The sequence below is a fragment of the Nomascus leucogenys genome, chromosome 3 (genome assembly GCF_006542625.1).
Source record: "Nomascus leucogenys isolate Asia chromosome 3, Asia_NLE_v1, whole genome shotgun sequence".
Lineage (NCBI taxonomy): Eukaryota > Metazoa > Chordata > Mammalia > Primates > Hylobatidae > Nomascus > Nomascus leucogenys.
The window spans coordinates 17133776-17260571 of record NC_044383.1 but is presented as its reverse complement, the minus strand read 5'-3'; the positions used below and the strand labels follow the sequence as shown (position 1 = coordinate 17260571).

At 36.8% G+C, this 126796-nt stretch overlaps 1 protein-coding gene and 1 pseudogene across 1 annotated transcript; both read left to right on the top strand.

Annotated features, from left to right (window-relative positions):
- The first annotated feature begins 30687 nt into the window (after positions 1–30687).
- On the top strand, positions 30688–86465 carry CCDC172 (coiled-coil domain containing 172). The gene is made up of 9 exons (XM_003254987.2): positions 30688–30873; positions 31208–31351; positions 31564–31649; positions 47337–47453; positions 48644–48809; positions 64176–64277; positions 64626–64728; positions 84863–84950; positions 85759–86465. Exons 2-9 carry the CDS (start codon positions 31273–31275, stop codon positions 85792–85794), a joined length of 777 nt encoding a protein of 258 aa, XP_003255035.1. The 5' UTR covers positions 30688–30873; positions 31208–31272; the 3' UTR covers positions 85795–86465.
- A 29849-nt stretch (positions 86466–116314) lies between these two features.
- On the top strand, positions 116315–116534 carry LOC115832278 (annotated as a pseudogene).
- The last annotated feature ends 10262 nt before the right edge of the window (positions 116535–126796 follow it).

Sequence of the window (126796 nt, the reverse complement as noted above, 5' to 3'; positions counted from 1 at the left end):
TACTGTAACTTAAACCATATTGTTTCTGGTGAGTATAATGCTATATAAATTTTTAAATCCTGTCATCTTATGGGGCTGACTTGAGAAGTCTGGACAGAATGGGTTTACAGTGTATGTCAGAAAATCGAAATCAAGTGCAAAGGCTTCATTCCAGCTTGTTCTGGGCTGCATCTTATGGAACCAGGACTAAAGCCAGCAATGCAACAACTTCCCTCCACTGTCTGATGCTACCTCATCTATCACTCCTGGTATGTCACTGGCTCTGCTAAAAAAATGAAAATTTTAAAAAATCTGGGAATTATCAACATAAGAAAATGATCATATGCAGCAATCTACTTCCAGTGACTTCTTGTTTCCAAAAGGACATGACCTGAGATGTGGATTCAGTCACCAGAGCACTCTGCTCTGAAGCAAGTCCATGCTGTGGCAGGCATCTGGTCTCTTATTCATCTCTCCATACCTGGCACAATAGGGAAGCTTTATAACTGTTTGTGGAATGGAGTGCGATGATATTATGCAGATTATTGTATGACACATAATTAGGGAGAGCCTTCTAATTTGTGAAGCAAGCAATTGCCCATGTGAAGTGATTACCCAATATAACAATTGTTAATTACTCAGCCCTTTGGATTAATTCAATGTTGCCGAAAACATATTGTTTTGATTAATTTGAACCACATGAAATTGCCAACACTTGACCATTTTTGATCTCCCAAGTGGCAGTTTCATATGGTTCAATCTATAATTCTAATTATCATATTAGTTGTAAGTTGAATCTTATGCAGTTGCTATTTGCATAGGACAAACACTGTTAACTACCAAAAACATCAGAGAGTTCAACTATCTACCCATTTTGGTATTATATAATTATTCATCATTATATGGTAAAAACAGCTACCACTCTCTGTTGAGTGTGTACTGTGTCCACATACTTTGCTAAGTAGTTTGTATACTTTATTTTATTCAATCTTATGAGGTAAGTTCTAATATTATCCCTCAATTTATGCTGAAAGAGACCTTAGCTATCAACAGGTCCAATCTTTGTTTATTTATTTATTTATTCATTTTTTTCTGAGACAGAGTCTTGCTCTGTCACCCAGGCTGGAGTGCAGTGGTGTGATCTCGGTTCTGCAACCCCTGCCTCCGGGGTTCAAGTGCTTCTCCTGCCTCATCCTCCCGAGTAGCTGGGACTACAGGGGCGCGCGACCACGCCAGGCTAATTTTTGTATTTTTAGTAGAGACGGGGTTTAGCCATATTGGCCAGGCTGGTCTCAAACTCCTGACCTCAGGTGATCTGCCCACCTTGGCCTCCTAAAGTGCTGGGATTACAGGCATGAGCCACCGCGCCCAGCCAGTGACAGGTCCAATCTTTACATTTGACAGGAGGTAGAGACTCAAAAAAGGTTACATTACAGCTGGCCAACAGCTGGGTTCTGGGCTGCCCTTAGTTCAAACTAAGAAGTAGGTAAAGCTGTTCCCTGCCCTCCCACCTCCCTTTCCCAGGCCTGTCCTCTTTTTCTGTATTATTTATAAGAACATTAATAGCAGTGACATTTATGGAGCTTTTTCTCAGAGACATGGCATAGTGTAATGTTTAAAAACTTTGGAGCCAGACAGCCTGGACTAAAATCTTGGCCCCTCTACCTCCTCGTGTTTTATTCTCCAAGTCCTGATCATTACATAGCATTTCTCTGGCACTCGCTAGCCTTTCAAAGTACTTCTTTTTTATTTTCTTGTTTCCTTCCTTGTTCAGCTTCCTTTGTGCTCAACCTCTGTCCTCCTTCCATATGGTTTCTCCTTGATGATCTCATCCATTTTGACGGCTTCAACTCTCACCTCCTCGTCATTGACTCCCAGATCTTTATCTTCTCTCCGTCTTCTCTTCCAAGGTCCAGGTCTAAATTTTCAGCTGTCTGCCAGACTCTTGTAAATATCACACCAGAAACTTTAAGTCATCATGTCCAGAATCGAATTCATTGCCTCCGGCCATCCTCTTATTACCCAGGCTCAGCCCTCTTGTGTCTCCTGCATCCCCCACTCAGGCAGCTGCTGAGCCTGACAGTTTCACTTCGGCCACCCCTCCTTTATTGCTCCCCTTCTTTTCGTTCCACTTGCCCACTCCAATCCTGCCCTCACTCCCTTCCTCCTGGCCTTTTCCCTCCAGTCAGCCCCTATCCTCATTGCGGGGATGACCTTCCTAGACTTGAACTAGGATTCTGGCTCTCCTACCAGAGAACATTCAGTGGCTTCTGGTTGTTTGTAGAGGAAAGTTCAAATTCTGTTTGGCTCCAACATGCTTCTCCAGTCCTTCCTTCAACTTCTCTACTCCATACATCTGATATGCCACACGTAACGGACTACTCACTCCAATGCTTCATGCATATCTATCTATGTTTCTACCTTTTGTCTATGTTATTCCCTTTGCTTCACGTTCTTTTCTCCATCTGTCTTTACCCATCTTTCAAGATTCAACTCAAATGCCCCTTTCACATGTCTATCACACCATCATACACTAGGTCCTCAATAAAAATGTGAACACTAAATTGCTCAATGTGATTTTTAAAACTGATGTCTGCAAAGTAAAGTAATTGAACTGTACTTTTGAGTCAGTGAAAGAACAGACTCCAGACTACCTTTCTCCCCAAGTGTAGTCATCCTTTCGGAAGGGCGTTCCTCACTTTCAGGCAGCAATTATTAGAGACAAGCTGGCCTGCCCAGCCTAAATCCTGTATCCTCTTGAAAAGCCTGAGAACATCTCATCCCTCATGAAGAGTCTAAGGTCTTCCTTCCTTTCTTTGCAGAAGCTCCCAGGATTCTTGGGTGGCAACACTTTGACCTTCTTTTTCTCTTGGGCATGCTAAACTCAGCTGTCCTTTGTAAGGGTTCATTACTCAGAGTACTCAGTTATTTCAAACCCCAAACCTGTAGGGAAGAAGGTTTTTTTTTTTTTTAAAAAAAAAATACTATCCCTGTGTGTTTGTGGAGAGGAAGGTATATTTGATGAGGGCAGAGAAAGGTTTTGAAAGTAATCATGGGCTGCTCTTATGATTACCAACTGAAAACACTGGTGATACTTAGAAATGGCTAAAGAGAACTTTCCACACTATATTTATATTTAGGCTAAGATCAAACACGAGAAATGAGTTAGAGAGACAAGTAAATATGAGCTGATCATGAAAGGTCATTCATTCTTCATCTAACAGCTAAGAGGCAACATTGAAAAAAAATGCACTTCCTACTGAAGTTTGTCCTTGAACTAACAACCGATTACGGAATTTTAATTTAATATTACAGCATATGTTGTCTTTCTGAATTTAAAAAGCCATGAAGATGCCAAATCTTTTCAAGTTCTGCAGAAGAATAGTGTCACCAAAATAAGCTCATCAGTGGTAGTATTTATAATAAATTTACAATTTCTGAAAAAATGAAATCAATATATACAATTAATATTGCAAATAAACGTCAAAATGATATACTTCCTGCCATATAAATGAACTCTTGTTTCACACATAAATGTGCTTTGTGGCAATAGTTCAAAATTCTTTTTCTTCAACAGTAAGCAGATTGAATGAAATAAAAAATGATGTGCCAGGACTTAAAGGTACAAATGGTACAAATTTCAAATTATTGATTGCTGACTGTGCTTACAGACATCAAACAATACTTTTTCAGGCAGCTATAATAGTCCACTTCAACAGAGACATGATCTATTACAGGAAAATTGAAAATACGGGGACTATTTGACTGGTCAATGGTCATTTTAAATATTAAGGTTTGGGGGTGGGTTTTTTTTAGGTTATAGAAAATACAATGCAAACTAAATGAAATCTCATTAACTTCAAACCTTTTTTTACCAAGCACCTTTGTTGTAGTTTCAAAAGTACCAAGATGTTCAGCCAGAATATAAACTCACTTTGCATTAGAAGAAGTGCACATTTGGGCAAAATCAATAGTCAATGACATCCCTTAATGGAAAATCCTAGCAGGCCAGAGCAATCACTCTTGAGGGACCAAGACTGTATTTCTGCAGGCAAGAATTTTTCTCGGGGACTAACTTCTGATGTATAGGTGAGACTTGTTCTCTAACAGAGTGTGAATCTGAGCTCTCTCAACCTGCCCACTCCTTCAAAATCGTTCTTAGGTAACATCTTCCCACAAGTAAGAGTTGAGTACAGCATCAAAATTAAGTCAGCAATCCTGCATCGTTGCACTTGAAGTGCTCCTTCCAACACCAGGAAATAAGAAGCAGATTTGTGTATTAGAAAAGATCCATAGGTCAGAACTTTTCTAGTTGCAAGCGACAGAAACCAAACTCAAACCAGCTCAGGCCAAAAAGACAATTCATTGTGGCAGGTTATCAGAAAGTGCAAATTAGGCTGGATCTAGGGGTTCAGATCATGTCCTCAGGAATGTGTCTGTTTCTTCCCGTCTCTCAGCTGTGCTTCCTCTGTAACAGATTCGTTCCCAAACTGGCTGTAGCCAGTGGAGAACACTTGACAGGTAGGGCTGCTGAGAGCTGGTGCAGATCTGGAGGAAAGTTTTGTCTTCAGGCATTTCCAGCAAGGGTTAACTGGTTTAAAACAATCTCTACAACTGACTTTATGTTGATCTATACACTGGAGTCCAGAACACTCCTTTGGACTCTCTCTCCCAGTAACAGGTACTATCTTCCTATCCCCTTCTTCCTCCCAACACACATGCTCCCAACTCCATCCCCTCCTTGGCCTAGCTCATAGGCTTGCATGGTCCTGCACTTATGATTTCACTAGGCAACTGTTTCTGTCTCTGTCTGTCTGTCTCTTTCCCATGCCCCTCCCAATTTATATCAAATTTCAAGGCATTACACCCACTGGCCACGATTAGGTATCCCTAACTCTGGCCAATCACTGCGCCTGGCAAGGTGGAATATTCTAGTAGGCCTAGAACATGCTCATCTCCATGGGAAGTAGAGTCTACTTTGATACAAGCCTCACCAATTACACACACAATGAGGGTAAGGGGAGCAATGCTCAAAAGGAAGTGTTCTACCTTACACAAACAAGAAACAAACTCCACCTCAACTACTGAAACCATTGGGAAGAATCAGGATTTGCTGTTTTATGTGATTTTCCCTGAGTCTAGTTTTCTGGCCTAGCTGAGAGCCATAAAATCAGTTGAAATGAGTCGAATCTGGAAACCCTCGCTAGGAGCTAAATGCGGAAAAGAAAGCTTGTTTCTTCCTCATGCTGTGGCATTAGATCCAACCTCACCGGTAATATGTTGCTCAAACTTGCGTGTGTACCCAGGCTTCAACATGTGGACAGGGCACCCAGCTTTGGGGTAGTGAAGCCGGTGGTTATGGCAGGACATGAGAGGAGGCTTCAGCATGGGGAAAATTCTCTTACCTTGGAATCCGGCTAAGGTAGTGAATATGGCAATTCTGGTACAAACCTCGTCAAATAAAGATGAACTGAGCATCTCTATGTACCAGGCAATATGGGGACATAGTCATGAATTTTTTAAAAAAAATTCCTGGCCAGGCGCGGTGGCTCACACCTGTAATCCCAACACTTTGGGAGGCTGAGGCGGGTGGATCACGAGGTCAGGAGTTCGAGACCATCCTGGCCAACATGGTGAAACACCGTCTCTACTAAAAATACAAAAATTAGCCGGGCATGGTGGTGTGTTCCTGTAATCCCAGCTACTCAGGAGGCTGAGGCAGGAGAATCGCTTGAACCTGGGAGGTGGAGGTTGCAGTGACCCAAGATCACGCCACTGTACTCCAGCCTGGGTGACAGGGCGAGACTCCATCTCAAAAAAAAAAAAAAATTTCCCTGCCTTCAAGAAATTCACAGATGTAGGGGATCACAGAAAAGCAAATTGCTAACTACAACACAATGTGATTAGTGCTATGAGAATGGTCTAACAAAGTGTTAAAGGAGCAGAGAGAGGAGTGATTCATTCTTCCAGGGGTGGAGGGAATGAACACTGTCAGGACAGTGGGATTGCAGGGCACCAGTGGAAGTTCCCAGAGGAGGTGGCATATGACCTGAAGAATGAGAGGGAGTGTGAAAACTTAGAAGCAGGAGAACAGCATTTCAGGCAGAGGAAACAGTAACAAAAAGGAGGGGTGAAAATCAATCCCACATCTTTTTAGTAGTTGCTGGCCAAGTTTCCAAGACCAGGGGGAGGATTGAAGCAATTATTGAGAAAACTGTCTCAATCTTTCCTTTTCTCCTGGCTGTGGAAATTTGGCCACTGCTGCACTTTTGTAAGAGAAAGAGTCTTGATTCCAGAGACCACACAGTATTAAGTGATAGAAAAATTATTTTTTAGACAGAATGGAGAAAAACCACAGCACCTGAATTCCACTGGGAAGACTAGAGTTTGTGAGAAAGGAAAACAAAAAGCTTTCTCATCTTTCTCTGTCTTTGTCTCTCTCTCAATTCATTCTTCCCTTTTCCTTTATTTTTTTATGTTGGGGGGAGTTTGACTTGAGATAGCAAGTTCATTGAGCAAGAACCATATGTATATATGCATTTTCTGCCTTGCAAAAGCTTAGTAAATACTTGTAGTAGGATGATGTAATTATTCAAATATTTTTTCAAGAATATACTAGCATGGGCCAGGTGTGGTGGCTCATGCCTGTAATCCCAGCACTTTGGGAGGCCAAGGCAGGTGGATCACCCGATGTCAGGAGTTCGAGACCAGCCTGGCGAACATGGTAAAACCCCATCTCTATTAAAAACACAAAAATTAGCCAGGTGAGGTGGCATGCACCTGTAATCCCAGCTACTGAGGAGGCTGAGGCAGGCAAATCGCTTGAACACGGGAGGTGGAGGTTGCAGTGACCCGAGATCAGTGCCACTGCATTTCAGCCTGGGTGACAAAGTGAGGCTCTGTCTCACAAAAAAAAAAAAAAAAAAAAAAAAAAATATGTACACACACGCACATCAAAATCAAAATCAAAATGAAGTGCGACTTCAGGAATTGTTCCCCATACTCTCTTGTCCATTATCCTATCTCCCCAAATGTCTGGGAAGCTTGTTAGCATGCAATAAGATTTGAATAAGATTTGAAAATTAAATAACATTAAATTTTTGTCTTGCAAGAAAGAGACTATAAATTTATATGAAACAAGACATTGGTAGAAAGGCATGTAGAAACATGATGGAGGGAGAAATTCCAGCTTAAAGTCCACAAAATGCACTGCAAATGCAGAGATAGCAAATTGAACTCAGTTTGAGTTTCAGCCCTATGATTTCCGAACTGTTTAACTTTGGACAGTCGCTTCACCTCTTTAAATCTCAGTTTTAAAATGGGGATAATGACAGTGCCTACGGCATAGGGTTGTTTGGAGGATTGAAAGGAATAATCATGCAAAAATGATTCACACAGTTCCTGGCCCACAATTTTATCTTAAAATCAGCAGAGCAATGGCATGCATGCATACATCTGAGAGATTGCAGATTCCATTCCAGACCACCACAATAAAGCAAGTTACATTAATGTTTTTTTGGTTTGCCAGTGCATATAAAACTTATGTTTAGTGGGTGGATCACCTGAGTTCAGGAGGTGAAGACCAGCCTGGCCAACATGGTGAAACCCCATCTCTACTAAAAATACAAAAACTAGCCAGGCATGGTGGCACTTGCCTATAGTCCCAGCTACTTGGGAGGCTGAGGCAGGAGAATAGCTTGAACCCGGGAGGCGGAGGTTGCAGTGAGCCGAGATTGCGCCACTGTACTCCAGCCTGGGTGAGAGAGTGAGACTCTGTCTCAAAAAAAAAAAAAAAAAGTTATGTTAATACTATTCTGTAGTCTATTAAGTGTGCAATAGCATTATGTCTAAAAAATGTAAGTACCTTAATTTAAAAATACTTTATTGCTAAAAAAAAAATGCTAACAATTATCAGAGCCTTCAGTGAGTCAAAATCTTTTTCCTGATTGGTCTTTCTCCAACGTTGATGGCCAAAATTTCAAAATTGGAATCAATCCTCTCAAACTCTACCTCAGCTTGATCAACTAAGTTTATGGAATATTCTACTACATCTTTTGCTGCCATTTCAACAATGTTCATGACATTTTTACCAGGAGTAGACTTCATTTCAAGAAACCACTTTCTTTACTCATGCATACGAAGCAACCCTCATCTGTTCAAGTTTTCTCATAAGAGTGCAGCAATTCAGTCCCATCTTCAGGCTTCACTTCTAATTCTACTTCTTTTGCTTTTCCCACAATATCCATAGTAACTCCCTCCACTAAAGTCTTGAACCCCTCCAAGTCATCCATGAATGTTGGAATCAACTTCTTCTAAACTCCTGTTACTGTTGATATTTTGACTCCTCCCATGAATCACAAATGTCCTCAGTGGCATCTAGAATGGTGAATCCTTTCCAGAAGGTTGTTTTTTTCTTTTTTTATTATTATTATACTTCAAGTTCTAGGGTACATGTGCACAACGTGCAGGTTTGTTACATATGTATACATGTGCCATATTGGTGTGCTGCACCCATTAACTCGTCATTTATATTAGGTATTTCTCTTAATGCTATCCCTTCTCCCTCCCCCAACCCCACAACAGGCCCTGGTGTGTGATGTCCCCCGCCCTGTGTACAAGTGTTCTCATTGTTCAATTCCCACCTATGAGTGAGAACATGTGGTGTTTGGTTTTCTGTCCTTGCAATAGTTTGCTGAGAATGATGGTTTCCAGCTTCATCCATGTCCCTACAAAGGACATGAACTCATCCTTTTTTTATGGCTGCATAGTATTCCATGGTATATATGTGCCACATTTTCTTAATCCAGTCTATCATTGACACCAAAAGCAATGGCAACGAAAGCCAAAATAGACAAATGGGATCTAATTAAACTAAAGAGCTTCTGCACAGCAAAAGAAACTACCATCAGAGTGAACAGGCAACCTACAGAATGGGAGAAAATTTTTGCAATCTACCCATCTGACAAAGGGCTAATATCCAGAATCTACAAAGAACTTAAACAAATTTACAAGAAAAAAATCAAACAACCCCATCAAAACGTGGGTGAAGGATATGGACAGACACTTCTCAAAAGAAGACATTTACGCAGCCAACAGACACATAAAAAAATGCTCATCATCACTGGCCATCAGAGAAATGCAAATCAAAACCACAATGGGATACAAACTCACACCAGTTAGAATGGTGATCATTAAAAAGTCAGGAAACAACAGGTGCTGGAGAGGATGTGGAGAAATAGGAACACTTTTACACTGTTGGTGGGACTGTAAACTAGTTCAACCATTGTGGAAAACAGTGTGGCAATTCCTCAAGGATCTAGAACTAGAAATACCATTTTGACCCAGTGATTCCATTACTGGGTGTATACCCAAAGGATTATAAATCATGCTACTATAAAGACACATGCCACATATGTTTATTGCGGCACTATTCACAATAGCAAAGACTTGGAACCAATCCAGAAGGTTTTCAATGTACTTTGCCCGGATCCATCAGAGGAATCACTCTCTATGGCAGTTATAACTTTATAAAATGTATCTCTCGAGCAGTTAAGACTTGAGAGTCAAAATTACTCCCTGATCTGTGGACTACAGAATAGATGTTTTGTTAACATGAAAACAACATTCATCTCCTTGTACATCTCCATCAAGGCTCTTGGGTAATAAGGTGCATTGAAAATAAGCAGTAATACTTTGAAAAGAATTTTTTTTTTCTGAGGAGTAGATTTCAACATTGGGCTTAAAATATTCAGGCTGGGTGCAGTGGCTCACGTCTGTAATCCCAGCACTTTGGGAGGCTGAGGCGGGCGGATCACGAGGTCAGGAGATCGAGACCATCCTGGGTAACACAGTGAAACCCCGTCTCTACTAAAAATACAAAAAAATAGCCGGGCGTGGTGGCAGGCACCTGTAGTCCCAGCTACTTGGGAGGCTGAGGCAGGAGAATGGCATGAACCCGGGAGGCGGAGTTTGCAGTGAGCCAAGATCGCACCACTGCACTCCAGCCTGGGCAACAGACCGAGACTCCGTCTCAAAAAAAAAAAAAAAAATTCAGTAAACCATATTATAAACAGATATGCCATCATCTAGGCTTTGTTTTTCCACTTTAAGAGCACAAGCATAGTAACTTTAACATAATTCTTAAGGGGCCTAGAATTTTTTGAATGGTAAGTAAGCATTGGCTTCAACTTAAAGTGGCCAGCTGCATTAACAAGAATCAGCCTGTCCTTTGAAGTCTTAAAGTCAGGTATTATCTTTTCCTCCATAGCTATGAAAGTTCTAGATGGCATCTGCTTCCCATATAAGGCTGTTTTGTCTACATTGAAAATCAGTTGATTAATGTAGCCACTTTCATCAATTATCTTAGCTAGATCTTCTGGATAACTTGCTGCAGCCTCTCCATCAGCACTTCACCTTGCACTTTTATGTTACGGAGATGGCTTCTTTCCTTAAACCTCATGAACCAAACTCTGCTAGCTTCAGACTATTCTCCTGTAGCTTTCTCACCTGTCTTAGTCTTCACAGAATTGGAGAGAGTTAGGCCCTTGCCCTGGATTAGACTTTGGCTGAAGGGAATGTTGTGGCTGGTTTGATCTTCTATCCAGACCACTAAAGCTTTCTCTGCATCAGCAAAACAGCCTTTTTTGTTTTTTTTTGTTTGTTCGTTTTGTTTTGTTTTTTTGCATTCTTATCACTCAAGTGTTCACTGGAGTAGCATTTTTAACTTCCTTCACGAACTTTTCCTTTGCATTCACAACTTAGCTAACTGTTTGGTGCAAGAGATCTGGCTTTTGGCTTAACTTTTGGCTTGCCTTTCTCAAAAATCTTAATCATTTCTAGCTTTATATTTAAAGTGGGAGATGTGAGATTCTTCCTTTCACTCGAACACTTAGAAGCCATTGTAGGGTTATTAACTGGCCTAATGTTAATATTACTGTGTCTCAAGGAATAGGGAAGCCTGAGGAAAGGAAGAGAGACAGGGGACTAGTTGGTGGTTGGAGCAGTCAGAACATACACAATATCGATAGCTTAAGTTCACTGTTTTATATAAGCATTAGTCATGGTGCCCCCAAACAATTACAATAATAACACCAAAAATTACTGGTCACAGATCACCGTAACAGATATAATAATTTAAAAGTTTGATATATTACAAGAATTACCAAAATATGACACAGAGGCATGAATGAAGTGAGCCTGTGGTGTTGGAAAAATGACACCAGTAGAATTGCTTAATGCAGGGTTGCCACAAACCTTCATTTTGTAAAAAGCACAATATCTGGGAAACTCAGTAAAGTGAAGTGCAGTGAAACAACATATGCCTGTACAAAAAATTGTTCCAGCATTGGTACTAACCACAGAGCAGACATTATCTCAAGATCGTAATCGGATACCATTGATCCCATCTTCACCATTTTTGTTCCTTCACCAAAGTGTTGATATTAACATCATTTGGGGACTGTTATTATGACATTGATCCACCTTGGATACCATCCAAGGTCCAAGGAATGACTGCCAGTGCTTTTGACCCTCCTGTTATTTGCAGAGAATAAAAGCGGGGGAGGCACTGGTCTCCCTTCTCTGAAAACCTTGGCCATTTGGCACCACAAGAGTTCGATTGTTAAGAGAAAAGGAAGGAGTCCTAATATGATGTTAACACTTGGTCCAAAAGGCTATGATACAGACCTTTTCTCTACCCCATGGCAGAACTTCTGGTATCTGAAAATATACCTCAGATATAACACATCATCTTATGGGCATTAAGTTTGAGAATTAGCTAATGTTTGACATTGGCCTTGAGTTTTGCATTCTCTTTATAAGTAGAAGGAAGTCTAAACTTCCTGCTGAACTGTAGTGGGGTAACAGTGGTGGTGTCTATAGTTCAAAAATAAGTATGAACATTCCCTTCATGTTGCACATAAGAAGTAAGTACATAATTCAGTGTTGCATGTCCTTAAACTATATTTGCCCATTGGGCTTTTGACTTGGAATATATTTATTACAAATGAGCTAACATATGAATTTAGGTAGAAACAGGAGTCATGACAATTTTCAGTAAGCTGCCTAGTAAATAAACCTCTTGTACCTTATTTTTATAGCTAATTCTTCCAAAATATTCATAATTTATCTCATTTACTATACAAGGAATAAGGTATGCCTGATTAGAGATAGAAAATTAAAATAAATACTTGGAGGCAAGCACTTAGGACTGTACACTCCGTGGGCAGAATTCCTCGTGACTTTGTTCACATACTTGCCATTTAAATTCACTCTTTGCTGGATATGTACACTAAAGGGATGTGTTGACTATGAGTTACTGAAACATCTGAATGGTTGCAAAATATGGATCCTTCTATTTATCTATCATTCCAAATGAACATTAAGCATAAAGGAAGTTACAGTTTAGAAAAAGTGCAGCATGAAGTTGGAATAATAGAATGGGTCAGGTTATGATTTGCATTCACAATGAAATTTGAGGAAAAATATTTGACTGGAAAATCGTAAAAGATAGGTTCAATTTTACAAAATCAAGTAAGGATGACTATGCACAATGGGTAAAACCCATGATTTCTATTCATAGTTAAATACTGGTTTCTTACGTCAATTTTCCATGTGACATTACAATAGTCTTTGGCTATGATTACACTGAGTTCTCATCTTCCTTAAAATCGTGAAACTGAGGGAATTTTTCTAAATGGACAAAGATGCTGTATATTTTTAGGCTTCTCAGTTCAGAAAAGGCCCATTAAAAAGTGGGGGCTTTTGAGCCTAGGGCCAGTTCTGTCACTTCTGCGTTTGAGCAAATTAGAACCTCAGTTTCCTGATGTGTAAAATACTGACATGCATTCACGGTCTGTCCCTATGATGGCCAACAGTTTAGCAGAACGCTAGCCTAGACCAGAATCCCACATTTTGGAACTTTTGGCCAGAGGGAAGCTAAATGGCCTGTGACCAAGGCCTCAGTAGCAGCCTAAACAGAAATCCAGACCAAGGTTTGAACAACAAATTGTATTTTGCAGAATATCATTGATCCAAACATGGTTAAGGATGCTTCATGAAATAAAGGGCTTTGTGGCCAAATAAATTTGGGAAGATCGTATTAAATGAAATGAATCGAGTTTCTTTATTGCAGGATGTCTCAGAACCTTTAATAAACCAATGTGCATTGTTGAGTCCCCAGGGGGACTAAAGAATGCAGTTTCCCAACTTGTTTTCACATGGAATCACTGTTTTTGTTTTTAAAGAAAATATGAAAATCTTGCCGGGTGCGTTGGCTCACGCTTGTAATCCCAGCACTTTGGGAGGCCGAGGTGGGTGGATCACGAGGTCAGGAGATCGAGACCACGGTGAAACCCCGTCTCTACTAAATACAAAAAAATTAGCTGGGCGTAGTGGCGGGCGCCTGTAGTCCCAGCTACTCGGAGGGGCTGAGGCAGGAGAATGGCGTGAACCCGGGAGGCGGAGCTTGCAGTGAGCCGAGATTGCGCCACTGCACTCCAGCCTGGGCGACAGAGCGAGACTCCATCTCAAAAAAAAACAAAGAAAATATGAAAATCTTGAGGAATATTAGGCGTTCTTTAAGCCACATCTAGGAAAATATTTCTTTATGTAATTTTTCTCAAGTTCAGATATTTTAGACAGGTACATTTTTCATAACAGGGTGGTAAAGAGCCACAGTTATTCAATAAAATACTGTTTGGGAAGGGGATTTCTTAGAACTTTACATCCTTCACTGGAAGATCGTGGGGTTGTCTTCATTGATAACGAGTTAATTATGGCTTGTCAGTGATTTAACATTTTTCAAGCCGTAGAGATTGCTGTAGACATAGAACAACATGGAACGTGGAAATTGGACTTAAGTGTGATATTTTGGGAACCCAGTTGCACAATTTAGAGGTGATAAGAATTTCTTTTTTATGAATTAAAACAAAATTGTTAATTGCAGAGCAGAAGTCAGGTCAGACAGATCTACTGCTCCGGAGAATGTGCTGATTGTGGTTTGTATTTTATTGTAGCTGAAGAGTTTGAGTTGCTTGCTAATGACATCAAGCACCATTACATATATTACTAGTATCCTCAGATGCTGCAGTTCTATTTTGAAACATTTTTATGCTACATTTGTTCAAAGCATTGTCTTTCTGTGAAAAGACTTCACCTGTGCATTAATTTTTCTTTATAAATAAACTATTGATAGTCTAAAAAAGTATTTCTACATATCTCTGTTGGAATTTGGAAGATATGCATTTTCTTTGAGTTCTATTTCTTCTGAAAACTAGTTGTTGACAAATATAACTGTCACAGTGATTGTAGGACTGAATGATCCTGTTGATTTTCTAATTTGTTGTTTGAATTGTAATGCCTCAAAATAAGAGCAGCCTCTTTATAATATTTTGTTATCTTATACTGTTTGGAAGATAAATTGTTTTAAGTGGAGTAGTTGCTGAAATTCTTTGTAGAACTGAAGTTTTAAATTCAAGGTCTATATTTGAGAAAATGTAGGTGGCAGGAATTTCTCTTTTTGAGGGAGGTGTTTCTAATCCAGGTAGCATAAAATTCTGGAGTTAAGTCTGATGTAAAAAAGATAAGATAAAGGAGATGAATTTCCAAGTCAAAAAGAGAGCTGGAATGCATATTAAAAAGAGTACAAGGAGTGCAAGTATCTCTGGAAGATACTGATCTCATTTCCTTTGGATATATACCCAGAAGTGGAATTGCTGGATCATATGGTAGTCCTATTTTTAATTTTTTGAGGATCCATCCATGCTGTTTTCCATAATGTCTGTACCAATTTACAATATGTTCTTTGCAATATTATTCACAATATTCAAGACATGAAAACAACCTAAGTGTCCATCAGTGGATGCATGGGTAAAGAATATATACAAATGGAATATTATTCAGTCTTAAAAAGGAGGAAATCTTACCATTTGTGTCAATATACACGAATCTGATGGACATTATGTTAAGTGAAATAAGCCAAAGGTAGAAAAACAAATACCACATGATCTTACTTATATATGGAATCTAAAAAAGTCAAAATCATAAAAACAGAGCAGAATAGTAGTTGCCAGTTGGCTGGGCATTTCAGAAATGGAAGATGATAGTCAAAGGGTACAAAATTTCAGTTGTGCAGGATGAATAAATTCGGGAGATCTAATGTGCAGGACAGTGACTATGGTTAATAACACTGTATTACATACTTAATATTTGCTTTGAGGGTAGATCTTAAATGTTCAGACCACACATATGCAAAAGATGCCTATGGAAAGTGATGGATATGTCAATAAGCTTGATTGTGGTAATCACATCGCATTGTCAAATGTGAACACAATTATCAGGTTGTTCACCTTAAATATATACAATGTTTATTTGTCTATTATATGCCAATAAAGTTGGGGAAAAAGAGTGAAGGATTTAGGTTCCGATTCACCATGAAGCCTTGGGGAAATCAGGCAGCCAGCTTTCCAGGTGTCAATTTCTTCATTTATAAAATGAAGAAAATAGACATCAGTAAACTGTGAGATAAAACATTTTTCATTAGAAATTTGGTATAGAAGGAAAGAACAAAATGAAAAAATATGGACTCTAGCAACTATAGAATTCTTTCCACGTGCTAAATGTGAAAAATCAGTAATACTGCTAGGACTCATATTTTCTTTATTCTTTGGTTACCATTTCACATGTAGATTAGCAATGGCTATTGCTTTGGGGGCAGAAAGCATCTGCAAATTTGACTCAATTTTCCACCTAGAATTTTATATGTTGTTATATGCCTAGAATATGGTTTTATTTTGCCATTTCTCATTTGAAAGGCTTTCACTTACTATGCCTATAAGCTATGATATTAAAGCTCAATGCCAGTAAAGTTTCAGGGAAAAGAGTGAGAAAATTATCTAAAAGGACTACTTTTGGAAAATGGCAGTGTTTTGACAGTTTTTGACAGGCAATTTGGAATAATGCAACCTCTTGGATTACAGCCAACCTCTAAAATGGGCTGTAATTTAGAATGATGGCAGCTTCTATGACCTCTGTATTAGAGAGTCACTGGAATTAAAACAGAAAAAAATTCTCCAAACAGTTGAGGTCTATATTTGAAAATCTGGTTTAAATGTTCTGATACGTAGCCATTTTATTTAATGAAAGAATTTTCTTGCCCTATGTACAACTCCACGTGCTTTTCCTAAAGCTGGGGAAGCTTTTCTGCCTCTTTGTGTGTGGCGAAACTCTTCTCTAATGAGCTGGTTATGGGCATGTTTGCCCCTTCTCGTCACTCGATGAAATTAGACACTTAGGCATAGGTAACTGTATCTTGTCATCCCACAGAGGATGGAAGTCCCAGGCTGCTGCAGCTCCAACTTTCTTTTTCACACAAATGTGCTGTCTCAGGTCTGAGTTTGGTCCTTAAGCCTTCTTTGAAAAATAGATTTTATTACTCCCCCAATTCTGAGAGTTAAATGCTTTTTAAAGAGTTGTATAATTTAAATATGAGCTGGGTATGTGGTGTAGGATTTTTAACCGAACCGCAATTCTCCAAACATACCAATATTCCAAAATTGCCAGTTGCAGGCCATAAAATATTTACATTACAGAGTAAATAATGTATGTTTAGTAAGAAATGATAAAATATTTACAGTTTTTCTAAAGATATTGTATGGGTTTTTTCCTCTGCCACAGCCATTTTTCTTGAAGTAGGCAAAGTAGGCAACTTCAAGGGCTCTGAGAGCGATGGGGAACCATCTACGAAGGAGAAGAATGGTCCAAGGCAGTATATGGAAAAGTCTCCATGAGGAAATGAAATGCCAGCTGATCCCAGCTATCAAGATGCATGTTTCATATGGTTGAAGGTCTAGGGAGGCATTAGCAAACAATTTTGGTATCCTTACCATTAAATTGAAGGGTTGCTAAGCTCAGTTCACGTGACGCAGTCATTTGCCAAAGCTATTCTGTGGGAGTGTTGTAAACCTCAGAGGATGACGGTATGACCTTCCAAGCTTCTAAATAAATGCCTTTTCAAAACCTCCCCTACACATTCACTGACCCTGAACATGATACACAGAACAAAATCACAGTGTCACTAAATCATCCCTGCACCTGTTTGGGAAGGAGCCTGAAAAAGCTCTTAACAAAGGTTTTCAACAGAATCTCCTGGGAGAGTCTTAAACAGAGATTCCCAGGTCCCCCATCCTCCTAAGAAATTCTGATAGGACCCATCTAGTGCGGGGCTGGGTAATCTATTTTTGAAAAGCTTTCCAAGTGGTGTTCATCCAAGTTTGGGAACTGTTGCAGGTTGAACAATGGTCTCCAAAGATACCTGTGTTCTAATTCCTGGAACCTGTGAATGGCAAAATACCTTACATGGCAAAAAGGAGGTTCTGGATGTGATTACATGAAGAATCTTGGGATGGAGGGGTTATCCTGGATTATCTGGGTGGGCCCTAAATGTAATCAAAGTGCACAAGAGGGAGGCAGAGAAAGATTTGACTGTGGAAGAAGAAGGCAAAGTGATGATAGATGCAGGATGCTATGAAGTTGACTTTGAAGATGGAGGAAGAGCCCATGAGCCAATGGATATAGGTGGGCTTTAAAGTGGGAAAATGCAAGGAAAAAGATTCTCTTCCAGAGCCTTCAGAAGGAAGCAGCCCTGCTAATGACTTGACGTCAGCCCAGTGAAACTGATTTTGAACTTCTGACCTTTAGAACTGTAAGAGAATACATGTGTCTTGTTTTAAGCCCCTAAGTGTGTAGTAGTTTGTGACAGCAACAACAGGAAACTAAGACAAAAACCATTGCCAAAAACCAAAAACCATGTCAATTTTAATATCCCTTTATTGCTAAACACAATTCTTCAAGCCAGAACATTAAGGCCCTAGAATTTAACCTGTTCCCAACTGAGGAGGGACACAAAAGCAGCCTTGCCTGCTGGAAATTTTGCTGCCCCTCTTGCCATTTGTGTTGAGCACTTCTCCCAGTGTTACACTCCCTTGGGAACGCCACAGCTACCAGAAAAGGCAAGGCAGCAGTGTGGGACCATGGCCAATAACTGCATCCCTCAAGTTTGAACATCAAGCCACAGAATTCATCATACCCCTCCTGTGTGATCAGCATTCTGCTAGCCACTGTGGGGAATTCGGAGAATCAGAAGAGGCTATTCCCCTCTCTCCTGCTGAGTACTGACATTGCACAGTAATTGCAAACACATAGATTGCATTTCCAGCAATGCCAAAGCTGAGTCTTCCCTGGCCACAAAGGATATTGTCTCATCTTGGGACAGGACAAATACATCATTGCAGTTTAAGGGAAGATGATGATGTCAAAGCATGGGCTTACCCGTTACATTCTGACTAAAAGACCTGGAAATCAAATCATTTTACTATAGTTTTAGGCTCTCCATAAGCTGAGGGATGTACTAATGGTGCCTGTATTCCAAGGCAAGGCGGGTGGCATGTATGAGTGGTGGGGGGCTGGGGGTTGGGAATCTCTATATTTTATCAGCATTTGCTCCTATCAGAACTCCTCATGGTGAAAAAAAGGAAAAAAAAAAAGATGGCAGCTGCGTAGAGTTGGGATAGCATCTCGTTTCTATGACAACAGTGTCTGCTCTGTTTCCAAGCTCCATCTGGTATTTTCAGGCCTAACAACGAGGTAGCATGTAAATGCCTAATAGAAGAAAAAGGCAACAATACTGCTTCTTTGGATCAGGCACAAATGAACACAGCAACACTATGCCTTTGCTGGGAAAAATAGTGAATTACTTTGACAGCAACAGAGAGACCACAAAGTACATAGAACATGCTCAACTCTTATTTTATGGACTAAGCTAGCACAACATGCACATACAATTAAAGTAGCTGTTGGGGCTGACAAGGTTTTTTTTTTTTGTTTTTCCTACAGGCAATCTAACACTACTCTCATGGGATGATTCTTGCCTTCCACCCTTGCTCGCGTTTCCAGTCCTGTTTCGTGGAGTTTTGTGTGTTTTAGGTAATATGGATGCAGCAGCTCTTACCTGCCTCACTGACCTTCCCTTCAGATTTTATCCTTGCTGATTACTGTTCCCTGGTAGCTCTGCAGAATTTATGAGAAGCTAAATTTCAGTTCCTACTCCATGGGCCCTGGCTCACAGAAAAGCATGCTTTTAAAATAGCACAATACAACACAGCAGGTCTCCACCTTCTCATACCCCCACCTTGAACACAAGCTAGTGAAAGCACCTTTTTTATCTTCCTTAAGAATGTCATCATTACAAAGCTAGTATCTTTACAAAACTATAATTTATCCAAAATACAATACAATATGACTTTATAGATAGGTTGCCATGCAGTATTTGGGACAAACTTACACTAAAAAATTATTCATTGTATATCTGACATTCAAATTCAACTGGAAATTATATATTTTTATTTGCTGAATCTCGGAAATAATATTTACAGACAGGAATGTAGGCTTTTAAATTCTTTGGATCACTTAGGATTTGGTACAGTATATCAAAATGCCAATACACTGAATTCAGTATTGGTTTCTAGCATTTTCTAGTTATTAAAATGAACACTTAAATGTTCATTGTTTAGACCAAAAACTATTGTTCATGCCAACTCTTGCATACATTCATTTTCCTTTATTCATTCATTCGACACAGAGTCATTGGGAAATTGCTATTTCCCTGATACTGTTCTAGGGGCTGGGAATCAGTGGTGTGCCCAAGACCGCCTCGTGAAGCTACCATTTGATTGTGGCTCCTGGATTTTATTTCAGGATATTTACTCCCATTACATACACACCACTGTTTGATATACAAAGACCCATCAAAAATGATGAGTCTCAGCAGAGAACTCACTGCCCTCCAAGAGCTGATAAACTATGTTAGATTAGCTATCTCCAAACCTCATCAAATCAATCCCATGGGCATTTAATTGCAGAGGACATTCAAATTGTCGCTAATTCCTTTGATCATTTTTTTCACATTCTTTTCCTTTAATATTCTAGATTAGGAGACAATTGACTCTGGAAGGTTTAGTGATTACCTAATATAAACTCACTCTCAGTTTCTGGAGTGTTTTCTTGTCCTCCCTGGGATCATTTGGATAGATTCTGGAATCTCTTCTTGTCCTTGCCAGGATCTATATCCTCTATCCTCTTCTCTGGAGTACTGACAGAAGATTGGGACTTACAAGTGATACTTCCATTTTCTTCCTCCTTTCTGTCTTGCCCCAACTCTTTTCTCTTTTGAACTATTTCATCCATTTGGTACTGTTAACTACTAAAGTAGAGGAGGGAATTAAAGGTCTATAGTGTTCCAGAAAGTTCTTGAGACATGGACCTATTTTTAATGTTTTTTCTATATGACTCAGATTCTTTCCTTTCATATTTCACCTTTTGACTGTGACACACTTTTATGAGAATTCTGTGCGGCTTATTGTATATACTCAGATACAATATTTAAAGTATGTAACCACTGTGGTAGACAGAATAATGGTCCCCAAAGATATCTACATCTTAATCCCTGGAACCTGTGAATATGTCACCTTACCTGGCAAGAGGGACTTTGAAGATGTGATTAAATTAAGGATTTTGAGATGGCAAGATTATCCTGGATTATCTGGGTGGGCCCAATGGGATCATTAGGGTCTTTCTAAGAGGGAAGTGGGAGTGTCAGAGCAGCAGAGAGATTTGAGGGTGCTACATTGCTGGCTTAAAGAAGAAGGAAGAGGCCAGGAGCTAAGGGATGTGGGCAGCTTTTACAATCTGGAAAAGGCAAGGAAAGGAATTGCCTCTCAGAGCCTCCAGAAAGACTAGCAGTGGCTTGATTTTAGCTTACGAAGACCTATTTCAGACTTCTGACCTGCATAACTGTGAGATCACACATTTGTATTATTTTAAGTTGATGATTTGTTACAGCAGCCATAAGACACTAATACATCTATAGACCTAGGCACTGAGCCGTCAAAACTGACACTGAGCAGAGGCCTTTTTTTAAGCCAGGCATTAGCCAGTTAGATGCCAGACTGTGGGTAGTTCTGCCTGGTGGTGGAGGTAGAACAGCCAGAGTGATAAGGGTTGGTCTTGGAGGACTGGGAAGCAATTATTTGCCAATCTGTGTGGGAGCATTTCAATATATTTACAGGTAGAATGGGTGTACAGTGAATTTCTACTGTGTACACACTTACATACAATGAAATCTGAAAGACATAGAGAGAATTCTGGCAGAAATCTTGAATTTTTCTTCCCTAAGACCCTGATAATGATTCTTAACTGAAGGCAATGATCCTCATACATTTCTAGATTCTTTTCTGTGTCCTGTCTGGGGCTTTTCCAGAGAGTGAAGTGAGACGACTCCTTGCTTAAAGGATTTGATTACTAAATTTTTAGTTTTTGGGTTTTTTTTTCTAAGTTACTATCTGAAATTTCCATCTGTAAGTATTGTTTTTATTTTTTTCTTTCCTCTTTCCTATTCACTCCCTTTCTTTTACTCTACCTCTCCTATCCCCATTTGAAAACAAGTAAAATAAGGGAGAAAGAGAGTCAATGACTTGTTCTAGGTCACATAGCTAGTTATCAGCCAAATGAGCCCTGGACCCAGGTGGAAACACTCCAGCCAGTCCACTGAGATGTGCAGCCACTCTTCCACCAAGGATGAGCCCCAGACCCAGGTGGACACACTCCAGCCAGTCCACTGAGATGTGCAGCCACTCTTCCACCAAGGATGAGCCCCGGACCCAGGTGGACACACTCCAGCCAGTCCACCGAGATGTGCAGCCACTCTTCCACCAAGGGAGCAGTGCACAGTTGTCATTTTCTTATTCTTAAGAAGAAGCAACCCTTTTAGGGGCCTCCACTACATTTGGATAAATCCAAACTCCTTCTTTTGCCTTCTAGGCCCTGCATGATCTGACCCCTTTGACAACGCTTTCTGTGCCCTAATTCCACTGGCTTCCTCTCTGCTCTGCAGATGCCAAGTTCTTCCAGCCTGAGAGACTGTGAAGCGTAAGTGTGTTGCTAACATCATTCACAGCAGGTCTCCTTTCTATGCTGTTATATTCATACCTACACTTACTCCATTTGTATTGAATTAATGAGTGTGAATTAATGAATGTGAGGACATGAGATTTGGGAGGTGCCAGGGGCAGAATGATGTGGTTTGGCTGTGTCCCCACCCAAATATCATCTTGAATTATAGTTCCCACAATCCCCATGTGTCATGGGAGGGACCACGTAGAGATAATTGAATCATGGGGGTGGTTACTCTCATGTTATTCTTGTGATAGTGAGTGACTTCTCAGCAGGTCTGATGGTTTGATAAGGGGCTTTCCCCTAGGCTGGTCACTCATTCTTCTTCTCCCTGCCACTATATGAAGAAGGACGTGTTTGCGTCCCCTTCCACCACGATTGTAAGTTTCCTGAGGCCTTTCTAGTCATGCTGAACTGTGAGTTACTTAAACCTCGTTCCTTTATAAATTACCCAGTCTCAGGTATGTTTTTATTAGCAGCGTGAGAATGAACTAATAAGCCTTGTTTTCTGTTGCCCCTGCAGGCTCTTTGAGTTCTGAGAGCTCATTTACCTTGTTCATTGTTGTGGCACAGGAGCTGGCACAAGTAGATCTTCAATGAACACTAAATGATGTTTGTGGTCACTCCTCACAGACTCACCCTCAAGCCCTAATACAACTGTCAAAGCATGGAATTCCTAATCCATCTTATAAACCACTGAGACAGGCTGCCAATCAGATGCTGAGACTGAAAAAAAGAAAGAAAGGGTGTCTGGTTGGTTACATTAAACATCACAGCTGGCACTTAAAGGAAGTGGAAACTAGCTTTCTGACTTCTGTGGTAAGCAGCTTACATGGTGAAGCAGGAGATTTGAATCCCCTTATCTACTCCTAGATGAGAATATTATGTCTCATTTACAGTTACAGCCTTCTGGACCAAAATATCATATTTTATGAGTAATAATAACTGTAAGTAAGATGAAAGACATCACAAAAGAATGAAAGCATTTAAAATACAACAATTACTGAAATAAAATCATCTTTAGGACATTTTTCTGACAAGTTCTCTTAGGTTTTATTAATTTCTTCTAAGAATAACACCATGAATCTTTTTTATGAGTGTTTGGATCCTTCATGCACAATCCCTGCATTTATTCACTTGAGGCTATGGTACAAAACAGTGTGGGATCTCAGCTCATTTCCTTTTTTTTTTCTGTGTTAACATCTTGAAAAAGGAAATGCTAAAGGGTAGATTGTCTAATGGTATAAGAAACCTGTGCATGTACACATTTTGTAAGCAAAATAATGAAATATAACAAGCACAAAATTATAAGACGGTCAAATTTCAAATGATGACATATACATTTATTCAGTAATTCTAGAATTTTGCAAAATTTACTTATATGTCTTCAGATAATTTCAATTCCTTCCACTTTTTATTCATTCCATTTAATTCTTTTCCAGAACTGCTTACTATTAAACTATGAAATAATCAGCTTACTTTCTGTTTAAAATGTTTCTTAGTGAGCTCTTTTATCTAAATGCTAATTAATTATTTCCTTTAAGCTTCTTAAGGGGTTTTCTACATTCTATTAACAGCACACCTGCAATGTCAAATAAAAGATAAGGTTTATGAGCCGTGTAAACTATGATAAAACATTTTGAACTGTCTATGACATCCTGGCGGGAAAATAATGGCAGTGTCTGGTTTTTATAACGCAATACTATTGTATTAAAGCCACTAAAGTCATTGCAAACATTGACAGCATAAAGTAGCTTTATCCTGATAAATGAGCAATTTAGCAAAGTGTTTTAAGAAACAGAATTATGGTTCACTCTGTCTACACACATATGTGTATGTGTACATTAAATTTTTTCAAACTTTCCAGTCACTGTAAATAATTCACAGAACGTAATAGAAATATTGCAATTTATCCCAAATTTCCAAATAGTTGGTATGACTAATTCACTTAAATTAATAGAAATCTTCATTCATGGAAATTGTGATACACGATTAGACAGAGTAGAATATGTTAACTGTTGGTTTAAGTTTAGACCTACTCAACAACTAAGAGTCAATAATTTAGTGGGTAAGTAATCATGTATTAATTAGGTAGATAAATAATGATTAAATGTCATTACTTATTTAATGACTAGAATAAGTAACGGTAAGAAAACAAACCGTCTTAAAATTATCTTTTAATTATTCTTATATAATAATCTCAAACCACTTCATTGTCATGTAAGCTACAACTTGATAACAACTAGATTTTAAGCCCCTTGTCTTATTCATCTTTGTAATGCCAGATTCTTACTTGCTGTACATATAGTATATACCCAATAAATATTTATTGGATAAATAAATGAATTATACACAGTAGAGAATTTTGTTTTCCAAGTTTTGTTTTATTTTTGTTTTCTGGGGCTGACAATCTACTCTCTTGGCTACAGTACCTGAGATAGCCTTCCTGGCCCCCATGCTGGGCTCTGGGCTCTGACAATGTAAAATCCAAGTTCACCAGGTACACTGCAGATTTTTCTTCCAAATATTTTGATATTTAATGATTCCTAAAGTGAATGGAATTTCTTCATGCAATGTATTTCATGACCCAAAAAAAAAATTGGATTTCTTAATCAGTGATTAAGAATTGACCATTTACCTTCATTTTTACATAGAAGTATAATATTGATGATAAAATGGATGCTTTTAAGCATTTATATCTATATATCATTTTATCATACATATTTGTATGTATGTATGTATATGTATATATGTATGCATGCATGTGTGTTTCTCAATATCTCTATCTGTCTGTCTAGTAATATTATCATCTCTCTAATCTCCTTAATGGGGAAGGGTCCCTGCAGAAGATAAACTGTTCCAAGCCAAGCCAGCCCTTTACCCTGGTTATGATACCGTTTCTTCAAACACTTTTTTTTTTTTTTTTTTTTTTTTGAGATGGAGTCTCGCTCTGTGGCCCAGGCTGGAGTGCAGTGGTGTGATCTAGGCTCACTGCAAGCTCCGCCTCCTGGGTTCACTCCATTCTCCTGCCTCAGCCTCCCGAGTAGCTGGGACTACAGGCACCTGCCACCATGCCCGGCTATTTTTTTTTTTTTTTTGTATTTTTAGTAGAGACGGGGTTTCACCATGTTATCCAGGATGGTCTCGATCTCCTGACCTCGTGATCCGCCCGCCTCGGCCTCCCAAAGTGCTGGGATTACAGGCGTGAGCCACCATGCCTGCCCTCTTCAAACTCTTATAAGAAAGTTCACTATAGGAAACAGACTAAAGAGGAGTTACTTTAATTGAAGTGGTTCAAAGCCACTGGTGAACAAAAAATATCTTTCATTGGAACAGAAAAAATATAGATGGGGGTTCTAGACCTAGCTCTGATATAAACTGCATGTACAACACTGGGGAAATTTATCAACCTCCCTGGCCTTATGTTAACATCTATAAAAGAAAAGGATTGTGCAAGATGTTTTCTACAGTCCCTTAAATCACTAAAAATGCTTTGACCATAACAGAAATAAATCAGTCTTGCTTAAAATTTTGTTTTAAATCATAGCTATTTCCTGCAGCTTATCTTTTCAGGTTGGTTATGGATTGACTTACGTCCACCCAAAAGAAATGTTGAAGTCCTAACTTGAACAGTCCCAGTACATCCAAACATGACCGTATTTGGAAATAGGGTCATTTTCAGATATAATTAGTTAACATGAGGTCATGCTGGATTAGTGTAGACCCTTTATCCAATATGACTGGGGTCCTTATAAAGAGAGGAGAAGAGGCCAGGCACGGTGGCTCATGCCTGTAATCCCAGCACTCTGGGAGGCCGAGGAAGGCAGATCACAAGGTCAGGAGATCCAGACCATCCTGGCTAACATAGTGAAACCCCATCTCTACTAAAAATACAAAAAATTAGCCGGGCGTGGTGGCGGGCACCTGTAGTCCCAGCTACTCGGGAGGCTGAGGCAGGAGAATGGTGTGAACCCGGGAGGCGGAGTTTGCAGTGAGCTGAGATCGGGCCACAGCACTCCAGCCTGGGAGATAGAGCGAGACCCCGTCTCAAATAAAAAAAAAAAGAGAGGAGAAGAGAGAAAGAGACAGAGACACACAGGGAGAATTCCAAATGACAACAGACTCTGAGACAGGAGTGACTCTCTATAAGCCAAAGAATGCTAGGGTTGACCAGCAAGCACCAGAAGCTGGGGAGAGGCAAGGAATAGATTCTCCACAAGAGCACCCACAGGGAACCAACTGAGCTGACACCTTGATTTTAGACTTTCAGTCTCCAGAGCTGTGAGAGAATAAATTTCTGTTCTAAAACACTCAGCTGTGGTACTTTGTTATAGCAGCCTCAGGAAACAAATATAAATATTAGGAAACATATAATATTTTGCATATGAATTGCATGTTTAGCTTTATGTATTAGATATATGGTTGGTGGAATAAGCATTTATAACAAGACAGAACCCAGTTTCAATTATTTTTCCTTAAATCACATCTTATTTTAATTCATTACAAATACATTGCATTACTAATCCAAATTCTAGAAGTCTGCAATTTATTTAGAAAAAATATTAATTTGTTGGTAATAAGCATTTTTTTGAAAATGTATCTACCTTGAAACAAAACACAGCTACTTAAATAGTCTTATTTTCTCCTGCTTCTAGTTTTTAGAGGCAGTAAAGGGAAGTGGTTAAGGCCTTTGCCTTAAGAGACCATCAGGATTCAAGTTCTGATTCTGCTGCTTCCTAGCTACTGTATGTGACCTTAGACAAGTTACTTGGCTATGTCTCCTCAGTCTCCAAAATAATAAAAGCATTAATCTCTTACGGTTGTTGGGTCAATTAAAAGAATTACTACATGTCAAAGTCTCAGATGGTTATTGTCTCATAGCAAGGGCTATAGCCTGAACGTTTGTGTCACCCCCATGCCAAATTCATATGCTGAAATCCTAACTCTTAAGGTGATGGTATTCGGGAGTGAGGCTTTTGGAAGGTGATTAGGTTGTGAGGGCAGGGACCTCATGATTAGGACTGGTGTCCTTATAAAAGAGACAGCAAAATGCTAGCTAGCTCCTCCTACCATGTGAAGACACAGTAAGACCCTTTCTATGGACAAGGAAATGGGCCCTCACCAGACACTGAATTCGCTGGCACCTTGATCTTGGACTTCATAGACCCCCAGAACTATGAGTAATACATTTCCATTGTTTTTAAGCTATCTAGTTTATGGCATTTTGTTATAGAACCCTGAATGGACTTTGCCAGTGAGCTATTCAACACATGCTACATATTAGTCTCTCCTTTTTTAATTTTTTAAATTATACTTTAAGTTCTGGGATACAAGTGCAGAACGTGCAGGTTTGTTACATAGCTATATACATGCAATGGTGGTTTGCTGCACCCAATCAACCTGTTAATCTCTTTCTTTTTAGTGCTTCTAACTTCCTGCCATGAATAGACTGCATAAAACAACTCTGACCCATCACTTACCCGATCACAAACATTATGTAGTCCTCCAACACATATATAAACATGTTAAACATCATCCAACTGTTGACCCCATCCAACATTCTGCTATTTTTCTCCATTATTTTATATTTGTTGAAGTACCACTTCCTTAAAAACCCAGCTCATATTTTATATCCTACTGATAGTCTTCCTAGATCACCCATGTCAGACTTCTTCTCACTCCCTCTCCTATATTCCCATAGCACAAGGGTGAAGCTCTTAAACACAGCATGCCTTGGAGTTATTTGTGCATACTATGTCCCATTTGGTAGACTATCACCTCCAGGAGAGTAGGGTCTGCATCTTTTCAACTTTGTATCCCCCATAGGACCCAGCAGAGAATTTTACACTTAGTAGATCCTCAATAAATAGTTGTTAAACTTGGTTGAACCCACATAATTTTTTTCTTTGTGGCAGATGCCCTAAGACAAAACATAAAATAAATGAATGACTTTTCTTATTTCCATTGCAATATACATGCCCTGGGCTAGTGGGTATTTGCAAGCCTGGTTTAGAACTTAGGGAAGTCATCAATCTAGGAAAGGAGAGGAAATACATTTTAAATCACAAAAGCAATATAGCCTTATATAAGGCCTTCTAGCAAAGCAATTATCAATGGCTCAATAACCCAGGTGCTAGTGTTATTATGAACAAAAGTCTGAGGGTGAGAGACAATGAGTGATCTTAACTTTTATATTCCATAGGTATTCAATTCAATGAAACATGTACAGATGGAAGGTTTAGATTTAAGAATCATATCTGTGTATTATAATGCAAATAATTGGCCTTCCTTCTAAAGAACATCTGTTGAAACATCTGAAAGCAGTTGTTTATACGGCTGCCAAAATGCTAAACAATATAATAATTCTCCAGTGAGGTTAGAAATATCCGGGGGAAGAAACATACTTTTTTATGTAGCTCTGTTTTATTAAATCTTGTTGTTTTTTCTCTAATATGGCACATAGGAGATGCTCAATAATATCTGTTGAATGAATAGCAGAAACTCATTAAACAGTTGTTGAATGAATCATCTTTTTTTTTTTAGACTTATAAGGTACATTTTCAGAAAACTGTATGCCCAAGTTTTACCACATTGTATACCATTTTTATTTGGCATAAATTTAAGTAATGCTGCTCTTGCCCTGAACATTATAAGATGTAATGAGCATGGATATCTATAAGAAAAACTATCTTAACACTGCAGAAAATGTATAAATAAACGTAGATATACAATAGCAGTATTTTTAATTATCTTAATATGTCACTTTTATTATTATGGGACACTTAAACTTTGAGTTGTGAGCTCATATAAATCATATTTGCTTCAAAAAACAAAATAAAATTTAAAATTCCTGCTAACGTGTATAGTTACGATATCTCTAAGAAGATTGTAACTTTGGATTTAAAAGCACCAAAATACTCTGGTATGTGCAGAAGATGACTGCAGAAGATGAAGAAGCCATTTCTCCCCATACCCCCTTTCTTGAATTTCCAGCAGCTCTTTCTTCCATACTCCTGTGTAAGTGAGGCAACTGCACTCCCCAAAGGCTGCCCAAATTTTACTCTGCCAAGTTTCAGCACAGAAAGAGCATGTTAAATAATACATGTGAATTTGAGTGTAACTAATAAAATTGGAACGTTAAATAGCAACATGCTTTTGAAAACCAGCCTCCTTGTGAGGACGTTCCTTGTGCAAGTCCATGGGAAATAATTCTGAAGGGAGTGATATTAATTAGTAATATAATTTATCTTCTGGAAGCCCTTTCCTTTGGTGGCCGCTGTGGTACAGTTTATAGGCCTCCAAACAAGTGCTCAAAGAAAATGATTCAAACCACAATTTCAGTTTTGTTTTCACCCTTGAACAGATAAGAGTAAAATTTATTTTGGTATATCTAAATTTTACACATGTCTCTCTATGGTGGAGGATTATGAAGTTATAAAAATATATTTATGAAGACTTTTTAATGAAATGGTAAAATGTCTGGGATGTAATAAGAGGATAAAAGATCAGGATCCAAAATTAAATTCATGGCTTCTGATTCCAGATTTCTTGGTTTCAGTTCTCACTGCCCTATACAAGGTACGCAACTATGGCAATATACTTAATTGTTCCGTGCCTCAGTTTCCTGAGCTACGCTATGAAGGTGATAGCAAAAATCATCTCAAAAGGATATAGAGTGTTCAAAATAGTGCCTGGCAAATAATCAATAACAAATTATTATTATTACTGATTCACAATAATTTCAAGTTTATAAAGGAAAAATGAAGAATGAGGAGGGTTACCTGGAAGGGAATTGGTAAAATGTTAATATGTGCTTCTAAATGACATGATTATGGGCAGTTCTTTTCTGCTTTGTATACTTTTCAGTATTTATTCTTTTAAAATAAACTCAAAGAATTAAGTTTTATGCATCAATGGCTTGATGGAAATTAAGGCGTAAATTTGGAATAGGTTAAAATGTATAACTGATTAGACTGCAGCATTAATGAAATATTAATTAAGCCTATTGTGATGTGACAGAATTAACATTTACCTTATTTTACTTAATTTTAAATACACTCTAACAAATTACTTTTTAAAGTTCAACCATTGTCAATTTTACATTCAGGAATAAAGTCAAATGTTTATCTTACTTAATTTTAAATACATTCTAACAACAAATTACTTGTTAAAGTTCAACCAATGCCAATTTTACATTCAGAAATAAAGTCAAATGTTTATTATAATGTCAATATTTCAACCTACTAAAACTAAAAATATTTTAATTTTTGATTTAAAAAATCCCACGCAAAAGTCCCAAAGGTGCCTTTCATGTTTAAGCTTTAATTAGCAACCACTTTGGTCTCTGACACATATTGTGCAGATATTGAAGTGTTAATATTACTGCAGCTTGATTACAAAAGGCAATGATTAATTTTAAAGCAGACAAAAAAGATATGCCCTGATTACAAAGGAATGATTAAGGTGGAATGTCAGACATTGCACATTTATAGCAGTCTTTGCCATCGTCAAAGGATAAGACTTTGTAAAAGTTTATATTTAGAATCACAGTTACTTTGTACTTTATAATATTCAGTGTTTGCGCCTTGGATACCGGGCATCCCTACTCCAATTGGGCCTAAGACCTTTGGGGTTCACATGCCCAGGGCAAACCTGCCCACCACGGGATGGTCCCAATGAGCCGCCGTAGTTTAAGTTCTCACAGGCAAGGCCCGACCTGAAGCACTGGCTCTAGCCGTAGGGAAGGTTTTGGCCGTGGGTTTTGTTGGCACGTACCATTTTGCTGAAAGACAGAGCACCTTGAGGACATTTCCCCTAAAATGAGAGAGGACTGGGATTGAAAGGCTGACTCCAGAAATGCCTGCTGCCCAGATGCCCTCAAAAGCCAAGGCCTTGGCAGCCATTTTTATTTGCCGTCAAAGCGAAAAACAAACCCAGGGAGGGACGGAGGCCTGAGTCAGGGGTTCCGCCAGGGTAAAAGGCAGACCTTGAAACTGCCCTCTTAGGGCGTGAGAGAGAAAAGCCCGGTTTGTAAACTGTAACGGGAAATAAAGGCTGAGGGCAGGAAGGGGCAGCAGCGGCCAGCGTCCCTAGACCCTCAGACCCCTCAGACTCCGTCTGGTGTCGGGCTCCATCTTCTTGCTGGGCTGGCAACAGACAGCTGGAGACGGGTCTATCTGGGTATAGTTCTAGAAGAATCCATCTTCGTTATTCTGCTTTCCAGGATCCTCGGGGTTGGTTATAAAATATTTAAGGGAGAGAAAGGGATCGCAGGAGCCAGGCGCTGAGATGAGCTTGGAGTCCCTGTTTCAGCACATCATCTTCACCGAGCATCAGGCGGAGGAGAGTCGCCGTTTGATGCGAGAAGGTCGGGGTATTTCTGTCGTTTGCGTGGGGCCTTTTGTCTTCTGGTGCTGGGTGCTTGGAGCAGAAGGAAATCCCGAAGGCAGTGGTCAGAGCCGTTAGGGGAGCTTGCTTGCCATGCTGAGGGAAAGACAGCTGAAAGGTGGCTTATCAGACGCCACCAAAATGGGGACTTTAGAAAGATTGATGTGTTTAAAGATTTAATTTTTATTACAGTAAGGTCGGAAATAACCAGATGTCGTGAAAAAATTAAGAAAGCAACGGAGAAGCTGAATGAAGAGAAAATCAAGCTGGACTCTAAGGTATTGAAATGTAGAGCATACTAATTATCACTTGAAAAAGCCTGCCTTAACTTGACTTTTGGGGGATATTTCACTGTTTAACCAGTTGTCCTTCAAGTAGGAAGCACATTACTCTGTGCTGGCTGTTTGAGTTCCATGTTGCCTGGTGATGTTTAAAGTTCTGAATCCAGTGACACCTTCAATTCCAATATGAATTTGCCCTAAATAAACTAAGGTAATGAAGAATTCATTTTCCATTTTGTGGGATGGTTAAGGTTTTAAAAGAGCACAATGTCATTAGAGGAATCATTATTCTACATATTTAATAAGCAGTTGGTGCAGTATATACATTTTGAATGATAATTCGTGTGCTATGTTGATATAACAATTGCATGTAAATTTCAAACAAGCCCCTGCCTTTAGTTTTAAAATTCTCTACCACATTTTAGACATGCCTTGCGTCCGAAGTATACCTTTTCCGTTAGCGTTTCTCTCTTTCCTGCAGCGTTTGTAATGTTCTGTTATTTTAAAAAGAAGCAAGAGAGTCTGATGGCTTCTTGAAGGATGGGTAGAATTTTGAAGAGGCAAATAGAAGGAAGTAGGAGGAGGAAAGCGTTCCAGACAGAAGGAGGAGGCAGATATGTGCAGTGCATATTGGGAAAGGAATCTAGTCAAAGCAGAGGGCGGATATCTGGGAATAGCAGAAAACCGTTGCAAGTTTCTGATCAGGGAGCAGTAAAAGTGGGTTTAGGTAGCCTAGTATGGTGGCACATGCTTGTAGTTCCAGTTACTCAGGAGGCTAAGGTAAGAAGACAGTTGTTCAGTTTAATGCCAGCCTGGGCAACATAGCGAGACCCTGTCTTTAAAAAAAAAAAAGGTAGTTTTAGGAGAATCTTTCTGAGCTCTGATTGGGAAGACGGGAGTAGACAATTAGGAAGCTAAGAATATTATTTAAGTGTGCCACAATGAAGGCCTCGCTATGGGTGGGGACAGAGAGTTATTCAAAAATATTTATTAAGTACCCAATGATGAACTAAACAAGCACTGTGTAATATGAAGTAATATGTTTGAGGAAGTCTGTTTGCTTCAAATATAACTATTTTAACTTATCACTGTGAGGAATTTTCAGTTTTCTTTGGGAATGAAACAATCAGAGAACACTTATCCATCTGGCGAATTTCAGCTTTTCTTTCCAAGTGTTGCTCGAACATCACCAATAAAGCCTTCCCATAGACATCTTGGTAAAATTTTAAAATTAAACAATGATACATACTTGTATTCATTTGTATCCCCCACTATTTTGTGAGCAGCGTATCTGGAATTTTTTTCCTTATCCATCTTTTATTCCCACTGCCTGTTATCTAACAGTATATAGTATACAGTAGTGTGTTGAATGAATTGAGTACTAATAGTTTGATAGATAATAGGGAGAGTCTTTTAAAATAGAATTTGTAACTGTTATTCAGTGAGATCCTTCTTCCTGTTTTGCCTGTGAATAGTAGGTAAACTAGCTGCTACCAGCAATGCTGAAAGCTGGTGGTATGGGCAAAACATTAAGAATGTTATGATGCAACTTTCTTTTTCTTGAAAAGGAATTAAGTCACTTTCAGGATTGATATCTAGAAGCTAATAGAAGTAATGGGCAAAATATGAGCACTTACTGTATGCAGGGACACTGTTCTAAATGCTTCTCCTGTATTAACTCCTTTAATCCTAACAGGGATCTTGTGATGAGATCCCATCATTATCCCCTTTTTATGAGTGAGGAAACTGAGAGGTAAATGACTTGTCCACGATGTATAATTCAGAAACAAACTACCATAATGAAAGTAACAATTGAGTAATAACAGCATATTTTATTAAAGCAGATTTCTTAAGCTCACTTTAAACATTTTTCTTCATGACATTCATGTATAATAATATATCTGAAGTTTTGTATCTTGTTTAGGTTAATATTTTTAAAAGCTTGCTTGTACAAGTTTTTGCACAAAATGCATTTTTCCTGGATTGGTGAGGATATTGACCTGATATATTTTTTAATGTTACTCTGTAATATTTTCTGTGTTAGCAAAGTTTTGTTTTGTCTGCAAATGGAAATGTAATTCGTTGATACATACACATACATTAAAAAATATTGATTCAGTTGTTTTTGCTAGAAAGAAGACAGAGAAAAGGCCTACCATTGTTTAGAAACATTTGTTGAAATTACTAATTAATATAGGTTCATAAGCATGCATTTCTTTTTAACTAGCTCATGTATGTGGGTAATAATACAGTTGTATCTTAATAATAAAATTAACATATGAGGGTCACAGTTCATACAATGCTAATTTATAATTGAAATAGTTTGATTTATATTATAGTCAAGATGGTATGTATATGTGCATAAAGATTTTAAAAGTGGAATCACAATTATAATGCAAATGACTAATGGGAAGAACTGAAGAACTAATCCTAAATTGATTTCTTGTTTCTTTTATTCTGAGTTAATTATATGTCTGCCAATAACAATGAAAATATATTTACTTGAATATTTGACTTGGCATTTATTGACCCATTTATCAAACAGTAGCAGCACAAGGAGAAACTATTAATAGAACATAATTTGAATAGAGCAGTGCTTGAGCTGTTGTACAGTGATACATTCAGAAAATTTGGGGGGCATTTATTTTGGATGTTGATTCTGGTCAATAAATGCATTTGGGAAGTACAGGATTCATTTTTTTTCTTTTATGTAAAACCTGGATAGCATGTAATTAGAACTTGAATGATAGCATTTGCCTTGCAGGGCTCAATGAGTCTTTTAAAATATATGGTTGCAAAAGTCTCAGGTTATATAGTATGAGTAGTTTATGAACTGGACAGCTACACTATGCCTGGTTAGGTTTGGTAATATGAAAACAGAAAAATGAGAACATGCCCTGGATTTGCGTTCATGCTTACCAATACACCTAAAACTTCTGATAGTTAAGGAAGAGTTGTATAGTATTGATGACAGGGCAAACCAAAATTAAGGACTGACAGAACATTGGTAGTTTCTTTTAAATGTCTAAAAGAGGTTCTTCTATTTTTAAAAATGGCATATAATTAAAAATTTTGACATTTAATTTTTATAAATATATTACATAAAACTCAATATAATGCCATATTCCCTTAAGAGGGAGTAAATGGAGGAACATTTGAGGCTATTTTGTGAATATTTTGTTTATTTTTTCTGTTTCCAATTTTACTTGTGTAAACACCATAATAATAAAAGAATATTTCATGAATTTTTAAAGGAAAATTGTATTGAAATAAAAAAGTAACTTAAGATGGCCCCATTTACTTCTTTACCTCAATATGTGTGTGTTCTTTTTTTTTTTAATTGGTAAAAGGAAACCTCCAGAACAGCAGGCAAAGTCATATCCTTTAGTACTGTATTAGCTAATTGGAGAAAGAACAAAATCACAAATTATTATCATTTATAGTATTGAAATGGAGTTTTGTAATTGGAGTGCTTTTTTCTTTCTTTACACTTAATCAAAAAAATTTAGATCCTACCAAAATTTAATTTTATAGTTGGCAATTATTCATTCAACAAACATTCATTGAGTAACTGCTAAATCACACTATGAATACTTGGCAAATAAATTATATAACTGCTTCCTTCCTGAATTACAGGATTGACATCAAGCAATTTCAACTATATAAACCTAACTGTAAACTCAAAATTTTTGATGTTCTCATTTAAAGAAAAAATTTGTTTCCATTTTCTGTATGAAATTCTATAAAGAAAGCCTTATCACATTTGTCATGAGTAATTATCCAAAACTTGGAAATAGGCAAAAAAGGTCACTGAGTGTTCTTTGAGTATTGTATTAGACATTGTCCAGTAGCTCACCTTCCTGAGGACAGTCAGGTTTATAGGGGTGTGAACCTTTTTACTGGGCTGTTTTTTTCTTGAATATGCCAATCATTCTTTGACCTCAGGGCCTTTGCACTTGCTGTTTCCGCTGCTTGAAATGCTGATTCCATTAGCTGTTATTCTGTTGTGCACGCTCACTTCATTTAGATCTCTCCCAGTAGAATCATGTGGGACTTTTAGTGCTAACACTAGGACAGCCCCATGCAAATCTTGATGGTTGTTTAGCCTAAGTCTCTGCTCAGTTGTCACCTTAGAGCATTATTTTTTTTTTTTTTTTTTTTTTTTTTTTTGAGACGGAGTCTCACTCTGTCGCCCAGGCTGGAGTGCAGTGGTGCAATCTCGGCTCACTGCAAGCTCCGCCTCCTGGGTTCACGCCATTCTCCTGCCTCAGCCTCTCCGAGTAGCTGGGACTACAGGCGCCCGCCACCACGCCCGGCTAATTTTTTTGTATTTTTAGTAGAGACGGGGTTTCACCGTGGTCTCGATCTCCTGAACTCGTGATCCGCCCGCCTCGGCCTCCCAAAGTGCTGGGATTACAAGCGTGAGCCACCGCGCCCGGCCAAGCATTATTCTTAAAGTGTGATCTCTGAGTTCAAAGGGGTCCCCAAGACACTTTCAGGGAGTTTGTAAGGTCAAGCTATTTTTATGATAATACTATGTAAAGGTACTATTTGCCATTTCTTTTTGCTAATGCACACATTGCCAGTGCAAAAGCAGCAGTGAGTAAAACTGTTAGCACCTTAACACAAATTGAGGCAGTGGCACCAAACTGTACTAGTAGTCATTGTATTCTTCACTGCTATGCACTCCCAGTAAGAAAACAAAAACCGCTAGCTTTACTTAATACTTTGATTGAAGTGTCAAAAATATTAATTTTATTGAAACTGATCATTGAGTATATTCATTTTCAATATTGTGTACAATCACATGGGAAGTACACCTAAAGTACTTGTATATTCCGACGTGCTACAATTGTCTCAAGGCAGAGCATGTGTGCAGTTGTTTGAGATGCAGCATGAGCTAGCTATTCTTTTTCTGAAACACCATTTTTACTTAGATAATTGACAGTCAAGTTGTAGTTATTTAGATTTGGGTGTTTGGCAAAATTTTCTGAAAAATAAATGAACTAAGCCTAAAATGTCAAGGCAAACATCTGACATTCGTATTATTATTTTGCCAATGATAATATGCAAGCTTTCAAACAAAAATTAGACTTTTGGAGGATTCCTATCTATCTTGTCACCGTAAGCTTGGCAGCTTCCTGATACTTAAAGATTTTTCTGGTGAGTTCGTTAGTGATATTAATGAATATGAATGTTACTTTTGAAGCAGTATGTTTCAAGATGTTTCAGAATGTTACTTTTGAAAGCATATTATGAAATATATCAACATTTGGAGGATCTGCATAATTCAGGGAAGCAGTAAGTAATGCATAAAGTTACAAAACTGTGCATAGATAAAAGGTAGACTCAAAGTGAAATGTAGACCAATGGATTTTATTATAACATAGAATGAAAAGTTCATTGAAATGGTTTCAGATTCCACATTGCAACTAACCTTTAAGGAGCTACCACATGGTGAATTTTGATATAGTATCAAAGAAGAATATGCACAATCATTTCCAACTACATATCTGTGCACTCCATATTCTCCAACTGAAAAACATTACAAAAGATTGAGTAGAAGCAGATATGAGAGTCCAGCTGTCTTCTTTTTTAATTTTTTATTTGTTTTTGTTTATTTATTTTTAAGAGACAGAGTCTCACTCTGTCACCCAGATTGGAGCTCAGTGGCACAACAACAGTTCACTGCAATCTCAAACTCCTGGCCTCAAGTGATCCTTCTGCTTCAGCCTCCTGAGTAGCTGGGACTACAGGCCTCTGCCACCCTACCTGGCTAATTTAAAAAACACATTGTTTTCTAAAGACAGGGTCTTGCTATTTTGCCCAGGCTAGTTTTGAACTCCTGGCCTCAAGTGATCCTCCCACTTCCGTCTCTCAAAGTTCTGAAATTACAGGTGTCAACCACCAAACCCGGTCTTGGCTGTCTTCCATTAAGCCAGATGTTAATGAGATTTGTAAAAAATCTATATGCAACTCCTTTCTGTAATTTGTTTTTGTTTTGGAAAGTCATTTTTAAATACAAATGTATTTAAAATGCAATTGGATTATTGTTATTAAATTAATGTTTAAAAATTTTTCAGTTTTAATTTTGATACAGAAAATATTTCTAGATATAATTAATGAAAACAATCAAACCAAAAGAAATTCTCAATAACTTTTTAGACCATGAAGAGGTCAAAAGACCTAAAAATTTGAGGCCCCCTCTCTGTAGAGGCCCCTCCCTGACCTCTCTATATAAAATATCATTACCATCTCTCCCTATCTCTATGCTGTGTGATAGGTACCACCTCTTGGCATATTTTATATTGATCTGTTTATTATTTGTCTCCCTCCAGTGGAATGTAAGCTCCACAAGGGATAGAAATTAATCTATTTTGTTCATTGCTGTCATTCCCAGCATCTAGAACAGTGCCTGAATAATAGTAGGTATTAAACAAACATTTAGTGAATGAATAAATTAAATTTTTTCTCATAGAATTCTGTTTTCTTTTTTCCTCTGCCTTGAATTCTACTTGTTTGATTTGATGCCTTTCTTACATGGTGGTAGATTTTCTTATTAACTTTAAGATTTTTTATTGATTTTATTTTATTGAACTTATCTTTAGAAGAACTTATCTCTCCTGGCTGTTCGACATATTCCTTTGATAGAAAAGATGTCTCTAAGAAGCAGTTTCACCCCTGCTGCCAGGGCCTCACAGGTTTCCCCTATTAAGGACCAGTTTTTATGTTAAATTCTGAGCTCAGGATTTCTGCACTGTATGGATAAGAGATTTTGAATCTTACACCCATCTATAGAATAGGCTCAGGGTTCAAATTCTCAGGATATGGCTCCTTTTCCACTCATGGCTCAATGGGATATAGCTCACTTATACATTGCATCTCTAGGGCAACAGGTGGAGCTTTGTTTCCATCTTTCATAACTGTCATAGATATTTCTCAATTCCTGAGAGTACAATGAGTCCAACCCTGGCTCTCTTTGCCTGTGATTTTTGTTCTGTGGGCATTTAAAGCCTGATCCCTAATGCCTGTATCCTTTCTGAAAGATGCTCCTGTGGGCTTGAATTGTAGCACACCATCCTTACCCTGAGCTGTCTCTTTGTTTCTTGCATGAAGATTTCCCTCTCCTCCTTTTGGCTTAGCTATATAAATGATAAATATTTTAAATGTAGTTAGATTTTATCTAGCATTTCTCTGTGTTTGGAGTAGAAAGTAAGTCCTTTCTACTTTTGCTTTTACTGCCGTATTAACCATAATTCTGCACTATAAAGTTCTTCAGTGCCTCATGTTGTCATTCTTGAATTCTTATTTTTTATTTGTTATTTGATGAGTCTGTGTAATTGTTTGTGATTTTGTAGGAGGAATTTGTGAATGATAGATCTTCTAAGCTATTAATATTTGAAATTTCTGTTATCTTCACACTTGCATGGAAACTTATCTGTACAGAATTATTGAGTCAAACCTTTTCTACAGCATTTTGTGGATCTAGCACTATCATATTCTGAAATTTATTAATGCGGAAGTATTGAAGTCAACCTGGTTTTTAAAAATCCTTTTTTAAGGTAACAGGTTTTGTTTTCTTCCCTGATTGCTCCTGTGATTTTAAACAATCTGTAATTCCAAATTTGGTACAGATATATCTATTTTTTTTTTCTGGAACAAGGGTGAGCCTTCCATTTTAACCTCAGCTATTATTTCATAGAGTTTGTTTTCAATACACCTATTTCTTATAATTTAGAAGATCTTTATTCTCTTTTCTCTGAATTGGGTCCTCAGAAGTCTGGGAAAACTTTGTATACTTTACATCCCTAATTCTATCTTTTGCAGTATTAGTTTAGTTATTTAATGCTCTCTGAAAATTTAAATCATGTGTTGTCTTCTCTTTTTTAACACTTTAATTTTCTGCCTTTTTAAAAATCTCAGCTTGTTTTGTTTTTATCTTTTTCTGCTATGTCCTTCCTTGCTCTTTTCTAGTGGACATGTCTCTGTTTGCACCCTCTGAGGAACAGTAAGTAATTGATTACAATTTTTTTTATCCTGTGCTCTTCACTGTAATCTTTTTACAGTAATTCTCTTTATTTCTTCTGTTAACAGTAGTTTTCATAGGATTCATGTTGTTATTCTGTGAGATTTGTTCAGACTTGCAATTTGCCTATAAATACAATATATAAATTGTTTTTTCTCCTGTTCTCATTTTCTTGAATACTGGAAGAATCAGCTACTTTCTTAGAGCTAAAGCTGGTTGACAAGCTGATGTGAGTACCCCCAGCCCAATTTCTAGTGTTCTTGTAGTATAGCTTTACTTGATGAGATATGATTATTTCTTGCACATGTGCCAAGTTTTCTTATTTGTTGAGGAAGATGTATGTTTTAAAGAATGTGTGACATTTTATAGTTCTTCCATTAAAAGCAGTGCATGAATAAACACTACCTCGGCATCCCTTTGTTTTGTATCCTGACTAAGATGTGTGGTGATAGGTAAGGTAATGTACTGCCACCTGAGTTGTCAAATAACACAGAAGTTATCTTACTTTAAAGTTGCTCCCCAGGAAGAGTCTTTCAGATTAAAAAGTATCATTACAAAATGTTCTTGACCAGTCAGTATTTGTGCTTGCTCGTCTTTCCCTAATCAGATTACTGTCTCACTGAGATGAGCAGCTTTGGAGGAATAGGAGTTTTATTTGAGGAAAAGAGGAAGAATAATTTTGCAGTTTAGGAGTTATTTTGAAAAGAGTTGACTGTGGACTTTGGAACAGGAGGTGAGTTCGGAAAAGGTGAGTGGAAAGATCAAAGGCAACTGGCTACTTAGAGCTGTGCCTGTAATCTGATGCTGATAGGAAGAATTTCTCATGTAGGCTTTGCTGCATATATGGTCTCATGGATTGTTATTGCCTGAATTAATATTTCAAGAAAAGTTGAAAGGCTGTATACCTCAGTTTCCTTTGTTCAGAGGAGTTCCACGGTTTCAAATGTAGTCTAATTTCTTCTGGTTAAAAATTCCTCCCAAGAGAGATAGAGGAAGGAAAGGGAGAGATGGGACCACCACGGTGAGCAAATGGATCAGATTATTACTCTAAAATGTTCTTTTTGTTCTGAGCTCCCGCTCCTCCCCGTCTTTACTAAGATTTCTTGCTTATGTTCCTACTGGAAGAGTGGGTTTTATTCCTGGGAAATTCTGAGGACTTCTCCCATTATATTTGGTGAACATGCAGTAGATTGCTTTTCAAAATTAAAAGTTTTATTGTTTTAACTCTTTATAAAAGTAGTGTTTATTTATTGCAAATTATTCCAAAAATAGAAATTGGCAAAAAGCAGAGTGAAAATCACCTATAATTCCACCACACAGTTAACATTTGCATAGGTTTTCTTTCAAATTTGTTTAAATGGATTTATATTTTTCTTAAATAATTTGCTTTTTTCTATTTACTGTAACCTAGACATCTGAGTAAATATATATATATATAATAAGCAATTTTAATTGCTGCATAGTATTCCATTAAATGTTATACTATATTTTAACTAATTTCCTATTGATAAGTATTTACTATTGTATTAATAAATTACTATTTCTATCATCATTGCAGTGATAACCATATACATATATCTTTGTGCACTTATCCTAGCTTTTTAGGGTAAAGCCTTAGAAATCAAATTGCTGTGTCAACGGGTCTGTAATTTTTAAGGCTTTGATTATTTTTAAATTGTCCTCCAGAAAAGTTGTTCCAGTTTTATTCTCACAGTTTTACTACTCATACACTGGAAATTAATATGTTTTACAAATATAAAAATGGCATCTTTTTAGTTTTAATTTGAATTTTTTAACTTAGTATTTTTAATTTATATGTATATTTACCTATTTCTATCCTGTCCTAGGCTTTTCTGATTGGCATCTAGCTTTTTGTTATAGATATTCTTTCTTTATCATTTGTTGCAAACTTTATTATTTGTATCTTGGCTTTTTATGACATGATTTTCTGGTAAAAGTTTAGAGTTTTGTGTTGCTGGAAGTTTTAATGTTTTAGTTTGTTTCCGAATCCATTCTAGGCTTGGATTTTTTGGAATTTTCCCATTCCAAGATTTTAAACAATATCTTTTTCTAATACTTTCATAGTGGTTTTCTTTTTTAAAATATTTTAAAGAAAAATGACTGTTGTCACCTGAGTAAATGTCACATGTTCCCCATTGATCGGAAACACTGTCTTTATGATACAGTATTATGCATGTGCGTGTGTATATCTATACTTGTATCTGTTTTATATATTCTATACTATTAATCTATTTGTTTTGGCACCAGTGTACTATTGGCTTAAATATATTAGCTTTAAAATATCTTTGGTCCTCTGGAAGGGTAATTTCTTTTTCAGAATTTTCCTGATTCTTTTCACGGTTTATATTTCTAGATAAATTTGAAAATCATTTTGTCAAATCAAAAAAGAACCAAAATCATTGGGGTTTTCATTAAGATTGCACTAATTTCATGTTGTAATTTATGAAGAATTGATATCTTTATAACTCTGAGTCACACTTAAGAATATAACATCTTTTTCTGTTTATTCAGATTTTCTTTTATGTTCCTCAGTAGAAGTTTTTCATATAGGTCTCAGATATTTCTTATTTGTGTATTTTGTTTATCTTGATTTTGCTGTCACAAGTGGGATATTTTCCATGCTTTTTTTCTGTTTGTTGTTGGTAACTAGAATAGATTTTGGTATTTATTTTGTTACTAGCTTCTTTACTAAACTCTTTTTTTATTTCTTGACAGTTTCTCTGTATATTTTCTTGGATTAATATATAATAAGGGGGCCAGGTGCGGTGGCTCACACCTGTAATCCCAGCACTTTAAGAGGCCGGCGGGGGGGGGGGGGTGGATCACCTGAGGTCAGGAGTTCGAGACCAGCCTGGCCAACATGGCAAAACCCTGTCTCTACTAAAAATACAAAAATTAGCCAGGCATGGTGGTGTGCCCCTGTAATCCCAGCTACCCAGGAGGCTGAGGCAGGAGAATTGCTTGAATCCATGGGGCGAAGGTTGCAGTGAGCCAAGATCGTGCCACTGCACTCCAGCCTGGGCGACAGAGTAAGACTCCATTTCAACAACAACAAAAATATATGTTTGTATATAATATTTAATATGTATAAATATGTATTATGTCTTATATATAATAGTGTGTAGCATATATTATATGTGACATTATATATTATATATATTACATATGATACATATGCAATAATAATAAGGCCACTGTGGCTGGAATGGGGCAAGTGAGGAGGTGACTGATAGGAGAGATGGCTGGAGAGGGAGTGAGGGGGTGAAAATCATGTAAAGCCTTATAAGCCATTGTCAGGTGGTTATTTCCTTCCTTGCTAACTATATTAGGATTACTATGTCATAGCAAGTTATTCTTTAAGCATTGCCTCTGTGATTTGGGAAAGTATAAAGATAGATCTTTTTTACAAAAACCTTAATGTCTGCTATCAATACAATATTCATTAATGTAGCTTAGTATTTAGAATGTCTTTTATCATATAGTCATAATAATGATATATTTTTCCCAATTGTTATGGTTTTAGGAATGTGAAATTTTCTACATAACTCTTAGTTTTTTTAAAATGTAAAATTGGCCTATTATGCTATGGGGCAGATTATTTAATCAGCAAAATGCCAGTTCCTCAAGGCTGAGATTATTTTTAACAACAGCAATCACAACAAAGAAGACCTATGTACTTTGCTTGCATAGACCCTAACATTAATTTTAAATCCTCAGTCATTTTCAATTTTTAAGTTCTTCTGGCAGAAAAATACCTAAAGGCACCCAGGCAGCAAGAGTAGTGAAAAGTTACAAATCATGGCTTTGCTGGAAACTGACCTAGTTGACCAGATAAGTCAGCTCACTGGGAAAACTATAAGCTCCATTAAAAAATCAAATATCCCAAGAGGAATAAAACAAGGAAAGGAAAAACAGTCTTTATTGCTGAGAGAAGCAGAATTAACCAGGGAGTTGGCACTACTATAAATTAGAATTTTCCAAAACAGCAGTATTTTCTGACAAAGCTTGGCTATTTGATTCTAGATTTTTTTTTTTTTTTTTTTTTTTTTGAGACAGAGTTTCACTCTCGTCGCCCAGGCTGGAGTGCAATGGCACAATCTTGGCTCACTGCAACCTCTGCCTCCCGGATTCAAGAAATTATTCTGTCTCAGCCTCCTGAGTAGCTGGGATTACGGGTGCCCCCACTGCACCTGGCTGATTTTTGTATTTTTAGTAGAGGGGGGTTTCACCATGTTGGCCAGGCTGGTCTCAAACTCCTGACCAGGTGATCCACCTGTCTCGGCCTCCCAAAGTGCTGGGATTACAGGTGTGAGCCACTGTGCCTGGCCTATCACTTTAAGGCTGTGTGCAAATATATTTTTTCATTTCTAGTAGGAGGACAGATAGAAATGAAAAAGAGAAAATTTTATCACTGCCATTAGGAACTTCCCACCCTTTTTTTCATATTGTCTATATTCTTTTGGGATCTTAGTGGATAACTTAGGACACAGAAGCAATGGATTTTTAAGTTTTTATTTACTATAAAATAAATGGTTCAAGCTACGTAGATATAAAATATTGCCTCAGTTCAAACCTGACTCAGATATATTTAGAAATATTTTTATGTCACACTCTAACATTTTATGTATTATCTTCCCAACTCTGATCTCCACGCATTACCTTTGTGACAAAAAAGAGGTGAGAAGATTTTCTGATGATTATTTATTCATCTTTTGATCCTATCAATACATTCAGGGTTATATTTGGAATATTTACTTAAATTTTACTTATCAGTAGATTTAGTTTTCAAACGCAGGAACATAAAAAATAAGAAATCAGTTGGGACAACAAGAACGAAAGGAACCATCTGAAACATTCTACGAATAGGAGACTGTGAAGAGCTTTTTTATTTCTGAAGAGTTAGTAACTTATACTTAACAAAGAGGAACTGGGCAGATTCAAAAGTTTTTGTTTCCTTAGTTCCACTAAAATATGAAGGCAATATATTAATAATAATAGGCCTCATGTAGCTTCTGCAACCTTGATCTATTGTTGTCCTTAACAATGTGAAGCAGTATATTATAGGCCTCTATTCTTGTCCTTCCTGACTTTAACTTTCCCAAACTCCTGCCGCTTTCTCTGTCATTCTACTTCTCGTACTTACCAAGACTTTTGTATTAACATTTTTTAACCGTAGATCCTATGTAAATTTGAAGATTAATGTACCGTAATCTTTCTGTAGTTATTGACTCTCTGGGACTCTTTAGATCTGGATTAAAAGAGGCAGATATGGAAGTAAATGATAAAGACAGAAGGTAAGACAGAAAGGGAATGAAGAGGAGATAAACTAATAATAATAAAAACAAAGAAGCAGAGAACTTAAAATGGATGATTTACATAAAATTTTAGGGAAGAGGAAAATTATGGATATGCCCTTTTTATAAATCTTTAGAACAGCTGTCTACTTTTTAGTTTTTGGGATATAGATTTCGTTTTTTAGGTAATGGTAAAATATTCTGGTTAAGTGCCAATATGTCACCTAGCTCTTCTTAATATTGGTTATTCTCCCTTTTAAGAAAGAAGACGTGGGCTCAGTGGTAATTTAAGCTCTTAGTCATTGATAGCTGAAAGATAGCACCTTAATTTCTGAGTCCTTAACATAAGGCTTTCCTGAATTTGAATAATAGATTTGCTTAAGTCTCATTTAGAAATTCGTTAGTTTGATAAGTAATATTTTCCTCATTTTTGAGTTTTGGGTTTGACATGGATCTTTTACAACAGATCAGTGGTATACGTGGACTTAAGAATTCATGAATTGCGTTTCTGAAGGGCATAATACTTGAAATACCTAAGTAGATTAAACCCACATTTATCCAGCACATTATTTGGTCTCTAAAGCATTTTTTGTGGACATTCCTGGGCCATGTCCACAACAGTAACTCAGAGTTAGGTATATACTGCGAACACCCTTCTCAGTAAGCTCTGGTGGATCTAGGATTTGGTAATTTCCTTAAATGTTTATTAACCTTATATATTTTCAACTCACTATCACACCTTGAAGTCTCTTTCTGGCTCTAGAATTATTTTTTCATTACTTTGAAATAGGTCTGACATTTCCATGTTAACATCATGATTTAGAAGAAAGAAAGGCAGAAGACCTGGATTTTAGTCCTGGATTTGCCTCTAATTAGTTATATAGCCTTTGTTAAGGTGTTTAACTTCTCTGGGCCTCATTTTATTATCATTTACATAATAAATATTAAATAGTCATGAAATATTTTTTATTCTGAATAAATGTGGTAGATTTCATGATCATACCCTAGTTTCCCTTTGTTATAAATTTCTATATGATTTTATGGATTTGGCTATATGTTTTCTAATTTCTGTCTTCTGAGACAGAAAAATACTAACCACCCTGTTATTCCTTCCCCCAATCTTTAAAATATTATCTCAGTTCCTTTGATTATGTGAATTGTACCTCTCTAATCTTTCTCTATTGATGCCTTTCTTAAAATTGGGTTGATGAAAACAGTACCAAGTACTGAAGATATGGGCAGATGGGCTACAATCTTATATAAATGTAAGATCATATTTTCTGTTTTATTTCAGCTACTTTTTTAATGTCAATATTTCTAGGACGTTTTAGCCGTAATATTTCAAACTGTCTCTGAAGCCAACCCTTTTGCCTCTGGACTAGACTATTTCTAAGCTCTTTACACTATTCAGTATCTTCTGGGACAGAGATTTCACAACCTGTCTCTCACCTTGAGGAAGTTCTTATAACTACCATAAATCTTGCTTTCTGCAATTTAAGTTGAATTTATATCCTTTTTATTTTCTCTATAGAGATGGGAACAGCCCCAAACTGGAAATGATGCTTTCTTATGAGGGCTAGTACTGAACATAGTAGAAAAATTACAGTATTTCCAGTCCAGCATCATTTTTAGCTTTTATATATTAAAGCTTCCTGACTTCGTTTCAATATTCCTCTCTCAGGAGATGCTATTTTTTAAGGTCCAGTTGCATGTCTAACATTAATGTTTATTATACCTTTTGCTACTTAGAACCAAATGAAGTATTCAAATAAAAAATGAGTTTGAGCAATTCAAATCAGTTCCACGGTTTCTTTTGTGCTTATTACAACTAAAGGTCTTTAGCAGATTCGTTTTTTATTTGATATAACTATAATCATGGGACTGGGTTTTTTGCCTCTGCTTTGTAGATTTTATTTTATTATTTTATTAGTCATATTATGTACATGATTTATTCATTCATATATTCCTTATAAACTGTGAAAATAGAAACTTATTATTTAAAAACAGTCTTAAAGCGGATTTCAATGTGTGTATTCAAAAAGCTTTAGTACCTAAGCTAACAATTCTTCTAGGTATTGAGAGGAAAAAGAAAGCACATTCTCTGCCCTTGAGGAGCCTATAGTCTTATTGGGGGAAGAGATTATAAAATTGTAACTATAAAGTACTTAAAAAATAATACAAGATAGTGTATATAAAATAAGATGTTTGATGCTAATTTTATTTTGCATTTTAAAGATTAATACAGAATATATTTTATACTAGACAAATCTGTTCTTTTACCTAAGGCACTCTAAAATGTCTAATTAATTGTTTTATTCTGATTTCTGTTTTTGTACTTTGAAGGTTCAACAGTTTTTTGAAAAATCCTTCCTCTTACAGCTTTTGAAAGCTCATGAAAATGCCTTAGAAAAACAGTACAGTGAAATTACAAACCATAGGAATATGCTTCTTCAAACCTTTGTAAGTTTCCAGCCACCCAGAAAAATCTATTTCGCTAATTATGTAAAAAAGTATTCAAATATACTTAAGTATACTTTTAGAAAATTATCCATGTGCATATTAGCAGGTAGTACTGCTCAGATACAGGAAAGTATTAAGTGCTATTTAAAACCAATTGGTAGAGTAATACAGTTTGAAAGAAGTGTATGGGCAGGGATGTAATATAGCACTTATTTTCAGTTGTAATAAGCACAAAAGAAACAGTGGAACTGATTTGAATTGCTCAAGCATTGAGATCTTGGATAAAATCCTTTTGAAAGGCAGAAAGTTTCACACTTTAGGCATATTTATGGATGTGGCTAAAAGGATGGATATTGTTCATCTTTTTCTATTAACTCAGAGCCAACAGCCTGAGCAATAGTTTTGAGTGACAGGGCCAATTTAGAAATATGACTTGTGATTAATTGACATTTTAAAGAAAATACATTTAAAGATATTAAAAATACATATCTGAAGTCAGAACCAACACACTTGGTGGTTTGAAATGACATGGCCAGTTTGAAAATGTGGCTTAAAATTCATTGACATAGCTTAGAAAAATATGGTAATGTTTATATTCTAGCATTGTCAAAGAGTTTAGGTTTTTGCATTTTCCACAGTTTTTGGAAATTCTTATTTACCTGCCATGTTGATACTTCATAAAATGTAAACTATTATTTAAAACTGATTTTGAAGTGAATATATGATTTTGCTTTCATCATCCACATTTTAAAAGGTTTTCTTCGCTATCCTCATTTGTTTCTTTGTTTTCCTGTAAGACAGTAATTCCTTTAAGTGTAAATTTTAATTTTTCAGTTTGGTCATTTAATTACTTTACTCTCCAGTTTTATATTAGAATTATAAAATGTAATATGATTCTGAATTTTAATACACAAATAAACAGATATAATGATGAGTGGTAGAATATCTATCTCAATAATTCTCCCAAAACTTTAAGGTTAAATCTTTCATCTGAAGATAGTTGTTACTATAATAATAGCTTCTGTTTTTTATTAATATCACTGTGAGAAAAAAACATTTTTGCCATAATACCAGGAAGTATCATTATATACTTTCATTGTTAATAATTCCAAATGATTATATTTTAAATAATTAAGGAAAATATTATTGCAACTAACACTTATATTTGATCTTTTATTTATGTTTTTCAGGAGGCTATAAAGAAACAAATGATAGAGGAGGAAGACAAATTTATTAAGGAAATTACAGACTTTAATAATGAGTATGAAATAACAAAGAAAAGAGAGCTTTTGATGAAAGAAAATGTCAAGATTGAAATATCTGACTTAGAAAACCAAGCAAACATTTTGAAAAGTGGTATGAATAAATATTATCACCTCATTTGTCTTGCATTAATGAAATTAACTTATTTTGAATGAATGAATTTTCCAAAAATTTAACTTTTTCATGAACAAATTGGGTTATTGCATAGCGATTCTTTTACTTTTATTGAGCTAATGAAGATGTATCTTCTACTGTGAGCAGTTTCAAATGATTTAGAAGTATATGTGACATAAGCATTTGGTCATTAATTTAATAAATAAATATCTGTTATGTGATAGGCACTGTTCTAGGTCTTGAAGATATAACAGTAAAAAGTGGAGGAAGAAAATATGTAAGCAGACATTTACAGCACAGTGTGATGGAAGCTACAGTAGGGATTAGGATTGGTGCCGTAATCCTGCAACAATCCAGTGTAAGCTGGGAAATAAGTTTACACAGTGGAGTGGAGAGAGTTTTATTTCAGGAACACTAGTGATAAGGTTTGGGTCTGTGTCCCCACACAAATGTCATGTGAAATTGTAATCCTTTATGTTGGAGGTTGGGCCTGGTGTGAGGTGATTGGCTCTCGGTGCTGATTTCCCCTTTGGTGCTATTCTCATGACATTGAGTGAGTTATCGTGAGATTTGGTTCTTTAAAAGTATGTAGCACCTCCTGCTTCTCTCTGTTCCTTCTGCTCTGGCCACGTAAGATGTTCCTGCTTCCCCTCTGCCTTCCACCATTATTTTAAGTTTTCTGAGGCCTCCCCAGCCATGCTTCCTCTATAGCTTGCAGAACCATGAGCTAAGTAAATCTCTCTCTCTTTTTTTTTTAATGAATTACCCAGTCTCAGGTAGTTCTTTATAGTAGTGCAATAATGGACTGATATAACTAGTATGTGGGTTATTGCAGTCTTTGATAAGATCCTGAATTAAAGCAGTTGCCAAATAGGGAAAGTCAAGGATAAATCCGTTTTCAAACTTCAGAGATTCTGTTATAGCATTAGCTTAACGTCCAGTATTTCCTCATCTAAACTAGGTTCAATTGCACATGAGGCTCCTTGGACGTATTTCCTTATGTAACTCCTTGAGTACATGTCCTCTTGATCTGAAGACCTCAGCCAAAGAAACAGTTGCCCTTCACATTCCCAATATACTGTGGTGAGATAGGCATAGGATAATCACTAGTGACACTTCTGTTCAGAAAGCGGGAAAACTGGAGTCATTGTTACATAGCAATTCTGAAATTGAGCCAGGCAAGTATTGGACATTCCTTGATTAGGACTCAGTCATCCTCCTGCCTGGGAATGATTCCCCATGACTCTTGGCACCACTCTCTGTGCTCCTATTTCCCTTCTCTGGTCATTCCTTTTTTTTTTTTTAAATATATATATATATATATAAAAGATAGCTTGTGTTTGCAATTGTCCTTCTCTGCCTGCTTCCATTCTGTAAAAGTTGGGTATCATTCTTTTTTTTACTGCCTCTGTCCATTTCAGTCCAAGCTCACTGTGTTTATGTAAATACAGTTATCTTAAAAACTTTGTGGGTCCCACGTGAATCCTACTGAGGCTCATTTCATTAGGGAAAAGCCACAACTACAAATCTCTTTGAGATAAGCCCTTTCATACTTTGGCCTTCTAGCAAAACTACTGAAACAATATTCTTAAACTTCTTGGCCCTATATGGCTCTATAGTTTGACTGAATGGCCCTATAGTTTGACTGAATAGTTCTCTGAGGGATCACCTTGGATTTTTCTGAGGTCTTAGGAAAGGGTTTTTAATTTACATGCTAGATTTAGTCTTTATGATTTCTTAAGAATATTGGATTTTTTCTTTACCCTCAAGACATTTCTTAGTGGTGAGAATGAAGGCAGGGAGGGCATCTTGTAGTAAGGCTGCCAAAGTTGTTTATTTTAATTCCAGAACAACCATTAAGGAAAGAATCCAAAAACAAATAGCTAAAAGGACAATATAGAAATTAAAAAGACAGCCTAAAATATACATTTAATCTGAAAGAAAGTGGGAAAGGGAAAGAGGGGAACAAAAACACAGAGAACAGACAGAAAACTAATAATAAAATGATACAGTTGAATCCATTTGCAATCATGCATCACTTTAATAATGGGGGTACGTTCTGAGAAATGCATTCTTAGTCAGTATCATCGTGTAAACATCATAGATTGTACTTACACAAACCTGGATGGGATAACCTATTACACACCTGGGCTATATGGTATAGCCTATTGCTCCTAGGCTGTAAGCCTGTACACAATGTTACTATACTGAAGACTGTAGGCAGTTGGAACACAATGGCAAGTATTTGTCTACCTAAACATATGTAAATCTAGAAAAGGTACAGCAAAAATACAGTATAAATGATTTTTAAAATCTCTATAGGGCACCTTTATAGGGTATTTACCATGAATGGAGCTTGTAGAACTGGAAGTTGCTCTGGGAGAGTCAGTGAGTGAGTGGTATGTGAATGTGGAGGCCTAGAACATTACTGTACACTGCTGTAAACTTTATAAACACTGTGTATTTAGGCTACACTAAATTTGTAAAAAGAATTTTTCTTCAAAGTAAATTAACTTTCAGCTTACTGTAACTTTTTTACTTTATAAACCTTTTATTATTTTTAACTCTTCTAATAACAGTTTAAAACACATATTGTATGAATATACAAAAAATTTTTTTCTTTATATCCTTATTCTACAACTTTCTTCTATCTTAGAAATTATTTTTTACTTGAAACTAAAAAAAAAAAAAAAAGAACCTAAAACACAAACGTGCACATTAGGCCTACACAGGGTCAGGATCATCAATATCACTGTCTTCCACCTCTACATCGTATCCCACTTGAAGGTCTTCAGGGACATGGAGCTATCATCTTCTATGAGAACAATGCCTTTGTATATGAAAATACAAATGACTTACAAAATCAAAACAATTTTAAAAAGAATAAAATTTAAGGATTTATATTCTGTGATTTCAAAATTTACTCAAATTCTATAGTAATCAAGATAATGTGTCACTGCCTTAAAAATAGGCATATAAATAGCTGGAACAGAAGAGAGTCCAGAAATAAAAATGCATTTTGTCAACTGGTTTTCAACAAAGGTGGAAAGGCAGTTCAGTGGGAAAAGGAAAGTATTTTCAATAAGTGGTGCTAGAAGAATTGGACATCCATTGCAAAACAATGATCCTTAACTCTTCACACCATATTATAAATTAACTCAAAATAGGCATACACCTAGACACAAAAGCTAAAATTATGAATTTCCTAGAAGAAAACATAGGAGAAAATCTTTTCCATCTTGGAATAGGCAATGATTTCTTAGATGGGACACAAGAATCATGAACCGTAAAAAGAAAAACAGATTTAAAATAAATTGAAAAGACACTTAAGAAAATTAGAAGACAAACAACAGTCTTGGAGAGAACATTTGCACTAAATATATCTTCCAATGTACTGTTATCCAGAACATAATGAACTCTAACAACTTAAAAAATAAGAAGGGCAAAAAGCCAATTATAAAAGGGAAAAAAGTTGAACTTCACAATAGAGTACTAATGACCAATAAACATGTGAAAAGATACTCAATATCTTTAGTCATTTGGAAAATAAAAATTAAAACAGCAGTGATATATCACTGTATATCCACTTAATTAAAGTTAAAAAGACTGACCGTACCAAATGTTGCTGAGAATGTGGAGCATCTGATACTCATATGGTAGTGATGGGAATGTAAAATGAATGGTACAATGACTTTAGAAATTTGTTTTGCAGTTTCTTAACAAGCTAAATGTACATTTACCATATGGCCCAGCCACCCCACAATGAGATACTCCAGAGAAATGAAACCTATATCCTAACGTTTTGGCAGTTTTATTCACAGTAGTCAAAAACTGAACATAACTTAAATATCTGTTAAGAAGTGAATGGTTTCAGAGGCAGAGGTGGGCGGATTACAAGGTCAGGAGTTCGAGACCAGCTTGGCCAACATAGTGAAACCCCCTCTCTACTAAAACTACAAAAAATTAGCCAGGCATGGTGGTGGGCACCTGTAATCCCAGCTACTCAGGAGGCTGAGGCAGGAGAATGGCTTGAACCCGGGAGGCAGAGGTTGCAGTGAGCCAAGATCACGCCATTGCACTCCAGCCTGGGTGACAGAGTGAGACTTCATCTCAAAAAAAAAAAAAAAAAAAGGAAGTGAATGGTTAAACAAAATTGACATATCTGTGCAATGGAATACATAAAAATGACTAATTCTACTGACGCACTACATGGACCTATTTCAAAATAATACGGTGATTAAAAGAAGCTAGACACATGCAAACTAACCTACAGCAATAGCAAGCAGATCAATGGTTGCCTGAGTCAAAATGGATGAACTGTGAAGGGTCACAAAGAATCTTTTGGGGTTGATAGAAATGTATAGTTTCTTGCCTGTGGGCGTTTCATAGGTGTCAGTGACTGTCAAAAGTCATGAAATTGTATGCTCTAAATGAATATACTTTATGTAAATTATTCCTCTATAAAATTAAGAAAAAAAAAGTCCCTGATATCACAAATACTATCAGAGCCCTCTAGTTTAGTTCCCTTTTTCCAGAAATATGGATTTATTTTTAAATGATTTGTTTTCAGAGTACCTGATATTGTTGATTTTTTATTCTTTCAGAAAGTCTGTTTCTAGGTATTTCATAACATTTTCATATAAAACTTTAATCTTTTTAATAGCAGGGACTTTATTTTGATTAATGTGCTGGCCCCAGCAGTATGAATAAGATAATAATAAATTGATGACTGCTTCAAAAGGAGAAGCACAAGATGATATGAGAACATATATAAGTAAACTTTAACTGGACTAGGAAGTTAAGGAAGATTTCCCTGAACAAGTTGCCTTCAGACTGAGGTCTGAAGAATGATACTGATTAGCCAAGCGAGAGATTGGAGTATAGATGTCAATTAGATAGTTGTAATTTAAGTCAAGAGCTCAGAGATAGTTCTGGGCTAGAGCTATTAAATTTTGGGACTCACCTAGAGAGAATGTATTGAAAGAAAATGGACAGTACCCTGCAGAACCTCAGGATTTTCAAAAACTTGAGTAAAGAGTCTAAGAAAGCTTCATGAAACATGGGCAGAACACGTTACTGAGTGGAGTTGATGCCACCTAGGGAGAGAGTATTTGAAGGCATGATCAACCCATGTTGATTGCTGCTGAGCTGTCAACTACAATAAGGACTAAGAAGCAGCAATCAGAGGTCATTGGTGGCCTTCAGGAAAGGGAGCAGATTGAGGTAATAAGCAGGGCAAAAGCCAAATTGTAAGGAGCTGAGCAGAAGGAAGAGCAGAAATGGGATACCTATTAATAAAATTCATTACATTAATAGATTACAGTTGGAAAAGCATATGATTGTTTTTAAAAAGGCGATGTAGGGGGAAGGAGGGAAGAATGGTGGAGGAGAGGTGAAAGGAGAGGAAGAAGGAGAGAGAGAGCTTCACTCTGACATCATGATTAACAGTGAAACTAGAAGTATTTGCATAACAGTTAGTAATAAGGGAGGGTATCCAATATCATCACTATTATATAACAGTGTTCTAAAAGTATCAGCCAGTAAAATTAGAAACACAGTAAATATTGGAAAAGAAAGACAAAATTGTCATTAGTTGAAGCTGATACAACTTGATTTCACTGGGTTTTCTATGTTTAGTTGTATCCTCCACCATTCTTCCCTCCCTCCCACTACCTCTCCTTTTTTGAGACATTCATATTTCCAACTGTAATCTATTGATGTAATAAATTTTATTTATATATATCCTATCACTAACCTTACTTAGCTGTGCACTCTTAGTCTTCTAATATATTACTGAATTTTATTTGATAACATCTTCTTTAAGATTTTTGTATCAGTATATGTGAGATTAATCTTTGTGTGTGTATTATGTTGATTTCACAAAAAGCATACTGACGCTTTCTTCTTTCTCTGTTTGGAAAAATGTACATACTATAATTATCTATTCCTTCAGTGTTCAAAAGAATTAACCTATGAAACTGTTTGTGGCAACTCTTCTTGGTGGTAGTGGTGGTGGAGAAAGAAGTTGTTCAAATTTTAAGCAGATATTAAAGCTGTTGACTTCTCAGTGCAGTTTAGCTTCCATTTGTCTTCTTACCTGTCAGTGTTTGCTCTTCCATTCCCACTTCTAATTCGTGCCACCACATCTGTTATTTTCTGGCATTTGACTTTTCTCCTCTTTCTTCCTTCGTTCTGACCTTGCCCACTGAGCTTTTAGCCCATAACTATGATTAGTCAGCCAGTTTCATTGGGTTTTGAATAATCTCCATTTTTAACTTCATAGCTATTTTTATATTTATACTATTTTCTGCTACTCAGTGTTTTTTTCCCACTGCCAGATATTATCTTTGATTTATTATTTTTTAACCACAGGATTGGACCCTATTCTTACGCCTTGAGATTGCCAAAATGTGAACATCAATTTTTTAAAAAGTTATTAATACTGTACTATTGTATTAAGCCTCTTAGGTTATGTTCTGTTTAAATATGGCAAACCAAGCTTTTTAACCTGTTTTGCCATCCCTGTAGCATCTAGTGCCTCTCCACCTTCCAGCCTCACCCAGCAGCTTCTTTATGCTAAAGGCATGCTGCCCTCCTTTGTGTTCCTAGATTGTACCCCGCTTCCTCCTGCCTCAGGACCGTTGACTGTGTTCTATTTGGAATACTTTTTAAATCCTTTATCTAGTTTATGGGTCCCCAACCCCTGGGCCAGTACTGGTCCATGGCCTGTTAGGAAGCAAACCACATAGCAGGAGGTGAGTGGTGGGTGAGTGAGCAAAGCTTCATCTGTATTTACAGCAACTCCCCATCATTCACATTACCACCTGAGCTCTGCCTCCTGTCAGATCAGCAGCAGTTATTAGATTCTCGAGCATAAACCCTCTGGTGAACTGTGCATGTGAGGGATATAGATTGCATGCTCCTTATGAGAATCTAATGGCTGATGATTTGCCACTGTCTCCCATCACCCCCAGATGGGACGGTCTAGTTGCAGGAAAACAAGCTTAGGGATCCCACTGATTCTACATTATGGTGAGTTGTGTGATTATTTCATTATCGATTACAATGTAATAAAAATAGAAATAAAGTGCACAATAAATGTAATGCAATTGAACCATCCTGAAGCCACCCTCTCCCTCCCCTGGTCCATGGAAAAATTGTCTTCCACAAAAACAGTCCCTGGTGCCAAAAAAGGTTGGGGACCAGTGATCTAGTTAACTTCGTCATTCTTCTGATCTCAGCTCAAATGTTACCATCCTCAGGAAATCCTTCCGTGGTACTCCACCCTCCCAATTCCATATTAGGTCAGCTTTTCTGGTTATATTCTCTCATTGCCCTCTGTGCTTTTTCTTCAAAGCATTGTAATTACACACTTGTATGATTATTTGATTCCTGTCTGTTTCTTCCACTAAAGTATAAACTTCCACAGAGAGAGGAACTACATTTGCTTACAAATGTATTTCTGAAATGTGCTTAGTTTATTCACTCATTCAGTAATACTTGTGCACTTTTTGTGTATCAGGCATTGTTATAGGACCTGGTGTTACTGTAGTGACCAAGAAAAGAAGAAAAAAATCCCTGCCCTCATGGAGCCTACATTCCAGTATGAGAGAGGGAGGGAGTGGAGAAAAATAAGGGAGGGAAGAGAGATAGATAGATAAGGGGTGGGGTTGCAGTGGGGTGTGTGGTACAGTTTTACATAGATGTCCAGGGAAAGCCTCATTGATAAGGCGAGTTTTGAATAAGACCTGAAAGAGGTAAGGGAATAAACCAAGTGAATACCTGGGGGACTATCATTTCACAGAGAAGGAATAGCTGATGCGAATCACCTGAAGGGAGATTGTGCCTAATCAATTTTTGAGAAAAAGCAGAGCCTAAGGCATTTAGAGTAAAAGGAGAGGTCATGAGATCAGAGAGGTGACAGGAATCCAGATCTTTTAAAACCTTGTGGGTCATTCTAAAGACTTTTACTGAAGTGAGATCAGAAGCCATTGGAGGACTTAAGCAAAAGGGCGAAGTGTCTCACATTTGAATAGGATTACTTTGACTGCTATTGAGAACACACTTAAGGGAGGTAAAAGCAGAAACGGAAACCTAGAAGACAGTGGCCATAATCCAGATGAGAGATGATGAGCGGTTGGATCAGGGATGCAGCATAGAAGTGGTAAGTGGTATTCAGGTTCTAAATATGTTTTGAAGGTAGCAAGCAGGATTTCAAGATGGACTTGATGTGGAATATGAGAGAAAGAAGTGTTAAGGTTGACTTTAAGGTTTTTGGCCTGAGAAACTAGAAATGTGGAATAATTGATACTCAATATATCTGTTTGTAAAATGACTGAATATTTATTTTAAACATTTGGTAATTCATAGATAAAACAGCTCATCACTTTTGGCTTCAGAATAATGGGTGTCATAATGTTTTTCTCAAAATGTTCCTCTTACTCATTTCTCTGAGTTGTTGAATTCATTTTTCTTAGATGTGAGATAAGCAATATATGACACTTTTTCTTTGCTTGGCAATATCCTCTAATGATTGGCAATGTACATACGAGGAAGACAATTCACATGTTAAAAGATGTAAATTAATTTTGATTGTCTTAGTTGGTTTAATATTCATAACCATAAAAGCTAGCTGTTGATTAGAACATTGTGGGTTTTAGGCCACGGAAGAAATTAAAAAGTGATTACCACATCAATTATACCTAAATAAAGCTGTAAATAAAAATGACAATAAAATAACAGTGAGGCAATAAACAAGTAGGAAAAAAAGTTATCACCACAAACACAGTGTTTATTTTTTTCTGTTCTATAAGCCTCATAAGAAATTGGCATATTTGTTTTATTTTTTTCTTTAAAGGATTAATCTTTAGACTTACCTTTTTCATTTAGCCTAAAGTGTCAGGATTAAGAAAGATATATTTCAGAAATATTTAAATCCAATATTTCTCCATCATTCTTGCCTAACTTTTACAAAGATTTTCTTGTCATAGAATGTCTGATAAATCAATTAGTAATGAATAAAATATTGTATCTTTTTTAATCTGTTGAATATTGTGTTATGGTATCCTGGATTCCCTCTATTAAATATTAGCATGTAGTTATATTTATATTTTAAACTTTTGTTTATTAAGGGAGCAGAAGGATAAACATGAATGTATTTTCTTTTCATTGAATTGTCCACTTTCAGTTACCTACACTAGTGGACAGAAACATTGTGAATAATCAAAAATATTTAAAGTCAATTATATGATTTATTTTAGTTTTGTTCAACATGCTTTCTTGAGCATCTACTGTATATACTACACCAGGCACTGTACAGAAATTGGGATTTAAAGATGAATGAGGCATAGTTCCTGTTTTCCAGGAGCTTGTGATCTAATGTGGAAGAGAGACAAGTAAAAGGATAATTTAAATATTATGTGGAGAACTTTTCTTATCGTCATGAGGAATAATTTTATGGAATTCTCCCTTCTATCACAACTAAAAGACTAGAGAAAATAACATGAAAAACTACTTTCAGATATTGAGGACAAGAGGGTACAGGACCATGATCCCTGAGAGAAGGGAAACAAATGAGGTAAGCCCTAATTGCCCAAGCCTTCTCACTGGATACAGTTTTTGGATAGTAGCACTGGGAGGAGGAACTTAAGCAATGCAAAATGGTCTGAGTTGAGGAAACAAAGATTGGAATTTAGGGAGGCCAAGTTAGCTAGAATTTTCAGGACAATGTACTTGAGAGGACAGATCTACACAGAGAAAAAGCTCCGGAAATCTGGATGGAGATCCTCTTGAGTCTTTGGATGTACTTGAACCTGTGTATACAGACAGGAAACTCCACTGGGCTGAGTAAAGAAAAACTACTGGGGTGCAATAAGGTGGACAATTCCAAGAGCTCATATGGGAATGGAAGACATTCATGTTCCGTCTTGTCACAATAGAAATATTTCATTAAACAGAAGAGTTCTGCCTTAATAGAAGGATTAAATTAAATTAAATATTCTTCTAGACCTACCCTAAAAAAATCTTATAAATGAGATTTGAGCATGACCCATAAGTAGCTTACCTGCCTGCTAGAACAAACGTCAACATCCTTTATGGGAAGATAGCAAAACTCATTTAACAAAATAGTAAACACAATGTCTGGTATACAGTCAAAAATTACTAGACCTGTAAAGAAGCAGCAAATTATAACTCAGAGCAAGGAGGAAATTTGGTCAATAGTAACATACCTAGAAATGATATAGATGGTGCAATTAGAAGGAAAAATAATTAAAGCTTTTAGAAATATTTTAAATATACTCAAGGACATGAACATAATGAGGAATTAAATGGAAGATACAAAAATAACCAAAGACGCAGAAGAAATATTTGACAAAATTCAACAACTTTCATGATAAAACCACTCAATAAACTAGGGATAGAAGGGACTTTCCTCAATCTGATAGAGGGCATCTATAGAAAAACCCACAGCTAATGTCATTCTTAATGAAAATAGAATGAATATTTCCCCTCTAAGATCACGAACAAGACAAGGATATTTACTCTTACAACTTCTAATCAACACTTTAGTGGGGGTTTTAGGCAGAGCAATTAGGAAAAAAAAAAGGAAAAGAAAAAGCATCCATATTGGAAAGGAAGAGGTAAAGCTATCTCTATGCAAAGATAACATGATCTTGTATATAGAAAACCTAAGGAATCTACAGGAAAACTATTAGAGCCAATAAACAAGGCCAGGCATGGTGGCTCACGCCTGTAATCCCAGCACTTTGGGAGGCCAAGGCGGGTGGATCACGAGGTCAGGAGATCGAGACCATCCTGGCTAACATGGTGAAACCCCGTCTCTACTAAAAATACAAATAATTAGCCAGGCGTGGTGGCAGGTGCCTGTAGTCCCAGCTACTCAGGAGACTGAGGCAGGAGAATGGCATGAACCCGGGAGGTGGAGCTTGCAGTGAGCCGAGATTATGCCACTGCACTCCAGCCTGGGTGACAGAGCGAGACTGTGTCTCAAAAAAAAAAGAATAAATGTGTACATCCACCTCATACCATACACAAACATTAACTCAAAATGGATCAGACAGCTAAATGTAAGAGCTAAAAATGAAAAACTCTTATAAGAAATACGGGTGTAACTCTTCATGAGCTTGAGGGAATGGTTTATTTTAGATATGCACAAGCAATAAAGTATAGATAAATTGGACTTCATCAAAGTTAAAAACTCTTATGTTTCAAAGGATACTATCAAGGAAGTGAAAAGATGACCACAAAACGGGAGAAAATATTTGCAAATCATATATAAGGGACTTGTATCCAGAATATATTAAAAACTCTTACAACTTAATAAAAAGAAACCCAATTTAAAAATGGACAAAGGAATTAAATAGACATTTCCCAAAAAAGCTATACAAAGCCCCTTCCAGTAGGGGCTTGTCTTCCAGGACAAGATGTGGAGGAGAAAGACAGTGGTATTGATGATCCTGACCTTGTGTAGGCCTAGCCTAATTATATGTGTTTGAGTCTAAATAGTTTAAAAAGAAAAAAAAATTTTATACAACTGAACGATGTATTGTTTTGAGCAACATGAAAAGTTGCTCACATTATTAGTTATCAGGGAAAGGCAAATCAAGACCACAATGAGATACCACTAGTGTGGCTATAATAAAGGTGGACAGCAATAGTGTTGGCAAGAATATGGAGAAATTGGAGAAATGTAAAATGATGCAATTGCTTTGGAAACAGTTTGGCCATTTCTCAAAGCATTAAACCTAGAGTTACTATATGATTCAATGATTCCACTTCTAGATATTTAAGAGAATTGCAAACATGTCCACACAAGACCTTGTACAGTTGTGCACCACATAACGGCATTTCAGTCAATGAAAGACCATGTATGACAGTGGTGCAGTAAGATTATAATGGAGCTGAAAATATTCCTATTGCCTAGTGACGTTGTAGCACAACATATTACATGTTTTTGTGATCCCAGTGTAAACAAACCTATTGTGCTGCCACTCATATAAAAGTATAGCACATACAATTATGTCCAGTACATAATACTTGCTAAAGATAATAAATGACTATGTTACTGGTTTATGTATTACCTATACTTTCTATAATTATTATTTAGAGTATATTCCTCCTACTTATTGAAAAAAAAGCTAACCGTAAAACAGCCTCAGGCAGGTCCTGTAAGAATTATTCTAGAAGGCATTGTTATCACAGAAGATGACCGCTCCGGGCCAGGCATGGTGGCTCACGACTGTAATCCCAGCACTTTGGGAGGCCGAGGCAGGCAGATTGCCTGAGCTCAGGAGTTCCAGACCAGCGTGGGCAACACGGTGAAACCCCGTCTCTACTAAAATACAAAAAATTAGCCGGGCATGGTGGCATGCACCTGTAGTCCCAGCTACTTGGGAGGCTGAGGCAGGAGAATTGCTTGAACCCAGGAGGCGGAGGTTGCAGTGAGCTGAGATCATTCCACTGCAATCCAGCCTGGGCAATAGAGCGAGACTCTGTCTCAAAAAATAATAATAATAATAAATAAAAGAAGATGACAGCTCCATCCAATAATAAATAAAAGAAGATGACAGCTCCATCCATGTTATTGCCCCTGAGGGCCTTCCAGTAGGGGCTTGTCTTCCAGGACAAGATGATGTGGAGGTGAAAGATAGTGGTATTGATGATCCTGACCTTGTGTAGGCCTAGGCTAATTGTGTGTATTTGTGTCTTTGTTTTTTACAAAAAAAGTTTAAGAAGTAAAAAATAATATATTTTACAACTGTACTGTGTATTTGTTTTAAGCTAAGTGTTATTACAAGTCAAAAAATGTTTTTAAAAAGTTAATTTAAAGTTAAAGAAAGTGAAAGTTAATTTATTATCGAAAAAAGAAAAATATCTTTAAAGTAGCGTAGCCTAAGCGTAGTGTTGATAAAGTCTAGAGCAGTGTGCAGTAATGTCGTGGGTCTATGCATTCACTCACCACTCACTCACTGACTCACTCAAAGCAACTTCCAGTACTACAAGCTACATTCATGGTAAGTATCTTACACAGGTGTACCATTTTTTCTCTTTTATATTGTATTTTTACTGTACCTTTTCTAGGTTTAGATATGCTTAGATACACAAATGCTTATTACTGTGTGCCTACAGTGTTCAATACAGTAACATGCTGTATAGGTTTGTAACCTAGGAGCAATAGGCTATACAGTATAGCCTATGTGTGTAGTAGGCTACCCCATCTTAGTGAGTGTGAGTACACTTGATGATGTTCTCACAACAACATAATCACATAAGGACTTTTTTCTCAGAACATATCCCTGTTGTCAAACAACACATGGCTGTACATGAATGTTCATAACATTATTCATAGTAGCAAAAAAAGTGGAAACAACCCAAATGTCCATCACATGAGGAATCCAAAAACAAAATACGGGCATATCTATAGAGTGGAATTATATTCAGGCATCAAATAAATGAAACACCGAAACATGCTACAAAATGGGTAGTCCTTTTAATCATTATGCTAAGTGATAGAAGCCAGATGCAAAATACCACATATTGTATGATTCCATTGTTGTGAAATGTCCAGAAATGAAATCTGTATAGAGAGAAAGTAGATTAGTGGTTGCCTAGGGCTGGCAGAGCTAGGGGAAATTGGGAGTGACTGCTAACAGGTATGGAGTTTCTTTGGTGGGGGGAGGGAGATGTTCCAAAATTATAGAATGGTAATTGGATGCACATATCTGTGAAAATACTAAAGCCCAATGAATTGTATACTTTAAAAGGATGAATTGTGTGGTATGTGAATTATATATCAATAAAAACTTTGTAAAAGGAACCAAAGGGGCTCTAAAAGTTAGGAAATACAATATCTGGGACGGGTGCGGTGGTTCACACCTGTAATCCCAGCACTTTGGGAGGCCGAGGCAGGCAGAACAAGAGGTCAGGAGTTCGAGACCAGCCTGGCCAACATGGTGAAACATGTCTCTACTAAAAATACAAAAATTAGCCAGACATGGTGGCGAGCACCTGTAATCCCAGCCACTTAGGAGGCTGAGGCAGGAGAATTGCTTGAACCCAGGAGGCAAAGGTTGCAGTGAGCCGAGATGGCGCCACTGCACTCCAGCCTGGGCAACAGAGCAAGGCTCCATCTCAGAAAAAAAGAAAAGAAAAGAAAGAGAAAGAAAGGGAGGAGGAAGAAGAGGGGAGGGAGGAAGGAAGGAAGGACGGAAGGAAGGAGAAGGAAGGAAGGAAGGAAGGAAGGAAGGAAGGAAGGAAGGGAGGGAGGGAGGGAGGAGGAGGGAGGGAGGGAGGGAGGGAGGGAAAGGAAAGGAAAGGAAAGGAAAGGAAGGAAGGAAGGAAGGAAGGGAGGAAGGAAAGGAAATCTGATATGAAAAATTTCCTGGAAGAGATTAAGAGCAGATCAGAGGCCGCAGAAGAAGAGACCAGTGAATTTAGAGATAACTTAAAAAATTGAAACACAGAGGGAAACAAAAGACTTCAAAAAACTAAAAAGCTCCTCAGAGACATGTGGAACAACATAAAAGAATCTAATAAATATGTAAGTGGAGTTCCAGAAATTATGGCAGAAGAGAAAGAATATTTGAAAATTTAGGAGATGAGTCTTAATGGATGAACTGGGATTTGTCATGAGAATAAAGGGAGCAAGGGCATTTTAGGTAGAAGAAACAATATTAGCAATATTGTGAAAGCTTGTAGCCATATTATGAGTACTACGCAATGTCATTTTAAATGTGTTTTAATTATGAAGGATAGTTTTCTTATTTGGAACTTTATTTCACTAAGTGATATTACATATTTTGAATTCTCTTTTGGTAGGCTAACCATCTACTAACTTATCTTTTTGTATCCAGCTGGTGATTAATAAGTTCTGGTCAGTTTCTTAAGAAGAGTTACTAGTTGGCCAGGGGAAGCTAGTTGGAGTGTAAAATTAACCGTATGCTGCTTAGATTTTTACTACATGAGAAAACGTTACTAATTGCTGACATGTAAGGCAAAGCTTAAATGCTTAAAATAGATTTTTTGCACTTGTTTTTCTATTTATTTTTAGATTTTTTAGGATTGATTTTTTTTCTATTTCTGTGAAGAATACCATTGGAATTTTCATGGGGATTGCATTGACTCTGTATATTACTTTGGATAGTATGGATATTTTAACAATGTTAATTCTTCCAATCCATAGACATGGATATCTTTTCACTTATTTGTGTTGTCTTCACTTTCTTTCATCTATGTTTTACAGTTTTTAGTGTACAGGTCTTTTACCTCCTTGGTTAAATTTATTTCTAAGTATTTTATTTTGGATGCTTTTGTATCTGTTTCTAGAAATGAAGTCAATGGAACATGATAGTAGCCAGTTAAATGAACTTCAAAAACAAAAGAGTGAATTGATACAAGAATTATTTGCTCTCCAAAGAAAACTTAAAGGTATTACCTTCATGAGTTAGCTTATTTTGCTGATAAATATAGTTATATACGCATGATAAGGGCATATTATTCTTTTAAAATATGTTAACCTGTTGTGATATAGTGCTATTATTGGTATAAAAAAGAAATAGAACACTAATCAGTGTGAGATCTGATATTTTTAATGTCGCAAATTTTTTAAAGATCTTTTTTGTGCATGTAATTGCTATATTAAAGTAGAAAATAAAAATCATTAGTATATAAATTTTATATGCAAGTACCAAAAATTAGAGTATTGTTCTTATGAGTGAATAAAGATAATCTTTATGTTTAATTTTCAAAAGATTGCAACTTTTTTTATTTATTTAGTTTTTGAAGATGAAGAGAATGAATCCATTTGTACTACCAAATATCTAGAGGCAGAAAAAATAAAAATCAGTGAAAAGCCTCAAAATGATGCAGAATGCTTAAGGTAAGAGTTTCCTATTATGTTTTGGCATAAATCAGGTAACTTTTCAAGTTAAATAGATTTCAGTATAAAGCTAAGTGCATCAATTATTAATTTAAAATTCCAGATGAAGACTTTATTTTCTTCTCTGTGTATTCTGACACGTGCTAATAAGGAAACACTTCAGGGGCTAGAAAGTGCTACACATAAGTTCATGATGCATTGGGTTGATGATTGATAATAGTGAAATTAATTTTATTTTTTCTTGAGACTCAGTATTTTTCACATCCCAAGAGGTAAGACAACTCTCCTTTCTGTTATTCCTAACTTTTGGCGGGAAATGATTGAAATTACTTTTAATCTTTCTAGATTCCAGTGGTGGGAGGAAATCAGTCTGCTATTTTACTTGACATTTGTTACTCTGGTTTTGTTCTTAAAAAGTGAAAATGTATTTTCTGTATGGATTATTTAGATGATTTTTATGCATTTGGATAATGAATATATGATATTTGAAGTGACATAGTCATAAACACAAGGAGTAAAGACCTCAAGTTTTAAAATTTGACTCTCATTGATTAATAATTTAGTGTTACCTTTGCTGGCTTAATTTTAAAGAAGTTCCTGTACTTTCTAGGTTTCATATAAGAAAAGAAACCTCATTACTGGATCTATGAAGAAACAAATGAAGCCTTCTTTCACATAAATCATATAGGAAATATGTCCACTAGAGCTGAACAAATGCTTCATATTAGCAGTGTATTACCTTAGGCAATAATTTTAGTAGATTGTGAGAAAATATTTGCAATTTGATTTTATATTAAGTTTTATAAGCATAAAATATCAATCTCTTGGGTGATATGTGTGATGCAGAATGAGTTTCGATAATGACAATCTGCTCATTCATATTTTTTTCGCACTTTTAAAAATGGTGCTGCCCACTGGTGTCATTAGAGTTAGTAGTGTGAGGGCTTCCAATCTGAACTCCGGTTTTGTAGGTTTATCACTCAGTTATAAAAATGTGCTCTGGGTTAAAATTAAACACACAAAGTCTGTTAGAGAATGCTTTTTCCTTCACAAATGATGACTTAGGAAATTTGGATAGAAAAAAATCAGTGCATATATTTAGTCCATTCATTGCATTTTAGCAGTTATTAAATTAAATGCCAATATTTATCAATTCCTACTTTTCATTCATTGATATGTGTACTTAGTTTCCCAATTAGCATGTTTCATAAGTTTTCCCAGGTGTGAAGAGTGAAGTCAAAGTACTGAGTATAAAGATTTTAGGAAAGAGGACTATCAGTCTTACAATTAATGCAATAACAAGAAGCTAATGGTGTCAAAAAACAGTAAGACATTTATTCAGCTTCATCATGAAGGCCAAAATTAAGTTGACGTTGTTATTGAATTTTGGGATAGAATAGTCTTTTTCATCTCTGTGTTCAAATGTATATGGAATTCCATAATAGTTGCATTTCTCTTAATTTCTCAGGTTTGACTTCTAATGGAGTAGATGTTATTTTTATAGCAGGATTTCTCAAACTTGGCCTTGTTGACATTTTAGACCAGATTATTCTTTGTAGTTGGGGGCTGTTCTATGCATCGTGAGATGTTTAGTAGTAACCCTGTCCTCTACCCACTACATGCAGTAGCACCCTGCATTCACCAGTTGTGGCAACCAAAAATGTCTCCAGACATTGCAAAATGTCTGCTGGGGGAAGGGGTGGCAAAGTCCCCCCAAGTTGAGAACCAGCTTTATTTTAAGGTTATTATGACTTCTGCACTCATTAACTTTAACCAGTAATAAAGCAATTACAGAGGAAATCTTTAATATTAATTCATTTCTATGAGCTTATTGTTTCTAGTTTTAGTAATTAGACAACTTTAATACATGTTTTATTTTGCCTATATTGAAATTCTTTTATAACGATTATGGTTCATATTTTAAAGCTTAATATGCCATATTCAGGTTATTTGTTGGACTCTATCTTGATATTATCCATTAGTGTAGAGAACCAGTGTTTCACAGTTTAGTGGTCTCTGCTTTAGGTAACCTCTGCATTCACAATGGTTTAGTGGTTCACATTCAGAATGATAATAGTCTCTGCTTTAAATAATCTGTCTCTATTTATAAATATCAAGATGTTTGTTTATTTAAAAATTCTGTTTTGAAGAGTGTGTAACTAACACACATTTAAGCAGCTAACTTATAGAATATTGCTATGATTAACACTTAAGCCATAGGTTAGGTTAATTTATCAGAAACCTCCCAAAGAGGTGTGTAATTATGACTGATCTGGTTTTTTCATATAGTGTAGGGAGAACAGAAATAATAAAGATCAGAGTCTTAAGAGGCAGTAAGCATAGTGGTTAAACCCTTTTGAAACCCAGCTCTCCCTCCACTTATGGTTCATCTTTCTTTCAGTCTTTGCATCTTGCACAGTCCAGGGCACATAGTGTTCAATAAATATTTGTTCCAGTAATTGAGTCTACATATAATTGAATTTTCACTACGAAAAGATTAAAGTTCGTCTTCATATATTTTCAGTGTTATTTGCAAAGACATGATGTATTCTAACCACTGGGAAGTGCCACTTCGGAATGGATTATTTTCACTCCTATCTTTTTCTTCAATGTGGGAAAAGCTTTACAAGTTTAATCATGCTGACCTCCCCTTAGTCCCTCATTCCCTTATCCTGATGTGGAGAGGAGTGACACAGTCTGATCGGTGAATTTGGAAAGGCAAACTGGGAAATGTGAAGCCCAGCCCCTATCTTTTCCCTGTCTCTTTGGAACATGGCCTGCCTCAGAGAGCGTGTTTTCCCACTCTGCTTCTCCATCTCTTAAGTTTTATCGTTGCTGGACTCCACAAGAGAAAGCCTGTGGGGTCCACTGCTACCTTTAATGGTGTGAGTTAAGTTAGTCTAATACTGGGGTTTGATATTAGCAAACCCTTGCCTACAGATTTAAGCCACTCTCCAGTATCTGCTATATCAGTAATAAATGTGACATTTATGCTTGCTTTCTGCCTTTCTTATTTTTTGATTGGGTAGATTTCAGGCAGGAAAGGAGAGTATTATATATTGGGCCTCTGTAAATCCCCAAACATTATTATTATTATTATTATTATTATTATTATTATTTGAGAGAAAGTCTTGCTCTGTATCCCAGAGCAAGGGATTATAGGCATGCACCATCACACCTGACTAATTTTTGTATTTTTAGTAGAGACAGAGTTTCACCATGTTGGCCAGACTGATCTTGAACTCCTGACCTCAAGTGATACACCTGCCTCGGCCTCCCAAAGTGCTGGGATTACAGGCGTGAGCCACCGCGCCTGGCCCAACTATTCTCATAATAAAAAATATATACATGTGAAAATATACATATTTATCTATGTATCCTTGAAAGAGTTTGAAAACATGTTATTTGAAAACATGTTATTACCATATTGAGTTTATGCCTTCTTACAAGTCTAAGGACCAACAGTGTGACCTCTATGACCAACTTAACTAGATGACTTTTTCACTGAAGAGGTCACAGCACTGCTTTATTACATGACTTTAATGCATTTAGAGTCTCTCGTAGCAGGTGTATATTAACTTTTGTGCAGTTCACATTGCAAATATGCTCTTCACAAACCATACTACCTTTTTTTCTTTTCTTTTCTTTTTGTTGTTGTTGCCCTGTCTTGTGGTGCTGAAACAAAGCCACACCATCTCTAAGTGCTCAGAATGAAAATCTCATGCTGTTGCCTATGCAGATTTATTCCTAAAACAATATTCCTATTGCATTAAACAAGCAGAAATATCATCATTAAGAATTGTGCATTTTGGTAACCCTGGGAGGCCGAAGGGGGGGCAGATCACGAGGTCAGGAGAGTGAGACCATCCTGGCTAACATGGTGAAACCCCATCTCTACTAAAAACACAAAAAAACTAGCCAGGCTTGGTGGCAGGTGCCTGTAGCCCCAGCTACTCGGGAGGCTGAGGCAGGAGAATGGTGTGAACCTGAGAGGCAGAGCTTGCAGTGAGCTGAGATCGCTTTTCACACCCTTGCTCTGACACCCCAAGTGTGACTACTGTTAAAAGTTTGATGTGTATACTGTCAGAATTTATTTCTGTTTGTGTGTGTACACACATGTACATAGGTATGTCTGTGTGTGTTTAGCAAAAATGGGATTATGAATTACACTTACTGGTCTGCAGTTTGCTTGATTATTTATCAAAATGTAGACGTTTTCATCTTAGTTTGTACTAATCTTCATTCTTTCTAATGCTATTATATGGAGATGCCATATTTATATAACCAGTCTCTCATTAATGGATGTACAAGATAGTTTCTAAATATTCATAATTAGACACACTTTTATAAATGTACCCTTAAATACTTGCAAGAGTCTTTCTGTAACATTATTTGGAATAAGCACCATTTAGTAGAGTAATATGAATTGTTACCCAGGCTCCATTTATAAAATAGTCTACATTATCTTTGCTCTTTGTTTTCAACAACAGAAAAGCTCAAAGTAGACAAGAGTAACAAGATCTCAGTTCTACAGTGTCCTCAAAATATTAGTCAAATAGTTATGTGTCTGTACCTTACCTATATTATCTCCATCTTTTTTCACATTTATAAAATATGAGAATCCCCATTTAATTCCAGGATTGTTTCTTAGCTCTATATTTTGCTGAATATTTCTGTTGACTCTGCATCTTTTCTGGTAAAACTTCATCATTTATTCACTAACAGAAGTGTCTCTACAGCATTGATTATGTAGCCTTCAAGCTAATACAGATCCCCTGTTTTGTGAATCCTTGGCACATACTATAGTTATTAAAGCTTCAAAGCAAATACAGAGGAAATTTTTATGGTAGACTCTATTGATTATTTTAAAAGTTATATTCTGATATAAATGTAATTTTTCCCCTAAATTGTGAAATAATTTTATTATACAAGCCTGACAAAATATTACCTTGATTATTTTCTAAATTCATTGGTATCTTTGATATCATACAGATTTCTTTTTTCATTTTCCTATGTTTATCTTTATAAATCAGCCCCTTTTGGTGTGAGTTTGGGAAGATGACAGAAAATATATAGTAAAAGGAGATGCCTACCCCAACCAATCAGGATTTGGAGTAAGGGAGATGCTAGCAGGACCGCTCCCTCTTCTAGCCCTTTCTCAGCAGATTCCTCTGGTCTAGCCTTACACACCTGTGAAGGCTCTTACCTATCTGCTGGTGGCCTGGACTGAAGGAAAGCAGAATTAGAAAATTGATAATTCTACTATCACACATTCAACTTTCATACCCACTTTCAGAAATAAATTATATATGAAATTGGATTACTGACAGTACTTTAAAAAGAATAATTTTGTGCTTAAATGCCACTAAAATAATTTTATATTAATTAATATAGGGATAGAGAATATGTAAAAAGTCAGTCCATGGAAAAACCAGTGGAAAGTAGAAAGAACTACTTATTAAACCTCTAGTGTGATTAAGAAAACCAAAAAGGACAAGATTAATAAATTTAACACATAAGATTTAAAATTTCGGCTGGGTGCAGTGACTCACACCTGTAATCCCAGCACTTTAGGAGGCCAAAGCAGGTAGATCACCTGAGGTCAGGAGTTCGAGACCAGCCTGGCCAACATGGTGAAACCTCGTCTCTACTACAAATACAAAAATTAGCTGGGGGCCGATGCCTGTAATCCCAGCTACTCGGGAGGCTGAGGCAGGAGAATCTCTTGAACCTAGGAGGCATAGTTTGCAATGAGCTGAGATCACACCATTGCACTCCAGCCTGGGCAATAGGAGCAAGACTCGGTCTCAAAAAAAAAAAAATAATAATAATAATAATAATAGAAGATTTTAAGTTTCATATGTCAATAAAAGTCATCAAGGTTAAATGGTAAGCTGGAATAAAATTATAGTCATTATGATAAACAAAGAATAACAGCTTTTTAAAAAATCAACTGATAAAAATCCATTAGAAAACATTAAATTAATGGTTCTTTATCCATGCATTTATCAAACATGCATTAAACACCTACTTTGTACCATACAATATGCTAGTTGCTGGGGATACCAAAATGAGTAAGACGATATAATTGAGCTATACTGATTCTCAATGAAATGCAAATTAAAACCACTAAATATTATTTATTCTATCAATTTTTGAAAGACCAAATGATCATAATCAAAATTGGCAAGTGTGTGCTGCAGAGATGACTTATACATGGCTGGTGGCAGTATACATGCTTAGATGTATTTGGAATGAAATTTAATACAAACAAATTATTATAAGCATCTTAAAATGTTTATGCCATTTGACCCAATAATTCCATTTATGAGCTCTACATTAAGGAAGACAATGCTAAGTACAGAAGAAGCTTTATGCTCACAAAGGTGTTCATAGTAATGTTATTTATGGTAAAAAAAAAATAACAAATGAAATGCCCTACTATTAGAAATGATTATGTTAATTAGTGGTGTAATCACTAGGATTACTACATATTTATCTTAAATAGTATTAATTGGTATGCAATTAATAGTTAACTGGGGGAAATGTATAGAATAGCATTGAGCACACACACAAATACACACACACAAAAGCAAAACTAGGAAGCAAAATTGTATAATCACTTATATGAAAACTAGAGACTGCAATGAAATATATATAAGTTTTAACAGCATTGCATTTGAGCACTAGGACTTTGGGTGAAATCTGTCCTTTCTACTTTAAATAGTAGTGTGTACAATTCTGTAGCTAAAATGAGTATGTTGTTAGTTAAGGGTTTTCTGTGTCTCTGAGAGGTAACTGAAAAAAATTTATAATGATGCAGGAAATTATAAAAATACATGGAACATAAGTTTTTCTAAACTAATTAACAATGTTGGCCTATCATAGTCATTATTTGATGACTCAGAGAAAGGTGACAATAACCAGTGCAAAGTGCCCTTAGTTCAGTGAGTGAGGGAAGTCCTTCTTGACTCCTGTAGGCAATCAGTCTATGCACTGAAGCAAGAGATCTACTTACCATTATATTGCTTTGGCTAGCTGCAAATGTATTAATATTCATGCCATTATCATCTGGCCTCTTTTGAAGCTAGCAACAGCAATCTTTTCTTTAAATGCAGATCTAAATTCTACAGCTTGATTATATGCTAAATAGGGAAATACTTCCTATAATTTGCTCCGAATGCCCTCCTTAATTTCAGCAGTCTCTCCTTCTTATTTTTAGATAACTAAAAGGGTGAGTGGTCACCACCTAATTCTGATAGGCATGAGAAGTCATACAGAACCTGTAGTCCATTTGAACTGAAGAGATGGATGAGCACGTGTTGATGGAATGGTGGGAATATCTCTACCATTTTATTTGAAAAATAAATTTATTAAAAAGGTTTATGTATATTTCATAGCAGCATCCATAGTATATTGTAACTCTCAACTTTCCACTTACTCTTTAAAAATATTTATTACAAGGGTTTTTATACATGTGTAAATATCTGATGCTTAAAATTAGTAACTTACCTTCCCTTATTAAGCATTCCTTTAGATTTCTCATTTACTATTAAATTCCTAAAAGTTCAGACAGAACACAGTGAACTTCAATATACATATGTGCTGCATAATGACATTTCAATCAACAGCATATCACATATCTAAGAGTGGTCCCATTAGATTATAAGACTGCACTTTTTATTCCACCTTTTCTATGTGTAGATACACACTTACCATTGTGTTTCAGTTGCCTACAGTATTCAGTACAGTAACATGCGGTACAGGTTTGTAACCTATGAGCATCCGCTATACCCTATAGCCTAGGTGTCTGGTGTGCTATCCAATCTAGGTTTGTGTAAGTTCATCTGATAATGTTTATACAATGACAAAATCACCTAACCATGCATTTTTCACAATATATTCCTGTTGTTAAGCGATGTATGACTGAATAGGGTATTTCACCATCCACCCTTATTATGAATATTATGTTTTTATTCCCTAGTGGTCCTTAAAATAATATATGTAAACTATATGTAATTTCTAAACTATTCTAATATAATGAGCACCTATGAACTAAATATGAGCTAAATACGAGCTAAAAATGGTCATCCATGAAATAAACTAGAATATTACCAATAACTTGCATTAGCTATGGCTTCTCTTTTATTCCATACTCCCTTCATTACCTCAGATATCGTTGATGTCCTATATTGTATTTCATTTTCTTGTGCATGTCGTTCTATAATGTGATTCATTTACTTGTGTATATATAATTTTCTTTATTGTACTATATAACTAACTTTAGTTTACAGCATGCATTTATCATCTATCCTATATATACATGCACAATCTATTGGTTATTTGTATTTGTTTTTGAGTTGTGTAAAAATTATATTATACTATCTGGGATTTGTATTTTATTCAATGTTTTTTCTAAGATTTACCCATGTTGGCGAGTGTAGATGTGTGACCATAGCATATTTTTTTCTCTTTTTAATGGACATTTGGTTTGTTTCCAGATTTTTGCTATCACCAGCAGTGCTGCTGTGTACATGCTGGTGCACATATGCAAGAGTTGTTCCAGGATAGATGCCTGTTGGAATTGCTGAGTGTAGGGCATGCAAATGTTGAACTTCACAAGATGAGGACAGACTATTTTCCAGTGTGATTAAGCCAGTTTATATTCTCATTAGCACATTATGAAATTTCCTGTCGATCTCCATCCTCTTCAATGCTTTTTAAAGACTTTTTAGTTTTTGCCAATCTTGTGGACATAAGATGGTATTTCATGGTCTCTAACGGCCTTGTCCTGAGTACGTATGTGGTTGAGCATCTTTTGCATCTGTTTATGACCCATGCATTTTTTCTGTAAAGTAACTCTTAGTTTTCTACTAGATTGTTTGAGTAATTTGTCTTTTTCCTATTAATTTCCAGAAGTTTTAAATTTTTGCTCTTTCAGTAATTGTGAATTTTTTCTGTTAATGAATTAAAAATATCTTCTCCAAGTTTATGGGGTTCTGTTGTTTGCTTTAGGCTGTTCTAGTTGAAGAGTTCCTACTTTTGCCATGGTTGAAATTTTTAATCATTTTTTATAGTTAGCATTTTTGTTTCTTGGTTAACAATATTCTACTGTATATTTCAAAATAGCCACAAGAGAGGATTTTGAATGTTCTCATGATAAAGTAATGATAAAAGTGTGAGGTGATGGATATGCAAAATACCCTGATTTGACTGTTGCACATTGTATACATGTATCAAAACATCACACTGTATCCCAAAAATATGTGCAATTATTATGTCAATTAACAAAATTAGAGGCCAGGTGCGGTGGCTTATGCCTGTAATCCCAGCACTTTGGGAGGCTGACACGAGCAGATCACAAGGTCAGGAGATCGAGACCATCCTGGCTAACACGGTGAAATCCCATCTCTACTAAAAGTACAAAAAAATTAGCTGGGCGTGGTGACGGGCATCTGTAGTCCCAGCTACTCGGGAGACTGAGGCAGGAGAATGGTGTGAACCCAGGAGGTAGAGCTTGCAGCCTGGGAGACAGAACAAGACTCTGTCTCAAAAAAAAAAAAAAAAAAAAACTTAGAAAATTAACAAACAGGAAATTTATCATTGGTACAGTACTATAATCTAACCGTCCATATTAATATTTCCCCTGTTATCTTAATAGTATTCATTATAGTTACTTTTCTTCTTTTTCACTTCCTTTCTTTCTCTTTCTTGTCTTCTTTCCCTTCCTCCCCTCTCTCTCTTTCTTATACCTAGGAACCAATTGAGGATTACAAATTATGTTTTCTTCTAAGCTCTTTTATTCAAGAATAATTCCTCTCCTTTCATTAAATTGACACTTTTTCTGAGGTGTCAAGGCTAGTTGTTTTGTAGAAAGTTCTTCAATTTGTACTTATTTGTTCCTTTGAGATTATATGCAAGTTAAATTGTTTTGGCAAGAATATTATGTAAGTGATATTGTGTCTTTTTCAGAGCATTATATCAGGAGGCACATAATGTCAGTTTGTTTCATTTTTGGTAATGTTAAGTTTGATCCCTTAGTTAAGATTGTGTCTGCCAGATTTTTCTGGTGAGAAAGTACTATTTTTCCATTGGTAGTACTAAGTAATATATAGGATGACCCTTTGATACCTTGTACATATCCTTTCCCCAGTAACCCTTCTCTCAACCATTTATTGTCCACTAATGATTCCTCCTTGAATCAGTTATTACAGTGGTGGCTGCAAAATAGTAATTTCTAATCATGGCATTCTTTATTTATTAATTGGTAAAATTCTTTTAAAAAGAGGTTTCTTTTTCCCCTCCTTCCCCCACCCTTTTTATTTCTCCTTAAAAAAAAAATTCTCTATGTACTCATGCACCTTTTAAAGTTACATGTGTCATAATCCATTACTGTCATTATTATTTTTGATACTCCAATTTTCCCAAATTTGGCCAGAGGCAATCCCTCTGAAATTGATTTCTGTGTGGTTTTTTAAAAATCACTTTCTTTCTGGTGCAAGAAGGTGTTCCAGGCTCTCCTTATACATACCTCCCTCAATCCTGGAACCAATTATTTTTTTCAAGAAGCCCTATTATCTTTGAGTTGGGAATAGTATTTAGAAACTCAGACCACAATACTAGATGTGCTCATTGCTACTGGATGTCATTGCTTCTAAGCACTTTAAGTGGACACAACTAAAATTACCATTTTTAAATGGTAAATTTACACAATCTCCTCCAACTCTAATCCAAAATGACTGGGTTTTTCTTCTCCTCCCTCCGTTCTGTATGCATATCTTCTTTGTAGTTAAAACTCTGGTTCTCAATTATATCAATGTAATTATTAATATCCTAAATCCTACAAATATCACAAAATAATTTTAGAATTACTAGCCATGTACCCCCACTAACAACAAGCCTGCTAAATAAAGTATAAGATTTCTCTGTAATTCTTAGTGCCTTACTACACATCCCACTGAGGGTGAATAGACTATTGTGTTCAAAAATCACTTTAATTCTTTTTAATTTTTTCCTATGATTATAAATTTGAAATGCAGTTAGGCTTATTCATTTCCATTTGTGTTTAACTCAAGTGTTCTTTTCGTCTAACTTTAGGGCTCTTTTTCTCAGCTTTATTGATTGAATTTTATTTGATAAATAAGTAAAACATCAACATAATTCAAGAGCAAAAGTATATAAAAAGATACATCCAGAGGCGTTTCATTCCATTCTCTATCCTACTGCATTTTCACTCACTGCTGTGGGTTACCGTTTTCGCTAGTTTTTGATTCATCCTTCCTGTGTTTCTTTTTCCAAAAATAAACAGATATTTAGTTATATATTCTTATATCCCTTTCTCTTTCACCAATGTTAACACGCTGTATATAGTCTTTTGTATCTTTCCATTTTTTATTTAACAATATATCCTGGAATTCATTTTATAATAGTTAAAAGAGATTATCTTCATTTTTATAGCTATATAATACTTCATTGTAATAGATGTACTACAGTTTATGCAACCAGTCTCATATGAATAGACACATTGTTTCCAATATTTTGTGATTACAAATAATGCTGCAATAAATAATCTTGTGTATATGTTGTTTTGTATTTATACAGTATCTTACTGGATATGGAGTGGCAGTGTCAAAGGGAAAATGCAAATGTAGTTTTGTTGGATCTTGCCACATTCTCCTCCATTGAGGTCATACCATTTTGAATTTCCTCTAGCAATGTTTGAGCACAATTTTTTTCCCATAATCTTGCCAGAAGAGTTTGTTGTCAAGTTTTTGAAGTTTTGCCAGTGTGATAGATGAGAAACAATATTCGTGTGTAGTATATTTGCAACTCTTTATTATGAGTGAATTTGAGTGTTTCTTTATGCCTTTAAGGACTATTTGTAAATTGTTTTTTTAACTACCTCTCTATGACTTTTTCCCATTTTTCTATCAGGGTTTTGGTCTTTTTTTGTCCCTGATTAGAAAATTTATTTATATATTATGGAGATCAGTCCTTTATCTGTGACATATGTGGCAAATATTTTCTTATGGCTTGTCATTTATCTTTGAACTTTACTTAAGGTGGTTTTTGCTACACAGCCTTTTAAACATAATTGAATTTAGTACTCTTTTCTTTTATTGCATTTGTGTTTTGAGCAATAGTTTAAAAGTCTTTACCTACACCCAGTTTATCGAATAATTTATTGATGCTTTCACTTTGACCTTGTATGGTTTCATTTTTTACTTTTAAATCTTTGATCCATTTTGAGGGTATTCTTGTATATGCTGTGTAATGTAGATCCAACTTTAGCTTTGGCAATCCATTTACATCCATTTGCAAATGACTATCCAGTTTTCTCAACACAATTTAATGAAAAGTCTATGTCGTTTTCCCACTGGTTTGAGGTGTCATCTCTATTATTTACTAGATTTCCATTTATACTGGACTCTGTCTTCTACTATATCCCACTGTTCTATTTATATGCCAGTACTGCACTGTTTTAATTATAAAAGAGAAATAGTAGGATTTAGTGGTTGGTAGGGCTAGTCACTCCTCTTTTTTTTTTTCTTTCTCAGGGCTTTCCTAAAAAGAAGAACATTAAAGAGCCTCATTTGAATGTTTATTTTTTTCCATATAAACTTTAGGATCAATTTGCCTAGCACCAAGGAAAAAATTTGTATTTTTTTCAGGATCATATTCGATCTGATTTAATGTAGAAATAATTAACATTTTTATGATGTCCTATGAAAGAAAGTCATGTTAATCATTATTGATGAAAATGAAGGCTATTTTGTATGCTAATTGTATATCTTGTTACCTTACTAAATTATTTTATTATTTGAATTTTTTTATTCATTGATATTTTTGAGTTTTCAGTTATATTGTCATATTACCAGAAAATTAAAATAACTGTCTCTCAAACTCTTATGCCTCTAATTATTTTCTCTAGACTAATTTTAATGACTAGTTCTTCTAACTTAATATTAAAAAGTAATAAAGGTAATGGGCATCCTCATTCCTGACCTTAAGGAGATTGACTCTGGTGTTTCCCCAGCAATAAGCTGCTTACTTTGGGATTGATGTATGCATTTTTTTATTGGGTAAAAATAATATCTATTAATTCTGATTTTGTTGAAAGTTTTTTATACCAGGGATAGGTTTTAATATTTTAAACACCCTTTCAGCACCTCTGAAGATAATCATATTATTTTTCCCTTGGAAATATTAATATGGTCAATTATATTAATGAATTTCTAATATTTAACCATACATTAATTCCTAGAACAAATCCTAATAGATCTTAGTATATTATTTATTAAATGTGGTATTGGATTCTTTTTACTAATATTTTATTTATAATTTTTGCATTAGTATTCATAGACATGTGTATGTGTGTGTATATGTATTCACTATCTTGATCAGGTCTGCTTCAATGTTATGCTTGCTTCAGGAAAAGAAATTCACTGTTTTCCTTATATATTTATACTTTAGGTCAATTTTTATAGTTTTTGGATTATCTGGTGTCTCAAAGTATTTTTGCTTTTTGTTCATAATGCAGTTTTTAAAAAACTTCATCAGCAAAACAAAACAAAAACTTTCTTCATTTCAGCTATGGTTATTGGGTGACAAATAGACAAATTTGCAGGGGCTGTAACATTTAAAGACAAGAAGGAATCAAGAAATGGAAATGAAAAGCACTGGAAAGACAAAAAGAACATCATTAAATAAAAAACCACCACTGTCTCTACCCAAAAGATAAGAGAGCCATTGATTTAAACAAACTTCTTCTGCCCTACAGAAGCCATTACTTTCCACTGTGAGGCCTCAGACCTTCTCTCAGTGTTTCCCCACACGGGGAAGGACTTTCACTTTCTGAGAGTCATTTAATCTGTATTTCGTCCCCCTTAGGCACCCTTTTTCCTTTCTTCTCTCTACCATAGAATGGTTACTTAACTCTTTCTGCACTGGTGTAGGCTTCAGAGCTGAAGTTAGATGTTTATTTCCCTGCTTACATGTAATTTCAAGTTTTGCAAAATCGTCTACTTCCTTCTTAGCTTGTATACGTAACTTATAGGTGGTTTTATTTGGTTTTCGTATTGAGAGGTCTTTTTTGCATTATTTTTCCTTTTGGAAACTTAAAAATTTTGAATTAAAAATTTTGAATTAAAAAAATTTAATTGTTATTTTATAGGAAATTTGACTTCTGTCATTGCCTTTTTTAAAACTTACATACAGCAAATGTACCTTTTAGTATACAGTGAATTGGCAAAAATAATCAGTTACGTAACCACCACTGCAATCAAGATAGAGAATACTTTGATGATCCCAGAATGTACCCTCCTGCCTATTTATACTCAGTGCCTGTGTTCCAGCCCCAGCCCCTGATCTGTTTTCCTAGTTTTGCTTTTTCCAATATGTCGTACAAATGGAATAATATGCTATGTATCCTCTTCAGTCTGGGTTTTTAGATTTACCATAGTGCATTTGAGATTATATTTGTTCATTTGTCAGTAATAATGGTAGAGAATTCTACAAAAATAATGAAATACTTTAGAGCACAGATACAAGAAGCTCAGAGAGCCCCAAGCAGCATTAAAGAAGAAAAGCAAACATCTATACACATCATATTTGAACCTCTGAGAAATAAAGATAAAGAGAAAATCAGGAAGGAAAGCAGAAAGAGAAAAGACACAAAGACATTATATACAAAGGAATGAAGATAATAATTATACAAGACTTCTCATCAGAAATCATGCAAACCAGAAGACAAGGGAATGACATCCTAAAGAATGAAAGTAAGAGCTGCCAGCTCAGAATTGTCAGTGAAAAACCCTTTCACAAATGGAGGCAAATACAGATATTTTTAGACAAACTCAAGTTGATTGAATTTCTTGCAAACGGACTATATTAAAAAAAGGGCTGAATAAGTTTTTCAGAAAGAAGGACTATACCAGATAGAAATTTGGAGCTATGCAAAGAAATAATAAAACTCCAGAAATGGTTCAAATGGGCCGGGCATGGTGGCTCACACCTATAATCCCAGTACTTTGAGAGGTTGGAGTGGGCAGATAGCTTGAGTCCAGGAGTTTGAGCCCTGGAGTTTGAGACCACCCTGGACAACATAGAGAGACCCCATCTCTACTTAAAAATAAATAAATAAATGAAAGATAATGAAGATAAATATAAAATTAGAAATGGAAATGAAAATGAAGATAAATATAAAGGCCCCTTTTTCACTTTTAACTGATGTAACAAATAAGTGACAAAAGCAAAAAAGTAGGAATATATTTTAGGTTTATAGCATATGTAAAAACAAAAATGTATGATGATGACTGAACAAAAAAGGGGAGGGAGAAATTGGAAATAAACTGTTTTAAGTTTCTTACCCTGTAAGTGTAGCAAGTGTTATTTCTTTTTTACTTTTTTGAGACAGAGTCTCTCTTTGTTGCCCAGACTGGAGTGCAGTGGCACGATCTTGGCTCACTGCAACCTCCACCTCCGGGTTTCAAGCTATTCTCATGCCTCAGCAACCCAAGTAGCTGAGATTACAGGCGTGTGCCACCACACCCGGCTAATTTTTGTATTTTTAATAGAGACGGGTTTTCCCCATGTTGGCCAGGTCGGTCTTGAACTCCTGGCTTCAAGTGATCTGCCCACCTTGGCCTCCCAAAGTGTTGGATTACAGGCATGAGCCACTGCGGTCTGGCCAAGTAAAGCAGTGTTATATTACTTGAGAGTACACAGTAATACATTGAAGATGTGTATTAACCCATATGCAAGCATTACAAGTTTTAAAAAATACAATAGTCCCCCCCTTATTTGCAGTTTCTTTCTGCAGTTCCAGTTACCCACATTCACCCATGGTTCCAAAATATTAAATGAAAAATTTCATAAATACACAATTCTAACTTGCACACCATTCTGAGTAGCATGATGAACTCCTGTGCAGTTCTGCCCCATTCTGCCCTGGACACAAATCATCCCTTTGTCCGGTGTATCTGCACTGTATATGCTACCTGCCTGCTAGTCATTTCATAGTCATCTGAGTTATCATATCGACTGTCGTGCTATCACAGTCTTTGTGGTAACCCTTATTACACTTAATGATGGGCCCAAATCACAGGAGTAGTGATGCTGGCAATTCATATATGCCAAAAAGAAGGTCTAAAGTGCTTCCTGTAAGTGAAAAGATGAAAGTTTTTGACTTAATAAGGAAAGGAAAAAAATTGTATGCTGAGGTTGCTAAGATCTACACTGCAATAAGATATCTTGAGAGAGAGAGAGAGAGAGACTACATTCATATAACTTTTAGTACAGTATATTGTCATAATTGTTCTATTTTATTATTAGGTATTGTTGATAATATCTCTGTGCCTAATTTATAAATTAAACTTTATCATAGGTATATATGTAGAGGAAAAATCATAGCATATAGAGAGTTCAGTACTGTCTGCAGTTTTAGGTGTCCAATGAGAGTACTGGAGCATGTAGCCCCCATGGATAAAGGGGGACTATAGTAAGTATAAGTAATAAGTCAATAGAGGAGATAAAATGTAATTATAAAAAAAGTCCAAAAGCATGTAGAAAGAGAGGGAAAGAAAAGAGCAAAGCACAGATAGAACAAATAGAAAATGAGTAGAAAAATCATATTTTTAATTTAGCCATATGAATAACGATATTAAGTGAAAATGGTCTAAATATGCCAAGTAAAAGACAGATTATTACATTAGATAAAAGAGTAAGACACAACTATACAGTTTCCACAAGAAACTCACTTTAAATATAAAGAAGTAGATATGTTAAAAAAAAAAGAATGGAAAGCAATATCCTGTACTAGCGGTCTGGAAGTTCTAGTTTCTTCATATCCTTATCAACACCTGGTATTGCCTATCTTTCATTTTAGATATTCTGGTGAATGTTTAATGGTATTTCCTTATGCTTTTCTTTGTATTTCCCTGATTCAGAATGAAATTTAATACCATTTCCTATTTTTATTAGCCATTGGACATTTTATTTTGTGAATAGTCTGTAGTTTTGTGAATAGCCTGGGTGTAAGCTATTGCTTCCTGTCTCTGCTTTTACTTTATAATGGCTTTCCTTGTTGGGTGCTTCATGAATTTTTGCTGCAAACTCATTATTCTCAATCTATGAGAGGCCTGTAGGTCTCAATTTGTTAAGGTTTCCTTTAGAAAAGATTTTCTTTTTATTATTATTATTATACTTTAAGTTCTGGGGTGCATGTGCGGAACGTGCAGATTTGTTATATAGGTATACACGTGCCATGGTGGTTTGCTGCACCCATCAACCCATCATCTACATTAGGTGTTTCTCCTAATGCTATCCCTCCCCTTGCCCCCCACCCCCGACAGGCCCCAGTATGTGATGTTCCCCTCCCTGTGTCCACATATTCTTATTGTTCAGCTCCCACTTATGAGTGAGAACATGTGGTGTTTGGTTTTCTGTTGTTGTGTTAGTTTGCTGAGAATGATGGTTTCCAGCTTCATCCATGTCCCTGCAAAGAACATGAACTCATCCCATCTGACAAAGGGCTAATATGCAGAATCTACAAAGAAGTTAAGTTTACAAGAAAAAAACAAACAACCCCATCAAAAAGTGGGCCAAGGATATGAACAGACATTTCTCAAAAGAAGACATTTATGCAGCCAACAGATATGAAAAAAAGCTCATTATCACTGGTCATTAGAGAAATGCAAATCAAAACCACAATGAGATACCATCTCACACCAGTTAGAATGGTGATCATTAAAAAGTCAGGAAACAGATGCTGGAGAGGACGTGGAGAAATAGGAACACTTTTACACTGTTAGTGGGAGTGTAAATTAGTTCAACCATTGTGGAAGACAGTATGGCGATTCCTCAAGGATCTAGAACTAGAAATACCATTTGACTCAGCAATCCCATTACTGGGTATTATATAGCCAAAGGATTATAAATCATTCTACTATAAAGACACATGCACACATATGTTTACTGCAGCACTGTTCACAATAGCAAAGACTTGGAACCATCAATGATGGGCATTTGGATAAAGAAAATGTGGCACATATACACCATGGAATACTATGCAGCCATAGAGAAGATTTTCTTTTGCATCTGTTGGCATCCAGGAAATGCCACTGATCTTACAACTCCTTCAGCTTCCCCTTGAGGGTCAGGGCTCAACAAAGGTTCAAACTGATCTACACTTCTCACTTTGTTGCTGGCCCAGGAGTTGCTTAGGTTTGGGAGAGCAATGTTTTTCCTCATATCTCCCCTCAGGGCAGCTTTAATCTCCTAGCTGCCCGATTCCAGGCTCTAGCTTTCTACCTCTTCAGCCACAGCTCCTAGCTTTTGTTTATGTTTTTCTTTTCAGAAAAAAATGTTAGTCATAATGCCAGAAATGGAAGACTTATTTTTACTATTTTCCACATTAAATACAGGCATAAAATAATTTTTAAAAAATTCCTCAAAGTCCATGCTGATTTGGCAATAAATTTCCAGAGCACATTTATAATCATCAAACTTGTATGATATTAGTACAGTTATTGGCTCTTTGTTTAAGGTTATTGTTTCTATTGCCTGTCTGACCTTGCTTTAAAGGGACTAGAATATACCACCCTGAAATTATGCCGCATTGTCATAGGGATTATCTTGGCAATTGATACTCAATAGGTACAGGAAGAATTCTCTACCCTTTTAGGCTTTATCTGCTTAAGAGTAAGGCATGAGAAGGGTGACACACTAATTCCAGGGAGAGAGGAGGTACTGTTATCATTGAAGACAGAGCCAATACCAAGATGAGTACTCATAAATAGATTTTAATAAAAATAGCCCTTATCTTCCATTACTACACCCATATATTTCCATATAGTCTATGAACTATATGGATAGACTGATAAAAAGTCTGATAAAAAAGAAAAACTGAAAATACAAAAAAAATTCAGTATAAACATTTAATTGGATTTTTCTAGAATCATTTCAAAGTTAATTTCTTATAGTCATAATTCAGAGGAGACTGCCTTATGTTGGTTCAAGGCCCCTTTGATTGGTTGCTGTGAATCTCCTATTTTTTGGGAAACTGGCCCATTTTCAAGATAGATCACATGGCGCCTAGCTCCAGAAACTCCATTTTGATTTGATCATCTCTCATAAACTTTAACAACTCCAAACCCCCTTTCCTTCATTAAGAGGGTAATAAACCTGAATCTAACCTCTTCAGTCCTAACCAACCTATTCTTTTGTGATTCCCAATGCATGTTAATAAAATTTATGTGTTTTTTCATGTTAAAAAAATTCAAAATATTCAAAAAATTAAAGACTTAATTGGGGAAAAGAAACTTAATTGGGGAAAAAAAGATGTTGCTTTCTCACTCCCAAATTAAGGTATATTTTAATTATGCATGTATATTATAAAGTTATAGTTTAATTTTAGATCAAGAAGAAAGCTCAAGGGTCATTTTTTTTTGTATGCTTAAAAGTTTTCAGGTGAGGTTCAGAGAAGCTAAATGTTTTAACTAAGCTTGTTCAGTTTGCTAGTGGCCAGGACTAAAACAGAGATGTTAAGACATAGTAATATATATTTTTTATCCACCAGCTCATGTTGCTCTTTTAGTTATGATAAAATTATTAAATGTCGGCTGGGCGTGGTGGCTCACGTCTGTAATCCCAGCACTTTGGGAGGTTCAGGCAGGTGGATCACTTGAGATCAGGAGTTCAAGACCAGCCTAGCCAACATGGCAAAACCCCATCTCTACTAAAAATACAAAAATTAGCTGAGTGTGGTGGCAGGTGCCTGTAATCCCAGCTACTTGAGATGCTGAGGCAGGAGAATCGCTTGAACCCAGGAGGCAGAGGTTGCAGTGAGCCAAGATCACACCACTGTACTCCAGCCTGGATGACAGAGCGAGACTCTGTCTCAAAAAACAACAACAAAAATATTAAATGTCTATTAGTCAGTCTACCTTAATTTATGAAAATTTTTACCGCAAAATTTTATATAGTCTTTATGGAATTATAGATAATTAAAATATGCAAATTATTCAGTCTTAACTTGAAATTCTGACTATAGAAGCTACAAACTTGTCCCTCTCTGTGCAGTAATACGATTACAGTTTATTATTAAACTAATAGGTGATATTTTCTTTTAAAATAGACTTAAGAAAGAATTAGAACTTTATAAGGAAGATGACATGGAAAGTGTTTATGAAGCTGTCCAAACAGAAATAGAATTTTTGGAGTTGGTAAGTTATCACTGATTGTTTAACTTTTGTTCAGCATTATTTTACCTACTGGTAAGAATGGTTTTACTGGTGTACAAATCACTGAACTAGTGTTTAATCCCGCTGCAAAAAACAAAAAAGCAATAATGAAGATAACTAGAAACAGGATATAAATCTATGAAGTGTTTTGAGTTCCTGGAGAGTTAGGTGCTACACAAAGCAAATTATATTCAAAGAGAATATGTATGATTTCAAACTAAGTTAAAAAAAAAACTTCAGATCTGACCTCATAACATTTCCTTGACTGAAACTGTTATTAGAGGATTACTGCACTGAAGGAAATTTAACTATCATAATGCCTTAAAAGCTTTTTGTTTTTGATAGGCATAAATTATACTTTTATTATATTTGATCCTAAAACTTTCTTATTGCATATTTGTATGATCTCAAAAACCTTGAATTCAGTTATCGGAAACGTATTTTCAGATTGTGTAGGAGCACTTTAAATTGCTTTAACCCCTTACTTTGGTTGTTTATAAAATGAACACAGTATTTGCCATACTCTATTTTAGTGAAAGACATGAATAGCTTTAAACTCTCTTAAAATGTAGTTTTAATTTGATACATTGCATATTGTTTCATGTTTATTTTATGTAAACATTTTCTTGTTCAAAAAGGTTTCAATATGTTTGAATTTATATTTTTTATAAAAAATATAATTAAGAAATGCCCAGAATTTATTGTCATATTAAATTTAGGTACATTTTATGTAATTATTTTATTAAGAATTTATTTTTCCTCATGAGTAATTACTATGTTTTCTTTTCAGACACTAGCACAGAAAGATCTTCAGGAAAGCAAATAACTTACAGAGAATTGATCAGGCATCTGAGATTCAATCAGAATATCTGAAAATCAAATCTTTGTGATAGATGTATGAATGGTACCCGTTACAACAGATCCTTGTGGGAAATATGGGGTTTAAAATATTCAAATTGTTAGTATCTAGAAATGATGTATTAGCCCTTTAAGCTAATTTTTGTCTTGTTACTCAAACTTTAAGAGTTCTTCTGTGGTTTGATTTTGTTTCTAAAGGAAGGAAAAGGAGAAGAAGTAGACATCATGCTCCCAGGCTTCTTATATGCCCCTGAACCTCAAGCTGTCCTATTCTTTCTAATCTACATGATATGGTTTGGATCTGTATCCACGCCCAAATCTCATGTTGAATTGTGATCCCCACTGTTGGAGGTGGGTCCTGATAGGAGGGGATCGGATCATGGGGGTGGGTTTCTCATGAATAGCTTAGCACCATTCTTCTTGGTACTGTCCTTCAGTTCCCCTGAGAGCTAGTCGTTTATTAGTGTATAGCACTTCTCCACTTTGCTCCTGCTGCCACCGTATGCGATGTCTCACTCCCCCTTTGCCTTCAGTCATGATTGGAAACTTCCTGAGGCCTCCCTAGAAGCAGAAGTCACTATGCTTCCTGTACAGCCTGCGGAACCATGGGACAATTAAACCTGTGTTCTTTATAAATTACCCAGTCTCAGGTATTTCTTCATAGCAATGCGAGAATGGACTGATACACTTTACTTTTCATTTTTTGTTGTAGTTTACCTTGGGTCCAATGAAACACACATAGGAAGAAACATTCAGTTTATTGGCCCAGTTGTGTTGGTGCGACTTCCACTAACAAACGTGCTTGCTTTCATTTTAATTATTCTCTAATCATAAAATGTCTGTTGACAGAGTTCCTCTGAGGACCTTCATCTGTAAAAGTTTTCCTACTTTTCACTGTGTGTCCATGAAGTCTGGGACACCTGAAGCCATTTTCTGGTTAATGCCAATTGTTGGTTACAATGAAACAAATTATCCATGGGGATATGAATCCCCAGTGGATTATGAGGTACATGATCTCCTTAACAGCCATCCGGATTCATTTTCTCTGGTGACCTGAAACACTGCAACTGAAAACAGTGTAGTTAGGATTGGATCATACTTAGTATTGCTACCAAATTTCCAACATCACCTATCTTTCTGCTGTTACCGTTTCTGACTAGACAGAAAGTCTATTGTCTAAAAGGGTATTGACTGATGTAAGAATAGCTATTCCTGAAGTCATTATATGAAAAAGATACTTGCACACGAATGTTTATAGCAGCACAATTCGCAATTGCAAAAACATGGAACCAGCCCAATGCCCATCAGTCGACAAATGGATAAAAAACTGTGGAATATATATACGATGGAATACTACTCAGCCTAAAAAGGAATGAATTAATGCCATTCACAGTGACCTGGGTGAGATTGGAGAATATTATTCTAAGTGAAGTAACTCAGGAATGGAAAACCAAACATTGTATGTTCTCGCTCATAAGTGGGAGCTAAGCTATGAGGATGCAAAGGCATAAGAGTGACACAGTGGACTTTGGGGACTCAGGGGGAAAGGGTAGGAAGGGGGTGAGGGATAAAAGACTACAAATTGGGTGCAGTGTATACTGTTTAGGTGATGGGTGCACCAAAATCCCACAAACCACCACTAAAGAACTTACTCATGTAACCACACACCACCTGTTCCCCAATAACCTACGGAAATTAAAAACAAATCACAAATAAAACACAAATAAAAGTGTATTGCAACAATTCAACAAGGCCCTAGATTGGAGCAGGTTAGGGAAAGGAAGAAAACTTACTTGGGGATATATTTCAAAATACTGAGGCCTAATGTTAGAACCATGCTTTCTTTTGTAATTGTAGTTGAATTCATTTATCTATTAATGTTAAGGTAGAGTACTTAGGTTTATCTAAATCTCAGAGCAGAGCCTAAGCAAGTCTTATTTCAGAGCAAGTCTTATTTAGACATAGCTTTTTTTGTATATGTTAACACCCTCATTTTTCAGAAATTAGCAAAGTTGAAACACTCTCCTTCAGGATATATAGCAATTGCCATGTGTTTAAATAATTTGCAATTTTCAAAAATAATTTCAAATTTTTTAAATATTTAAATTAGTAATCAATTATTCTTGCTTAGGAGGAAAAAAATGAATGGTGGCAGAGAATTGCAATATATTTTATATGCAAATACAGAGCAGGAAATTGTTATTGGGATTTGTCATGACCTCAGTTCTGTCTTATTTTAGTCTATTTGTCTACCCGTATTCTAAGTCCTGTGAATCTCTTTTGTTATATATATTTAATATGCAGAATTTACACATAAAGCTTTTTTCACTTACCAGTAATTTTTGCTCATTATTGGTTTTGTAGCTAAAATATTAATGTGAACTAGAGATCGGCCACCTATTTGAATTACTAACACAATGGCATATATGCAGAATAAACTGCTACCAATAAAACTGTACTTTCACATGTGTGTCATATAGAATATCTAGATTAAATATTCAGTAACAGAATCAGTATTCAAATGAATTGAATTTGAGAATAAAACTGAAGGTTCGGTACTTTTATTATTTTAAAATGCTTAAAATGCATAATCTAAGATTTAAACTCATTCTCATATAATCAAATAATTATTTTAGCACTGCATGATAGAATAATAGAAAGCAGTATCCATGTGATACCAATCAAAATAACAGAACGATTAGAATCAATGTAATTAAAGGAACAAGTTATCTGAAACAAAGGAAATACAGCAATCAATAGAAATCACAGTGTGTGAAACTAAACTGTACATCAAGATAAAATATTAGCAGTAAATTAAGTCTGTTTTTAGGGTTTTTTTTTAAAGAATTAGTAAGTCATAAAACTCATAAGTAAGAAAATTAACTGAATTTATCTGGGTAAAAATATGTCTCAGACTGAATTCAGTTACTCTGGAAGTAAGACTTTGGCTATACAGAAAGGCAATTTTTAAACGAATGTCCATTCATTAAGTAAGTTCATTAAATTTTCCATGTACTTAGTTATGATCAAAACACAAACTAACCCAAAGTAACACTGATACTGCTCTGAGGTTTGTGGCTTGCCACCATAGTTCTTTAATGTAACTCAAGTTCTTTGAGAAGCAACTTTCTCTCAGTACTCCACTGAGGATAATATTAAAATGTATAGACAGTTTGCTGCGAAATTTTCTGCTGATTAATGGAGCTATTACGCTAGGGGAAAAACAGCAACAAAATCATAGGATGTGGAGCATGACCACTGGCCTAGAAATTCCTTTCTTCCTTCCCTGGCCTAATTATTGAAATGGGAGGAAAAGTAAAGAAAAGCTTTAAGGTATCTACAAACAGAATGATTTCTATTCTATCGTTGTTTTGCCAATAGTAGTGGTTTCTTTTTTAAAAGAAACAAACAAAAAATTGCCTGCCTGCCTTTTTTTTTCTTGGAACTTGAAAAACCATGATGAGATTCCAAAAAGGCTAAGGTAAGGTAGAGGTCATTGTATTATAATGAATTGGAATCTAGAAATGCCTTAAAACAGAGTCAATTGGGATTAGTAATTTTTTTGTAGAATGAAAATTATGCTGTGAAAAAATCCACTGAATCCATTACCAGAAGGGCAAGCAGTAATTTAGCTGGGTAGCTGCAGAGGGACAGACAGCATGCACTGGACAGGCCCTGTTCAAAGCTCCTGTGGAGGACAAAGTCCCTTTATATTTTATACCAATCAATCATACATAACTATGTCACGCTATAATGAATAAATCATTTATCTGCAGCCCAGGAAACAGTAGCAGTTCAGTGACATGATTAGAAATAAATATGAGACTATTTTAATGCCGGGTGTATCAGGGTAAGGTGTTCTGTGATTCAAGTATTTATAGTATAAAATTTGAAATTTAAAAGCTGCCTAATGTACTAAAAAATATTTTAACATTTGAAGCGGATCTATTTTAGGTGAACTTTGATGTTTCTTTTTTGACCCCTCTTCTCTCCTTTTGTCATCTGGAAAAACTTTAGTAAAGAAAATGTTTGCCTCTCAGAATCTAGTTCAGAACATTTTCTGTCAAGGGAATTTTTTTCAGGATGTGAACTAAAAATAAAAAATATTTTTTGTCATTAGCCCGAAGCAGGGATTACGTCTTGGGGTTTTGTGGCTCTTTTATCTTAAGACAGTAGATTTTTTTAAAACGTAAGAATGGAAAGGATGAAGTTATCTTTGAAAATATTTGAGGTCGGAATGTATAATCAGTTGCATTTGTGCTTTCTAAACATTATATTTTCAAGTTAAGTAAGTTTTTTCTTGGTTTGCTAATGGTCAAATCATCATAGCAGTAAAGAAGCTTTATTTGTGATTTTACTGACACTTGGCAAAAGACTAATATCAAGACAGCATTGACTACTACATGAGGGAAATGAAGTAATAACTTTCCCCTGCTTTAAAAGGGAGAAACAGGATTTTATCTATTTGTTGCTAATTATACGTAAGGTCATATTTATTAAACATGAGGAAAAACTTTTGCAGGGCAATGCTTATTGTAGAACATATACTTTGATTGGAGGAAAAAAAAAAGCCATGACTGATGGTAAAGTGGTCTCCCAGCTGCTGCTATGAAAAGTATCAAGAGCAAAGCTGTCAGAATTGAATGCTGATTTAAACTGCTTTTGATACAGAGTGAATTTGTCTTTAAAAGGCCTCTATGAAATAAACAGCACCAGAATTCAGATGTCTTGGAAAATAAAGAATAGGTGAATATGTGAAATTAATAACAATGTCTGATATAAGTACCTATTCCAAACAAGGCCCATTTATTGAGTGGGAGAAAATGATTTTATTTTTTTCTTACAACCAGAAGAACTACACTACTTGAATAATTCTAAGTTAATTATTTTCACACTTGTAATAAATTGTCATTCTAATTAGTTGGTAAATAAAACCTTGTTAAAATAAAATCCTCTTAATCTCCATTTAATTGATGCAAATACAATTACTAATGATATTTCTGGATCTGGCTTTGTGATTACTGAAAGTATTTACAAATTTAAGCCATCATTAAGTGATGTGGTTGTTGAAACAGTTTTTGTGGACTTTAAACAAAGAAGCTCCTGATTGGGAGTGGGTGACCTGAGAGTAGTCATAGGGTCAGCATAATGTCAGCTCTACAATCTGGAGCCAATTAACGTTAGTAAAATATCAAGATTATATTTATAGAAGTCTTTTTATTCAATAAAATCAAAGCTCTTTATCAAGATTCTAGTTGCAGACCAATAAGATATGCCATTTTTAGAGGGGGGAACTGAGGTTTTGATTGATGATCTGATTTGCGTGAGGTCACACAGAGCAGAGGGCCTCTTTATTTACAGTTTAATTGCTTGGGTTTCATTTCTAACACAGCTTAAATATATATTGCTTTTGAAAACGTGCTTACAATAAAATCTTACATAACAGGTAAATATTAGAAGATAAGAGAAATTTAAGAATTATTTAAATCACCCTTTGGTACCAGAAAGCATTGATTAATCAGAATCAGCAAATATGAATCTTTAATTAACTAAGAATATCTTTCTATAATCCTTGAGAAGAAAGGGGCAAATTAGAATAAAACAGACTCAAATCAAGTGTTATTGAAAATTCACCTTCTGGCTATCTCTTGAAAGTAACACCTATTCATCCTGCTTTATTACACTTTCTACAGATGTGTGTGTGTGTGTGTGTGTGTGTGTGTGTGTGTGTGTGTTTTTCCAGCACTACCCTGTGGTCACTGATATTTAAAGTGATAACCTGAGGAATGGCACCTTTTTACAATATCAAATAATAAAGGTTATATTCATTCTTCAGTACTTGCTAAGGCAGGAATGTGACTAATAGAAAACATCCAGAAAGATAACATGTAAAAGAATCTGATTAACCTGAACTTAGCGCTCTTGCTCATTTCCTTTCTCCTTGTATTCTTCTTTCTATCCATTCTTTCATCCATCTCTCCATCCATCCTGGCTCATGCCTACGTCTCGGAACTCATGCCATACCAGCTGTCCTCCTTGTAGACTCCTCTCCAGCCATACAGATCTTTCTGCCCCCCAAATAGGCCCAACTTGTTCTGGTCTTAGGATCATTTCATGAGCTCTGTTCCCTCTGCCTGGATTGCTCCACCCCCTGATCTCTGTATGGCTGTCAGCTTCTGTCATTCAGATGTCAAGTGAAATGGCATCTCCTCAGAGAAGCCTGCCTTTAAACTATCAATGTAAAGTAGTCACGCAGTCACACTATCACATATCCTAGTTATAAATTCTCTTCATACTTCTTATGATTTCTGACATCTTCCTTGTTTTTCTTTTCTACTTATCACCACTAAAACAGAAGTTCCATGAACGCAGGGTATTCTTTATCTTGCACGTCGCTTATCCCTTAGAGCCTGGAACAGTGTGTGGTATATAGGAAGTGTCCAATAAATATGTGTTGAAATATGGTTTGAATTAACTTATTCATTTAACCTATATTTATTGCTTAAGGATTTAAGTATAAATTATTGATTCTCTAGTTAACGAAACTGGATTCATTTATTGTTGTTTATCTTTCTTGGGTGAATTACCCTGTCTTATTTCTTACTCTTTCTGAGCATTGTTTACTTAGCTGAAAAATGGTAGTTATGTTTGCTAATTTCAGAGCCTATCTATGTTGAACAACCAGTGAAAACACTGGAAATAAACCAGAAGAAAGTAATGATCCCACATCCCATCAGAGAAAAGTTTGTAGGTCTCTCAATGGTCACTTACAGCTTTCTGTTATCAAACTGTTGATTGGCAGATAATGGTTATGAATGCCAACTTTCCACCGCCTGCCAGAATAGGAAGTGAAAATTGTAAGTTACTTGCAAGCTATGAATGTGCATTAGAGTACCTTAAAAGCATTATCTCTCCATGGTAATAGAAAATTTTGAAATGTGTTTGCTTCTGTGATTTATTCAGTCTTTCTGGTCTGAAATACAAAGTGTAAGCAATCCTGTTTTTAATTCAGCATCATATTTAGAAAAATATATGAGTGCCATCTGCTGGATTTCTCTGGTATGACATTGAAGAGAATGACAAATCCTTATAAAAATGTGACCCTTCCTTCCTTCCTTCCTTCCTTCCTTCCTTTTCTCCCTCTCTCCCTCCTTCCCTCCCTTCCTACTTCCTTCCTCCCTCCCTCCCTTTCTTCCTTCTTCATTTGTGTAAATATAAAATTTAAATATTATATAGTTTTCAATTGTTCAAATATATGTACATACATAATTTAAAAATACGTATTTAATGCTAATTTTCAAATTAATATCACATGCATCCTAGAGAAATATAGTCTAAAGGATCCAAAAATGAGTTTCCTCTTTTGATAATCTTAAAGGAGCTTAATTGGTTTAATCCTTTCCTTTATTTTTGAATAAAAACTGTAAGTAATAGACCTTCAGTTTGTTTTTATGTGTTAGTCTTCAGTTTTCAAAGATTCATTCATAAGTTATTGGTCCATCAAATGAAGTGAAGTCACTCTGCTTAGGATCTTTGATAAGTGACTTGCCAATCAGCTTTATCACAAGATATTTGTTCCCTTTAAAACTGTGTTTAAAAATTTCCATCTCTTTATCATTTAACATCTGCGGAATTCATATTGTTTCATGAGTTAAGCGGCTGAATTATTTCCTAGGGCAATTATGTTGATGAAGGGAAACTGGGTCTCTCTGTTTACTGTAAGAATTCCTAGTCATTGAATAATTGACAGTACTTCATATGTTCAACATATTGGCAAATCCTGTTGTCTCTACTTTCAAAATAGGTGCAGAATCTGGGACTTATTCTCATCATGTCATGAACCACCACCCTGGGGTAGGCCCTCTGATACTTCCTGTCTTCCTTTTCTGCTTTAATTTTCTTCTTATTTTCTTGTTAATACTTATTACTTTCATCTTATTTCTCAGTTTTGTCATATTTGCTGTCTATCTTTCAGACTAGCACGTAAGCTTCACGAGGGCAGGGATTTTAGTATCTTGTTCATTGCTTTATCCCTAGTGCCTAGAACAGTGCCTTACACTCAAAAAGTTCATTTCTTAAATGAATAGATTATCTTTGGGTGATTTTCCTCTTTCTCAAATAAAATATTTTCAACTATATTCGTAAGAACATACTCTTGGTGCTTCTATGAACTCTATAATGTCCAAATCAGTACAATCTTTTTATATTTACACTGTTTGATTATGGCTCGCTATATTTTAAGGTGAAAAATGAGCACCTACTAAGCAGGATATCATGATAATTGTGATATGGGACCACAGGTGACTAAGACTTAGTTCTTGTGCTGACGGAACTGTCCGTTATTCTTCCTGAAGACTGTTAAGGAATTGCAAAATGACAGAACAATTCAGACACAGGTACTCGATTTATTCTTCAGTGAAGTCAGAGGTGGGATTAGTTTTGTTGCATTTGGCTTCATTTTTCCAAAGGGCATCAGTTAAACTTGGCAGTGATTCTGGAGAAGTTCTGTGTGTTTTCTGACATGTGAACACTATGTATGTATTAGTACATATGTGTTTGTTACTAGAGAGCCCAAATTCAGAATTCCATCCTTGATTTCTCATGCGAGGTACTGTATATAAATCATCTTGTATGTTCATCATTAACCTAAAAGATGGGAATATTGATGACTACTTTATAGCCAAGGAAATAGAGGTTGCAAGGCTAAGTAAACCACCAAGATAATACACTGTCAGTTTCAAAGCAGATTTGAAACTAGGATTGTCTGAACTCAATACTCTCTAACACATGCTATATTTCCCAATTCAGAATACCTAGGGACTGATTTCTCTGGGTTTAGAAATGCAATGAAAGTTCGTTTCTTTTACAGATGTAAAGAAAAGTTTGCTAGGTACCAAGGATGTTTAACCTCCATTCTTCCCAAGTGAAGGCCACTACTTACTCTTTCCTGTCAGGAAGGTGTAAATAATTGGAATGGGAATATCCATTTCTTTCCTATTTTACACACATAGTGCCAAGTGTCTCCTGCTACCACCAGGCAAATTCATCATGCTTCTGTGCGCCCCGCAGAATTGTTTCAAAATGTGCATTATAGTATTATCCAGCGGCGGTACAATTATTAATCTCCTCTGGATTGTGAACTCTAGGGGGCAAGAATTTTCATTTATCTTTGCATTTCTAACCTATACCAAAATGCCTTGTACATAGCAGGTACCCAATAAATGTAGAAGACTTCATGAATATGATTCACTTACACATCATATATTTAATGAGTTGAATAGGTTTTGCAGACCGGCCTGGAACCTAATTATTTTCAATACCCTTGGTGAGAGGAGGTATATTCTAAGATTTAAATAACCTAACTCCGATTAACTTTTGAAAACCAAGGGCCTGCCTTTATTTATTCCTCAAATGCTTGTTCTGGTGATTTCCACTCCCTTCTTAAATTCAAATTTGCACTCAGTACAGCCATTTGCTATTTGAGATTCACAGTAGCATCTTGATAGTGTTAAAAGGGGAAATGGAAATGCTAGTGTGAGAACATTTCAAAAGGAATGGAAGAAGAGTCTAGAAAGAATAGCTGATGACAAATCGCCAGAATTAAATAATTAATACACCCACTAAGGTCAGTGGAAGAAGTTCTTCTTAGGAAAGTATGCTTTGGTTGACTCCATCCTGCAAGTGTAGAAAGAAGCAGACTTGACTAAAATAACACTATGGTGATGTGTGCTAAATGGGTTATATCCTTGTTTAATTCAGTTTTAATTTATGTTTTCTAAAACCTCATTAGATTCAACTGAGAATATGAGACTATACTTATATGAAATAGCAGAAAACTGAATCAGTTTTTGTTGTAAGAAAAAAGTGTGATGACTTTATTTTTATTTGAACTCTTAGTTAAGTGAATAGGCTTAACTATTCACTTAGTCAAGAGAATAGCTTACTTTAAAGAGTAAGATAAGACCAACAATGAATTTATGAATACATACATTTTGCTAAGGGTATTAGTTTCCTATTGCTGTTGTGACAAGTTATCACAAACCTAGTGGCTTAAAACAGCACACATTATCTTACACTTTTGAAGGCTAGAAGTCTGAGGTGAGTCTCACTGGGCTAAAAGCAAGGTGTTCTCAGGGCTGGATTCCTTCTGGAAGCTCTAGGGGAGAATCTGTATCTTGCCTTTCCCAGCTTCTGCAGGCTACGAGCACTCTTTAATGCTCCTTCATGAATTTCCAGAGCTGAGTCTGCTCATCTTTCATCTTTCTGATTCTTTATCTTCTGCCTCCCTCTTCCACTTCTAGGGACCCTTGTGATTATTGAGCCCACCAGGCTAATCCAGGACACTCTCTTCATCTCTAGGTCAGCTGATGAGCAACAGTAATTCCACCTGCAACTTTAATTTCATTGCCATGCAATATAACATATTCGGAGTTTTGGAGATTAGGATGTAGACATCTTTGGAAGAGGCATTATTTTGCCTACTACATCAATGAAATATTTGTGTTCTTCAAAATAGGTTAAGCGTCTTCCTAAATTGGGCAGTACATATTGTTAGTTTTCTTAGCAAGTCCTTTTAAATTGACTGAAAAAAATCATTAGTAATTCATGATATTTTACTTTTTATGATTCTCTGGCCCATCTCTGAGCCTGCAATAAAGTTAAAACATGATGTAGTTGAGTGATTTCTCCATTATCATGAGACAAGGGGACTACAGAGACCTATCACAAAGACAAGACACTTTATGGGGTATTTTAAGTTAGTGATGTTCTCTGCCCCCATCTTCTCCTCCTCCACCTTCTAATTGTTAAAATCTCTCTTTTTCTTTCTGAGCTTCTCCCACATTTTTATGATTTATTTTCTTGTTTTTTACTTCCACTCATCTTGTTTATCTGTTTTACAGAATTTCTTCCACTCTTGGACAGCAAGTAAAGCTGTTTCCCTTCTTTTTAAATGTTAAAACATGATGATTACTCCCTAGCTGAGTATCCCCTTTCTGGTTAAAAATCTTTATTCGGAAGTCTCCCTAGAGAACCCAAAACCTCAGAGTGGTCTGCATAAACTAAAGAATATGCACCCTCAAAGTATCATTTGGGAAAATCATCTTGTGGGCTCAAATGTTAAGAATCTGTTTTTATTTTAAAAGATAGGATACTGTGAAATAATACTACTTCTCTGTGTCTCTGATGGGTTTTCTGTGGTGTTGATTCCCTCCACAGAAATCCATCTAGTGACTTACCCTACCTCTCTATAGTAAACTTGAATGAATTTGCTCTTATGCAGTATTCACAAACTATTAAATATAATAGTCTTCTGTTTAATGAGTATTTGTTGAAGTTTTCTTCTGACAGATGCTGTATGAGTCAAAAATAAGAAGAAGAGGAAGAAGGAGGAGGAGGAGGAGGAAGAAGTGGAGGAAGAGGAGGAAGAAGTGGAGGAGGAGGAAGAAGGAAGAAGGGGAAAGAAGAAGGAGGAGGAGGAAAAAGGAGGAGGAAGGAGGAGGACAAAGGAGGAGGAGAAACGAGGAGGAGAAAGGAGGAGAAGAGAGGAGGAGGAGGAAGGAGGAGGAGGAGGAAGGAGGGAGGAGGAGGAAGGAGAGCGGAGGAAGAAGGAGGAGGAGGAGAAAGGAAGAATAAGGAGAAGGAGGAGCAGAAGGAGAAGGAAGAAGAAAAGGAGGAGGAGAAGGAGAAGAGAAGGAAGGAGAAAAGGAGGAAGAGGAAAAGGAGGAGGAAGGAGAAGAGAAGGAGGAGGAGAAGAAGGGAGAGGAGGAGAAAAGAAGGAGGAGGAGAAGAAGGAGAAGAAGAAAGAGAAGGAAGGAGAAAAGGAGGAGGAAAGAAGTTGTCCAAATCTGTAAAAAGCTTAAATTGTATTATGAAATCCTCTTGAGTTTTGCATTCAAAGTTAATATATTTATTTGCCGTTACTTCACCTTATTCAAAATGGTCATATGGTGGCTTTCGAATGACGCAGAGGTACAGTTCTATTCTGGCCCTGCCTTTCCTGTGTGGCCTTGAGCTGGTTACTTAACTCTTTTGGATTTCAGTTTTCTAATTGCTAACAAAATAAATAAAATGACACCCATTTTGTTGGGCTGTAACAGCTGTAGTATAATTCTGAAGGTATCTATATGCTCAGTGAATCCTGATCATTTTAGTTATTGTTGGGCAAAGACAGTATGGAATAGATAAAGTACCTTAGCATAGTATTAGCTTTTTAGTGTTGCTCTTTATATACAAAATGAACTTACTAGTTCATTTACTTTGATCTCTTGCTTTGAATCACCAGAATTTCATATACGTGGCTTGTTTCCTAGACCCATGATATACTTGGCTGTGGTGGAGGTGCAATCTCCAGCTGTGAAACAGAGTTTTCTATGCAAACATAATTGTCATATTTTGCCAAGCATAAAACAACTGAACTGACCAGCCCAGAGGAACTTTTGGGAATGGTTCAATTTTCTTTCAAGACAATCCTATTTGTTTTATACTCTGAGATACAATCAGAATCTGGGAACATGGTTTTTTTGAAGCTAGATGCTCTTCTAAATTCTAGTTGAAGGTGCCAGAAATCTTTACCTCAACTCCTTTCCTCAAAGCCCACTACTATGATAGTAAAATTATTTCATTTTAAAGACCTAGAGGGCAAAGAGAAAATGACATAGAGGAGTTGGTAGCAATACAATTTTGAAAGCTGGGTAGTAGAGGGATGAGTGGGGAATGACTTAGCAAACTTGAAAAAGTGGATCCCAAACTGGCAGAGGGAAAAAGAAAAAACATTTTGATTTGCCCCTATAGAACCCTGAAAATCACAGGAAGTGGCAGTACTAAAACCTCTAGAAGTAAAGATGAAGATGGGATTGAAGACCAAGGGACTGGTTGGATGTACATTTAAGAAACATTCAGGCTGGGCACAGTGGCTCATGCCTGTAATCCCAGCACTTTGGGAGGCTGAGGCAGGTGGATCACGAGGTCAGGAGTTCAAGACCAGCCTGGCCAAGATGGTAAAACCCCATCTCTACTAAAAATACAAAAAATTAGTTGGGCGTGGTGGCATGCACCTGTAATCCCAGCTACTCCAGAGGCTGAGGCAGAGAATTGCTTAAACCTGGAGGGGCTGAGGTTGCGGTGATCTGAGATGCCGAGATCGCACCACTGCACTCCAGCCTGGGCGACAGAGCAAGACTCTGTCTCAAAAAAATAAAAATAAATGAAACATTCAGATCCTCAGGCCCTATTTCCCACTCCAGCTGGGGAACAGCCTCTTCCTAACCTTGGCAGAAGATTTTATGTTTATTTTCCATTGAATATAAAACAGAAGGTCTCTGGACAGAGAACAGCAGGTACTGCTGAGGATGGGAAGAAAACAGACAAGAAAAATTTATATTCTGAATGTTGTAATCCCAACTCTACTCAGGTCTCATTTTGGGCAATCAAATTTATATCCTCCAGGCCTCTCAAATTAATATCATCTAGGAATAGTTAGAAATGCAAATTTTAGGGCCTTACGCAAGACCTATGGAATCAGAAACTCTGTGGGTAGGGCCCAGCAATCTGTGTTTTAACAAGCCCTTCAGACATACCCTTCTCTGAAGAGGCTCACAAGTTCAAAAGAAAAGACTTAAGAAAAGGGAGTTTTCAATGAAACAGTCTAGCCAGAGTGAAGCCCAGAACTGACAAGTACCATCGATGTGGAACTTTTCACTTAATTTAGCCTCATTCTTAAATAGAAGCAGTCAACATTGACAAGGCATGCCTTTAACATGAAGAAGATCTATCCAAAAAAAAGTGGCGGAGGAGGGAAGCAACTTAGAAGAAAGACATTTTGCAGGGAGATTAAAACTTTAGAAAAAAATCATTGATGTCTTCAGAAAGATAAGAGAAGGTACTTGCCATTATAGGCTGTTAATAAAATATGTTAATAGAAGTTTTTTAAAAAATCCATAAAAGACTTAAAAAGAGAAAGTTGAGGGAATCTCCCACAATGTAGAGCAAAAAGACAAGAGTAAAAATGGGAGAAAAATATAAAAGAATTAGCTCATTCTGCCCAATGTTTGAATAATACTAGTTTAGAAAGAGCAGAAAAAGCAGAGAAGACATTTTCAAGAATTAAAGGACAGAGGTTTTTAGATTCAGAGAAACCATTAAGAACCCAGTGGCACTAATGCATTGGCCCTCTGTCCAGGTGACATTGAGAGGTGACAGCGTGCTGGCAGTCCTCGCAACCCTCGCTGGCTCTGGGCACCTCCTCTGCCTGGGCTCCCACTTTGGCGGCACTTGAGGAGCCCTTCAGCCCTCAAGTGTGGGAGCACTGCACTGTGGGAGCCCCTTTCTGGGCTGGCCAAGGCTGGAGCCTGCTCCCTCAGCTTGCGAGGAGGTGTGGAGGGAGAGGCTGAGGCAGGAACCCAGGCTGCACGCGTGCTTGCAGGCCAGCGCAAGTTCCGGGCGGGTGTGGGCTCGGCGGGCCCTGCACTCAGAGTAGCCGGTAGGCCGGCCCGCCATCCGGGGCAGTGAGGGGCTTAGCACCTGGGCCAGCAGCTGCTGTGCTCAATTTCTCGCTGGGCCTTAGCTGCCTTCCCACGGGGCAGGGCTGGGGACCTGCAGCCTGCCATGCCTGAGCCTCCCCGCTACCCCCACTCCCCGCCACCACGGGCTCCTGTGCGGCCGGAGACTCCCCGACGAGTGCCGCCCCCTGCTCCACAGCGCCCAGTCCCATCAACCACCCAAGGGCTGAGGAGTGTGGTGCACCGCTCGGGACTGGCAGGCAGCTCCACCTGCGGCCCGGGTGCGGGATCCACTGGGTGAAGCCAGCTGGGCTCCTGAGTCTGGTGGGGACTTGGAGAACCTTTATGTCTAGCTAAGCAGGACCAATCAGCACTCTGTATCTAGCTCAAGGTTTGTAAACATACCAATCAGCACCCTGTGTCTAGCTCAGGGTTTGTGAATGCACCAATTGACACTCTGTATCTAGCTACTCTGGTGGGGACTTGGAGAACCTTTAGTGTCGACACTCTGTATCTAGCTAATCTAGTGGGGATGTGGAGAACTTTTGTGTCTAGCTCAGGGATTATAAATGCACCAATCAGCACCATGTCAAAACAGACCGCCGGGATCTCTGTAAAATGGACCAATCAGCAGGATGTGGGTGGGGCCAGATAAGAATCAAAGCAGGCTGCCCGAGCCAGCAGTGGCAACCCGCTGGGGTCCCCTTCCACACTGTGGAAGCTTTATTTTTTTTGCTCTTTGCACTAAATCTTGCTGCTGCTCACTCTTTGGGTCCACACTGCTTTTATGAGCTGTAACATTCACCGCGGAGGTCTGCAGCTTCACTCCTGAAGCCAGCGAGACCACTAACCCACGGGGAGGACGAACAACTCCAGAGGTGCCACCTTTAAGAGCTGTAACACTCACCGCGAAGGTCTGCAGCTTCCCTCCTGAGCCAGCGAGACCACTAACCCACCAGAAGGAAGAAACTCCAACACATCCGAACATCGGAACGAACAAACTCCGGACACGCCACCTTTAAGAACTGTAACACTCACCGCGAAGGTCTGCAGCTTCCCTCCTGAGCCAGCGAGACCACGAACCCACCAGAAGGAAGAAACTCCGAACACATCCTAACATCAGAACGAACAAACTCCGGACACGCTGCCTTTAAGAACTGTAACACTCACCGCGAAGGTCTGCAGTTCCCTCCTGAGCCAGCGAGACACGAACCCACCAGAAGGAAGAAACTCCGAACACATCCTAACATCAGAACGAACAAACTCCGGACACGCCGCCTTTAAGAACTGTAACACTCACCGCGAAGGTCTGCAGATTCACTCCTGAGCCAGCGAGACGAAGAACCCACCAGAAGGAAGAAACTCCGAACACATCCTAACATCAGAACGAACAAACTCCGGACACGCTGCCTTTAAGAACTGTAACACTCACTGCGAGGGTCCGCGGCTTCATTCTTGAAGTCAGTGAGACCAAGAACCCACCAATTCCGGACACAACGTCATCACACAATTTTAGAATGTGGAAGATAATGAAATGGGAAAAGTTCTCTTGTCCGCCTTGCTGGGCGTGTGATGGGGATGTGACTCGCTTCTTCAGTGCCCCACTGCTCAAACCTCTAGGGGAGCATACAGATAGATGGGCAGGCTGTGGGGCTCTGACCCCATGGCATTGTCTAGGGGTGATTGTTTACAGCTGAAGCCTCAGTGGGCGTGTGTTACAGGTTGCTCTTGTAGTTTAACTGTCCGTAGGTGACTTGTGTTAACTAGCTCAATCAGACCCTCTACCTTGCCACAAGGACGGAGGACTTTCTGTATCCCGGGTTCTTGCCTCGGTGTACTAGAAGAATCGGATCACACCGGGGCTTGGAGAATGAGTGCAAGGTTTTATTGAGTGGGAGTCGCTCTCAGCAGATGGGGGAGCCAGAGGAAGATGGTTTTCCCCTAGAGTCGGGTTGCTCAGGGTTTGGACTCTCTCTGACTGCCCCAGCCAAACTCTGCATTGTTCTGCTGGTCAGTGGCCTGCCGGCGTCTGTCTGTGTGCTCTTCCGTGGGTGCACTCTCCTGGATGTCCTCTCCACGTCCAGCCACTTGTGTCTTCTTCAGAGGATGTGTTCCTTTTCATGTCCAGCCGCTTGAGTGTGTGACTGCTAGGGTCTCAGGGGCTTTTATAGGCACAGGATGGGGGCGTGGCAGGCCAGTGGAGGTCTTGGGAAGTGCAACATTTGGGCAGAAAAACAAAAATGCCTGTCCTCACTTAGGTCCCTGGGCACAGGCCCAGAAGTAGAGCCCTTGCCAGGGACCACGCCCTTCCCTTCTCCCTTCCGTATCATTTAAAGGGACCATGCCCTTCCCAGCACTTCCCTCTGTACCAATAAGACCCTATAAACTTGTGAAAGTAGGTCACCTCTAAAGGATCAGGAATCAGAATAGCTTTGGTCTTCCCAACAGCAGTACCTGGATGAGCAGTCCAACAATTGGTTTACCAATTCACAAGGGAGGTGATGAGTCTCTCCTAGATATGGGGCAGATAAGTCCCAGGATCATAGCTTGGCACCAGGCCTAGAGAGCAACCAGTCCAAACAAGAGCAGCCTCAAGAGAGATGTTTTTGAGAAGGTAAAATAGCTAGAATACATGATACATTTGAGCTATTGAGAGGAATTTTAAACAATTGGGATAGTGTTTCGGTATGAGTCTAAGTACAAAGCAAACTAAGGAAATGAAAAAAAGTCAGTAAGAATATCGATTCCAGAGGAAACAAAAAGTTGTGCAAGGAAAGAAAAGTAATCCTAATATTAGGATGGCTCAGCTGCTAATATTTTTGATACCGAACCAGATTCATCCTTCCTGTGTGCAGTAAGTCAATCACTGTGATGACAGGTTTGCAAAAGAGAAAAGATTTTAATCACAAGCCTGCCGAGTGAGGAGATGGAAGAACAAATTTCAAATCTGCCTCCCTGACAATAGGGCTTGGGGGGACTTATGGGATAAAGGAGTGGTCTAAAGTAATTGGGAAAGGTGGTTAGCAGGTAGGAAAGGCGAGGTAGTCGGGCTTCTGTCAAGTGTAATCTACATGGCTCTTCATGTCTAAAGCACCAAAAGCAATGGCAACAGAAGCCAAAATTGACCAATGGGATCTAATTAAACTAAAGAGCTTCTGCACAGCAAAAGAAACTACCATCAGAGTGAACAGGCAACCTACAGAATGGGAGAAAATTTTTGCAATCTACTCATCTGACAAAGGGCTAATATCCAGAATCTACAATGAACTCAAACAAATTTACAAGAAAAAAACAACCCCATCAAAAAGTGGGTGAAGGATATGAACAGACACTTCTCAAAAGAAGACATTCATGTAGCCAAAAGACACATGAAAAAATGCTCATCATCACTGGCCATCAGAGAAAGGCAAATCAAAACCACAATGAGATACCATCTCACACCAGTTAGAATGGTGATCATTAAAAAGTCAGGAAACAACAGGTGCTGGAGAGGATGTGGAGAAATAGGAACACTTTTACACTGTTGGTGAGACTGTAAACTAGTTCAACCATTGTGGAAGTCAGTGTGGTGATTCCTCAGGGATCTAGAACTGGAAATACCATTTGACCCAGCCATCCCATTACTGGGTATATACCCAAAGGACTATAAATCATGCTGCTATAAAGACACATGCACACGTATGTTTATTGTGGCACTATTCACAATAGCAAAGACTTGGAACCAACCCAAATGTCCAACAATGATAGACTGGATTGAGAAAATGTGGCACATACACACCATGGAATACTATGCAGCCATAAAAAATGATGAGTTCATGTCCTTTGTAGGGACATGAATGAAGCTGGAAACCATCATTCTCAGCAAACTATCACAAGGACAAAAAACCAAACACCGCATGTCCTCACTCATAGGTGGGAATTGAACAATGAGAACACATGGACACATGAAGGGGAACATCACACACCAGGGCCTGTTGTGGGGTGGGGGCAGGGGGAGGGATAGCATTAGGAGATATACCTAATGTAAATGAACCAGTTAATGGGTGCAGCACACCAACGCGGCACATGTATACATATGTAACAAACCTGCACATTGTGCACATGTGCCCTAGAACTTAAAGTTTAAACAAAAAAAAGAAATGATGGCATGAGTAAGTCATCTTACTCATTATAAACTTATAGAAGATTATAAAACTGTTCAAAAAATGACTGGGATACTACAGATGTCAGTTTCTCATTGACTCACATAATTAAGGGTTGCTGATACTATAAATTTTTAAATAATAAAACATTTTAAGCAAAAACAACAACAAAAAAGAAAAAGTAATTAATGATACTTGTTAAAGATGATAAGGCAGACTTTATTCACGGACTACCATGGCCATAGATATAGGGACCACTACAACAAAGTCTTGTACTTAGGGAGATACTAGAATCAACTTTTACTCCAACAAGGACAGGTGGAGATTTATAATGAGGAAGCAGAGTGTGTGTGAGTGGTGGTGGTGAACGGGGGGGAGTCAGTCGATGGAAAATTACTGAAAGGAACTATCAGTGACAGGGGTTTCTGGCTGAACAGACTTGACAGGATTATTGCTGAAGAGCGGCCAGGGGGCTTAAAGATTGAAGGTGGTCAGATGTCAAAGAGTGGAGATTTTTGCTAATTTAATTTAGCAGCATTTTTGCTCAGACTGGATTCATCAAGGACAGAGAGGGGAGCCCAAGGATGGGCTTAGTCAGAAAGGGTTCAGGAGCCTGACTAAAGTCTTAGTCAAACCAGAGAGTCTTTATCACTCTTTTCTGTACCCTGCCCCACAAATTCCAGCTGCTTCAGCTGCGTGAAATGTGGGTTTCTGCCTTCTCTGCTTAGGAAGCACACCTGTCTCACCTATGGCAGCCTGGGTCTCACTGCTCTGTGCAATGGGAAGAAAACTGACCCAGGATCACCCCACATGGCTTCTCTGTCTTAGGGATCACAGTTCTGCACTTCCTGCCCTCAGTGCTTGAAAACAGTTGCCTCACACGTGTCCATTTCCTTGTCATTTTCAATGTGAGAGGAAGTCCAGTGCCATTACTCTGTCATGACAGGAAGAATGAATTGTAGAATAATGTAGGATGATTTGACTCTTAAACCTGTAACTTGACCTTAAGCACAGCTGGATCCAAACAAAGGCATCAGACCGGTCTCTTTCTCCACTCCTAGGCTGGTTCTTCTGGCTTAACCTCTAGGCACACTCTGCCCACATAGTGGCAAAGATGGCTACTGGCAGCTGCAGCTTTTCTTGTGTCAGTTTAACCATCCCCCAGGGAAAGAGAGCACCTTTCTTCAATAGTTCTAGCAAATATCTGAACTAGCTTTCATTGGCCTGCCTTGGACTAGGTGCCTATGCCTGAACGATCTCTGGGATTCTGATTGGCCAGGCCAGGCTCAGGGGGAGGGGGCAAGGAATGAGACCAGCTTAATGCAAACCTCGTGCACTAAGGGGAGGCATATTTTTCCAAAAGAAAATGGGAGTGCTATTACCACAAGAAGGAAGAAGGAATGTTGGGCATTACCAGCAAAAGTACTTACCATATTCCAAGCACTCTCAAGGTTTAGTTCAAGGGTCATCTTCTCTATAAAGCCTTTTTGTGTCCTATTCAACTACAGACATCATTAGTCAATGTTTTAATTCAGTTTTAACTTTTACATATATCTATCTTAAAACAAATCACTCGTCTTTTATTATAATCAGTATTTCACCTTTTTGCCTCCTTCAGGCTCCTTGAGGACAAAGAGTATTTTGTTTACATTTGAATTCATTTATTCATTCATTTAGTTAACAAATACTGTCTTGGTTCACTTAATGACAGGGATACATTCTGAGAAACTCACCATTAGGTAATTTCGTTTTTGTGCAAACATTATAGAGTGTATTTATGCAAACCTTGATGGTATAGCATCCTACATACCTAGGTTATGTGGTATAGCCCATTGCTTCTAGGCTACAAACCTAGGAGCAATGTGTTTATTACTGTACTGAAACTATAGGCAATGGTAATACAATGATAAGTATTTGTCTAAAGATAGAAAAAGTACATAATATATGGAATAAAAAATATATATTTTTTGAGATGGAGTCTCGCTCTGTCTCCCAGGCTGGAGTGCAGTGGTGCAATCTCAGCTCACTGCAAACTCTGCCTCCCGGGTTCAAGCAATTCTCTGTCCCAGCCTCCCAAGTAGCTAGGATTACTGGTGCTCGCCACCACGCCCAGCTCAATTTTTTGTATTTTTAATAGCGCCAGAGTTTCACCATCTTGGCCAGGCTGGTGTTGAACTCCTGATCTTGTGATCCACCCACCTCGGCCTCCCAAAGTGCTAGGATTACAGGCATGAGCCACCACGCCTGGCCTGGTATAAAAGATTTTAAAAAGTGTATCTGTATAGGGCACTTACCATGAATGGAGCTTGCAGGACTGGAAGTTGCTCTGGGTGAGTTGGTGAGTGAGTGTGAGTGAATGTGAAGGCCTAGGATATGACTGAACACTGCTATAGACTTTAGAAACATTATACACTTAGACTACACTCAATTCATTTAAAACTATTTTTCTTTCTTCACATAATAAATTAATCTTAGCATACTGTAACATTTTTACTTTATAAACTTTTTAAATTTTTAAAAACTTCCTGACTCTTTTAAATAACACTTAGTTTAACTTACAAATACATTGCACAGCTGTATAAAAATATTTTTATATCCTTATTCCGTAAGATTTTCCTATTAAATTTTTTTTAACTTTTTCTGTTAAAAACTAAGACACAAACACACACATTAGACTAGGCTTACATAGGGTCAGAATCACCAATATCACTGACTTCCACCTCTACATCTTGTCCCACTGTAAGGTCTTCAGGGGCAAAAACATTCACGGAGTTGTCATCGGCTATGATAACAGTGACATCTTCTGGAATATCCTCTGAAGGACCTGGCTGGGGCTGTTTTACAATTAACTTTCATGTATGTATAAGTAGAAGGAGTATACTCTAAAATAAAAATAAAAGTATAGTATAGTAAATATATAAACCAGTAACAGAGATGTTTGTTATCAGTATCAACTACTACGTACTGTACCTAATTGTATGTGCTATACTTTTTTAGGACTGGCAGAGCAGTAGGTTTGTTTACACCAGCATTATCACAAACATGTGACTAACGCTTTGCGCCAAAATGTTATGATGGCCAGGACCTCACTAGGCCATAGAAATTTTTCAGCTCCGTTATGATTATATGAGACCACCATTTCTATGTGGTTCATCATTGACCAAAATGTCTTTATGTAGTGGATGACGGTGTTTATTGAGTGCTTATTATGCACCAGTCATTGTGCTAAGGCTAGAAAGAAGGTAGAGACCAATATACATACAAATTGTCCCTGTACTAACAAGGTTTATTTTTAGTGGGGAAGATAATTTAATAAAGAAGGAATTACAAAGTGTGTGTTGAATGTTTCACATGTTTTAAAAGGGTACTGTGGGATGGAATGATTCCTGAAAGGAGTGGTGTTTAAGCTGACACCTGAGGAATGAGCGAGTTAGCATGACGAAGGAGGACTGGAGGTAAGTGGTGGCTGTTTCCGGAAGAACAAAGGGCCTTTGTGAAACCCTTGAGGCAAGAGATGATACCAAGAGTTTTCAAGGAACTGAATCTCATATAGTGCGGAGACAGTAAATATAGGCCAGACCTTGGAATGCATTATAAACTGTGTAGGCTGTTTGGATTTTACCTTAAGGACAATGAACAAAGGGTTTTGAATAAGGGAATAACACAATCATATTTATATTTGGATTATCCTGGGTACAGTATGCGAAGGAAATGGAAGAGGAGCAAGACTAAAAGCAGGGACACCAGAGGATACTGTAGTAGTAACAAGTGAAAATCGATAGTGGCTTGGACCAAGGTTATGTGGAGAGGATAGGGAGAAAAAGACAGATTTGGGAAAATGTAAGCCCTAGAATTAAGAGAAATTCATGATGGATTGCAAGGAAGAAAGTGGAAGGGAGAAATGCAAGAGACAGAGGAATAAAACATGACTCCTGGGTTTCTAGCTTGAACACTAAATTGCATAGCACTGGATTGCACAGCAGAACCATTTCTTGAGATCGGGTACTGTGAAGCAATGGCAGGTCAAAGGGAAGTGAAGGTGGAGAAGCAGTGAGCTCTAATTTCATTATGATGAATATGAGGTATCTGCAAGATAGACAAATGGAGAAACCTAGAGGTAATTGGATATATGATTTGTCATTCAAGATGAAGCCCTGAGTGGGAAATAAGGATTTTTTTATCCACTTGTAGACATTAGTTAAAGACTTGGATATGAAATGGCCTGGAGAGAATGAAGAAGGCCTATAATGGGCTCCAGAGGAACAACCAAAAACGAAGGGTCAAGTAGAGGAGAAACAGCCAGCAAAGAACTGTGAAGATTGCCCAAAGAGATAAGAAAAAACAGGTGAGCATGACACTGAGGAATTCTGGGAACACAGCTTTTAAGAAGGAAGGACTGGACAAACTTCTTAAAATGCCATCAAGAAACGTGAAGACTAACACATGTCCATACTCCCCAGCACAGAACCTGACTGCATTCATATATCAATCTGTCAAATGGATCTTTATTAAACATCTTTATTTCTTGTCTATGGTACATTATTTCTCATCCCGGGAGCACGAGACAATGACTACAAGGCTGACTGGCACCTGTTATACCGGAGTTCCATTGGCTGAGGAGGTTTTGTTCTCAAGGATGGGTCATTATATTGTTTTATGCTGCTTTTCATGAAAAAAGGTATAATGTTTTATTGTGAATTACTTTAAATAAAACAACTTCATTTAGAAGGCTTACATTTAACTGTTTTGTTCACAGAATATAGGACTAAGAAAGAAATAGCTCTCCAGGACTAGGGAGTATAGTGGGAGTGAGGGTCTCATATAAATCAGAAATCTATCAAAAAATGAGGTGGACACCATGGCTCAGGCCTGTAATCCCAGTACATTGGGATGTCAAGGTGGGAGAATTGCTTGAGCCCAGGAGTTCAAGACCAGCCTAGGCAATATGGCAAACCCCATCTCTACAAAGCAATTTAAAAATTAGCTGAGTGTGGTGGCATGCACCTGTAGTCCCAGCTACTGAGGAGACTGAGGTGGCAGGATGGCTTGAACCTAGGAGGTTGAGGATTCATTGAGCCATGATTGCACCACTGAACTCCAGCCTGGGTGACGGAACAAGACCCTGACTCAAAAAAAAAAAAAAGCATTTTCTTTTCTTTTCCCTAAACAACCTCATAGGTACAGGCAGATGAGCATGCCCAGAGTATCAACCATCTCCTTCATCCACAGGACAGAATTAATAACAACGACTTCAGGCATTGGATGCCCACTAGGGGCTGTACACTGTCAGATATTTTACAAACATTCATCTAATTCTAATACGACAAAAGACATCCAACACCACACAAGGAAAACTGAGAAAATGTATTTGCAACAAGTGATAAATGAAAGGTTAACACTAATAATATAAAGAGAACTTTAAAAACTTAATAAAAACAGGAAATAATAGAAAAAAATGGACAAGGGATATCAATAATTAATAGAAAAAGGTACAAAGGCTAATATTCATATGAAGAGATGTTTAAACTCATTTATAATTTAAAATGCAAATAAAAACAAGATACAGTCTTTCCTATAAATTGGCAAAAATTAAACAGAAGGATTATGCCAGCATTGGTGACATTAGGGCAAGAGGGCACACTCTTATGTTACAATATTTTGAGAGACTCTTTCAACATTTTAAATCCTTAACTTATAACCTAATAGGTACTACTAGGTGCCAGCATAGGTTGTATGAATGTTTGTGAACAAGAATGTACCATAATTTGTAGTTTTTTAAAAATTGGAAATGGCCTACATATGGAACCAGGAGCATATAATGCAACTATTAAAAATTAAGGGTGGGCACAGTGGCTCATACCTATAGTCCCACTTACTTGAGAGACTGAAGTGGAAGGATTGTTTGAGCCCAGGAGTTCAAGGCTTCAGTGAGCTATGATCACACCACTGCACTCCATTGTGGATGACAGAGTGAGATCCTGTCTTCAAAACAAAACAAGACATTGAGAAGTATCTATTATCAATTTTGGGAGATGTCTGTGATATATTGTTATGTGAAAAAGCAATTTAGAAAATACATTAACATTTTAAATAACATTTTTAAAAACCTCTAATTTGATACAGAAAATTAGCAGGGTGTGGTGGTGGGTGCCTGGAATCCCAGCTGCTTGGGAGGCTGAGGCAGAAGAATGGTGTGAATCTGGGAGGTGGAGCTTGCAGTGAGTCGAGATCACGCCACTGCACTCCAGCCTGGGCAACAGAGCGAGACTCCGTCCCAAAACAAAAACAAAAACAAAAAAAATCCTTTAATTTGAAAGTTGTATATGTGTGTATATATATTATATATAGACGGCCAGATACTGATATATCATATTAGTTTTCTATTGCTATTACGACAAATTACTACAAACTTAATAGCTTAGAGCAACACGCATATATTATTTTACAGTTCTACAGGCAGAAGAAAGAAATAGTCCTCACTGGGTTAAAACCCGTGTGCCGGCAAGGCTGTGCTCCTCCTGGAGGCTCCAAGGGAGAATCCATTTCCTGGCCTTTCCCAGCTTCTAGAGGCTGCGTGCATGTCTTGGCTAGTGTCCCATTTCTCCATATGCAAAGTCTGCAATGTTAGGCTGAGTCCTCATGCTCCATCTTTTTGGTTCTGCCTCTTTTGCCTCCCGCTTCTATTTTCAAGGACCCTCGCGATTACACTGAGCCTACGTGGAAACCCAGGATAATCTTGTTATCTCAAGATTAACTGATTAGCAAATTGAATTCCATCTGCAACCTGAGTTCCCCTTGGCCATGTAACAACATATTGACTGGTTCTGGGGATTAGGATGTAGATACCTTTCGGTGGGGAGAGCATTGCTCTTCCTATCACACATATGCACATATCTATATTCGTATAAGTATCCAAAAAAGTCTGGATGTATATATATATTGAACAGTTATTTCCTCTGAGAGGCTGTATTTGAATGTACCTTGAAAAATTAAATACCATATATGTGTTAAGTATTAATAATTATTCAATATGGATGTAATGTAACTTTGTAAATTAAACTTGTCACTTACTGGCAGTATATCCACCGAAGAATAATATCAGAGGAATTAAAAACAAATGTGTCTGTTCTGATTTATGACACTAAAGAAAGAAATAGATAAATCTACAATCACAGCTGAAGATTTTAACATCTTCTCTCAGTGATTGACAGAACAAGGAGACAGAAATCAGTGAGGAAATAGATTATTTGATCAACAATTTTAACCAAATTCACCTGGTTAAAAATGTGTAGAACTATGCACCCAGCTACATCAGAGTACACATTAATTTCCAATGCAGAGAGATTATTCACCAGTATAGAACATTTGATGGGACATAAAGCAAATTGCAATAAGTGTCAAAGAACTGTAATCATACAGAGTATGTTCTCTAACCACAATGGTATTGAATTAGAATCAAGTAACAACAAAATATCGAGAGAATCCCCCAAATACTTAAACAATACACTTTTAAATAACCCGTGGGTCAAAGAGAAAATCACAAGGGAAATTAGAAAATAATTTTAACTTACTGGCAATGAAAGCACAGCATATTAAAATTTGTGGGCTTCAGTAAGAGCAGTGCTTAAAGGAAAACTTAGAGCTTTAAGTGCTTATATTAGGAAAGAAGAAAGGTATGCCTATTATGTACCCACAAATTGTTTTTTAATTTTAAAAATTAAAAAATTATATGATAAAAATGATCATATATGCAAAGCACCCAATGTAGTTCTTGACATATATTTATTATTTAAATAAAACTTCCCTGTTTCACAAAAAAAGAAAAGAAGAAAGGAATAAAATCAATTCTAAGCTACTAATTTAAGAATCTCAAGAAAGGAGCAAATCTCAAAAGCAGAAGAAAGGAAATAATAAAAATAGTGGAAATCAATGAAATAAAAAATAGACTAATAGAAAAAATCAACAAAATCAAAAGTTTATTTTTGAAAAGATTAACTAAATTGATACATCCACAGCAAGTTTGATTTTAAAAAGAGAAAGGAAACACAATTCACCAATATCTGGAATGAAAAAAATGGACACCGCTATAAATTCTACAGGTATTCAAAGGATAGTCAGTTAATATTATGAACATTTTTATGCCCATCAATTTGGCAACATAAAATGAACAAATTTCTTGAAGAACATAAATGACCAAAACTGATATAATAAGTAATAGAACATCTGAGTAACCACATATCTATTAAGGAAGTTGAATTTTTAATCAGGAACTTACCTACAAAGCAAACTACAGTTCCAGATAGCTTCATTACTGAATTCTACCAAATATTGAAGGAAGAAATAAGACCAATGCTACACAAACTCCTTCATAAAATAGAATAGGAGGGAGCAGGGCTCAGTTTATTTTATGAGGCTAGAATAGCCTTGATACCTAACGAAGATATCACAAGAAAGGCTAATCATAGACCAATATCCTTTATAAATATAACAGAAATCGTCACAACCCCTCAATATACACAAAAGATAATACATCATGACAAAGTGGGGTTTATCCCACAAATGCAAGGTTGATTTAACACTTAAAATCAAACCAAATTCACCACTTAGTAGAATAAAGCAGAAAACTCATATTAGATGCAGAAAAATCACTTGACAATGTTCAATACTCCGTCTTGCTAAAAACCTCTCAAAACCTCTCCAAACAAACTTAGAGAATTCACGAGACAATTCTGAAGGCTGCTCTGCCTGTACCTACACTTCACTCATTTTTAACAAGTTGGTCTTTGAAAAGAATCCTGGAGTTGAACCAGGATTATTTTCTGCCGCAAATATGGAAGAATTCCACTTTGAAAAACACAGTGCAGCGTGCAGATGGGCAACAGAAAAATGTTGTGCCCAACTGAAAAATGTTTTCCCCAAGGAACTCAATACCAGAACCATTAAGAGTATTTCTCAGCCTTTGCTCTCTACTGGAATTACTTGGGGTGCTTCAGTGCTTTGGCAGCAGTTTTTGTTTTTGTTTGTTTGTTTCGTTTTGTTTTCCAGCATTATTTCTCTTTCTCTTTTAAAAATACTTTAAATTGAGGTATATATAACATCCAATACAATGTACAAATCTTAAGTGTCCATTTCAATGAACTTATTATTGTCATGAACTATAGACAACATGAAATTTAGCATTTTAAACCATTTTAACTATATTATTGAGTGGCATTAAATACTTTCACATTGTTGTACAACCATCACCACTACATCTCCAGAACTTCATTTTCTCAAACTGAAACTGTATACCCATTAAACAGTAACTCCTCATTCCCCACTTCCAGCCCATATCAGACACCATTCTACTGTGTCTCTATAAATTTGAGTATTCTAGGTACATCTAAGTGGAATTATATAATATTTGATCTTTTGTGTCTGGCTTATTTAACTTAGCAAACTCTCTCAAGGTTCATCCATGTTGTTTCCTGTGTCAGAATTTTCTTTCGTTTTAAGGCTGAATAATATTCCACAGAATGTATATACCACATTTTTTAATACATTCATCTGTCAATGGACACTTGAGTTGCCTCCCCCTTTTCACTACTGTGAATAACGCTGCTCTGAATATGGGGTGTACAGTATTTGTTTGACTCCCTGCTTCCAATTATTTTGCATATATACCCAGAAGTGAATTACTGGATCATATAGTAATTCTATGTTTAATTTTTTGAGGAACTACCATACTCTTACCCACAGTATCGTAGTTCCTCAAAAGCAGCTGTATACCATTTTATATCCCCACCAACAATGCACAAAAGTTCCAATTTCTCCACATCCTTGCCAACATTTGTTATCTTCTGTTTGTTTGTTGTTGTTGTTGTTGTTGTTGTTTAAATAATGGCCATCCTAATGGATGTGATCAATAGTTTTGGCAAATATCTATATTTGTGAAAGCTACCATCACCCAAAACAAAATACAGAGCATTCCATCACTGCAAAAATCTTCCCCAGTTGGGCACGGTGGCTCACGTCTGTAATCCCAGCATTGGGAGGCTGAGGCAGGTGGATCACCTGAAGTCAGGAGTTCGAGAGCAGCCTGACGAAAAAGGTGAAACCCCATCTCTACTAAAAATACAAAAATTAGTTGGGGGTGATGGTAGGTGCCTGTAGTCCCAGCTACTTGGGAGGGTGAGACAGGAGAATTGTTTGAACCCAGGAGGCGGAGGTTGCAGTGAGCTGAGATCGCGCCACTGCACTCCAGCCTGGGCAATGGAGCAAGACTCAGTCTCAAAAAAAAAAAAAAAAAAGGTTCCCCATGTTCTTTCCCACTCAATTATTCACTCCCCTACCCTTGCTCAACAATTGCTCTCTGATTTCTATCACCAAAGATTATTTTCCTGTTCTCGAATTTCATATAAATGAAACCATACATACAAATATGAACTCTTTGACTTCTTTCATTAAATGTAATAGTTTTGAAATTCATCTATGTTGTGTGGGTACTAGTGGTTCACTCTTTTTTACTATTGAGTGGTAAGCTATTATAGAATGTACTGTGATGGATTTATTCATTCTGCTGAGGATAGACACGTGTTGTTTCAAGTTTGGAGCTACTATTCATAAGGCTGCTATGAACATTCTTATAAAAGTCTTTTTGTGACCATGTTTTCATTTACCTTGGGTAAATACCTAGGAATTGAATTGCTGAGTTATTGCTGATATGCGTATGCTTATTTTATAAGAAACTGCCAAATAATTCTCCAAAGTAGTTGTACTATTTTATAATCCTACCAATAATGCATGAAAGTTCCAGTTACTCCACATTCTTATCAACATTGTCAATCTTTTAATTTTTTTCCCCACCATTCTATCGAGTATGAAATAGTATTATTATTGTGTTCTTGATTTGCATTTTCTTGATGACTTTGTCATCTTGAGGCTTTGTCTACCTTTTCCTGTACTTACTGGCCAATGATATGGCTTCCTTTACCAAGGGTTTGTTTAAGAATTTTGCCCATTTAAAAAAATCAGGCTTATTTTTAAATTTATAGGACTTCTTTTTATATTCTGAATATACCTACACCATTTATAGGAGCTATGAATATTTTCCCAGTCTGTAGCTTGTCTTTTTAGTTTCTAAATAACATCTTTTGATGAACAGAAATGTTTAATTTTAATGAAAGCCATTTTATCCAGTGTTTTTTAATGGTTAGTACCTTTTGTGCTCTGTTCAAAAACTATCTACTTCGAAGTTGTTAAGATGTTCTCTTATGTTTTCTTTCTAAAAGGTTTCAGGTTCTGGGCTTTACATTTAGGTCTCAGTTAGTCCATTTTTGTGTTGCTCTAAAGAAATACCTGAGGCTGGGTAATTTATCAAGAAAAGTGGTTTATTTTGGTTCATGTTTCTGCAGGCTGTATTGGAAGCTTACAATCATGGTGGACGGTGAAGGCAGAGCCGGTATGTCACACGGTGAAAGAAGAAGCGAGAGAGACACGGGGGAAGTGCCAGGCTCTTTAAATAAACAGATCTCATGTGAACTCAGAGTGAGAGCTTACTCATTACCATGGGGATGGTACCAAGCCATTCATGAGGGATCTGTCTCCATGACCCCAACACCTCCCACCAGGCCGCACCTCCAACACTGGAAATCATATTTCAACTTGAGATTTGGAGGGAAAAACATCCAAACATCCAAACTATATCAAGGTCTATAATCCATCTCAAATTAATTTTTGTGTATGTAGTAAGAAAGGGGTTTATTATTTTTTTCATGTAAATATCCAATTTTTTGAGCAATTTTTTTTTTTTTTTTTAGAAAGACTTTCCTGTTCCCCATTAGATTGCTTTGGTCAAAAATTAGTCAGCAAAGCTCACTCTCCCAAGTTGAAACAACTTATGGACAAGAAGTTATTGAAATTAAATGGTGGCAGACATGTCAAAGGAATATTGCAGGGATTTGATCACTTTACAAATCTTGTGATAGATGAATGTGTGGAGACAGCAACTAGTGGTCAACAGAACAAAATTGGAAAGGTAGTAATATGGAAATAGTATCATCATGTTAGAAGCTTTGTGACGAGTATAAACAATGGCTGTTCAGCAGGGAAATCCATGCCCCCTCTCCAAGGGGCCTGTTTTATTTTTATGTAAAAATTGGGTCATTTACGTTTTCATATTAAACTTTTTGTTAAATATACTTTTGTAATAGTAAAACAAATCAATTAGTCATATATATTTCCTGCCTCTTTCTTCTGTTCCGGTGATCTCTGTCTGTCTTTTTGTTTTGTTTTGTTTTGTTTTTTAGATGGAGTCTCGCTCTTGTCGCCCAGGCTGGAGTACAGTGGCACGATCTTGGCTCACTGCAACCTCCGTCTCCCGAGTTCAAGCAATTCTCCTGCCTCAGCCTCCTGAGCAGCTGAGATTACAGGCACCCACCATCACACCCTGCTAATTTTTGTACTTTTAGTAGAGACAGAGTTTCGTCATGGCTGGTCTCGAACTTCTGACCTCAGGTGATCTGCCCACCTCGGCCTTCCAAAGTGCTGGGATTACAGGCGTGAGCCACCGCGCCCGGCCTCTATATGTCTATGTTTGTGTCAATACCTTGGTGTTTTGATTACTGTAGCTTTAAGTAGTAAGCCTTGAAATCAGGCAGTGCAATTCTACCAACTCTGCTTATCTTTCAAAACCGTTTTGGCTATTCTGAATCCTTTGCATTTTCATATAAATTTTAGAATCTGCATGTGTATTTCTTCACAAAAAGCCCTGATAGTATTTTAATAGGAGTTTCATTGAGTATAGATTAAGCTAGAGAAAAATCAACATTCAATACTGGACATTCCAATCTATGAACATAATACGTATCTGCATTTATTTAGGTGTTTTATAATTTTAGTAACATTTTGTACTTTTCATTGTAGAAGTCTTATACATCTTTTTTGTAAGATATTTTCTAAAATATTTTGTGATTTTGGTGACTTTATACTTAGTATCACTTTAAATTTAATTTTATAATTGTTCATTGCCAGCGTATACAAATACATTTAATTTTTAATATTGCTTGCGTACCTTGTGATCTTGCTAAATTCTAGTAGAAATCTAATTCTACTTGATTTTTATGAAGATTCCATAGGATTTTTTTTTTATGTACTCACTGACGTCATCTGTAAATAGTGACAAATTTGAAACTTCTTTTCCAATTTAGATGCCATTTGTTTCTTCTTCTTGCCTAAACGAGCTGGCAAGAACTTCTAGTTCACTGTTGAACACAAGTGGTGAGAGCAAACATCTTTTCCCTGTTCCCGGGGAAAGGATTTAATGTTTCACCATTAAGTATGATGCTAACTGTAGCTTGATTTGTAATGCCTTTTACCAAACTGAGGAAGCTCCCATCTATTTCTAGTTAGGTGAAGGTTAGCATTCTAATGATCTGTATCCTTATATATTTTATTCTGTCTTCAAACATCTTCACGTACATTTTTAACAAAAGCTAAAATGAAACAAAACAACCAAGCAAACAAAAACTGCTGCCAAAGCACTGAAGCTCCCCAAGTAATTCCAGAAGTCAGCTAAAGCTGAGAAATACTCTTAATGGTTCTGGTATTATTGAGTTCCTTGGGAAAGAGATTTTTGAGTTGGCCATTTCAGAGCTATTTCCCACCTGCACATGGTATTGTGTATTTCAGAGTGGAATTCCTCAATATTTGTTGCAGAAAACAAGCCTTGTCCCAATCCAGGCTTCTTTTCAAAGACCAACTTGTTAAAAATGAGTGAAGGGTAGGTACAGGCAGAGAGCAGCCTTCAGAATGTCTTGTGAATTCTCTAAGTTTGTTTGGAGCTGAAGTAGGAATGAGGCATCATCCCACTTGTCTTTACTGGACAGATTGTGATGCTTAATATGGAACGCATGTGCCCGTGGAGTTACGAGAAAGCTGGTGTCAATGCCAGTCTTCTTCCATGTGATAATCTTTGTTGTCTGCATCATCCTTTGAGCTTGACCATCTACTGGAGGCAATTGCAAGGGCAATTCAGATAACCCGTTAGTTCACTGACTGCAGAATATCAACTGAGAAAACCTGATTCTTTCACTAGGACACAGCATCAGAAACTATTTTATCTAGCGATCTGTCAATTGCAAGCAAGTATGATTGTGCCATAAAGATCTATTTTGTTGCTGATTGCTCAGAGCCAAAGATAATTATTTTATTTTTCATACTTTTGGATTGCACTCTTGTAGGAAGGTATGGATTACCCTGTTGTATCTCTGTTTGCTGTTTTTTAATGTTTTTCCCCATACATCTCTGGAGTTTGGTTCTCTTGCCTCTCCCTTGTCTCCTCTCTTGTTAGGGGGAGGGAGGACACTGGGTTCTGTCCTGAAATCCAGGCCACTAAGGGATATATCCCTGAACTTGGACATTCTCTTCTGGATCCCTCCTCTCCAGTAAGGCACTGGCATCTGATTCCATGTGAATAAGGCTGAGGTTCTCCTTGCCATTCCTGTCAGAAAGGTCAAGTCCTAGCTACCCAGTCACCCTTTTCTTACTTCCCACCAGGCTCAACCATTCACACTAAACCTCTCACATAGCTTCACTCTGTCCATAAGTCCAAAACGTGTATATCCCTCTCATAGTCCAGAAAGGAGCTTGTAATCGATATAAATTATATAGACATAATTATAGACACAAATCTACAATTTCTTGACTCTGATACAGACTCAAGGGCTTCTTTTGGGGGTCACATTTTTTGTAGATGACATTGTCCTTTAAGGATAAGTATTTGCTTTCTCAGCACTGATTTCTTAATGTAAAGCAGAAGAAAGTGTGGCTTGTGTTTTTAATGTTCTGGCACGAATTCAGAACTCAGTACCTGCTTGATATTCCAGAAGGTGTCTCTGTGATGGTGAATTTAAAATCATGGAACAATTTTTTTCTAGTGAGCTATAAAATAATTCAGCAGTGGTTCATATTTATTGAACAAAAATGTGGTAAAATCTGAGTAGCTTGTAAGCAGTAAATATGGGTGCTTAGGTTCTTATCTGATGGGTCACTGGTGACCTCTCAACATGTTCCTGCAGTTTTAGGTTTGGAACCTTTTTGAAGGGAGTTGGTGTAGCCCACTGGGGTTGCCCCACTAGTGTGAGGCCTCGGCCTCATTTGTTTATTACTTTGGTTGGTTTTCAGTTTTTTTCTCCTTATAATTAGAGATACACTTTTCAGCTTTCAAGTAAATTGTGTAACGTCTGAATCCAGATCAAATTAGACTGGCTTCTATGTATAAACTCCTAGTTTCTCAGATTATATTTTAGAAAATTTGTTGACAACTTGTTTATTGAACTTGCATTATTACCAGTTTATTGGATCTGGATTCTTAATAGTATGAGTCACTTCTTTCCCAAGACACTTTTCTAAGCTATCCCCCCTGCCTAGGTTGCTGTTGTTCTCTACACCATTTCTAACAATATCAGCTATGGTGTTGATCATTGCAATAGACCACGTGAGGAAGTGTTGACTGTTGACTGACTCTCAAGAACTGCAGTATTCCTAGCTCAGGCATGACCTTTTCTGAGGACTACTGCAATGTCCTCCTACCCTGAAGTCTATTCCTTGTCTAGACCCCTTGAGTAAGATAATTTTATAGTCAAGATCACATGAATATTCACATCCAGTCAGGAACATTATAATATTGCTGAGTCTTCACCCTAATGGCAGATTCATTTAAAGTAGCAGTTCCTGAGAAAATGTACACATTGTACACTTATTTATAGACAAAACTTTAGATACCACAGAGCCAGAGCCAGATTTGGCTCATCTCCTTGTATTCTGATGCATACATTTTCTGCATTCTGCTGACTGTAGGCAACAGCTTTCTGCCAGTGTAATATGGACAAAATTAGTATGAGAATTCTCTTTGTTATTATGATGTGTTAGTTATTGTGTGGTTTCACTGGCTGGGGATATTACTTGGGATGAGTTCAGTCAGATTTTATTGGTAATTTCATATCAGACTTTGCCCTGTGTCATCTAAGAAATGGAAAAAAATGAAATGCTGAAAGAGATATACAAGTCTTTAACATAAGCAACACAGCTCTTGGTTCCATTTCTGAAGGAATATGCTCTCAGCAATGCCTGATATTATGGCTGTGATAATCAGTGGTGCTACTCTCAGTGAAATAATTATGATGGAAGGTCTTACTTATTAAAATACATGAGTGGGTTCCGTAAACTGCTCAGGGACCGCCATTTATTTTGCACAAAGGAAAGTCATCAAGGAAATCCTGGGGCATATACTGATCAACATCAAACTCATCAGTGTGTCCCAAAGTGCTCATTTTAAACCAAAGGATCTGTGTGAGTAGGTCAGGACGAAGGTCAGCAGTACTGAAAATGAGTTTATCTGCCCTTTCTGGCCCAGTTTTCTTTTCAATACAATCCCACCTTCGGCTCTGGAAAACAGATGGAAGATAAGCCTATGCTTCCATGTAGCCCTTCACTGGAGAGAAAACAATCCTAACTTGTTCCAATATATTGACTATCCATATATACAACACAGGAATTCAAAAGGAACAAAATTTCCAAACATTGATCAAAATGGTCCTTGGCATGCAAAATCTTTTTTAGTTTCTAATCTCATGGTATTTCTTTCACCCTATCCTGTAGTCAGTCATACATACCCAACATTTGAGATCTCAATAGATGGATGAAAATTTTAGAGTGATTTTTACTATGTATTTAAAATAATTAGTAACAATACTTGCTCCTATTTTTTCCTTAGGGGTTACACTGCAGTCCTAGCTGATGAGGTGGTGTCTTTATTTCCCTTCTTAGGGTATTTCTGGCCATTTCTACAAATAGAATCTTAACCATTGGCCTTTCATCATTCATCAATTCCTTCAACACTGTTACTGAGCTCCTTCTCCTCATTCTCATGCACTGTGCTAGGTGCTGGAGGTAACAGGATGAGCAAAACAAGGCCCTGCCCTTGAAGAATTCACAGTGTAATAGGGGAATTAGCCTTGTGCACAACCTTGTTTTCTACTACTTAGGAGCCAACAACTGAGAGGTGACCAGAACACATTATTATTTTTTTAAATAAGTGGAAGAAAAGCATTTTCTTTTACAGTAATAGAGTTGAGGAAACACTGTTCCATTTTAGGTCCACACTTGATTTTGAAGAGTCAGAAGAAGACAATTGGGGAAAGTTATTACAGTTCTGTATTTTTAAAATAATGGGATATATTTTCATCATGTATTTCTTAAATGATGGAATCACCTTTGCTTAGCCTTTGGTATTTCATGTTTTACTTATACATTTTATAAATGGCCATAAGTGCAAAAGTGGAGAGAATAACTGAATAGTATGGGCTATAAACCCAAACTTTTCATTTGTGAGAATTTGAAACATAATGTAAACATGTGAATCAATTTAAATTCTAACCACTTTCATATATAATTGTCTATTTAAAATAAAAACATATATGTGTAGATTCTTAGATTTATATAGACAGAACAGAAGTTAAGGTAGAGAAAGAGAAGCCCAAAGATTATATGATACAATATTCCTTTTCAAGAAAAATAAAACAGAAAAAGACTTGGCAACAGTAGCTAAGCAACATATTACAGAGCACATTGATTTTGAGAAAAAAAGACCTGTTCATTGTTGTATGAAAGACTTAAACATTTTAGAATACTATTATTTAAGATGAGTGTGTTATATATTGATGATACATCACTGTTTTATTCATTTCGTACTTATTTTACCTAAAAGTCTAAGTTTATCTTCGAAGTTAATGAAAGGGGAAAAGATCCTATTAGAATAAAAGATCATTTTAAAAGATGTTCAGAAATCAGAAATACCCCTGTTTCTGTAGAGCAGAACATACTAAAAGTGTAAACTTTCATATTTTTTAGCTTAGATTGACTAAGTCCCTTTGTCTTTACACAATGAACATTTAGATGTTATCATTTTTCATTTTCACACATTAATTGTTTAAAATTAGTTCACTATAAGGCTATCAATTAAGAAAATATATAGTATAAACATTATCCTGGTTTTAGTTGCTTTCTTTTCCCTAGAAATCCTTTAAGCTAGTTTATTTTTAAGATGAGAAATTCCATGACAGTGATTACTCTTCTAAAACAAATTTGATCTATTTTGTTAAGTAGACTAATGTCTTCCACACATTGATCATTGTACAAACTACTAAAAGCTTTATTAATCATGTGTTAAATTTGTTAAGGAATTTTAAAAGCTTTTGTACCCTACATATTCACTATTTCATGTGATACTTCAAAAAATGTGAAATTGGTTTGATAGGTACTATTTTCTCCATTTTATGTGTGAAAAAAAAATGAGCGGTTCAGTGAGTTGCCTGAGACTACCCACTGGGGATGTCAGTAATAGAACTGGAAGAGTTGGTCACCCAACCGGTAGAGTAGAACCCTCTGTGCTTCTGAATACAGTAGCCACCCCCTTATCTGCAAGGATACATTCTAAGACCCCCAGTGGATGCCTGAAACCTTGGATAGTGCTGAACTTTATACATACTGTGATTTTTCCTATGCAAATACGCCTATGATAGCTTAATCCATAAATTAGGAATAGTACTCTTGTGATGTGGGGTCATTATTAAGTATACTAAAGGTTACTTAAACGCAAGTGCTGTGATACCATGACAGTGGACCTGATCATCTAGATGGCTATTACTTGACTAATGGGCAGGCAGCCTAAGCCAAAAAGAAAATACATTGGTTTATGTAACGAGGAAGATCAAGGAAAATTCTGGCTTTAGAAATGTCTGGATTGTGCAGTTTGAATGTTATTATGACCTTTTTCTCTGGTTTTTGGCTTTGCTCTTTTCCTCCAAGTTGGCACCATTTTAAGGTAAATTTTTCCTGTGTGTTGGTGAAAATGACTATAAACAATTCTAGACTTCATTGTACTTTCAGGTAGTGAGTCTTAAGAGAAGAGAGTAGACCTCAAGTGTTTAAACAAAAACCTGAGGAGGATTCTAACTGGCCTGACCTAGGTCATGTGTGCATCCAGAAGTCCCAGATCTGTGGCAAGGCGGCATCCACATAACATCATCTCTATGATAGTGGATGCAGGGTTATGCCACCGACATCTCTACCAGTAGGAAGAGTCTACTGGGAAAATAAAAATAAGAAATTCATATTATGCCATCTATAAAAATTTTTGCAAATATTTGAAGTGTTGGGCAATATATAGTATTCCATTCAAAGTGATTGGCATAATTTTAGAAAAGTAAAATTCTATGAAATTATGGAATATTTTAATACAGAGAGTGCATATTGATTGCCTCATAAGGCTAATCTAACTTGCCGACCTGTTCTATCTGTCCTATTGATCTGTAGTGTTTTCTGTTTGTTTTCTTTTGTGTTTGTTTTTTGACGAAGTTTTGCTCTTTCTGGAGCAAAACTTCCAGGCTGGAGTGCAATGGTGCCATCTCGGCTCACTGCAACCTCCGCCTCCCGGGTTCAAGTGATTCTCCTGCCTCAGCCTCCCAAGCAGCTGGGATTACAGGCGTGCACCACCATGCCTGGCTAATTTTGTATTTTTAGTAGAGATGGGGTTTCACCATGTTGGCCAGGTTGGTCTCCAACTTCTGACCTCAGGTGATCTGCCCACCTTGGCCTTTCAAAGTGTTGAAATTACAGGTGTGAGCCACTGTGCTCGGCCTGTTGCTTTTTTTAATCGAACTATAGTTTAGCTTCTTTTAAAAACAAATCAATCTTGACAATACTGAAACTACATTCCTGCATGGAAACTATCAGCCATCTCTTTTATGTGGAGCAGCAGCAGCTGTTCCCTTCGATGGTTCATTTGCTCTCTCGTTAGCCACAAGCACCGTCACTCCCTATTGTCTCTAATGCTGAGGCTGATTTCACTTGCCCCTTGCACTTGTTTCTCCTAGAATAGATAATTGCTTCTGTATACTCACATCTGGATGCAGAAAAAAGAAGCTTGATTCAGGCACAGTGGAAAAGAGCATCTTTCTTTGACGAAATAAAGAATATTCCTGCATGTGTAATATGCAAATAAAAGATGACTGTATTGAAAGAACCACAGTTTAAGAGGCCAGTATGAACTAAACCATAATAATATGTCTAGGATATGCAGAAAATGAGGGATGAAGAACTTAGACTGAAAAATGACTGAAATTTCAGCAAGCAATTGTTTTTAACTATGAATGAAATATCTGATGCTAATATAAATTAGGTTCTATATTAAGTGAAAAAAGTCCCCAGATATCAAAAGCTTTTACACATAGCAAGTTTATGAAAGAGGATCATAGAATACAGCAGAAATTGTGTGTCTTACACTGAGATAAGCATTTGTAAACTTCAGTCTTACTGGAAATACTGTTGACAAGTATATTGAAGTTACTTCTGAATACTTACAGACAAGTCGTATGAAAACAATTAAATTGGTTGCAGCATTTCTATTGCAGATGATGAAAGCACATATATAAATAATATCACCTAGTTAGCAATATGTAATCGGTGACATTGATCAGAATTTTTGTGTCAGAAGGTGAGAGGCCCTAACTGGAACTCAGCAAATGACTTATCTTTGTTGCTAGAAACGTTTTGCAAAATGCAACATAAATTGTTCAAAACCAGTCACAGTGACTCAACTCCTGCAATGAATAGTGTTAATGTGAAAACCTAAATTCAAGAAGGCTACATTATCCAAGAGACATAGAATTTAGGTCCCCTAATTATGTCATATTCCAGGAAGTGCCTTGTGCCAAAGAATTTAAAAGGTAATATAGTACGAATGTGTAGTAATTGACAATGTGAACAGAATAAAAATCACATGGCTGAAATCCAGATACTCCAGGGCTGCTTTTTATGAATTACATGTATGGTTGCCTGTTGTAGTACAGGAACTTCTGTGGCTGAATGCTGTGAGATATTTCTGGACACTTTTATATCATTCAAGAGAAAATCCCTAAGCAATCCCCAACAATGAAAAGTGAATCAAAGTATTTGATTATTTTGGCTGATATTAGAACCTATAGACTTTGAATATTTCCCTGCAAAGTCATTCACAAATAGATGATGCCTTTTGATATGGTTTGGCTGTGTCCCCATCCAAATCTCATCTTGAATTGTAAGCCCCATAATCCCCATGTGTCATGGGAGGGAGCCAGTGCAAGGCAATTGGATCATGAGGGTGGTTTCCCCCATGCTGTTCTCATGATAGTGATTGAGTTCTCAGGAGATCTGATGGTTTTACAAGCATCTGGGATTTCCCCTGCTGGCACTCATTCTCTCTCCTGCTGCCCTGTGAAGAGATGCCTTTTGCTGTGATCATAAGTTTCCTGAGGCTTCCCCAGCCATTTGGAACTGTGAGTCAATTAAACCTCTTTTCTTTGTAAATTACCTACTCTTGGGTGAGAACAGACTAATACACCTTTAGAGAAACTAATTTGGCAAGAAATAACTTGGCCCACTAGCCTACACTACACTCATTTTCCTGAAATGAGAGTCATAGCCTGAACTACGTTACCAAAACTGTAGAGATTAAAACAAAATTCTAAAAGGTTTCTCCGACTTTCAGCTTTATGAAAATACATTAACATTGCTTAAGTTTACCTTTCTAGCTTGTTATTGATACTATGAACAAATGGGCTACAAATTGAAGTTTTTAAACTCAAAGCAATGGCAATGAATAACTAAAAACTAAATACATTGATGTTGAAATTCCAGAGCTGAACATATATCTCTAGATAATGATGATTGTACGAACAGAGTCTATATATGTTAAATAGCATCAATGTTAGTCTACTCTGTTTTTGCACATGAAACTAGGCCAATCAAATTATTGTTCCAAGCTGAATAATTTGTGGTTTAGGTTTCATGGCCTGACAGTGATGTCTAATGATAGATTACAATGACAAGGAGTAACAAATCGTGAAAGGAAACTTCAATAATGAAATACTTCTATTTTTTCAATATTGTTTTTACTTTAAAATTTCAAATATCTCTGTCATATGTTTGTATGTGCTATGTTACATGCTTTTATCATTATTCAAAAAACATACAGTATTTTTAAAAATTTCAATAGCTTTTGGGGTACAAGTGGTTATGAGTTGTATGAATTATATAGTGGTGTATTCTGAGATTTTAGTGCACCTGTCACCTGAGTCGTGTATGTTGTACCCAATATATAGTACTTTTATCCCACACTCCATTCCTACCTTCCCACTTCTGAGTCTCCAAAGTCCATTATATCACTCTGTATGTCTTTGCATATTCATAGCTTAGCTGCCACTTATAAATGAGAACATACAGATCATGAAGTAATTTTGGTTGTTTTCTGGCA

Bases quoted from the DNA above. Each gene is read 5' to 3' on its own strand.
- CCDC172 (XM_003254987.2), top strand. From the start codon at position 31,273: ATGAGCTTGGAGTCCCTGTTTCAGCACATCATCTTCACCGAGCATCAG. The intron at 31,352-31,563 runs GTCGGGGTATTT...TTTTTATTACAG, and splicing joins TCGCCGTTTGATGCGAGAAG to TAAGGTCGGAAATAACCAGA. The intron at 84,951-85,758 runs GTAAGTTATCAC...TTTTCTTTTCAG, and splicing joins AAATAGAATTTTTGGAGTTG to ACACTAGCACAGAAAGATCT.